The sequence below is a fragment of the Pinus tabuliformis genome, chromosome 4_2 (genome assembly GCF_031772625.1).
Source record: "Pinus tabuliformis cultivar Carrire ecotype Pingquan chromosome 4_2, CPIR1, whole genome shotgun sequence".
Classification (NCBI taxonomy): domain Eukaryota; kingdom Viridiplantae; phylum Streptophyta; class Pinopsida; order Pinales; family Pinaceae; genus Pinus; species Pinus tabuliformis.
In genome coordinates this window covers 440,840,547-440,984,725 of record NC_142304.1, presented here as the reverse complement: position 1 = coordinate 440,984,725, position 144,179 = coordinate 440,840,547, and the positions used below count along the sequence as shown (strand labels likewise).

General features: G+C 37.4%; 1 long non-coding RNA gene across 1 annotated transcript; it reads left to right on the top strand.

The window, feature by feature from the left end:
* The first annotated feature begins 62,882 nt into the window (after positions 1-62,882).
* On the top strand, positions 62,883-63,339 carry LOC149169852 (uncharacterized). Its single transcript, XR_016259415.1, has 2 exons — positions 62,883-62,962; positions 63,194-63,339. It is a non-coding gene; the product is annotated as an uncharacterized LOC149169852 (long non-coding RNA).
* Positions 63,340-144,179: the final 80,840 nt, after the last annotated feature.

The window sequence follows — 144,179 nt, the reverse complement described above, 5'->3', positions numbered from 1 at the left end:
ACCAAAAGTCTTCAAAAAGGAGTAGTTTACCTTTTTACCTGTCCATGCCTCCTCTGGAATACCACCATCCAAGGAACTTGAAGGCCCTCTATTTATTAGATAAACAGCAGTATCTACAACATCTACCCACAATTGTAAAGGCAATCCTACATGCAATCTCATGCACCTTGCACGCTCCATGATTGTCCTATTCATCCTTTCTGACACGCCATTTTCTTGTGGTGTTCCTGGAACTGTCTTCTCTCTGCAAATTACATTCTCTGAACAATACCTATCAAACTCTTTGCTACAATATTCACCTCCATTATCTGATCTGAGACGCTTCAACTTTTTCCCTGTCTCATTTTCAACCAAAGCTTTCCATTTCTTGAAAGTATCAAATACATCAGATTTATTTTGAATACAATAAATCCTGGTTTTTCTGGTTGCATCTTCAATAAAATTAACATAATAACGAGAGCCACCAAGAGATGATACCTGAGCAGGTCCCCATTTCCATTTTGTTGTTTTATGAAAACTGTAACCATTCCAATGATTTTACAGGGTTTATCATCACCCAATCGAACTTGTCCAAAATCTCCTTGAACATAATCATGAAAATGTTTCTTATCAAGTGTGGCATGGAATGAGGCCCCCAAATCTATCACCCAAGCATCAATAATATTTTCTAATGAAAGAATTAAAGCATCTTGCAACACATCACTTGTTACATTTGCTTCATGAATAGCTTCTTGCTGCGCATCTCCTTCTTTTCACTTCCGAGATCTACAGTCTTTCTTCAGGTGTCCTTTCTTCCCGCATTTCCAGCACACTATCCTCAATCTGGACTTGGATCTGTCTTTTCTTTACTTACTGCGATATCCTGAGCTCTTTCCTCTTTCCATTTTTCTTCCCCTAGTCTCTGCAGTCAAAGCATTACCTGATGTCTCACTGGAGCTTTTCCGTTGCATTTCCTCACTAAGGATTGCACTAACAACATCATCAAACTTTAAAGTACTAGATCTAGAGACAGAGTTACTAATGGCCATAACTAAACCATTCCAACTTTCTGGCAATGAGCACAAAAATAAGAGAGCCATAACTTCATCATCAAAATTTACCCCTACAGAACTTAACTGACTTGTAACTGTATTAAAATCATTTAAATGATCAGCGACAGATCCACCCTTTGACATCTTCATATTAAATAAACGCTTCATAAGAAATACCTTATTTGAGGCCGAGGGTTTTTCATATAGTTTGGCCAATGCCGACATTAAACCTTATGTTGTCATTGCCTTTGAAATTAAACGCTACCGACGCCACTAGGCATAGCCGTATTGTTCCAAGTGCCTTTCTGTTGAGAATATCCCATTCTGTGTTTGTCATACTTGTCGGCTTCTTTGTCTTTCCACTCAATGGTAGGTACAGATCTCTCTGATATAGATAATCTTCCATCTAAATCTTCCACAGCTGGTAGTTTTGGCCATTGAATTTTTCGACCCTAAACCTACTATCTTCCGCCATATCTCCCACTCGAACCAGGAACTCTTCTCTCTTGCGAGTTTATTAGCCAAATATACCTTCAGCTCTGATACCAGTTGTTAGAAAATTATATATTACAGAGCAATGGAACACATAAGATATTTTTGAAGAGTTCTTCGGCGAAAATCACATAAAGATACTTTTGTCGACGCGTTTTGAGCCAACTAGTGTGGTTCATCAGCAGGACAAGTTGAATGAGAAGATTTGGCTTTGCACATTAAATACAGAAGATAAACATAGAAAGCACATAAAACAAGAGAGACACAGATATGCGTGGTTCACCCGGTTTGGGCTACATCCACGGAGAAACAACTAGTCCTTCCTTTTATATTATCCAACAAACTGAAGGGATACAACCTATAGTAGATCCGATGTAACACCCTCTTTGCTCTCAATCTCCTTTCTCTTCCTCACTCAGAATCTAGATCTACATAGATGAAATACAATTCCCTCATATATAGTGAGGGGTTGCCTTTTAGGGAAAAAAACCCTAAATTAAACGTAACTTCTACCATCAGATCATCCACCTAATGAACGACCCAGATTGAATAGAAATTACTAGACTTTTACAAGGCAATTTTACATCTATTTTTAGCTTCGGGGGCATTGCCCCCGAACCCCCGCCGAGGGACTGTTGGCCCCTGGACCCCCCAGCCAGGGGGGATTTACCCCACGTGGAGGGGTGTATAGTCTTCCTGGGGTATACATCCAGCTGAAACCTTTGAATACAGAAGATAATCAGGCTCCACACCCAATAGGAGGTGGGGCGATGTGGAGTGACAGTCCCAAGAAGGCTGGAGTAGGGGCAAGATCATTGAGGTACCCAACCTCTTTGATTAGACCTTGCTACAGGAGCCCCAACGAGGAGTAGTAGGACTGGATAAGTGGGTAGAGATAGATGTGGATGGAGCGGCAAAGGAAGCTTCAGCATCATAGGATGCTTCAAGCCCAATAGAGAAATCAGTTGGGATATCATTTACTTACTTCTTAGTAACTGATTTGAAGTGCAGTAGTGGGCAGCACGATGCAACATGATGAGAGGAGATGTAGTGCAGATGCAGCGCTGGGAGACAGGACCAACAACAGTAGGAATCAATGTGATTGATGCATTTAGAGATCAAAGTGGCAGAGGCTAGAGCAATCCTATACCGAAGAGCATAGAGGTGCAGAGTTTTCAGTCAACAGAGGCAATAGCAGTTAGAGACTTTGATGACAGAGGCATCATTCTGATTCAGGTTGGATATTTTTTTGTTCCTGGAGTTGATGGAGCAACAACACTAGGGATAACTATTGCATGCAGAACATTCCAAAGGTTCAGGATCAGGTTCGAGTTGAATGCCTTTCTTGTTGAGAGGGAGTGTTAAAAATAGCAACAAGAAATGTTATAAATAGCATCAAGGAATGATAAAATATAAATGCTAAAAATAGCATTGCTATAAATATCATTTCGGGAGAGATTCCAATTTTAGTTAGTCCCTGAACTAAAATTGAGAAGTAAAATTCGAATTTGATCTTAGCAGTTGTTTGTAAAATAATTAATTAATTCATCTTGAGTTAATTAGTTGTAGGAAATCAAACATGAAGTCTATGTGAAGACATGCAATAGTTTCTCCATTGGTTGAGGAAGTTATCCCTTGATTAAGGAGATCAGGATGAGTTGTACTTTGAGTTGTAATCAGTTAGCTCAGTTATCTAAGTTAAGTCCAGTTAGATTATTTCCAATAGTTTTTGGAACTAATTGTGGGTTTAGTTAGTTAATGCATGCATGCATGTAACTGCTACACTTCAGATAACTGAATATTCTCTCATAAATAACTCATGCATGTCAATTTAGTTAGAGACCCAGTTGAGATCAGAGGAAGGGACAATGTACTATCAGTTGGAGGATTTTTCTTATATAGGAAACTCATCCTTGTAGAAGGAATTATCTCCTTCAGGACTGCACAGTTACTTTTGAGTTTAATGTGTTGTGTGAGAGGTAAATTCACACAGGTGGTAGCATTGGACCCCAGGAGAAAATGTGCAAGGAAATAGGAGGCTTGGAGGGCAGAGGAGAAGGTTTAGGAGAAGCCTTTGACTGTCTATGAGCAACAAAAGGATTGTACTGAGAGCTGGATAGCTTGTGAGCTAAATATTTGTGTAATCTGAACATATTTCCACTTGTATGATAATACAGAGATTGGGGTTTTTAGCTGAGGCTTTCCCCAAAGTATTCTTTTGTGTTCATGTGTGATTTCTTTCTCATTCTCAGTTATATGTGTTCTATTTGATCTTGCTCATAATCAATTAAGCTTCCGCACGTTTTTTGTAGAAGTAGATCTTGTATTTTGCTTTAGTATATTGCATAATCTGTTTTTCTACAGTGGGAAATTCTACATGGTATCACAGCAAAGGTGATCAAAGAAAAGAACAGTATACAAGAAGGGAGAAGTTCAAAGTTTGAAGTTCATGAATATAGAAATTGAATTCTTATCACATCTCAAATTTCACCAATGGCGTTCAACGGTTTAAAACTTGAGTATGCCCTTGATGGAAGCTCAAATTATATAGCCTGGAAGGATCACATGGAAGCAGTATTAGAGGACAACAGTCTAAAGGATTTCATTGATCAAGAAGTTCCCAAGCCGGCAGCAACTAATGCTACAGAATTTTCGGAATGGAAGAAATGTGTGGCTAGAGCAAGGAGAATCCTTCTGGAGGGAGTGCGAGACCACATAGTCTCAAGTCTCCATGGGAAGGAGACACCATTTTCAATGTGGAAAACATTGAAATATCTATATCAGAACAACAACGATCAGAGGAAGTTGGCGCTAAAAGACAAGCTTTGGAAAATCAAGTGTGAAAAGGGCGACACGATCTCTACATATCTGAACAAGCTCACCACCTGCAGGGATGAGCTTGGAAGTGTAGGGATCACGACAGCCGATGATGACATGGTGAGTCTAGCTCTCCTTGGTCTTCCTAAGAGCTAGCATAGCTACCAAGACTCGGTAAATGGAAGAGAGAAACTGCCAGATTGGGAACGACTTTGGTCGGATCTGATGCAGGAGGAGATAAGAAGAAGAACCAGAGATGGTTCTTCATCTAAGGAGGATGAAGAAAATTGTGCCTTAGCGAGTAAGGCAAAGAAAGGGAAGGAGAATGATTCTCATCCCAAATCGAGTTCTTCCCATGGTGGGAAAAAGTTTGACAAATCAAAAGTACGATGCTTTCATTGTCATGAGGTGGGCCATTATGCAACAAATTGTCCACAGAAGAAATCCATGAAGGGATCCTTGGAAGGATCAGAAGGTGAGGCACTGGCCTCACAGTTCGAGCTGGATTTCACCCTCGTCACATGCATGGTTTCATCAATGATGGGTTGTGGTTAGTTTCTTAACAGTGGAGCTTCATTCCACATGATCGGTGATAAGAGTTTGTTCAGTACCTTGGAGGAGAAAGACCTCCAGATACTCATAGCGATGGGTAATGAGGAAAAGTATAGTGTCTCAGGTGTAGGCACGGTTGTTTTTCAGAGGGAGCATGGAGCTCGCATTACCTTAACAAATGTGAAGTATGTGCCAGGACTGAAGAAAAACTTGGTATCGTTCATGATGCTGGAAGACAAAGGTTATGATGTAGTCTTTAGTAAGGGAAAGGTTTTCCTTAGACACATCACCACGAAACAGGTGAAGCAGATCGGTTCACGAGTCAAGAACCTGTATGCTCTTGAGGTTCAAGATGCATGCAAAGCATTGAGAAGCAAGGAAAATGTTGGAGACTTGGTGGTTGAGAGGGAGAGTACATTACCTCTCAACATGCAGCACTAGAAGAAGTCTCAGACAATTGTGGAGGAGGCACAATTGGTGAAGAAGCTTCAGGAGGTTGTGGAGTAGCCACAACTGGAGAAGCTGAGAGGAGACCGAGTTTAGGCATTCACTCATGCAGAGACCTCCAGTAGGAGGAAATTTCGAGCCAAGTCGGAAGAGGGATCACATGCATCCATACCTCTAGGGAGGAGGTGGGGTGATGTGGAGTGACAGTCCCAAGAAGGCTGGAATAGGAGCAGGATCATTGAGGTACCCAACCTCTTTGATTAGACCTTGCTAGAGAGCCCCGACAAGGAGTAGCAGGACTAGCTAAGTGGGTAGAGACAAATGTGGATGGAGCTGCAGAGGGAGCTTCAACATCAGAGGGTGTTTCTAGCCCAAGAGGGAGGCCAGTGGGGAGATTAGTTACTTACTTCTCAGTAACTGAGTTGCAGTGCAGCAGTGGGCAACACGATGCAACATGATGAGAGGAGGTGCGCTGTGGATGCATGTTGGGAGATAAGACTAGCAGTAGCACGGATGCAGCAGGAGGAATCAATGTGACTGATGCAGTCAGAGATCAAAGTGATAGAGGCCAGAGCAGTCAGATTCTGAAGAGCACAGAGGTGCAGAGTTTTCAGTCGACAGAGGCAATAACAGTCAGAGACTCAGATGACAGAGGCATCATTTTGATTTAGGTTGGATATTTTTTTTGTTTCTAGAGTTGTTGGAGCAACAACACTTGAGAGAAGTGTTGCACGCAAAACATTCCAAAGGTTCAGGATCGGGTTCGAGTTGAATGCCTTTCTTGTTGAGAGGGAGTGTTGAAAATAGAAACAAGAAATGATAAAAATAGAAATGCTATAAATAGCATTACTATAAATAGAATCTCAGGTACCAGTGTTGGAAATAGCAACAAGGAATGACAAAATAGAAATGCTAAAAAGGCATTGCTATAAATAGAATTTCAAGATAGATTCCAATTTTAGTTAGTCCCTGAACTAAAATTGAGAAGTAAAATTTGAATTTGATCTTAGCAGCTATTTGTAAAATAATTAATTAATTCATCTTGAGTTAATTAGTTGTAGGAAATCAAACATGAAGTCTATGTGAAGACATGCAATAGTTTCTCCATTAATTGAGGAATTTATCCCTTGATTAAGGAGATCAGGATGAGTTGTACTTTGAGTTGTAATTAGTTAGCTCAGTTATTTGAGTTAAGTCCAGTTAGATTAGTTCCAACAATTTGTGGAACTGATTGTGAGTTCAGTTAGTTAATGCATGCATGCATGTAACTGCTGCACTTCAGAGAACTGAATATTCTCTCATAAATAACTCATGCATGTCATTTCAGTCAGAGACCTAGTTGAGATCAGAGGAAGGGACAATGTACTATCAGTTGGAGGATTTTTCCTATATAGAAAACTCATCCGTGCAGAAGGAATTATCTCCTTCAGGACTGCACAGTTACTTTTGAGTTTAATGTGTTGTGTGAGAGGTAAATTCACACAAGTGGCAGCATTAGACCCCAGGAGAAACTACACAAGGAAATAGGAGGCTTGGAGGGAAGAGAAGGTTTAGGAGAAGCCTTTTACTGTCTATGAGCAGTAGAAGGATTGTACTGAGAGCTGGATAGCTTGTGAGCTAAATATTTGTGTAATCTGAACATATTTCCACTTGTATGATAATACAGTGATCGAGGTTTTTAGCTAAGGCTTTCCCCAAAGTATTCTTTTGTGTTCATGTGTGATTGCTTTCTCATTCTCAATTATATGTGTTCTATTTGATCTTGCTCATAATCGATTAAGCTTCCGTAAGTTTGTTGTAGAAGTAGATCTTGTATTTTTCTTTAGTATATTGCATAATCTGTTGATCTACAGTGGGAAATTCTACACCTGCAAATTGCCCTTTCAACCTAACCATCAGTACACTGCAAAATTGAGACATAGGCCACTGATACCACACAATTTGAAGTATTGGCAGATTTTCTCCCAGGATTATTAGATTTACAATTTCATGAATGTTGAAGGCGAGTTTCAGAATTGTAAAATAGATACAAAATAACATAGATGGTGACATAGATGTAAATATTTTAGATATAGGTAAACCCACTAAATTCACTAAAGTAGAAATAGATAACTTAGAAAATGTAGAGATAGAAGAGATAATGAATGATGATCCTGAAATTCTGAACCTTAAAAATAATTTTTTGCCTAAGGGATTAGTCCCATTAGAAGATTTGTTTGACTCAAATGATGTAGCTAGGAAACCAAAAATGGAACCTTTAAGAGCAGACATAGAAGAATGTAACATAGGAACTGAGGAAAAACCAAAATTCATTACAATATCAAAAGCCTTGCCTCCATAGGAAAAGGTTAAATACATAAATTTGTTTAAAGAGTTTCAAGATGTTTTTTCCTGGAGTTATGAAGACTTGAAGTCTTATGACACCAGCATAATTCAACACAAAATACCTCTCAAAGAAGATCATAAGCCTTTTAAACAGAAACATAGAAGAATTAATCTAGTTCTTATGCCATCTATTGAGAAAGAATTTAAAAGAATGTATGATGCCCAAATTATAGCTCCCATTAGATATTCAGATTGGGTTTCAAACCTAGTCACTACTAGGAAGAAAACTGGTGAAATCAGACTTTGTGTTGATTTCAGAAATTTAAACAAGGTCTCTTTAAAAGGCAACTATCCTCTACCAAAAATGCATCATATTCTTTAGAAGGTAGTAGGCTCATCCAGAATCTCATTGCTTGATGGATTTTCTGGATATAACCAAATCTTAGTTCAACCAGAGGACCAAGCCAAAACTACATTTACTACTCCTTGGGGTACCTTCATGTACTTGGAGATGCCTTTTGGATTAATGAACGCAGGAGAAACATTTCAAAGAGCTATGGATATATATTTTTCCAAGGAGATCCATGACTTCCTAGTCATTTACCAAGATGACATCACAGCCTTTTCTAAATCTGATAATGAAGACCTAGATCACCTAAGAAGAGTTTTCATCAAATGCAAAAAATTTGGGATTTATTTAAATCCAAAAAAGACACTCTTTGGTCTAGAAGAAGGAAAGTTGTTGGGACATATAATATCCAAATATGGAATTAGAATAGATCCTGCTAGAATAGAGGCCATTTTGACCATCACCCATCCTAGAAACATTAAAGAGTTACAGTCATTTTTAGGCAAGATAAATTTTCTTAGGAGATTCATTTCAAATTTAGCGGAATTAATTAGAGAACTAAATAACATGTTAAGAAAGGACTCAGCACTTAAATGGAAAGTGGAGGCCAAACATTCCTTTGAATCCATCAAGGAAGCCCTAACCAAAACTCCAATCCTTATAAGTCTTGATTTTCAGAAAGATTTTATAATTTTTTCTTTTGCTTCAGAACACACTATTGCAGCAGTCTTGTTGCAAAAGAATGACCTAGGATATCAACAACCAATTGCATTTTTCAGTAAATCCTTAAGAGATGCCACACTCAAGTACAACATTATGGAAAAACAAGCATTAGCTTTAGTAAATGCTATCAAAGATTGCAGAGTCTATATTTTGTATTCTCACATTATTGATTATGTTCCAAATTCAGTAGTTAAGGAAATTTTGACACAAAATGGGCCTGAAGGGAAAAGAGGCAAATGGATTGCCACTATTTTGGAATATGACATAGAAATAAAGCCTGTTAAACTTATCAAAGGCCAAGGTTTAGCCAAACTCATGGTTGAATCGAACTATCAGGCCCTAGATATTAATTTCATTGGTGCCCTTGATGATCAGGAAGAGATGGCGACTCCACAGATTAGTGAACCTTTAACAGATTCAACTTGGTATGCAGATATCATATTTGTATTACTAAATTTACAAGCTCCTCCTGGTTTAACAAGAACTAAAGATAGGTTTTTGAAAATGAAGTCATTGAAATATTGTATCATAGATAATGCTTTGTTTTGGAAAGAAAATGGTGGTATTCTTTTGAATTATTTACTGAAAGATGAAGCTGATCAAATTATGCAAGAATTTCATGCAAGGGATTGTGGAGGACACTTGTATTGGAAAAGTATTGCTGGCAAAATTTTGAGAGTTGGTTTCTACTAGCCCACTCTTTTTGCAGATGTTAAGAAACATGTGACCTCCTGTCATAAATGCCAGATATTTGACGTAAAGAGAAAGCTTTTACCCTTGCCTCTCAAACCAATATCCACAAAAATGCCATTTCAACAATGGGGTCTAGACTTCATTGGAGAAATACACCCAGCCCCCTTAGCTTAGCATAAATGGATTTTTATAGCCATTGATTACTTCACCAAATGGATAGAAGCCATCCCTTCTAGACAAGCCACAGATTCTGTCATTATCTCATTCCTAGAAAACAATATCCTGTCAATATTTGGATGCCCCCAAAAGCTCATTACTGATAATGCAGCTTCTTTCAAATCCAAGAGAATGGTAGACTTTTACAACAAATATCACTTCACCCTTGGCCATTCCATTGCCTATTACCCTCAAGCTAATGGACTTGCAAAATCCTCTAACAAAAGCTTGGTAAATATCATTAAAAAAGTATTAGAAGACAATAAAAAGACATGGAACAAAAATTTGGTCAATGCCTTATGGGCAGATAGACTGACTACTAAGAGATCAATTGGTACGTCTCCTTATCAGCTGGTATATGGGATGTATGTTTTTTTCCATCGTCTTTAGGAGTACCAGTGATGAAGATAATCTAGGAGTTGCAGGTAGAACCAAATGATATCCAGAGAATAATAAATCAGACCATACACTTGTAGCAAACCAGAGAGGAAGTCTATGTAAAATCACAAGTAATCCAGGACAAAATCAAAAAGTTTTTGATAAAAAGAACAAAGCTGATGATTTTTACATATGTGATAAAGTTCTTAGGTTGGATTCAATAAGAGAAGACAAAGGCAAACATGGCAAATTTGACTTCTTATGGCAAGGGACTTATGTCATTTATGGTTATAGGGGTAGCAATGCATTTTTCTTGAGAGAGATAGATGGATCAGATCTACCAAGAGGACCTCTCAAAGGTAGAATGTTGAAGCATTACATATCCACTGATTAACAATAGTTCACTTTACTTTGATCATTGTATATAACATTTACAAGTTTAGATTGGATTGGATGGTAATCTTTTGAAGTTGAAGCCCGAAGAGAAGGCCCTGAGCTTTGAAGGTTTCACCATCATAAGTATAAATAAAGAAGAATCATAGAAGGACAGTTTATAAGGTAACTGCAATCACAATTCAAACGCTATTGATCTTAAAGTTCTTGACATTTCACCAAGAAATGCCATCCCCATGTGGAGCCACTGTTAGGGTCCTATAATAATAGGATTCATACTTTTGAAATTGCTATGGTTAGTCTTGTAATATTGCACATACTTTTGCTTTCTGCAAAATGTTTTCCATATTAAAAAAATTAAAAAAAAAAATGTAAAGAGGATATGTCCTAAAAGAAATATCAAAGGACAAAAAGAATAAGAAAAGTGAAAAAACATGAACCCCAAACAAAAACAGATCATGAAAGCGTGCAAGTCCAAGTGCCAATACTTTTTACTTTACTATGAAAAATAATGGTTGTGTGTAGCTTGTCATAAATGGCACAACCCATGATAGTCACATAGCTTAATCTTGACTAGTTCATGCTTTAAATTTCCATGTTTATAGTTAGAGAATAAGCACCTAGACAAACTGTTTAATCTTGGCAGATCAGTAGTTAGGTAGAAAAATAAAATGTGCTTAACAACTTAATCTGAGCCATTGGAAGATGTAAGGTTAGAATTAGATAGTTTTTTTTTCAAAAGAAAAAGGAAAGAAAGGGTCTGCTAGCTCAAATGCCCCAATAAAGTGAAGAATAAATGTTAGGGTAAGTAAAGGGTATGTAGAAGAAAGGTTACAGAAGTACAAGTTTGTTAAATCATATGCACATTTATCATGCTTAATCCTATGTTTCAGTGTGCAGGAGAAGTTATGAAAGTGAAAATATGTTCATAAGCTAATTTAATTAAATTCGCCTCATGTCATTTCATCCCCCACTACATACTTATTAATTTCCCCATTATCCCATCATTTCTTATGAATATACCCTTTTCCCTTCATTTTGACCCTTACCCCTGGGTTTCACACATTTCCCTAGCAAATTACCCTCCAAAGGTCATTCCCCTACCCAAAACCCCTTTTCCCTAGTGTGAAACCCACTCCCCATTGAAAAAATCACCTTCCCCCTTATTAATTTCCCTAAAAACCCACGAAAACCCTTTATCCTACATTTTATTCCACCCCCCCCCCCCCCCCCCCCCCCCCCCCCCACCCCCCTGCCACATTATTTAATTAATTCCCCGAATTCGCATTTTTCCCAAAAACCCTTTTAACCCACCACCCTTGGTGTGGTTAAGAAAACCCCGCCGCATTTAACCCTGGTCCCACTCCATAAACCTGCTCATTATATTTTAATCCCCATTTTGTTCATTAATTAATTACAGTTAGTTGTAATTAATCCCCTGGGCCCCGCAAATCTCCAGCCCTATTCCCTTCGTGCAGTTTTACCACACGACAGCCGTTAGATATTTCACCCCCAGATCTAACGGCACGCATCGATATCATGTTGATTCCCTTTCCAATCTTTACCATTTCGAGAGCACGCAAGATTCGCATTTTTGCTCGAGCCCTTTTCGGCTACGTGGCAGCTCTAGGCGAAATCACGTTCTCTCAGGGAAATATCGCCCTACTACAAAAAGCGGTACGATGGCCCCCGAAACCCCCTCCCCGCCAAAAGCCAAAACCACTCAATGTTCATTTATGAAATTCCACGCCAAATTCTAACTATTGTCGGTTAAAAGGCCAAAGATGCCCATTTTAACTCTTTTCACTCATTTGCACGGTGAAAGTTGCCTAAGCCTTCCTGTGCCACCCTGAGCCTTTGCAACCGAATTTGATTGTTGATTACCTCTGAACACGCTCCAGATGCCTAATTCAAGCATCCAGTGCATAGCTAGAGCAATCGTACCCCCTACAGTCAACATTGAAACCAGTTTGCAGCCTGAACCACCAATTTCCAAGTATTTTGATAACAAACCAAAAAAACCCTCTCAAATTTGAAAACGTATAGTCAATTAAAACATTAATTAATTGAATTTATTTAATTTTCCTTGAATTTGAGAGTATTTCCACCCGAATACCCAAACCCCTATTCTGCAAACTACAAATTACCCTTTTACTCCACTAGAGTTTTCAAAGTTTCACTTCTATAGCCTGTATAAGCCTAATTCACACCTTTCCTCCTAAAAATGGCTGCCCAGACTTCTCTGGACGTCAGACCTATGTCAACCCCTCACATGGACATAGACCATTTGGCACTAGCAGACAAAGATTTTCAAATTAGAGGCATTGCTACTCCAAGCCACCTCCTGAAGCTCCACTTTTAGAGTAAGGACAAGTTTCTAAACCATGCAAATGGAATCCACCTTTGGGAATCCAATTTACCCAAATACACATTCCTAGAAGTTCACCCATTCCCTGATATTGTACATTTTTGTCATGCATGTTATATCCCTAGCCAAAGGGCTATTGTTGCCCCAAACCAATAGTTTTTATTCACCATTACACCAGAGTCCATCAACCAAATGCTACAAATCCATCCTAGCCCTAATCAGACCCCTCTATCCATTGGAGACATGTTGGACCTGTACATCACATTAGACCTGGTTAAGATGAGGCAAATCTTCCAGACTTTCATCATTGAAGACCGCCATACTCCTACATATACTCCACCCTATGTTGCCACCATTTTTTTAGAAATTCGCAGACACATAATCACCATGTTCTCATGCATCCTAGGATACACTACAGATGAGCATGTGGATGAGATAATCCTGGCCTTTCTATCTATTTTTACCCCAAGAAATCCTCCTGCTATCATGTACAATTATGCTCAATTCATTGCAGAAAGAATGCGTGAATAATTCCCTAGATTGCCCACTGAAAGAGTTTTCAAATACTCTTCAGTGTTGTTTCACATGTTTTTGTATTACCAAATAGATAAGTTCCCCATAAGCATCCCGAAGTTGGATGCCAAGGGAAAGGAGAGATCAGTGGTCTACTGGACACCCTTGGTCCAGAAATTTTCCACAGCATTTACCTACAAAGACTTCATAGACTCATTTGTATACCCAATCATGAACATGCTGACTAGTAACACTCAACCTAGGATCAGTCAAGAAATCAAGAGAGTGCTACAATTGGCTAAGAATAGCAAGGTGGGAGACTAGTACTTGTACCAAAACCACACTTAGATTAGAGTTTATGGCTGCCAACTAGCCCCCTATAAGTTGCCCAAATATCTCCCTATGAGGATATTTGCACTTGAGTACTTCAGACAAATCATCAACTTTGATGAGGTCCACTTCCTATCTGCTAGGAAGAAAACCCAGTCCAATATCAAAAACCAATTGGGCCCAGTCATTTGCAACAATAGAGAGGTTGGACTAGAAGCTGACAAGATACTACAGCAGATGAAATTCAAAAACAGCTTCATGTGGTAGTATGACCCTCATGGGGTCATAAACAAGATAAGGCTCAGGGTCAAGTTGGGACCATACATCCACCACCCAAGACCTGACATTGAACAATTTTCTAATAAATCTGAGTGGGTGGAAAACATGTTGATTGGTATGGATAGCACAGTTGTGGATGTTGAAAACACACTGATTGATCTTGAAAAAAAATTTGACTAGAACTCTTTCTTGCAAGTACCAGAAATATGGGATCCAATGAACATTCCTCCTGTCCTTTAGACCCTAGCCAATGAGGAGAAGAATCCAAAGAGGAACAGGGAAGAGGCATCCAACTCTACCATGGAGACTACAGATGAGCTCTCTGAGCTCAGGAAAAGGCCCAAGTTGAATCCTGTGTCTGAAGAGGAGAAAAACATTGAATCAGTGGAAATAAATTACACTTAAACAATGGGGCAAAGAATTAAAGACGCAGTTGCATAAGGGGAAACACAGTATCCATCAACCTCCAACACCCAAATGATAGAGAGACAACAAAGTGTTGATGTTTCTTCCTTTGTCAGGCCAGCTGACAGGGAAAAGGATATCAAAGACAGATTCAAAGAAATCAAGATGAGGAATGAGAAGTTGAAGTCAGAGACATATGCCCAATAATTCAAACTTACATCACCTAACCAAAGAAAATTGATGTCAGCCTTTGACATCAAAGCAGGAAAGATGCAGGTTTCATCTTTGCAACCCACTGTACAGCAACCAAATTCTTCTGTTGACTATAAGAAGACTAATTTTGAGGTGATGGCTAGGGATGTTCATCCCATTGATCAGATAGAGTTCCACAAGCAGGCTGGAGAAATTATTTACTCCACCCTTATAGGAAAGGCCATGGCTGCCCACAAGTTGCAGGATTCACTGGACAATGTGACATTTCAGTACAAATTGGAGAAGGCCTCCTCACAGGCCAAGGATAATAGGATAAAGTGATTGGAGGACTTGGTCATTCAACTGGGCCATGACCCAAGTGACATTAAGGCTACAAAAAAATCGATCAAAAAGAAGAATGAGGAAATATCAGCCCTCAAGAAACAGTTGGAGTTGCCTCATTTACAACACCCGCAAAAAAAGGAGGTCCTAGAGTGTCAGACCAATCATGAAGAGATGATGGACCTAGTGCTGCAACTGAATGATCAGTTAAAGGAAGATGGATAAATAGTTGGATAACTTGATTCATCTCAAACAAGCTAGTCTTGATGATGCTCCTGCAATTGTCATCCCAACAGTTACCACTGTTGTACCTTCTACTCTGGCAGCATCCTTGGCTCCCATAGCGCCAATAGCCACAACACTACTAGCATCTACACCAACAACATTAGCAACAGGAGCAACAGCAATAGGGTCTACAGGTGATGAAGCCAAAAGGTTGTTCAATGCAATGGAATAAATGTCCATTCAGACCAGTGAGATGAACAGGCTTAAGGAGAAAGTAACCAGCCTAGAAACAGATTACAAACTGGCCCAAATCATGCACAAAGAAGAACAGTAGAAGTCTACAAGGATGACTGAAAGAATCGAAAGCCTAGAGAAGGAACTGACACTGAGTGAACCTCTAGGTCAAGCTAAGGAGCAACTGTGGGCCAATATCATTGACTCTATCAATGATATTTGGCCATCCATCCAGGTTATTTTTGAACAAATTGATTTGATAAAGCAGGCTATAGAAGCCATTCAAAGGGTTAAAGAAGAACTTGGAGACATGCCAGAGGAAGCTGCAAGGATCATTCACTTCCTCAACTCCAAGAACAAGTATGAGCTGTAGGAATTAGAGATACTTGATAGAACAAGTACAATTTTGGAAGTTAAAGAGTCCTCACCAAGAGGAATTTGATGTTAAACTTGGAGGATAAGTGTCAAACCATGCAACTTTCCATTTACATATTTATGGTTAAGTTTGAAGTTTTGAGGCAAAAGGGCTTACCAAATCCCTTGGTTATAAATGATAAGCTAATGAAACAAGAAGATTATAATAAAAAGATTAGGGAAGTGGCCAAAGATTAGGTGAACACTTCATCCATGAAAGGCATAACAACTGGAAAAGTATTGTATCAAACTTTGAAAATTTGTTTTACCTCTAGCATGAGGTAAAACACCTTTTTATCAATAAGCCTACTTTCGCCAAATATATAGAGGCAGATGAGATATACAGAAAAATGCTCAATATCCAATTACCAGATGTTGAGACATGGGAAACTAAATGATTTACTGTAGAAATACACTGTAAAAATATAAAATGTACAGTAAAAGTAAAAAAACACAGTACAAGGATATTGACAGGTCAGCAAGGTTAAAGTGTATCAGATGAAAGATCAAAAGTAAATAGAACATCCAGTTTGAAGACCAAATAGTAAAGCAGATTAAAGGGCAAAAGATCAAAACCAGCAAAACCTAAATAACAAGGACAGTAAACAGTAGTTCAATAGCTGTCTCTATCTTCTTACATGAAGATATTTCTTTTTCCTAGATTAGTTCTCAATGCAATTTGAGATATTTTGTAAATTATTTTTGTATAAATACTTCATCATTCGAAGTATTGAAGGTGGATTGCTATACATTTGTAGAGTTATTTTGATCTTGAACCTAAGGTTTATTGTACCAATTCTCAAGTGAATAGATTGGACCAAGTAATAACAAGCATTACATTACAGGATTCATCAGATGAGCTATTTGCAGTGAAGTATTTTATTTGTCTGATTTTGTTACTTTCTTATGTGTTTCATAATATTAAATGTTATCCAAATTTGAATGAATTAAATTGGAAATATAACTTAGAACTTGTTTAAATACACTCTATTTTGCACGGTTGATCATTTATATGTTTTCCTCTAATATCCAGATTTCAAAACCCTTAATTTCTCTCCCATCTCGGTTGACCTCTTTCATTCTCTTCATAATCCGGCCTAAGGAACCCTTAATTTCTCCCTGGATCCGATTAAGAACCACTTCACCATCCAGCCTTTGAGATCTATAAAAACTCACCTATCTTGCCCTATAGACATTGTTTTTAAAGCTTGATCCAGTCCTGTTTGTCTGACATTTGACCACATAGCCCAATGGTAAAAGAAAACCTTTGTTCATCTAAGTAAGTGATCCCACCACCCAAATTCAAATCAAAACCCAAGTGCAACAATAACTAGCCTAATATCAATTAACTAAAACAAAGTTAAATCATAAAGAGAGAGCCCTCTCTGAGAATTAGGAAGGCTAGATCCTAATCTCCAAAGTTGGTTTGTGGTTACCTCTGAACATTTATTTCTTTAACAAATTCTAAAGAAATTTTGGAGTGATAACAAGGACAAGACACATTGGAAATGATTTAAGAGAAACCTTGATTTTAACCTACAGGAATCAGTGCGATTGTCTAACTAGCAACAAGCACCATAAGGGGTTGTGGCACAACTGTTCAAGAGGAAATCGCACTGGTCGACACTACTGTTAAGAAATTAACAGTGTTGATTGAGGGATTCAAAGAAAAAACAAAAATTTCCACAAACCAAAACCAGACCTGTCACTCTAAATTAAAGAATCAAATCAGTAGATGATGTAAAGTACATATTACAAAAGAGAAAGAGTGAAATGAGAAAAGTTGTAACAAATCATGAAATGAAAAACAATCCAAAGAGAGGGATGGATCCCCAGCAGAGTCACCAATTTGTGGAGTAGGAATATTCTCTCTACGGATAGAGACAATCCCTCTAGCCCAGGGGAGAGGGTCTAGCCACAAACAAGACAATCTGACATAAGTTCTCTTAGATTGAGAATGGATAAGATCCTACCTCTTGTATCATGAATCCTTGTGATGAATTCCTTGTTTCTTTGCTCCAACGATCATATCCTTAATGGCAGTCAAGCACCTAAAACAAATAGACAAGAAACCAAAGAACACATGATAGCATATAATATATTCAACCTACTTAAGAGGCTAAGGAGTATTAAGCTAGAAAATAGCATATGCAATTGATATAGGAAACAAAATATCAGTTGCATTATTATGACAAAAAGGAAAGTACAATCTTCTCCTTAGCATTGCAGGTTTCCTTTGACATGTACGAGTTCCATCACTATTGTTAGCATCTCGTGATTCACCTCAAATAATGGAATTTCAAGGCTTCTTCCTCTTTGCTCCAAACCAAACAAACTAGAAACTTATTCTCCCTTTACAAGCACAAGACTAGAAGGCTAAAGCTCTCAAGAGTTGTTTTGGCTATCAAGATTTTTCAGATTATTCCAGCCCTTTCATTAGCTAGTTGAGGTTGGAAAAGGAGGATTTTATATAGCTTGAAAGAGGGGACATGCATCCTCTTGTGATGGGATAGGCCTTATCCCTTTTGGTTTGTTCCATTTTAATAGGGGAAAGGAGCCCAAAAAGCCTCTCTTGGCTCTATCTCGACTAACCATTTACTAGACTTTTGTTCACGAAGCTTCAACTCCACTTTTAAAATATTTCCAAAAGAGGTTCAACGCAGGTCATGGATGGATTACAAGCACCGTTTGGTGCTAGGCTCAGTGTTAGACTCTGCAAATTGGCGCGGAGAAGAAACTGAGTGATAGCACCAGCCTTGAAAACTGAGTTTGAAGGAATATTCTTGGGAAATGATGTAAGAGGGAAATGTTCTGCAGATGAAGGGTGATGGAAATACATGTTCTTCATGATAGGGAAACACATGAGGGTCACTGTATAGGTCCTCCAAGATCGAGGAATGAGGAGTACAAGGATAGTGACAAAATTTTGTGTAACACTTCAGCTTCGAGAATTTTACTCAGACTAAGCACCATTACCATTCAAATGGAGAGGATGACAACAGATACATCGTGGCTTTTACCCATAACAATGGCACCAGTATTTCTAATTTTCTAGTGATGGACGCATATTTTGAGTTCACATATTGTCCTCCTTGGGCTCTTTCATGGAAATATTAACAACAAAACTTATTGAGAGAAATTATTAGCTATGATTTATATATTTGTTGTCAAGAGGTCCAAAGTGATAATTTTGAAGAAATATTTTCACCTAACTTTGAAAAATATGGATATGCAAAACTTTATAAGAAAAGGACCATAGAGGTATGTACAGCTTCAACATATGTAATTGATGAGTGTGCAACCTTTTTTTTCTGTGAGAACTTCTCACTAGTGAAGAAATTCAATAGATCTGCACAACTCATGACAGAGGTCATTTTCCATCAGTTGTGCAAATATACCATTAGATTTCTTACAGTTTTGGAAGCCGGTGACATAAATTGTGGTCTTGATGTTTCTTCAACAATTTTAAGTATTTCTTGTAGTTTAGAGGCACCTTCAAAGGATTCTCGTATCATTTATCCTACCCTTGAAAGTCATCCAATAGATCACATTCATGGACTACATATTTGGAAATAATCCTCTTAGTATTTCATATATGGTTAAGATGGCTTACCTAGAAAGGGTGTTTTATTTAAGCATGGTAGAAGCACTTGGATTTATTGATCAAATTATTGCTACAGGTCCTGTGAGAATCTACAAAGACAAGTCGTTAGATAAGCCACCATATTTGTACCAAGGAAACTAGAAAGAAAACTATTTCATCTTGGTTATGGGTCAACCACACAAAACCCTTTTCCAACGAATTCCATTTTCTCAGCCACACACTATCCACATCACAGTTGTCCCACAGGCATTGCAAGGTATCTCTATCATCGAATATTTGTTCATAGTGTTTATGGGTCAACTGCATAAAACCCTTGTCCTCAAAATCCATTTGCTTGGCCACACGTTGTTAATATCACAGTTGGCTCACAAGAATTACAGGGTATCTCTATCCTTGGATCTCCGTGCATCATGGTTATGGGTCATACACAAACCCTCAGTTATGAGTTGCCCACAAACCCTTGGTTGTGGGTCAACCACGCAAAGCCCTTGTCTTCAACAACACTTGGTCATCCACAACTCATCTTCAACAAAGGCTTCTCGAGAGGGAACTTCACGCAATGGGGACCATTGCTTCTTAATGGAGGAGGAATGATCTGAATAGAAATTTACCCATGGGTTTTACCCATGGTAATGTAACTAAAGGCCATAAATAACTCACCCATGGTATTTTTCCACCCATGGTAATATAACTGAAAAAAATATAAAAATAAATAAATTAATAAGTAAATAAATAAATTAAAAATTAAAAATTAAATAAATAAATAAATAAAAATAAAAATACTATAAATAACTACCCTCACTTTGTAAGAGGATAGATTGTCCAGAACAATGTAGTTGCAATCATCATTCTGATCTAATAAAAATTAGTTTTCTAATTTATTTATTTATTTATTTGGGTATTTTTTGCTTCATAGTGTGGTAATTACTCAGACCTTGGATGCCCCCAAGATTCAAATCATGATGATGACAATGCCTCTTCTTGCTTCCCATAAATGTAGAAACTTCAAGATGCTTCAATGTGTATTCCTTCTAGGTAGGGTCCTTGAGATCTTTTTTGATGATGATGTGTGAGGTTCCCAACAATTCTTCAAGTGAGAAGCCCTTCTTTTGATAAGCTAGGGTTTTGAGGTCTTCTTTGCTCGTACTTGGTCCTTGTGAATCTCTTCTTGATGGTACGATGTTAATTTTTTTATCTTTCTCGATACTCCTTTTGATAGTCCTTCTATGTAGGTTTTAACACTGTACAAAAATTACCTACAAATGAATTCTTCAAACAAAAAAAATGAACAATAGCGATAACATAAAACAAATATACAAAGATATTTTCCCCTGGATCGCAAAACCGAGACTACCAGATTGATTTTTCATTATATTCCTTTTAATGTTATAATACATATATATACATGTTGAAGCATTCATAAACCCCAATCCATAACCCTGGATTAGAACATAATCGTAGTTCCCTTGACCGATTCTACAAAATACCATGGAAAGAAAACCATCATGCCCAAAACCATGTGCAAAACCCATGCACAAAGCCATGGGCAAGTCCTCTCACCATCTTTGCGTCTGGCCCCCATCCTTGGGTCCACCCAACTATTATTGGGTCTGCATAAAAAAGAAATTCTCGGGGCTATTGGCCCCCTGCTAAACCTGACGCAATATACAGTGACTGAGGCTAATCGTGGAAAGACTATAACACACACCCAACATTGTACTGGTTTGGTATTTGAGTGTCCTTCTTTTAGCTTCCTTTCCTTATCTTGTCACCTTAGCTCTTATACCATGTTGAGAAATCTAGGGGCAGCAAGTGTATGATATTTCTCTTTCATTGATAAATGCATGTGATTTATTTTTACTTTTCTTGATTTACTTCTTCTTTAATTTATTATAATTAGTGTTCTTTGTCCTCAAACAGCTTCAAAAACATTAAGAACAATGAGACAATAGGAAACAAGATGTAGGCGATTCGCCAGGGCCAAAACCTCTCCAACCTGAGAGGAAAACCCACCAGAATTTGTTCTCTGCTTATATACCTTCAACTGATAAATTACAATACCTTTGACCCTTGACCGAGAACCTCCAAGACCAAGTCAAACCTTACTTTTAAAAACTTCTACAAATTATGAATTCCAGCACCTTCTTCTATAGCTTCAACCAGCCCAACAGCTTCTTTTGTCGCTTTGACCAACCCAGCGATTTTTTCTGCAACTCTGACCCACCCAGAACAAAACTTCTACAACTTCAACCTACCTAGAAAAAAACTTTTTCAACTTCGACCTACCCAGAAAAATCTTCTGCAACTTCGACCTACCCATAAAAATATTCTACATGCTTGACCTACCCAGAAAACTATTTTGCATAAACCCTAACCCTTGAACGTGTGAGAAATGATGGGGTTATCTTGTTCCTTTACCCTTTGCTTGGGTAGATTTTCTCTCCTAGAGAATTCATCTTCCAAAAATATCTCCTCTTGATGACCTAACTTCACTTCTATAACTCGGATTTTCTACAATGGCAAGAACCCTAATTCCCTCGCACGTGTGGAGAGCAGTAGCCCAGAAACAATCACAAAAACTCAATTTTATTTTCCTTCTTCGTCCTCTTCTCCTTCACACTTCTTCTTGTTCTTGTGATCTAACTTCTTGTGATTGTAGTGATGCTTCCAAGTGAATTGGATGTCTCCTTTATATAGGATTCTTATTGGGTCGAATTTCTTCTTTTAGGCCGACTTGTTGTTGAGTACAGTTCGATTGTATATTGCAACATGAATTGGTCTTAGAGGGTTCTTTGACATGACTTTGAAAATAAATTCGTTTTACAATATGTAAGATTACCAAATGGGTCATGCATACATGACAATGACTCATAAGCCCTAGAATATCTCAATAGGAGCTTAACCCATAAAATAAATTTCCTTAAGCATGAAAATCATGCCTCAAGATTAACAATAACAAGTTTTCTTTTTCTTTTTTTTTCTTTTTCATTTTTTACATAAAATCATGATTACATATATCATTATGAATACCGAACCTAGTTACATATTTCAACAAAATTCATGAGGCTGATAATAAAACACATAGCTCCATAAATTTAACATAGTCATGAAAGCATATAAAGAAAATCATTCACCATGAATATACATAGATCTCAACAACCTTCCATAGGTGAGGTACATCCATATATTTATACATCATCCATGGTACAAATGGATACTAGTAAATATAAAAATTTGTTTAATTTTCAATGGTTGGAAACAGGGGGAGAGACTTCAACTCTCCAACCAACCATAGGACATCTACACTACAATATTTCTTGTAGCTAACCATCCTCGAGTTAGATTCAAAATCAAAGGATTTAATTGCTCAAGGAAATTCACACAAATATTCAATGAGAAAAATGATACAAAAGACGAGTCCACTATCTAGGTGGTTTATCAACTACTCCTAGTAGTAAGCACCAAAATGACCCTTTACCCCAACAGAAATAAATCATAGGGTTTCACAAAGGCTCAGTGATGTACAACTGGGTTCCAGGAGAATGAATATGTTATATACGTGGTTTTTCAGTTGGATTTTCCAGGAAAGCTGATTTGATAATGAGATCTTAGACAATTATTAAGGTATTACATACTCATGTGCATGGATTTTCCTATGTTACTTTGTGCAATGGATCGATAAGATTATGAAATACATAGACAATGAAGCAGTTAAAGAACATAATATACAAACACACATAAACACAGCAAGTTTAATAAGGAGTTCACCCAACACTCTTGGGCTACGTCTCCTGGTCCAGCCTTCAGTGGTGACCTCTCTATTATGTCTTCAGAAGCAGAGTTTTTACAAAAGTGAGCTCAATTTGAGTCTCACACAACATATACAAAACAACAAGGCTTTACTTGTATCCCCCAAGTCTTTCTGAGTATAAAGACTCTCCTCACTGACTCTCTGTCTCGCTCTCTATCTCAGCACTGCTTGTTCATGTCTTCTATCTTCGTTGGCTTTAAATCCAATCGGCAATGTCTGTTCGTTTCCCCTTCTCGGGCTCTCTGGCTCCCGGCCTCTGTCCGCTCGAATCCCCTTCTGAGTGTTAGCAATCATTGCATAACGTCTTCAAGGAAGGTGGCCACCTGTTCTGCAATGGAAGGGACCATCGGGCCTTTGAAATCCCCAAAAATAGTGTTTTCTATTTACACAGAGAAACACTGTAAAACACGGGAAAAATCCGCCAAAACATTGTTCATCGGACTTCAAATATTCATAAATCTGCACTATATTTCTATCGGGTCCGCCTTTATATCGTGATTGCATCTCCACCATTGATCTGAGGGATCTTGATCCAATGGCTGAGATTCATTTTGGGTGTCAAAGGCGTACGGAGATTACCTACTCGAAAAGGTGGTTTTCTCACGCCACATGTCGGCCAGTGGATGGGATCGGGTGGAGTCCTGTCAAAACAACTTACCGCCTACGGCCCACCCAAAATATTTCTTGTTTCGGATCTCAAAACATATACACCTGCATGTATAAACCCTTTTGGGTCTGGTTTATCATTTTATTCGCATTTCTTTCGTTTTTCGTTCATTTAACGAAAATGCGATTTACATTGAAAAATCCCTTTTACCGGACTTGAAATATTATCAAATATCATTCATAATTTTATCGGGTCCAGCTATCGTAGTCATAGTTATTATCGGCCCCGCTCCTTTGCATAGCTCCGATGCGATATTGCGATATCGCAATCGCATATTGCCGATCCTTTGGGCTATGGTTAAGTCCATATATATATATATATATATATATATATATATATATATATATATATATATATATATATATATATATATATATATATATATATATATATATATATATATATATATATATATATTAGCGATGCGATAGCGCGATCAAATCTGGACCGTTGATCTATGTGCATAGATCAACGATTCTCGTTTGATCACGTTGATCGCTATCACACTTCCCATATAGCCACCGTCGATAGCCTCTAATAGCCTTCACCGATTGCGACATGTCGATTGGATCTGGACCATTGATCGGCCAAATTCGACGGCTCTCGTGCAAAGTAATTTTAAGCCCCTGATAGCTCTGTTTTTCAATGTTTTTTAGGCTCGATGGTGTTATTTACCTTTTTTAAAGGTTTTCCCTTTGCAATAGTTTTTAACTATATGAAGACTAAGAGGGTTTTAGGATCCATTTGGATCACGCCTTCCCACTGAAAGAAAGCTTTTGGACCACCAAAAGTTGGTTTTTAAGCATCAATCAAGTGAGGATACAACTTCCTCACTTGTCCAATCTCTATCCATCTTTCACTGCTTGGTTTTGAACCTTTGAGTCCAATTCTTAGGTACTCAACATCCCCACTATGCTTAGTTCTCACCTTCTTGTCCAAAATATGTCTTCCTGCAACTCATTAAGATATTCAGGCAATAGATAATCAATAGAAGGCAACTGACTTTGCTCTTCGGGATCTTCAATCAATGAAGGTTTAAACAGTCTCAAGTTCTCTGCATTAACTACTGAATAGATGTTCATGTAAGCTTTCAAATCAAGGCGAAAAGAATTCTGACCAATTTGCTCAAGTATCTTGAAATGCCCATACCTTATTGGCTTCAGCTTCTTACCTTCACCTTGCATTCTGTCTTTGCTGATGTAAAGCCAGACTTGATCACCAACTTGGAAGCTATGCTCAATTCGATGCTTATCATGCCTTGCCTTGTACTTGGCTTGGCTTCTTTCCAGTTGTTCCTGCACTGCCTGGTGAATTTCTTGGATCAATGAACTTGGTTGCTTTGTCCACATCACTGTGTCCATCAACTTCTATGTCTTTATTGAAGAAAAAATCCAAGGGAGACCTTGGTGTAAAACCAAAACAAGTCTCAAAAGGAGATCTTTGTAGAAGAGTGTTTAGCACGGTTTTAAGCATGTTGCACATAACATAAATGTTCATCCCAAAGCTTGGGATGCTTGTTGTAATAGCCCCTGAGTAGCTGGATCACTATCCTGTTGACCACCTCTATTTGGCCATCTATTTGTGGATGAAATGTTGTGCTCTTCTTTAGTCGTTGTCCATCAGTTCCCACAGACTTGACCAAAACTTCCTAACAAATCGGGGATCTCAATCAGATACAATAGAAGTGGGTAACGCAAATGAACCCATACATGCTGAAAGAACAACTTTGTTGTTTGTTCAACTGTAATTTGCGTGTTACAAAGTATTAAAAGACACATTTTGTTGAACCTGTCCACAATAACATATAAATAATCGTGACATTTTCTAGATTTTGGAAATCCCCAAACAAAGTCTATGGAAACACTTTCCCAAGGATGAGAAGGAACTAGAAGTGGAGTGTACAAGCCTAGTTTTCTATTGCTGGGCTTGCTTTTAGCACACATGGTACACCCTTCAATATATCTAGAAACTGTTTCATGCATTCTTGGCCAAGAACCTTTGCAGCTGTGCAACTGTTTTACTCACACCAAAATGACCTGATATTAGAGAAGTGTGTGCTTCTCATATTATGTTAACTCTTTCAGTTTGAGGAATGCATAACTTTCCCAAATGATACAAGAGTTGGTCCTTAACATGATAATCCAATTCTTCTACTTGTTTTCCATGACTTAATGTTGCACATACATCTTTAAAATCTACATCTTTAGCATATTGTTCAATGTAGCTTTCATGCAATACTGAGTTATGCTTAAATATATTCGATGCATTTATGATTGGTCTTGATAGCATATCTGCAACCTTATTGTGTATTCCTTTTTTATACCTGATGACTAGATGAAACTGTTGTAGAAAACCCATCCACCTATAGTGTCTTGATTGCTGCAATTTAGTTTGTGAGTGTAAATATTGAAGTGGTTGATGATCAGTATGTATAACTGTTTCTTTGCCCATTAAGTAATGTTTCCACTTTTTCACACTTTGTACTAATGCATACAATTCTTTATCATATGTGGGATAATTAACTACTGCAGAATTAAATGTCTCTAAATGATAACATATGGGTTTACCGTGTTGCATCAACAATGCTCCCATGGCATAGTCACTGGCATCAGTTTCAATCTCAAATGGTTTTTGAAGATCTAGCAATGCTAGTACTGGTGTTGTGAAGGCTTTCTGTTGTTTGCCTCCCCACTGAAACACCTTGTTCAATCCTGTCAAAGCATGTAAGGGAGCTGCAATAAAGGAAAAGTTAGTAATAAACTTTCTCCAATATTGTGTTGCTCCTAGGAAGCTTCTTTCTTCTATAGCAGATTTGGGTTTAGGCCAATTCACAATGACTTCAACCTTAGAGGGATCTATCTTCAATTCACCACCCCCTACAATATGACCCAAATAATATAAAGATGTTTTGCCAAATTCACATTTTGACAATTTCACATAGATATTTTCTCTTTTCAAAACATCTAAAGTCTGCTTTACATGCTTCAAATGTTCTTCCCATGTTTTACTGAAAACAAGAATGTCATCTAAATATACAATTACAAAATTATCAATAAAAGGTCGGAGTACATCATTCATAACTCTCATGAAAGTGGCAGGAGCATTAGTTAAGCCAAAAGGCATAACTAGCCATTCATACAGCCCTTGCTTTGTTTTGAAAGCAGTCTTCCATGCATCCTGTACTGCAACTCTCACCTGATGGTAGCCACTAAACAAGTCTAACTTGGAAAAGTAAACAGCTTCTTTCAACTGATCTAATAGATCATCAATGTGAGGAAGAGGATAACGATTCTTGATTGTTATTTTATTTAGTGCTCTTTAATCAATGCACATCCTCCACGAACCATCTTTCTTTCTCACCAGCACGATTGGAGATCCACATGGTGATGTGCTTGGTCTTATGAACCCTTTATCGAGCAGCTCCTATACCTGCTTCTTGATCTCTGTATTCTCTAAAGTGGATAACCTGCACATTCCGATGTTAGGCAATGGAGGATATTGCTGCAAATGAATATCATGTACAATTTCCCTTTTGGGTGGCAGACCTTTAGGTTCTTGAAATAGGATATCATATTCTGAAACAACTTTTTCTAAATCAGCTTTCTGTTTAGCATCACAGCCCTCAAATACATTGGTTTTATCAGGGTTCTTTTCCTTTACAACCACTAGTAAAAATTGCTTGCATGAATTTACAATTCTTTTCATCTGCCCTGAGCTTATGAGAGTATAATTATTTTTGAGTTGATGAGCTCTTACAATATATTCTATTCCATCTTTAGTGAGTTGATACTTATTTTTAGCTCCATAGGAAATGGCTTTTCTATCATACAAGTAAGGACTTCCTAAAACAATACCACATATATCCAAGGGAACTATATCTAACTCAGCCTCATCTAAAAACGCTGACCCAAAAGCAAACCTAAGTTTACATTGTCTAGTCACTTGTAGATTTGTTTTATCACATACCCAACCTAATGGATATGGCTTCTTGTGAGGTGTGGTTAGTAGTCCCAACTTCTTTACAATTGCTTCAAAAATCAAGTTTACTTGTGAACCACTATCAAATAAAGTATCAATCTTTTGATGCTTGGAAATAACTCTAATATGAAAAAGTTCATGTCTTTTCCTCTCATTTTCTTCATTATCAATAGATTGTGCAGAATTACTAGTAGATGCTTCAGAATTTTTACCTTTTATACCTGTGGCTATGACTGTTGTTTCATCACCTGAGTTTGACCCCAAATCTTTCTGAATAGCAGCAGCAGTCTTCTTCTTCTTGCCATCGAAGTTCTTGGGTTTCAACTCCAGATGCAAAGACCAGCAATGTGCATCACCATGTCCATCCTTCTTTCCGTGAGTGCATGAAGGTTTGTCTTTCTGTACAGCGTTTGCCTTCCTCTCTTTCCATTTCTGCTTCTTCTTTTCCTTGTTCTTGCTTGCAGTGGGTTTTTATGATCCCTCAATCTCTCAGTTCACATTCTTGCCTCTAGCCTCTAGATGTGTAGCCTGAACTGATACCTCATCTATGCCAGTAGGGTTAAACATGAGAATGGTGTGCCTCAAATATCTATGCAAACCACCTATATACTTCAGCAAAGTTTCAGGTGAGTCTAGAGAAATGCCTAGAATTAAAGCTCTTTTTCTAAATTCCTGGGTATAGCTTTGTACACTTTGCCCCTTTAATTGGCGAAGAGTTTGCCAACTCATCATTGCTTGTTGCATATAATCTAGTGGATAGAATTGTTTTTTAATGGCAGAAACAAATTCACTCCAGGTAGAAAGAATTTTACCATGCTTCTTCAAATTAGCTTGTGTCCTGCCTTCCCACCACACTAAGGTAGTTCCTCCAAGGCGAAGGCTAGCTAGCTGAAACTGTCCATGAACTGAGAGTCTCATTCCAAGGGAATTTCTTCTGTCATTTTCCTCCTAGGATAGACTCTTCCAATTTTTTGGTTAGCCTCAACCAGCTCTCCTTCTCCTAGTTTGAGCTTTGACCTAGTTAGCATTCAACAATCTAGCACAAGCTTGTCTAACCTTTGCAAACCTAAAGCTTTGATACCACTTGATTTGATAATGAGATCTTAGACAATTATTAAGGTATTACGGATTCATGTGCATGGTTTTTCCTATGTTACTTTGTGCAATGGATCGATAAGATTGTGAAATACATAGACAATGAAGCAGTTAAAGAACATAATAGAAAAACACACATAAACACAGCAAGTTTAATAAGGAGTTCACCCAACACTCCTAGGCTAGGTCTCCTGGTCTAGCCTTCAGTGGTGACCTCTCTATTATGTCTTCAGAAGCACAGTTTTTACAAAAGTGAGCTCAATTTGTGTCTCACGCAACAGATACAAAACAACAAGGCTTTACTTGGATCCTCCAAGTCTTTCTAAGTACACAAACTCTCCTCACTGACTCTCTGTCTCTGTTTGCTCTCTATCTCAACACTGCTTGTTCCTATCTTCTATCTTCTGTGGCTTTAAAGTCAATCGGTGTTGTTTGTTCGTTTCCCCTTCTCGGGCTCTCTGGCTCTCGGCCTCTGTCCACTCGAATCCCCTTCTGAGCGTTAGCAATCATTGCATAACGTCTTCAAGGAAGGTGGCCACCTGTTCTGCAACGGAAGGGACCATCAGGCCTTTGAAATCCCCAAAAAAAGTGTTTCTTTTTACACAGAGAAACACTGTAAAACATGGGAAAAATCCACCAAAACACTATTCATCAAAATTCAAATATTCATAAATCTGCACTATATTCCTATCAGGTCCACCTTCATATCGTGATCGCATCTCCACTATTGATCTGAGGGATCTTGATCCAACAACTAAGATTCATTTCGGGCGTCAAAGGCGTACAGAGATTACCTGCCCGAAAAGGTGGTTTTCTCATGCCACATGTCGGCTAGTGGATGGGATCGGGCGGAGTCCTGTCAAAACCACTTACTGCCTACAGCCCGCCCGAAATCCCGCTTGTTTTGGATCTCAAAACATATACACCTGCATGTATAAACACTTTCAAGTTCAGTTTATCGCTTTACACATTTATTTCATTTTTCATTCATTTAATGAAAATGTGATTTACATTGAAAAATCCCTTTTATTGGACTTGAAATATTATCAAATATCATTCATAATTTTATCGGGTCTGGCTATCGCAGTCATAGTTATTATCGTCCCCGCTCCTTTGCATATCTCCGATGCAATATTGCGATATCGCAATCACATATCGCCGATCCTTCGGGCCATGGTTAAGTATATATATATATATATATATATATATATATATATATATATGTATATATGTATATATGTATGTATGTATGTATGTATGTATGTATATGTATATATATATACATATATATACATATACATATACATATACATATACATATACATATACATATACATATAATATATATATATATATATAGCGATGAAATAGCGTGATCGAATCTGGACCATTGATCTGCGCGCATAGATCAACGGCTCTCATTTGATCACGTTGATCGCTATCATACTTCCCATATAGCCGCCTCCGATAGCCTCTGATAGCCTTCACCGATTGCGATATGCCGATCGGATCTGGATCGTTGATCGGCCAGATCCGACGACTTTCATGCAAAGTAATTTTAAGCCCCCAATAGCTCTGTTTTTCAATGTTTTTCAAGCCCAATAGTGTTATTTGCCTTTTTCAAAGGTTTTCCCCTTGCGATAGTTTTTAAATATATGAAGACTTAGAGGGTTTGAGCATCCATTTGGATCAAAAGCCCTGCGGGTGTTATCACCAAAAACTTGATCATCTAGCCTTATTTACTAGATGGATCAAAGTACACCATGTAGAGCCAATTTTACCATAGTAAAATTGCTTTCACTGTAAGAAATTAATTAATAAACCACCTTTGTTAAGTAATTTATAGTTAAACCCATGAAGACTAATTAAATAAATCACTATTTATTTGATTTTCTTTTAGGAATAATTAATCAAATCACTATTCAATTATTATTCCTTATCATATTTGACCCAATTATGAAAATTCAATAGATAAATTATTAATTATCTTATTTTTCTCTAGGAATAATTAATTAATCACTAAGTAGTTATTATTCCTTGTCAAATTTGACTAAATCCCTTAGGAATAATTAAATAAATCATTTATTGTTTCTTATTCCTTAACCAATTCCTTGAGATGATTAATAAATCATTTATCTATTTATTATTTCTAAATAAAAGTTTAAATATCTTTTCCCTCCTAACCAAATATATTAAAATATTCCAAGTGGTTATTCCAGGAATGGGGTTAATAATATTTTATTATTGCTCATTATTCAAGGCTAACTCAATATTTTGTTATAAATAGAAGGGTTTTCCATTCCTTATTCACGTTTTATTATTTTCATGGTTGTGCCCACTGTTGTAACTCTGATTATTTTCATTGTCGCACACCATTATTTGTTGGGTTTACACATTATAGAGGAGAGGGACTCTACACAGGATGAAGACATTTGAGGATAGCTAAGAACCCATCCCATAGAGGGGGGCTGGTAACATTTATTTGTTCCCTTCACAAGTGTTATAATAAAACTATTCTTTGTATATCTAGTTTCCATTGGATGATTAGAGTTATTACTATTTAATTTTTTTGTTTAACTATGATTGTGGCATAGATCATAATTTTGGCAGGTTTTGTTTCTATCAGTTATTGCAGATTTACAATGTTTAGCAACCATTTATATTTTTGAGATTGTTTGTCATCCACAATCTTAAGTGGATTCTTTTCATACATCTTTGAGAAGAAAACAATACAACAACGAGAGTCTAGATCCCACTATCTAGGTGGTTTATCAGGTTACTGAGCAAGCACATAAGTAGTTTATTAGCCCCAATGAAAAAAAGTATTGGTTTATCATCCCCTTTTTAAAAAGCACCTAGATGTCTCAGCCTGCCAAGTGGTTTATCTTCCTTCCAACAAAAACCCTAGTGGTTTCTTAGCTCAATGAGAAAGCACTGAGTGATTCACCTCTCCACTGAATCTTCATTGGACAACCAATAGAGGCACATACCATTAGCCTCAACAAAAACTCCAAGAATATTGTTCTAATTATAGAACACCTATTAGAGGATGTCATTTTTCCCTTGCAGATCCTTGTTCGCTATCACTCCTGCTTTCTATATGTTGTGTTCTGCGAGCTCTCTCACATTTTTTGTTTGCATATCTCCATTTGTATATCTATGCATACTTCTTTCCATCAATCTCTTTTTTTGTCGACCCATTGTATGCTTGTATTTTGTTGATAAAACCAACATGTCTTATGAGTACATAGGTGGCATGGCGTTCATCATTTCCCTAAAGAAACCCATACTCCACCTCCATGTTTGTTGTGCATACCATTAATTGAGTTAGAAAACTGGTAACATGAACAAATGAAGTATGTTGGGTTATTCACTTACCAAGCAACTCCTCCTTCTCAATCTCTAAATCTATGTCCACTCCTATAACCTAGTCATTATTATATTTTTACATAAATTCACATAAACAAGTTCATATAATGATATTTACATGAGGGGTAGAAAAAGGGTTGTTACAAGCCCCACCCCCTTGGAGGAACACAATCCTCAATGTTCTATACACATAACAAAAAATTCAACAATGAGCTTAATTTATATACACACATCGCTTTTACATTCATTTATAGAGTAAGCAAAAAAGGATATGTTACCCTCATCTGATCAACCATCTCCCAAGTGGCTTCATATGGTCCAAAGTGCTTCCGCTACCCCTTGACCTATTTGATTACTTGATTCTAGAGTGTGATCTACCTTTGATCCAGAATGCATTATGGCTTTGGTTGGAATTCTCATTTGGACTCCACCTATACCACAGACTAGTCAACAATATGATTAGCATCATGTACATACTTTTTAAGCAAAGATATGTGAAAAAATCAGGTTCTTTCATTGTGGGTGGTGAATCCAAACTTTATGCCATTGTCTCCACTCTTTCCAAAATTTGAAATGGTCTAAAAAATCTTGGTGCTAACTTAGCACAAGACAAAATTATCTTTGAACTTTTCCTTGGTCTGATGCGAAGATACACATGCTCTCCCACATGAAATTCCTTATGATTTTTTTACTGATCTTCATAACTATTTTTCCTACCTTAGGCTACCCTCAATTTTTTCCTAGCAGTACCTACTTCCTATTCCATTTATTTCAGTATATCATGTCCAAGAACCACCATGTTCACTATATTATCCCAACTAATGGGCGTGTTACACTTTCTATCATACAAAACCTCAAAAGAACTCATCTTTTATGATTCCTAATATCCATTATTGTAAGAAAATTCTACCAAAGGCAGAAACTCTTCCCACCTCTTATGTTGATGCATGACATGCATTCTTAGCATGTCTTCCAAAACCATATTTATCCTTTCAGTTTGTCCATTCGTTTGAGGATGATATGTTGTACTAAATGCTAGCTTTGTTCTAAAACCAACAGAAAATGCTTTCCAAAAATATGAAATAAACTTGGCATCATGATCTGAAATGTTCTTCTTGGGCACACCATGCAATCTAAATACTTCCTTCATGAAAATTTGAGCAATGTCAATTTCCTTGTGGGTGGATTTAACAGCTATAAAATTAGTTTATTTACTTAGCTTATCCACTACCACCATTATAGCCTCATATTTTCTAGACGTTTTTGGTAGTTCTGTGATGAATTCGATAGAAATGAATTCCCACTACCACTTAAGAATGGGCATCAGTTGTAAAAATCCTGCTAGATGTATGCATTCCACTTTCACTTGATAACACTTAAATCATCTAGAAATATACTTCAAAACATCCTTTTTCATGCTCGGCCAATAGTACAAATTTTTCATGGATGTTATCATTTTTTGATAGCTAGGATGACCTGAATAAGGTCTTTTTTGAAACTCATCAGAGTTAACCTTATTCAAATCGTCCATGAAAAGTATATATAATCCACATTTTAATTTCAACATACCATCATCTATGAGTGATTAATTATTAGCCAATGCTACTTTTGGTTCCTACTACAACTGTTCCTTCACTTGCTGGTAATGATCATCTTGATGTATTGCCTCTTTGATCCTTTCTTTAACATTAATTTCACAAGTGCTCATAGATGCCAAATGTGCCACTTATATACTTCTACTAAGTGCATCTACTACTTTATTCTCCTTTCTCTTGATGTACTTTATCTCAAATTTAACCTCACTTATCAAAGCTAGCCACCTAACATGTCTTGAATTCAGCTTGGGTTGGTCAAATAAATATCTCATCTCTCCATGATTTAACATTAAAATAAAATTTATTCTAAGCAAGTAGTGTCTCCATATTTTCAACGTGTGCACTATTGTTGCTAGCTCCAAATTGATGAGCCTCATCATTTGGTAACTGTTTGATCAATTTAGTGATGTCTAAATTGCAACTTTTAAATGTCAACCCGGGGCTCGTAAGCTGATGAAGTGAGGTGTACTATATGTACTTAGGTAACCGTTTTCTTAGTCTTTTGTCGTTTTTAGCTTTTTAAGTTTGTTTTCGAATGTATCTTTCCTACTGTGATGTGATGGAAGTGTAATAAAGCAAGTGAAATGTGGATGATTGTGGTGATCTCTAAATGATTTCTCAAAACTTAAAAATTATTCTACAAGAAAGCTTGAACAACAACTGCAATAAAATCAACTCTTAAAGGAAAATAAAGACATCAAATAAGGACTAATGACATCGGCCCAGTATCTCTGCTGCTGAATGAAAATGAAAATGAAATCTATATTAAATCCAACTAAAAGTAAGAACAACTATCTCACACTATTTCAACTCTTCAACTTAATCTTCTCTATGAAAAGATATCATGAAATGTTAAGCAATGTGAAATCTAAGTGAAACTACATAAAAGAGACTAGTCACAACACTTTAACTTTCTCTTAACCTTTTGCCTTTCAGCTGAATTTATCATGTAAGAAACAGTTATGAATAAGTCAAGTAATGTGAGTTCTAAAGCAAACTAAATCAAGCTATACTAAGTGATATTTTGGCTCCCAATAAAGTTATTTGATTATGGAAAAGGAACCATCAATAGATGAACAACTTGATATCTAAGAGCAGAAAGTAAATATGCAAGTTAAAGAAATGATAGTAAGGAAAATCAAAACTGCAAAACAATGAATGTCAGCAACATAGACAAGATGATCACGCGTGCCACTAGTTATGAAAAGAAAAGAAGGAAAACTGTCCCGGGCTTGCCTAAGAAACCTGCATAACGCACTGATCAGTCATGAACATAAAAGTACAGAAATGTAAATCAACAGAAATCAAAGTTTATGTACAGCTAATATACATGTGGATAAGAAATAAAAACGCAGCAATTAAAAGACATCTGTACAGCTAATATACATGAAACAAGAAAAAGAAATGCAGGAAATTAAAGGTTACTGTACAGGGCTTCAGCAAATAGGGGCCCTCTGCCTACTTCAGCCGGTTCAAGGAGCAGTTATACGCTTAAATGCAAAACAGTCTTCTCATGTATTGACAACAAATGTAAAGTACAGTGGGGAGCTCAAAATTACATACAAAATGATTACCAAAACGATTACAAACCGATTAACTCTACAACGTTCAAGGATGCTTTATTTATAGGGAGAAAGCAAACTACTTTAACGAGATCTATGCTATTCAACCAGCTGTTTAAAAACACGTGAATCCTCTGCGTCCCCGGATCTAGGTAACTGTCATCGTGTTCATTCAATCTGGAGAATATGGCTGTTGGATTCGTGCTTCTAGATTGTCTCCGTGGCTGAGGATGATGCCACCTAGCTTCATGTGCCCAAAAACAGAGCAACACAGAGCCGTGCCACCGCTGAACACTTCTGTTGACCGGTATTTGCCTCCTCGTTGACCGCGGGCTTTTATGGCTGTTCTGGGTGATCTGGAGGGACACGTACCATGTCCTTGACCCCTGGAACTTGCCCATGTGGCTCATCTTCTCAGAGGACACCTGTAACATATTGTTTAATAAAACAGCTGCGGAATCCTGTGCTAGCTACAGAAACCTGGATCAGCTGCAGAAACCTGTGTTGGCTGCGGAAACGCAGCAGTCTGAACCAAAATTCTAAACCAAACAACAGTCACTTAGCATAGTTAGAAAATCATGTAAAAAGCCCTAAAATACAATGATTTAATCAACTTGGTGGATGAAATGAGTGGGAAAAGGAGGCTGAGAGGTGTATGGGAAGGTACAGGTTCAAGGCTCTACAGTAACTATATGGACCTTAATACACCTCCAAGCTCATTAAAATCAACTCTTCTCATAAGTCCTTACATATTTTAATTATATTTTTCTTAATGAGATGAGTAAAAGTAAGATGTTATGTCTAGTGGTCTAATGTGCATTGGTTGCAGGTTTTTGAGAGAAAATCATGGCAATTTTTGCTAATTAAGGGCAGAAACTCGAATGAGACAATGAGGAGAGATTATAGGAGATAGATCCTCCTCATTTAATCCTCACTCATTCGAATATTCCTCAATCAAATCACACTAGCTCAGAGCAGCAAGCAGCCGAGTCATGGAGATCATGGGCAACCGAGCGAGTGACAGCTAAGAGCCAGTTCATCTTGATTTTGGGAGCCAAGCCCTCCTAGATTTAAATAAGTCATTGGATAATTTAGTTGTATAAATAAGGAGGCCTAGAGCCTCATCAGGATTCCGATTTTTTATGTAAGAGCACTAAGCATTTTCGAGTTCAAGCTTTGTGGAAAAACATTGTTATGTAATTTTTCTGATATGATAATGAGAATGAGCATTTCCTTGATCCAGCACTAAGTTGACTTAGAGGGATGAAGCTCTTGGGTTAGGGCCCAACCCTAGCAGCAAAGGTTCCTCTTTGTGTACTTGTATGCTTAGGTGATTTCATATATTAATGGTTGAATTGGTTTTAGCATTGTTTCATTGCAAGTAGTTGTGAATTTTAGTTTGCTTCCATTTGTGCATTTCTTTAGGAGTATCTTAGAAAGATAAAGGAAGGCCAAAAAGGTTGATATCATGTGGATTTGGCCTCACTCCTCCCTTCAGGGACCATGGTTTGAGGAAAAACTCATGTTCAGCCCCAAAAAGATAGAATTTTGATTTCTTATGGAATTTAGGGTTTTCTGCTACTTAGGCTAGCATCTTTTCAGTTTTCAAAGAGAAGTTTCAATTGTCATTTCTGATATTTTCAGCTTTGTATTGGATCTAATGGTGTTTCAAAATATTTTTCAAGCATTTCCATGCCTGAACTAGGCAACTAAATAATGAAATTATGTTTTCTTAAGTTGATTGAAAATATTCCTTGTTTGATATGATTCATGGATAAATGCTAATAATGTATGTATTGCAGGAGTTTCAATAGTGTAGGAATATATCATGCCAGAAACCCCAGCTTAATCTCATCCATCCATGATCATCAAAAGCCACCAAGTCCCTCAACTAATTCAACATTCCATAACAACAACTTTCCAGGTTTGTTGAGCAAATCCAACCATCTTACAAACTCTGTTTTGAGCTTTGAAGAAGTCCTAGCCACTCCATTGTCCTATTTCTTCCATCATTCACCTTCCCTAAGCCCTATACCACCTCCAAAATCACTCCTATTTCTCTCGGTCGGATCATGTAGGAGCATTAGGACATCCTGTAGGAAGCATTAGGACATCCTGTAGGACGACCTATAGTGGCCTGTTTTGAGGCCGATTTGTGGAAAAAGCATACAGGAAGATACGAGAAGACCCCTACTTTCCTCCCAAACCATCTAACCTTCCATCACCATCTCTAACCCACCTACCACATCACCAAGAAGATTTAGCATTCACACTTTCGCAAAAAAGGACAAAAAGGAAAAAAGAGTTATTGTGTTCATTCATATGCACAGCAATATAATGTTTGGTTATTTCAGATTGCATGCCTAGGATAGTTAGGATTACACACATGTTAGCTTAGAACTCTTCTGAAGTAAGATCTCTTAGCAATTAGTTAGTTGAGTTGTGTGTTTAAAGCATTGATTTCAGTGTTTCCTTACTGCAGTAGTCAATCTTCCAATTCTCCCAATTAGTGCAAAAATTCGCTTTCTTCATTGGTAGTCAAACTTCTTCTAAATCAATAGAAGGTTGGTTTGAGAAACCATAGTGGTCTATCGCCAGCTCAGTAGTGAAAAAGAGTGGACCCATTGCATCTTCTTGCGTATACAGCACTGTTACCTCTAAGTTTATACAAACCTCGGGTTGATAAAGTAAATATGGTATCCCTATGAGTTGCAGCATTCTTGCTGCAATATTGGTGCTCATCACAAATAATGGGTGATACAATTCTTATCATGCTCATTTAATTTCCTTGATTCATAACAAAATACGTTTTCTTCTTGCATTAGGACCCATTGATCCCTTCCTTATAGGAATATATACAAGCCACAAAATCCTTGTATGGATCAGTTATTCTTAGTATCGATGCATGCATGATCAGGTGTTTGAGTTGTTCAAAACTAGTTGCACACTCTCATGTCCATTAAAATGCAATTATGTTTCTCTGCAAGGTTTTGATTGGATGCCCAATATTTGAAAAGTTTTGGATGAGCCTCCAGTAATATCCGGCCAATCCCATGAAGAACCTAACTTCTGCAACATTTTGAGGAGTGGGCCAATCCATGATGACCTTAATCTTATTGGGATCTACTGCCACTCCTTCCTTGGAAATAATGTGTTCCAAGTAATAAACTTGTGATTGGAAGAAATCATATTTGTTGAGCTTGGAATAGAGATTGTTCTATCTCAACAATTACAATACCACTCTCAAATTTTCTTCATGTTATTCTTTGGTTTTAGAATAAACCAAGATATCGTCTACAAATACTAACAAAAACTTTTCCAAATATGGATTGAGGACAATGTTCATCATACACATAAATGTGGTTGGAGCATTCATAAGCCCAAATGGCACCACCATAAATTCATAATTTCTGTTATTTGGTTTTGAAAGCTTTCCTTTGGATATCTTCATCTTTAACTCAAACTTGATGGTACTTGGACCTCAATTCTATTTTCGAGAAGACCGCAACTCCTCTCAACTGATCAAATAAATCATTGATTTTAGTAAAATGGGTACTAAGTGTTCTTTATTGTGGATTTATTTAACTTCTTGTAGCTAATAGATATCCATAGCATGTCATATTTCTTTTTTACAAATAGTGTCGGGGCTCCCAAGGGTGACATGCTAGGCCTAATATATCCTTTGTCTAGCATTTGTAATTTCAACTCTAACAATTCCAATGTGCTCATGCAGTATGAGGATTTTGAGACCAACGTTGATCCTAGTGGAAATTCAATTGAGAAATATATTTTTCTCTTCTTGGTGGCAATCATGGGTTTTCCTCAGGAAACACATCACTAAATTATTTTAATATTGTATGTTCTACCATTTTGTCTTTTTTAACCTCTAATTTATTGGTCACTTGGACAACATACAATTCACGCCATTCCTGGCTACATATCTTCATCTACATCATTTGTATTTGTCTAATAATAACATGTTTTATTATCCTTTTCTGTATCACTCTTTCCCCTTCGTCACTGAGACATTCTGGCGACTTACTGTAACAATCAAATTTTAGTTTTATGGGTTGTTAACCAATCAATGTCGACCAGCACATCACATGCATCCAATGGTAATAGGTTCAAACCAACTAACATTTGTAGTTTTCCTTTTGGTTCTTTTAGCTAGATGAACCAACCATGATTTCTCATGGGCTATATTCTATAATGCACATTTATTTGCAACCTATGTTCTAACATAACTGAAATTAGAACCTGGGTCAATCAAAATTTAAATAGGTTGGTTAGTGACCATGCCTCCCATCTTGATCGTTGATTCTTGGTGATCAACATGCTTTTTGTCTAATATGACATAGATTCATGGCACATTCTAAGCCTCGTCATTCACGATCTCTACTTCTCATATACTATATATTCTTGGACCATTCTATTATTTTTCAACATTGTATGGGTCTCCCTCTGAACCCCTCATCTTCCTCCCTTGTTGGATTAGAGGACCAATATCTACTAGTAGTGGTAGATTTTTGTTGAGACACACCTTTGGCATGAATGGTGAACTTCACATTCTTTCCCCCGTTGATGTCCCAAATATTGATATCCTTTTCCTTTAAATATGGCCTTACCTCTTGCTTTCCAATTAACTTGAGACTGCATATTATGCTTGGATTGTTCATAGTAGTACCTCATTTTTTGGATGGTGTCCTCCAAGGTTTTTGGCTCATCAAACTCAATTTTGTCCATGTAAGCCTGTGGACCTCTCTATTTAATTACCTCTCACCATTAATGTAAGGCACATAGCTTAGCAACTCCAAGAATTTATTTGTGTATTCATGAGTTGTAAGTTACCCCAATTTGTGCTCATGAAACTCATTAACCCTATTGACATAGTACCTTTCGTACAGGTACTTTTCCTAGACATATCTCTCAAAGCTCCTCTGGGATATTTCTCTCTAATTCCTTTGGAATTCCTCGGGATTCCCACCAAATATTAGCTTTTCCTTTCAAGCTGAAAATGGCTACGCTTGCCTTCATATTCTCAAAGTAACCATGTACTCTAGAGTACTTCTTCATTCCCAGTAACCATGTAATCTGAAGTACTTCTTCATTCCCAGTAACCATGTACTCTAAAGTAATTTTTCATTCCCAGTAAACATATTTTGACTCTTCATCCTTCTTGAATTTTCCATCAGAAGTAAGATGTTTTGCCTTCTTAAATTTCTCTGGCATCAAATTTTTATCATTCCTCTTCTACTAGTAATCTCTTTTGGTTGCAATATTAGACAGTTTCTCATAGCTTCCTATCCTCTTCTCTAAAGTACTTAGTGGAGTTCCTCTATCATTGTATCTTCACTTTCCTTCCTATGCCTCTTATTATATTTGCTAACTTATGTACCATTCATCCTCAATTCATGCTTCTTAAGTCCGAATGGAATTTTCTTAGACTTATACCTTCCTAGGTAGCTAGAACCTAGCTCATGTTTCTTGTGTTTTTGCAAATTTGATAGGCTCTACAATATTAATGCATTTACTTCTACTTTCTTATCCTGAGTTCTGAAAATATTCTCATTGTCAGCCTTGCAACTTCTCAACTTAGCTCTTAGACTTTTAAGAGTGTCTACCCAATTAGGGGAGTCTTCCTCTCTCCTTTTTCCAACTAAGTCATCTTCCTAATAATGTTGGGATTTATGATTGTTGCACTGCACTATTTTTTTGCTCATTCATTTTCTTTCTTGTTGTTCCTTGCATCTTCTCATGTGATGTTACTCACACATAACTATTATCCATCCAAAAATAGGATAAACATATTTTCCCATCACCTTGACATATTTCCAATAGGATATCAAAATCTTTCGTTCTAATCATTTTATCATTTCACAATTTTTATATCAACACATATATGCATACAACACAAAATCACTAGTCAAAATTCCATAATCAAAATACACTTGCACACGTCAAACAAGTATCATTTAAGTACCACACTCTATGATTTATACCACGTTGTAATGGAAACCATTTTTTATTTTCCTAAGAGTCTAATATTGAATTATTGCTTTGAGGTCACACCCTGTAATAGAGCTCTAAACTTATCCTCCTAAGCCCATTCAGGTTGAGTGTTAAACTTGGGAACTCTGATACTAATTGTAACAAACCTTCCCACCCTCGTGTACTCCCTTGGGTTGTGGAAGGTGATGCTTTATAATTGAATTGGCCCTCGAGGTCTATTATGAAGGCGGGGTTACAAAATTCCTCTATTTCCAAATTCATCAAAACCCAAAAAATGGCTACCATTGTGTTCGACTTGTCAACATATTTCAAGAAATACAAATTTTATCTTAATCCAACTTTTGGATTAAAAGTTATGCCCCTTTTATACAAAGACGTGCGCGCCTGCTCTGCTCCCCAACTGCTGCAGCTCGCCCTAGATCCCTGCACCCCTCAGTCTGCTCTGCCGCTCCAATGGAGGGCAGCGGGGACCCTGATCCCCCACCTACACTGCCTTCGAAGCTGACAACCTTCCATTCAATGATCGATGAATGTCCAAAGCGCCCCCCTTCAGCTTCACAGTAGAAGTTTGTTAAAAAGCTAGATGCGATTCCATCAGTAGCCCTACCAGAAGAAGAAACTTGCAAAGCTACGTTGAACCTTGCGGAGAGAGGCCTAATAGGCCAGTTCACAGGCCTCTGGTCATCTCCCAAGTCAGTGGATGAATGGATCCAAAGGAACTGGAAGCCCCTGATTAAAGAAGAAGTTAAAAGCTATTTCGTAGGTAAGGGTTTCTTTGTGTTTGTCTTTGAAAACCCAGATGATAGAGGTTTAATCTTTAGAAATGGACTGTATTTCATGGGGCCCCAGGGCCTTTATCTGAACAAATGGTCCCCGGATTTCGATCCCACCCAGGACATCCCTTCTGTTGTTCCAGTCTAGGTTAGGGTCCCACATTTTCCTTTGCACTACTGGAATCAAAAATCTCTACAAATCATAGGTAACGCTCTGGGAAAATATATAGATCAGGCATCGAGAAAAGACCAGTATTCATGCACCCGTAACTGCGTAGAAGTGGACCTAGAGGAGGGATTACCGGAAGCCATCAAACTCACTGTAGCTCGGTGGAAGCATGTCCAGGAGTTCGACTACGAATAGTTACCCTTTAAATGCAGACACTATCATGGTCATGGCCACTTTGCAAAGAATTGTAAAAAGAGAGCAGAGGAGCAAGCAGACAAACAAAATGGGGAACAATGGACCCTAGTCCAGAAGAACGCATCCACAAAAAAAGGAATTGGCAAAGGTAACATGGACGGAGGCCCTAGCAGCAGTAAAGCCAACCAGGAAACGGAAGTAAATCCAAAAGGGACAGAAAGGGCTCAGAATAATCAAGCCATCCCATCCCAGGAGAATGAAGAATGGACAAACATTCCACCTTTAAACAAGGAGGTAGGGGAAGCAATCCAGATCGAGGCCAACTAGGGCAGCTCCTCCAATCCCTCATATGTAGAGATAGCAAGAAAAAAACCAGTTGAAAGCTCTGGTTCCTCGGAGGATGAAACCTATGAGCGACAAATGAAAAACGCTGGAAGGAAATCCCACAAAGAAAAAAGGGAGGAGGAGACAGAAAGACTCAAAACACAAGGAAGCCAAGCTACCATAGAAATGACTATTGGGTGAAACATCAGACCAAGGCCCTCCAAGGGAGGGCTCAATACCCCCTCAAGTAAATAATGAACCTCGTCTCTTGGAACTGTAGAGGACTGGGGAACCCCTCTAAAATAGAAGCAGTCAAGGATCTTATGAAAGCGGAGCCCTCAGATATCCTCATGCTCCAAGAGACCAAAATAGAAGGCCATGCCCTTCTAGAGATCAGCAGCTGAAAGTGGAATAAAAGAGCAGGCAAAGCTGTCAGCTCAAGGGGTACTTCTGGAGGACTGGAAACACTCTAGAACGATGACCTTTTTCAGCTGAAAAACCACAAGGAAACACAGCACTGGATTCACACGGAATTGATGCATAAAGCAAGTAAGTTGTCTATTTCCCTTTTCAATCTTTATGTCCCTGTTTCTTATTATGAAAAGAGAGAATGCTGGAACTCCCTCTTAGCATTTCTAGAGCAGACATCCCCCAGCAATATTATCATAGCAGGGGATCTCAACGTCATTATGAAAGCAAAAGAAAAGAGGGGAGGGACAAGTAACAGAGACCCCATGCTAGACGAGGTGGAGGAACTCTTTCAGCGCTGAGACTTGCTGGACTGCAATCCTATTAGAGGCATTTACACCTGGTCCAATAATAGAGTGGGAATTGACCATATCTCAGCACGATTAGATAGATTCATGGTACAAAGCTCCATAATGATGAATAAAAAGATAATCATCACTAAAATTATGCCCAAGCTAGCTTCGGATCATAAACCTATTCAGCTTCTCCTGGAAGATGAAGAATATCTAGGGCCCATTCCATTCTGATTCAGCCCCCTATGGATCGAGAAGGAAGGCTACATAGAGACAGTAAAGGCAGCTTGGGACAAAACATTTACGGGATCCCCTAGCTATGTCTGGGAGCAAAAGCTAAAAGCAACTAAGTAGGCGCTAAAGAACTGGATAAAGAAACCAGGACCCACTCCTATTGAGCAAAGAAAGGAGTCAGTTCATGCATTGTAGACTTTACAAACAGAGATGGAAAACAAAGACATCACAATAGAGCTGCTGGAAAAAGAAACAAAAGCCCAACGTTCTGCACACCAAACTTTCAGAAAGGAGGAAGAATACTGGCGACTAAAATCTAGGAGTTTGTGGTTGAAGGCTGGAGACCGAAACACCTCCTTCTTCCACCGACAATACAGAGCGAGATTGACTAGGAATCACATAGCAGAAATCAAAACATCAGAGGGTATCATTTGCAAAGGTTTTAATCAGGTCAAAGCAGCTGCAGAAACCCACTTCAGGAATCTTTATAGGGAAGAAACCCATAGCAATGATGAGGAAGTCGCTAATTTCATTGCCAATATCCCACTCTTATTAGCCCTAAAGAAAATGTAGCCCTTTGCAGACCAACCACGGAGGAGGAAATTATAAAATTCATCTGGTCCATGGACGCAGATAAGGCTCCCGGGCCTGATGGATTTACAATCCATTTCTACAAGTCTTGTTGGCACATCATTAAAGCTGATCTCTGCAAAATGATACGTTGGTTCATGGGAAAAGCCAAGGTAGGCGGAGGAACAAACTCCACTTATCTCGCTCTAATTCCCAAAGACATCAATCCGGAGACATTCGCAAGGTTTAGGCCGATATCGTTGTGCAATGCTTCATACAAAATACTGGCAAAACTGATAGCAAACAGGATTAAGCCGCTGTTAAAAAAACTAATCTCTCCCCCACAAGGCGATTTTGTTGAAGGTAGGCATATTCTAGACAACGTAATCTAGGTACAGGAGATCATCCATTCTAGCAAGCATCGGAATGAAAAAGGCATGATGGTCAAGTTAGATATGGCAAACTCCTTCGACAAAGTGGATCGCTCATTCCTCTGCAAGGTCCTGCTCTCATTTGTCTTTTCGTATCAATTCGTCAACCTCATCAAAGCCTGCATAGAAAAACCATGGATCGCCCCTTTAGTCAATGGCCGCCCCACGAATTTCTTCCAAAGTCAGAGGGGCATCAGACAGGGATGTCCCCTCTCCCCATTCCTATACATCATAATGGCGGAATCACTCAGCCGAAAACTTACTGCTGAAAAAATAAAAGGCAACATCCTAGGTCTTAAGCCTTTCCACGGAGTTGAAGCCCAGAATCATGCGTTATTCGCTAATGATTCACTTCTTCTAGGCGAAGCCTCCATTAGAATTGCCAGAGCCATAAACGTAGTCCTCAATAATTATTGCAGAGCCTCTGGGGCATTAATAAATGAGAACAAAAGTGAAGTTTATAGCTGGAACATAGATCAGAGGGAGCTCTCTAACATAACCACTCTCCTCGGTTTCAAAGGACAAGCAAACTAGGATAGATTCAAGTATCTGGGCCTTCCCATTATATCAGGAGCAAATAAAAGATCGCTCTGGAGTGAAATAATCTCGAAAATCAAAACTAAAATTGCAGTGTGGGGAGGCTATTGGCTGACGAAGGGAGGCAAAGTAATTTTAATCAAAGCAATGTTGTCGGCGTTACCAATCTACCAGGCAGCCTTTCTCTTAGCACCAAGAAATGTGGCGAAGCAAATATCCAAACTGCTCAGAGACTTCTTGTGGCAGGGAGGAAAGGGAAATGAAAATAAAATGCATCTGGTGAACTGGGACGTGGTTAAAAAAATAAAGGCAGATGGAGGGCTACAAATCAGAGATCCAGCTCTTGTAAATTTAGCGTTGGGAGGAAAGATCTTATGGAAGTTGATCCATGAACCCACCCATCCGGTTAGTGTAGTGCTGACCTCTAAGTACAAACCCAACAAATCCCTTAGCAATCTTCAGAATGCAAATGTAGTCAACAACACGCAGGTGTGGAAACTATGTTGCACGAGTAGTAAGTTCTTCAACAAACATGCCTACAGGATTCCGGGCAACAGCAAGCGCACCCATTTGTGGCTTGATAGAATTATGGGGAAAGAAACCCTGAAGGATAATGAGGACATAGCTTATCTCAGGGACTCGCTAAAGCAGGTAGGAGTTAACACCATACTCGAATTGTCAAAGTGGGATCATTGTGGAGATTGGGCAGGATGGGATTTCCATGGAGTCCCAGAGCGGTTATCTCACCAACAAATTCTGCTTGAAGATTTGTTGGAGGAAGCAATGCCTATCAACAGAACCATGAAAGAGAAATGGGGATGGGGTCAGTCCGGAGTCTACATGACAGTAGCAGGATATAGAGCATTGCAGGCTTCAAGAAATAGCAGTCAAACCCTAGCTTTTTGGAAGAATGTTTGGGAACCTCTAGCCCTTCCAAAAGTGAACTTCTTTTTCTGGACCCTGGCTCATAACAAACTCTTAACTGGCGACAATCTGGAAAAAAGGAATATAGCAGGGCCGCACAGATGTGTACTATGAAGCAGCAACTTCAAAACAGCCCAGCACCTTTTCTTGGAGTGCAATTTTGCAAAAGAGGTATGGAGTATTATTTTACATGATTTTCAGATTATTCTGCCTTCACAAATCTCTGTTGCAGATCTATACGCCACTTGGAATAGTTTTTATCCTCAGTGCATCCCCTCGAAATCATTCTGGAATAAAATATGGATAGCTATCCCAAAGTATGTGTGCTGGCAGCTTTGGCTAGCTCGAAATCAGCAGATCTTTAGAGAGATGAGCAGGGAAAATTTTAAGAACCCCCCCTAAATTTACATGTATAATAAATGGGCGAATCTCCATGGTATATAGGAAAAATGGAAGGTGATTTTATCAATAATATGATATGTATATATAATTTTTTGGCAAATGACGAATATTTTACTCAATTAAAAAACCTTGTGTTTATTGAGTACACAAATAAAATCATTGCATTTCATTAAAATATCTTTTGAAATCAAAATTACCGAAATTACATATCGATAACCTAGTGGGTGTAGGATAAAATTCACCCATGCCATTCACAGAAAGCATGAGAAAAAACCTAATACTATATACAACACCAAGAAAAATTCAAATTCATCACTTCTAGGGACCTCGTAACCACTCTGCCAATACACAAGTATGTTCCTGTTTGCAATTAAAAAAATTACCCAAATTGCAATTTGTTTACTCCACTTCTAGGGACCTCGTAACCACCCTGCCAATACACAAGTATGTTCCCTTTTGCAATTAGAAAAATTACCCAAATTACAATATGTTTACTCCAGCATATGTTGGAAAGTTATAGAATGATGACTAGTGCAATCAATCCATTCCTTTTAGCCCTGGATTTGTTTCAGTTTAAAACAGAAGTATACAAATATACTTGTCCAATGTCTATGCTTTAACCATTCACCTTAAGATGTTTTTACAATATAATTTCCTAAGTCTATTTAATATCTTCATTATCATAAAAACCAACCTATATCCATCTTAACTCCACATCTACCACTCTTAGGGGGATGAAATCTATTTATCCCTCTGAGCACTTGGTAGACCCAGAATTAAGATGGATCTAAGATAGAATTTCCCCTTTAAATAGTCTATGCTCACATGAATACCATGGGTTATCATAAACCTGGAGCTTAAAAATTACTATTAGTAATTTATAAAAATTAATAAAATTAATAGTTGATTTTTATTTTATTTTTTATTTTAACCAAGCTAAAATACAACATCCATTTTTACTCTTGATCGGATCAAATATTTTTTCGCTCTATGCTATTTTGCATATCACGATATTTGATACCTCTCGGGGGTTAGTAGATCCAGAGTAAAGATGGATCTATGTTGGTTTAATTCCCCCATTTAAATAGGCTACATTCCAAGTGAATACCATGGGTCAATACCATGTGCCATTTTGGTGAATACCATGGGTCAATACCATGTGCCATTTTTATTTTTATTAATACTAATATTAGCGTTAATAATGTTTTTTTGCATGGTATTAATAACAATATAGTCCATGGTATTTGTCCCATAGTATAAATATAAGGTGACTTATGGAGTAAATATAAAAAAATGTTTTATTTGTTTACCGTACCTCTCGTTTATTTATATTTTTATTAATTTACCATACCATTCATAAATACAAGGTGACTTATGGAGTAAATATAAAAAAATGTTTTATTTGTTTACCATACCTCTCGCTTATTTATATTTTTATTAATTTACCATACCTCTTTTACAAATATGGTATTTGGCCCATAGGATTCACTTAAATAAAACCTCTTTCTTGAGCCTTCATAAATAGAATGAGGGTTATGGACTAAATATAAAAAGAGGTTTTATTTATTTACCATGCTTCTAGTTTATTTATATTTTTATTTATTTACCATACCTTTTGAGTAAGTATAAAAAGACGTTTTATTTATTTACCATACCTCCACTTTACTTTTTAATTTGTTTACACCCTTGCATGTATATAAGGTGACTTATGGAGTAAATATAAAAATTGCTTTATTTATTTACCATACCTCTCATTTATTTATATTTTTATTAATTTACCATACCTCCTTTATAAATATGGTATTTGGGCCTTTGGCCCATAGGATTCACTTAAATAAAACCTATTCTTGAAAATGGGCGAATGGATTCACTTAAATAAAACCTATTCTTGAAAATGGGCGAATGGAAGGTTGTAACTCCTAATTTCAAGGGCTAAATTTACCTCTTTTACCCTCTCCCTTAAAATAAGGTGGGCTATTTGAGGTGATTTGTAAAAATGTACTATGATATAAAATATTCGCCCACTAAAAATTTAAAACCCCTTAATTTCGCCAAAGGGCGAACATTCTCCCCTAAAATCACCCCTAGAGATGAGGCACACTCCACTGCAAGTCGCAGCAAAAGCTAAATCTTTTCTACTGGAAGCAGCCCAACAGCAGTATTTTAAAGAAGATCAATTGTTATTGCCCGAAGAAAAAAGATGGCTTGGCCCGCTAGAGCCCTGTCCGTACAAGCAGCTCCTCTCCCCACAGAAGGCAAATCAGGAATGACGCATAAGAGATTAAGATGAAAAATTCCAACTATGGTGGCGGTCACAAAACTTAACCACAATTTTCTTCGATGGAGCATCTAAAGGTAATCCCGGAGATGCAAGTGTAGGGGGGGTCATATACTCTACTGACGGGACTTCAAAAGACTGTTTCAGCTGGGGATTAGGCCAGAAATCTAACAATCAAGCAGAGATTCTTGGGCTTCTCAAAGCTTGCCACATTGCAAGAGACAAAGGTGTCAAAGACCTCCAAGTTTTTGGAGATTCAGAGTTAATAATAAAGAGCCTAAAGCTGGGAAATCTATTTAGCAATGCCAGCCTCAACAATATACTGGACAGATTGAAGAGATTTCTTCTAGACTTTGACACATGTAAGTTTTATCATATTCTCAGAAAGTCAAACGGTGAAGCAGACCAGCTAGAAAACAAAGGCAGCTCTCTGATGAAAGGACTGCTAATTGTAAACAGTGAAAGCACTGTACAAATGCCCTGAAAATCAAGCAGAACTAAACCAGCAACAGATAGAAATCTATAATGTAATTGGAGCTGCTTGGGCAAAGACCCAAGGTTTTTTAAATAAATAAAATCATAACCGTTTTAGTTATAAAAAAAAAAAAAAAAAAAGTTATGCCCCTTTTGAATTTCAACCAATTAACTCTTGTCACATCAACAAGACATTGTGCACCCACGTGTGAGCCACATGTGACCCTGCAACATCATCGCTAGTAGTTTTATCGCACCCATAGCACTAGCATGGTGTCCTCATGACCATAGCCATGAATTTACAGCATCTGCCACCTCATCTTAATTCGCGAGCCCCACTATGTCCAACCCCTTCGCACAATTCAGTGATTTCACATTATATCTAGTTTTGGGGGAAAATATGGGTGTACCTAAATTTGTACTTTCGCATACCCCCCAGACCCTTGGATATATCTATGAAGTAGTAAATCTGGCCACATGAAATTATTCCACCATGCTAGGACCCACCTAAATATATTGTGCTTCCTCTATGATTTGGTTTAGCACATATATGGCGATGCGCAAATAGTCACCTAAGCAAGACCCATCCTAGATACTCTACACTCTTTGCGTAAATATGTAGAAATGGAAATCTAGCCCATTTCCAAAAGTGTGTAACCTTGAGCAATCAGATGTCCTAAATACAAAATTCACTTGTGAGATAATTCAGCATCTAGCCTATAATTCTCCAAACAAGCCCCACTCTGAATATTCTACTAGTCAAATAGATGTTCAACTTCACCAATATTTTCCAAAAAAATATGAGACTTCTAAAATATGGTGCACATTTTATTTCTCCACACCTCCAAATACAATATTATGTTGGGAATGTGAAAAAGGTATTTTCCCTAGATACTTGATTCATCCAAGAACCCATCTGGTCCTGGATACAAGCGTGGAATCTTTGCTACACTTCACCAAAGGGTATTTTCTAGATCATCAAGCTTCCAATATAGAGTCCAAAATCCACTATGAAGAAATTAAAAAATCCTCTATGAATCCTTTAAAGCGATTCTATCATCACCTAAACAAATCAAAAGCTCTAATAAGCTTACATTATATCAAGTTCTGAGCAAAGGTGAGAAAATGGCTCCGAGGCCATATTTCTTAGGAAGTCACAATTATGCTTACTCTATGAAACTAAGGATTTTTTTACTGCAATATGCAGGTGTACATAACCATGAAATTTCATGTTGTTCTTAAACATGTGACTATTGAATTAAAATGTATGCTCATGCTTCACACAATGTCTGCATTTCCTCCTTATCGTGTGAAGTAGTATACAGACTTGAAGTAAAAAATAAGACATGACATTCATAACATATCAAGCAAATGACATCACATGCTATGACAAATTAGCTAAGGGAATTCAAGCAATCATGCACATTCTTATCAATAGATTTATAAATTCATGGAGATAAAAATAAAACATATAGCTCCATGAATTTAACATAGCCATGAAAGCATATAAAGCAAAGCATTCACCATGAATATACAAAGATCTCAACAACCTTACATCATCCATGGTACAAATGGATACAAGTAAATATACTTATCTATTTAACTTACAATTGTTGGCATATGAGGGAGGGACTTCAACTCTCTACCCAAACACACACCATCTACACTGCAATCTTTCTTACAGCTAAGCACCCCCAAGCCGGATATAAAGTTTGACAAGTTAATATCTCAACGAAATTCACAACAATATTTAGTCAAAAAGATAGTTGAGAAGAGGATTCTATTGTTCGGGTGTTTTATCAACTACTCCCAATAGTAAGCACCACAATGACCCTCTACTCCAATAGAAATAAATCATAGGGATTGAGCCAAGGGTTAGTGAATTACAACTAAGTTCTAGGAGAATGAATACACTATATAGGTGGTTTATTATTTCGATTTTCCAGGGAAGCAATGTAAGATTATATATCCCATTATCTAGGTGGTTTATCAGCTTACTAAGAAATAACATAAGTGGTTTATCATCCCCAAGGAAAACACTCATTGGTTTATCAAGACCTTTTTAGCAAGAACCTAGGTTTCTTAGCTTGCCAAGTGGTTTATCAACATTCCAATATGCATGCCACTGTTTTATCATCTTAATGAGCAAGCGCTAAGAGATCCACCTCTCTAATGAACCTTGATGGGCCAACCAACAGAGGCACACACCACTAGCCTCAACAAATCACTGGGAATGTTATTCTAATTACAGAACATTGTCTAAAGGATGTTGTTTTTCCCTTGCAGATCCTCTTTCTCCACCAATCTTGCTTTCTACATGTTTCATTCTACGTTTTGTGAGATCTCTCGAATTTTCTATCTACATATCTCCATTTGTATTTGTGTGCATACTTCTCGCCCATCAGTCTCTTTTCTTGTTGAATCATTGTCTTCCTCTTGCATGTTGATCACATCAACATGTCTTATAAGGACATAGGTGGCACAGGGTTCGTCCTTTCTCTCATGAAATCCATAATCCACCTCCTTATATACCATGTAGACCATTAGGTTCAAATAGGGAACTGGTAACATGAATAAATGATGTAGCCTAGGTTATCCAAAGTCCCAAGAAACCCCTCCTCCTTAGTATTTGAATCCATGTCCACTCCACCATCCAAGTTATTATTATAAATTTACATAAATTCACATAAGCAAGTTCATATAACAAAATTTACATTAGGGGTAGCAAAAGGGCTATTACACCTCGACTGGTCAATATTGTAAAATTGTGGGTCCTCATGTAAGGAGGGGAACTGATAAAGATGTACATTTAGTTAATGTCACTTCACTTTTATGCACCCTTAGTAAGTCTATTATGCAAAATATATCAACACGGGCACTACCAAACTATATGTCATGTCTATATCTACATTTATAAAAGGGTAAGAGAGTATGATGTTGACCATCACAAATCAAAATGTAATTTCATTATTTTACACACACACACACACATTGTTGGGTGTGGAGCCTGATTATCTTCTGTATTGAAAGGTATAGCCGCATTGGACCCCAATTTGTAATGGGGTGGAAACGCCACCTGTAAAATATTCGTTGCAGGGGGGTGGCTACGACCTTTGTCCCCCCCCCCCTAGCAGGGGAATCAGGGGCAGCGCCCCGAAGCTAAGAATAGATGTAAAATTTTCTTGTAAAATGTTGTAATTTCGTAGTCAATCTGGGTTGTTCATTAGGCGGATATCTGACGGTAGAAGTTATGTTTAATTTAGGGTTTTTTTGCCCTAGAAGGTAACCCCTTGCTATATATGAGGGAATTTTATTGCGTCTACATATATCTGTATTCTAGGTGAGGAAGAGAGAGGAGATTGAGAGCGAAGAGGGGATTACAGCGGATCTGCTGAAGGTTGTATCTCTTCAGTTTGCTGGATAATATAAAAATAAGGACTGGTTGTTTCTCCGTGGATGTAGCCCAAACTGGGTGAACCACGTATATCTGTGTCTCTCTTGTTTTATGTGTTTTATGTGTTTATATTTCTGCAATATTTTATGTGTTCCATTGCTCTGTAATATATAATTCTCTAACACACACTTAACTACTATATATAATGAGATATAGAATAAAAGGATTTGAGATCCTTTTATTCATTCAGTATTACTTAACTATATACATGAAGAATGTTTGGTTCATGTGGAGTTAGGCTCTGGGAAGGAGTTGAGCATAGAAGTACCTATGAAAAATTTAGGACCCATGCAACATACAAGCTTAACTAAGCTCACATCTTAAGTGGACCTAATGGTTAAGAGTAGTTGTTTCATCATACATGGATTGGGTTTCTCGCTTAGTCACGAGTTAAAATTTTGATTATGATGGTTGATACACACACAAAGGAATAACAAAATAATAAAATAGTTATAAATCATAAATCATTATTATTTACAAGATATTTTGGACATTGAAAAGTTGGAATTAATTCATTAAATACTAACAAATATAAAGGTGTAGAATGAGTATATTACCTAATAATAGTTGGATATCCCTGGCCAAAAACTCTAAGACCTTATGTATTCAATAACTTCTCGTAACCCTAGCAATAACATAATATTATTAATAAGAGTTGGAATAAGAAAAGGGGTAAAATATCCAAAGCTATATTATTAAATTGATATAGCTAATTAAGGATGTGTATCCCGCATATAAATTTACATTTTCAATAAGAGGCCATGGGTTGGGAAATTTAATTACTTAGTATCTTATAATACATGATTAATGTAGATGAATAAATGGCATGTGCAACATAAGGAGTTTAAAGATGTGAATTGTAATATGACTCTTTTTTTTTAAATTATACAAATTTTGTGAGTAATAGCAATGTTATTATTGGTTAGAAGAGTACAGTGTTACAATGTTTCCTCCATCTCCTCCAATTTTCATGGTCTGAAATGTTATCACCTAAAAAGTGACCACCTGACCATTTTCCACTATGATGATGGAAATAAACCATGTAGCATGGGTTTTACACATTAAAACCCACTATCATTATATGAAATAATTTAGAGAACCATTTTTCCTAAATTATTTATGAAAACAACCCAAAAACCCATAGAAATAATTAAATAAATCATTGTTTATTTAGTATTCCTTAATCATTTAACTTTTATCCCTTGAAATAATTATTAAATCACTATTTATTAATTGTTTCTAACCCATTTTGACCACATTATTTAGGAATAATTAAATAAACCATTATTTTTTATTATTTCTTAATCATTACATATTTCTCCTATGAAATAGTTATTAAATCACCATTTCGTAATTATTTCTAACTCAACTTGACCATATCTTCTTAAGGTAATTAATAAATCATTTGCATTTATCAATTGTTTTAACCACTTTTCTTAATTATCTCAATTAATCATTTTTTTGAGTTAGTTCACTAAATAAATATCTTTGACCATTTCAATAATATTTTCCTCTCCTAAATATAATAAAATACTCATAACAGTTAGATCTTGATTTGGTCTAATAATATTTTATTGTTTGACTAGATCTAGATCTATCCTAGCATTTTATTATAAATAGGTAGGTTTTTCCCTCACTACACACATGATCATGTTGGCACTGATGTCAACAAGAACTTAGAAGAGTTTTTCTTATGTTGATGTCAACCTGGATTGTGTCTCACCCATTGTGATTGCAAAAAAGTTGTAGGAGGAGGCACATGTACCTGACAAAGTGGATTTTTATGTTGATGCCTTGATGTTTGCATAGAACATGTTTAGAGGCCTTGTTCTGATTACCAGAGACTTGTTATGGATATGTAGAGGTTCTATAAGGTCAAGAGGTGCTTGAAGAAGTAGATGATCGAGTTATGGAGGTTTTAAAGCTAGGTAGATGGCAGAATGGAGGCATTTAATGGTTAATGTAAGTCTCAAGTGGAAAACTTGTGTTAGGAGCTAGGGTAATGCAGGTAAAATGAAGAAAACCTACATTACTAACTCACTTCTTGGAGGCAGCACCTATGTTACCATTTTTTGAGTGAGTTTTTTTGGATTTTGTGTGCAACTCACTCAATCTTAGGGGCATATACTTTGGTTTTACACTTGCTAATTGGTTAAGAAATCTGAGCAAGTCTTCTAGAAGGTGATTAAATTTGATAACATCTATTATTTATTAAAGACCATAGAGGATCAATTCAAGGAGGATAAATGTTCAAAATGTTGGACCAATTCATGAGTGTATGAATAGAGACTTATTAAGATCATGACTCCTTGGTAATTATTGTATTAATCACTCCAAGAAATTAAATATTGGAGAATGTGTTGAGAAATTTTGGTTGGTTGTGTTATTGCTTGAGTGAGTGGGAGAAAAGAGCAGAGTATGCAAGTGGTGTAAAGTATGCATATTTTCTAAAGACTTGTAGAGATAGATCAGATCTTACAGAAGGTAACATAGGCATATTTCAACTAGCATTCTATGCATAGAGCAAGGAGATGGAGTAAGAAATGCTTGCAGGTCATTTCGGTGTTTGTTAGCAAATTGTGCATTCATCAAATTATTGTTTGTGGGAAGTGTTTGTTTTGGATAGATTTTATATTTTGCAGAGGACTGATGTGTTGTTGTTGAGCTATGAAGCTCTCCTTGGGGTCTAGTTTTAAAATGAATGAAAATGTGGCTCTAATAAATTGAGAAGATGTTGGCCTCCATTCAGTAGTGGCTAGACAATATAGGAGTGGTGACTCCCTGCTGGAGGTGGCTAGAAAAATAGTATATTATGAATAGCATATCCATCCAGTGGTGGTTGGATAGTCTATGGTGGATGGGTAAGGCTTATTGTGAGTGGTGGCTTCCATCATGTGGTGGCATGTAAATTTGTGTGAGTAAAGACTTCCTAGCTGGTGGTGGCCAGCAATACTATCCATAGGGGTAGTGGATCCTAGCTAGTGGTGGCTAGCTTAAATATGTAAATTATTTTATTTATAATAATAAGATAATAAGAAGCAGCACAACAACAATAGGTGGTTTTTCTCCCCTTAAGGGTTTCCACCAGAAATACTTGTGTCTCCTTGTGTTGATTTTATGTTGCATTTATATACTAACATTATGATGTGTATGGTTGTTCAGTGATTGAGAAAAAGTGTTGAAATTTTTATAAATGTCATCATTATTGATTCACCCCCCCCCCCCCCCCCCCCACTAAGTAGTGATCTATACTTCTAACAAGTGGTATCAGGGCCAAGTTATCTCTAGTGAAGCTTAACTACTTGAGAGTAGACCATGGATCATGGCCAAGAACAAGAAGAAGATCAACAAACCAGTCAGAAATATTTCAGTTTGAGAAGAACCATTCTTTTTGTTGGTAAAAAATGGTGAAGAATTACCTAGTTCCTCTTGCACATGTAGTGATGATGATGTTATTTGGATTGATGGGTTAGAAGATGATAATCAATCGATTGAGATTGATCTTTCGAATAAAATTTGAGATAATCCTTTTGGAGAGGAAATTAGTAGAAACCATGGAGAAAAAGAGAGACCAATTAAATATCAAACTTATATTATCTCAACATTGGGTGTAATACAAAGGCTCTCACTCAAAAATAGAGATTTGAGAAAATTACTTCAAATACTTGAAGGAAGAGAGCAAAATTTCAAGGAAGAAATTTCAGATTTGAAAACTCAACTTGAAGAAGGAAGGAAAATCAAAGAAGGAATAAGGAAGCGTTATAAGGAAATGGAAGTTTAGTGTCAAATTCTGAAAGTTGAAGCAAAATCTGCAAGGGAAGAATTAAAAAGGACCAAATCTAGTGCCCAAGCAACTACAAGAAAATCAGAAAAATGTTGGAGTAGCTAGTAGCAGCGTGAAAAAGGAAATTCATCAGTGAGACCAATAGCTAAGAAAGAAGCAAAAGAATGAGACAAGAATGATGCATTAACCAATTAAATCTATTACTCCCATAATGAGAAATTTCAAGTGTTTCATATGTCAAAATTTTGGACATATAGCAGCAAATTGCAGAAGCAAAGAAATCAAGCCCTATCAATAAAAGAAGCAGCCAAAGGAGAAGCATCCTCAAGCAATCATGCAAGGAAGATTTTCCCTATCACAAACATCATCAATAATCAAGTATAATAGTCCTTTTTATGGTTTTTTTTTTTCATGCAATGATTTTGGCCATAGGGATATTGACTGCGGGGCATATGCAAGGAGTAGAAATCAAATCAGCAGGAGATAAAAGCTTATTCCTTTGTTTCTTGGTCACATAAGGTGCTACATGTGTGGAAACATTGGCCGTAAGGAAAAAGATTGCAAGTTACCCATGTGTTACAGGAAATCTATTCAAAGGGAGAAATCCATGCAAGGCAAACCATACAAGAAGAAATAAGGTAATGTGCATCTCAAAGATAAACCTATCAAATTATGGAGGTGAAAGGAGAAGCAAGAGACTGCCATCGAAAATTGAGGCCTAGATGGTATCAAGGGAAGCATATGGCCACATCTTGAGTTGCATGTAGATCATTGGAGGAGCATCCATATCAGAGATATTGTATAATGAAAAATCTTCATATTGGAAGGAGATGCATGAGCTCAAGGGGAGCTACATGAGGTTTGAAGTAAACAGATTATTTTTTATATGTTCATTTATTTCAAATTGTTATCAGTTGGATCAACTATATGTGGTTGTTGATAGCATTGAAATTGTTTTCTTGTTGAGACCTTAATGATGTTTTGAAGACATGGTAGCCAAGGATATGATCCCATGTGCATGTTCAAGGTTCATATTCGATGTGAGTTGGATGTGAGCTAGGGTTTTCCCCTATTTTCTTGACTGATGTAGATACTACTATACATGATGGTTTCATGTGATACTATATTATTTTGGTTCTCTAAGAGTAACCTACAACTAGATTCTATTGATGCCTATCTTTTTCTTGTTGATCATATTTTAGAAGATTTATGTTACTAATGGTAAATCTGCTCAATTTTTTTTTAATAGGAGTTATAACTTGAACTCCTCTTAGAGCGAGTTTTCAAGGAGTGATCACACTTTCTGGAAGATCATTTTTTCTTCCAGTCGTCTTACATATTGTTGACATTATGTTCATTTTGGAGGAGCTTGTTATGCATCTATTTCACACTTGTATATTACAGGAATATGTTGAGAAAGATTTTGTTATGGTTGCCTCATAGAGATTTAGATGTGTTAATATACTTGCATGGAATAACTGGCATATTGATAGTGCTCATACTGCTAGATCATATTTATGCCATGTATTATCATGCTTGTGTGGCTGCCATGGAGATTAGATGATGGTGCCTTGGAGTTAGCACATCTACAGTGTGCATATTGTTACTCATGTATTCTATATCTAGATGTATGATGCATGTTGTTGCTAATATCTTTTTCTTTTGGATGGTTGAGTTGTGATGAACTTATGTTGTTGTGTGAGTTAGATTAGAGTTATATTGATCCTTATGCATGGAGTGAGTATGTTGTTTCTTAAGTCTCATGAGAGCATACATGTTGCCTATGATTTTTTATGGATATATTTTTGCTTCTTGGGATTTTGATCTCATTATATGAGGAGAGAGAGTAAGTTGACCTTGATATTATGAGGTCAAGGAAATGATGAGTTGATGAGTTGTTGAAAGTGCCTTATTGCAAAATATTATGTTGTTGTTATTGTTGCTCAGTGCTTCATGGATCCATTGCATATTCGGTCATGCGTTGATGATGTTGTAGAGATTGAGTCTTATCTTCTATCAGTGATGTTTTTATTATTTGCAAGAGTTGGTGCTATTGTAGTATGTTGCTTTTTGTTGAGCCTCATTGATGATTTTTTCATTGATGATGAGGATGTATATATTTTTGTTATTATGTCATGATATTTATGTTGTTTTTGTCCAATGATTATGTTACAAATGCATATGTGAAGCATAGTGGTTGGTAGTGGTTATCATGTTTTTGCAGTAGAGATTTCATTGTTGATAGTAATGAGAGCTACACACATGTTAATGGCAAGATCATTGTCAGTGAAAACTTTAGAACCCCCCCCCCCCCCTCCCTCGAGAAATTATATGTATAATAAATGGGCTATTTTTTCAATTATATAATATGTATATATATTTTTTTGGTGAATCTTTTATTGAAATATATTTTTTTGTTAAATCTTGGCGAATTTTTCACTAAATTATTGAACATTGTAAAGTCATTACAAATATTGTTATTTCTCAACATAGGGTTTTGGTGGCTAAGTCAGTGATGCTATGTTCATTGTGCTCAGCACCTTCACAAGTTACAATTTGGCATTGGGTGAGATCAGTGCAACATCTTAGAAAATCTCAAAGGACCATTAATCTATGTGGCATTATTTCCCTACCCACTTGTTTCAAGTTTTGGGCTTGCTCATTTTTAGGAGCATTTTCTCCACTTTGTGAGTTGTGGTAGGGTTGGTTTTGTGGCATTTGGGGGGCAATTAGGTTGGATAGGAGTTATTTTTTTGAAATAAATCTCAAACCCTTATTGTGACTACTTAAAATTAGTGTAGGTTAAATTGTTCCACCAAATAACTACTTATAATTAAGTTAAAATTTTAAAAACCCTATTCTAAAAACATACATTTATAAAGATAATAAATAATATTAAAAAATATTATTATTATTTAAATAATAATAAATAAATAATATAAAACATTTATTATTTTGAGCTTATTATTTTTTAATATTTACAACAATAGATAGAATGTTATATGATGTACATAATTTTTACGTTAAAAAATAAGTTAAAATAAATAATCTTTCCTATATAAATATTTTTAATTAAAGCCCATGAGATCTTGGATAGATAGACGGTGATTGGGTGCTTTGTTAAGACACTCCTCGATGTGAAGTCACCAGTTCAATTCCCCGACCCTATCAACGTAATATATTGGTAATGTTGAAGATCCAAGCTTACAAATAATAATAATAGTAGTAGTAGTAGTAGTTTTGTTGATTAATTACATAAAGTATTATTTATATTTTATATGTTTTTATTTATATTCTATTTTATATTGAGTTATATAAAGAATATGGATAGAATGTCAAAATAATATTTTGAGTTATTTAAAAATACAATTAGAATAATACTTAATGTATTTAGATAAAAATTTAAATATAGTAAGTATAAACATTATTTTTTACATTTTTTTTTCTATCATAATGAAATAGTTTCATTGTATATCTACATCCATTATTCTTTAAGCATTATATGTTTATATGAATTTGAGTCATTTACAAGTGTTATGGAAAATTTTGTTAACCAATAATGTTTTAATTTTTGTAATTACGTCGTAAGGCATTCCCCTCTGAAATCAACTTCCCTATTTACCTTTCTGTCCTAATCCTCACCGTCAGATCCATTGTTAGACGATTAAACAATGTTCTACCATCTAATTTCATTAAAAAACCATCCCATTTCATTAAAAACATCTAATTAAGATTAGTTAATTAATTACACCATAAATTTACTTTTGGTTACCCCGCCCGTCGTGCCCGCCCAAATAGCCAATGGGGTTTGTTGAGGAGTCCAGGGGCGAGTGTTGTGAGAGGAGGTTCGGGTTTCCTGCAGCACAAGGAGGGCCAGGAGGACGAGGAGGGCCCATTGTGCCAGGGTGAATAGCCAGCTGGGTTCTGCTTTCTGCAGAGGAGTGCAGGGGCAAATGCCTTCTTTGCTGCAAGAGGGTTGTGTTTGCACCAAATTGTTTGATTTACCAACTGTCAGCAGATTTGCTCCTTCCGCCTCTGAGGTTATCAAGTTAGTTAAATTTCCCGTTAAACTTGTCCTCTTGCTCTCCTTCGGCTGCTGCAATGAAATGAAATGATGCGGGTATATACTCTAGAAGAAATCCCCTGCATCATGTAAATTTTGTTGAATACGAACAAGGTTTTTCTAAGTTTAAAAAAACTACTTGAGCATCCATCGTGCCTATGCGAATAGCCAACGAGGTTTTTTGAGGAGTGCAATGGTGACTGCTGCGAGAGGAGGGTCAGGTTTCCTGAAACACGAGGAGGGCCAGGAGGACGAGGAGGGCCCGATAGGCCTGGGCGAATAGCCAGCTACGTTATGTTTGCTACAAAGGAGTGCAGGGGCAAATGCCTTCTTGTCCTCTTGCTCTCTTTCGGTCGCTACAATGAAATGTAATGATGCAGGCATATACTCCGAAAGAAATCCCCTACATCATGTAAATTTTGCTGAATAAGAAAAAGGTTTTTCTGGGTTTAGAAAAACTACATGAGCATCCGTCGTGTCCATGCGAATAGCTAATGGGGTTTGTTAAGGAGTGCAGGGGCGAATGTTGCAAGAGGAGGGTCGGGTTTCCTGCAGCACGAGGATAGCCAGGAGGAGAAGGAGGGCCAGTTGTGCCCAGGCGAATAGCCAGCTGCCAAACGCTTACTGTGGATGAGTGCAGGGTTAAATGCTTTCTTTGTTGCAGCAGGGTTGTGTTTGCACCAAACTGTCCGATTCCCCAATTTTCAGGAAATTTGCAGCCTTTCGCCTACAATGAACAGATTACCCTGGTTTCTCACAAACCAATTCCGTCACCCCCTTCCTTGAGGTAATAACATTCTGCATTTAGGCTATGGGTACTACTTCAAATTAAAATACAAAGGCCTGGTTCCTCAGTAGAAAGACCACAAAAATTTGGCAAGACAACCCAGTTTATATTCTTCATAGGAGCTAAATCAATGGGCTTTCATATTGGGAACTCATAGTTCTCCTATTTTTCTTCAGCCTTGTTTCTCTCAGCAATATTCTTTCTCTAATCAGTATATGCAATCTGACCTTCATGCTTTACTTAGAATTTAAACATAATCTCTATGTGCATATTAGCAGGCAATTTTTCGATACCTGCAATGTTGATTACAAAATCAAAATATGGAAGTTAAATGAATGCGCAGGTGTGGGCAAAGTTGGATATGAATGGCATGAATGACATGTGGATTTCCCCCAGAAATTGTTAAATGTAAAATATGGGTAAATGACAACCATTGCATTGTGTGGGATGAGAGGAAACTGGAAGTACATATATGCAGTGACGAGGGAAGATTAATGCGGACAATTTCAATACCAAAGCCACCCAATTGTAAGACAAGAATAAGTTGCACCATTTTGTAAGCCTATGAATTCAACAACATTTGGTGGCCTTAGCTACTGCCCATCAGTAGCAATTTATTTGAACTTTTATTTTTTTTATTAGTTATTGACAAATTGAATTACCTTTATTTTTTATTAACTTGAACTTGAATTTATTACTTTTACCAATTACCATGATCTACTTTTATCAGTTACCATGATTTTTTTATCAATTAACATGATCTATTTTTATCAATTACCATGATTTTTGTAAATTCTTTCTCAAATTAAGTGGCAGAGAAAGAGAGAAAGAATCTTATGGGACAGACTGCTTTTTCATCTGGGACAGATTGCTTCTTCATCCAGTTGAGGTAGCCCATTTTCTTATGGGACAGATTTCTTTTTTATCCTGTTGGCATAGGGAATTTCCTTCCTGTGAAGCCTCACAATAAAAGCTCCCAACTTCTCCACAAAATCCTTGCAAAATAGATTATCCCAAGAGTAATTATTAAAAAAAAAATGGAATTCTTGTTTTAAAAAATATATTTTTTAATTTAAAAACAAAATCTATAGATTTTTTTTTAATTTTATTAAAATAATTAAGATTAATTTTTCAATATTATATATACCATTGTTTATAAAATTTAATTTATTTTTATGTATTAGAAAATTCTCATATTTTATTTGATCTATTTATTCTTTAGCCTTGTTTCTCTCAACAATATTCTTACTCTTATCAGTATATGGAATCTGACCTTCATGCTTTACTTAGAATTTAAACATAATCTCTATGTGCAGATTGGTAGGCTGGAAGACATACGGTCTCAAACACTTCATGGAATTATTGTAGTGCAAAAGTGTTTCAGAGGTTATCAGGTCTGCAGTTATTTCAAGGAACTAAAGAAAGCTACAATTTTGGTTCAATCATGTATGCCCTCCATCTTATGCTTTCTTTTATGTAGGTAAAAGGAAACTTATACTCTGTTTGACTTTAAGAAGTAGGCATAAATGCCAGGCAGCCTATATATTGCATTGTAAGATAAGAATGTATGTGTTGATGCTTGATCAAGTTCTGTGCTTTAATACTACACTTCTTTATATGTGCAGTTTTGAAGGGTAAAAGAGCGAGGAAGGAATATGGGGTGCTAAAGGATAGAAGCAAGGCAACTGTCACTATACAAAAGGATGTGAAATGCATGATTGGCAGACAACAATACCTTACAACTTTGAGATCAACAATTGTAATCCAGCCAAGTAATCAAAAGAAGCTAGAAGTCTCAAAAAAGAATATTGTTCCAATTATATGGGTTCAGTGTCATCGCAGTAAAAACTTGAAGCTTGTAGATTTATGTCTATGTAATTTTTCTAGTAAAATGTGGTGTATATTAGTCCAATTTCTTCTAGGTGTATGACTTTAAGTATGGAGGGAAGTGATACATATGCCTCTATCCAGAGAGTTTTGATTCATTTAAAAGAAAAATCATTGTAATTTGTTGTATGAGATATTATACGAGGGTTTTTGTTGTCTTCTTAGGGAGCAATCGAGGATAATTTATCTTGACTAAGGATCAACAAGTTTCGCTTTGGTGCTTCTCATCAAGAAGTTTCTTTGGATGCTTCTCTTATACATCCTAAGAGCTCATGAAGCTTAGCTTCATAATAATGGAAGAAATGAGTTCCTCTAGTTATTCTACCTTTTAGAAGACTGCATCCTCTCCCACAAAGCAAATGCAACACAACTACAAACATTTCTCATATTTTATTTGATCTATTTATTGTTCAGCCTTGTTTCTCTCAGAAATATTCTTTCTCTTATCAGTATATGCAATCTGACCTTCATGCTTTACTTAAAATTTAAACATAATATCTATGTGCATATTGGCAGGCTGGAAGACATACGATGTCAAACATTTCGTGGAATTATTGCAACGCAAAAGTGTTTCAAAGGTTATCAGGTCCATAGTTATTTCAAGGAACTAAAGAAAGCTAAAACTTTGGTTCAATCATGGACGCCCTCCATCTTATGCTTTCTTTTATGTAGGTAAAAGGAAACTTATACTCTATTTGATTTTAAGAAGCATGCATAAATGCTAGGCAACCTATATATTGCATTGTAAGATAAGAATGTACGTGTTGATGCTTGATCAAGTTCTGTGCTTTAATACTGCACTTATTTATATGTGCAGTGTTGAAGGGTAAAAGAGCGAGGAAGGAATATGGGGTGCTGAAGCATAGAAGCAAGGCAGTTGTTGCTATACAAAAGGATGTGAAATGCATGATTGGCAAACAACAGTACCTTACAACTTTGAGATCAACAATTGTAATCCAGGCAGGTAATCAAAAGAAGCTAATAGTCTAAAGAAATAAGATTGTTCCAATTATATGGGTTCAGTGCCATCACAGTAAAAACTTGAAGCTTGTAGATTTCTATCTATGTAATTTTTCCGGTAAAATTTGGTGTATATTAGTCCAATTTATTTTAGGTGTATGATGTTAAGTACGAAGGGAAGTGATACATGTGCCTCTATCCAAAGAGTTTTGATTCATTTAAAAGTAAAATCATTGTAATTTGTTGTCTGAGATATTATACTAGGGGTTTTTTGTCTTCTTAGGGAGCAATCGAGGATAATTTCTTTTGACTGAGTATCAACAAGTTTCGTTTTGGTGCTTCTCATCAAGAAGTTTCTTTGGATGCTTCTCTTGTATAGCCTAAGAGCTCATGAAGCCTAGCTTCATAATAATGGAAAAATTGAGTTCCTCCAGTTATACTACCTTCTAGTTATTCTACCTTTCAGAAGGCTACATCCTCTCCCACAAAGCAAATGCAACACAACTACAAACTTACATAGAACTTTGTCTTTGTATCATGTGTTGAAAATAGCAACAAGAAATGCCAAAAATAGAATTCAGTATATTCCAATTTTAGTTTGCCCTTAAATTAAAATTGAGAATTAAAATTTGAATTTAGTCTCACCAGCTACCTGAAAAATAATTAATTAATTCATCTTGAGTTAATTATTTGAATGAATTCAAGCTAGAAATATTTGTGAAGTCATGCAATAGTTATCCCTTAAGTTAAGGAGATTATCCCTTAATTAAGGAGATAAGGATGAGTTGTATTTGAGTTGTAATTAGTTAGCTCAGTTAATTGAGTAAAGTCCAGTTAAATTAATTCCAAATAGTTTGAGGAACTAATTGTGATTTCAATCAGTTAATGCATGCATGCATCAAACTAGTGTACTCCAGATAATTGAAGATTCTCTCATAAATAACTCATGCATGCCTATTCAGAGAAAGATCCAGTTGATATTAAAGACAAGGACAGTGTACTATCAGTTGGAGGAATTTTCCTATAAAGGAAACTCATCCATGCAGAAGGAATAAGGTTCCTCGAGGATTGCACAGTTTTATAGGGTGTGAGATCAGTGTTACACTTGGTAATAGGAGGATCACCCAGAGAAACTTCGCAAGGAAATAGGAGGCTTGGAGGGCAGAGGAGAAGGTTTGTGAGAAGCCTTCTTAGCCTATGAGCATCTAGGAGGATTGTACTAAGAGCTGGCTAGCTGTGAGAGCTAAAGTTGTGTGTAATCTTGATGTATTTCCACCTTGTATGATAATATAGATAGCGGGGTTTTTAGCTGAGGCTTTCCCTAGAGTATTCTTCTATGTTTCATGTGTATTGATTCTTCTTCTCTGTTATATGTGTTCTACTTGATCTTGCTCAAATCAATTAAGCTTCCGCAAGTTTGATTGTAGAAGTAGATTAAGTATTTTGCTTTAGTATATTTCTTATCAGGTTAATCTACAGTGAGAATTTCTACATGGTATCAGAGCTGAGTTTATCGGGCGGTGAACAATATACTAGAGAAGATTTCGAAGTTTTGATTTTTGGGCCACGAGTTTCCAAAACAGATTTGAAAATTTTTGTGAAAAATATTCAGAAACAAATAGCGGATATGGATTCCTTGCGGAAAAAATACCCAAATTCAAAAAAAAATCGGTTGCATTGGAGTTCGAATGAGGGAGATATCATTGATTTAAAATCAGCTCTTTTTCCAGAAAATTTCGTGATGGTGAAACAAATGAAAGAGATTGGTGTGCTAGCCAAGAACCTGTATGCTCTTGAGGTTCAAGATGCATGCAAAGCCTTGAGTAAGGCAAATGTTAGAGACTTGGTGGTTGAGAGGGAGAGTAAATTACCTCTCAACATGCAGTCCCAAAAGAAGTCTCAGACAATTGTGGAGGAGCCACAATTAGAGAAGTGGGCAGAGGGATCACATGCACCCATACCTTCAGGTGTGAAGTGGGGCGATGTGAAGTGATAGTCCCAAGAAGGCTGAAATTGGGCAGGGTCCATTGGGGGGTTTTATCTCATGGATCGTACCATGCTACGGGAGCCCAAAGTACATAGTAGAGGGAAGAATCAGTGGGATTGATGTAGTCAGAGGTCAAAGTGGTAGAGGCTAGAGTAGTCAGATACTGAAGAGTGTAGAGAAGGGTTGACAAAAATGCAAAAAGGCAGAGTCAGCAGAAGCGCAAAGTTTTCAATCGACAAAGGTAATAGCAGTCAGAGACTTTGATGACAAAGACATCATTCTAATTTAGGTTGGATATTTTTTTGTTTCTAAGTTGTTGGAGCAACAACACTTGAGAGAATTGTTGCATGCAGAACATTCCAAAGGTTTAGGATTGGGATCGAGTTGAATTCCTTTCTTGTTGAGAGGGAGTGTTGAAAATAGCAACAAGAAATGCTAAAAATAGCATTCAATATATTCCAATTTTAGTTTGTCCTTGAATTAAAATTGAGAATTAAAATTTGAATTTAGTCTCACCAGCTACTTGAAAAATAATTAATTAATTCATCTTGAGTTAATTAGTTGGAGAAATTCAAGCTAGAAGTCATTGTGAAGTCACACAACAGTTATCCCTTAAATTAAGGAGATTATCCCTTAATTAAGGAGATAAGGATGAGTTGTATTTGATTTGTAATTAGTTAGCTCAGTTAACTGAGTTAAGTCCAGTTAAATTAGTTCCAAACATTTTGAGGAACTAATTGTGAGTTCAATCAGTTAGTGCATGCATGCATCAAACTAGTGTACTCCAGATAACTGAAGATTCTCTCATAAATAACTCATGCATGTCTATTCAAAGAAAGACCCAGTTGAGATTAAAGACAGGGACATTGTACTATCAATTGGAGGAATTTTCCTATAAAGGAAACTCATCCATGCAGAAGGAATAAGGTTCCTTGAGGATTGTGCAATTTTACAAGGTGCGAGATCAGTGTTACACTCGGTAACAGGAGGATCACTAGAGAAACTTCACAAGGAAATAGGAGGCTTGGAGGGCAAAGGAGAAGGTTTGTGAGAAGCCTTGTTAGCCTATGAGCGTCCAAGAGGATTGTATTGAGAGCTGGCTAGCTGTGAAAGCTAAAGATTTGTGTAATCTTGATGTATTTCCACCTTGTATGATAATACAGATAGCGAGGTTTTTAGCTGAGGCTTTCCCCAAAGTATTATTCTACGTTTCATGTGTATTTATTCTTCTTCTCTGTTACATGTGTTCTAGTTGATCTTTCTCAAGTCGATTCAGCTTCCACAAGTTTGATTGTAGAAGTAGATTTAGTATTTTGCTTTAGTATATTGCATTATCAGGTTAATCTACAGTGAGAATTTCTATATGGTATCGAAGCTGAGTTTATAGGAGCAATGAACAATATACTAAAGGAGATTTCGAAGTTTTGAGTTTTGGGTCGTGAGTTTTTAGAGCAGATCTGAAAATTTTTGTGCAAAATATTCAAAAACAAATAGAAGATCTGGATTCCTTGCAGAAAAAATACCCAAATTCAAAAAAAAATCGACTGAATCGGAGTTCGGATGAGGGAGATATCGCTGATTTAAAAATCAGCTCTTTTTCCAGAAAATTTCGTGACAGTGGGACAAATGAAAGAGATTGGTGTGCTAGCCAAGGACCTGTATGCTCTTGAGGTTCAAGATGCATGCAAAGCCTTGAGGAGCAAGGTAAATGCTAGAAACTTAGTTGTTGAGAGGGAGAGTAAATTACCTCTCAACATGCCGTCCCAGAAGAAGTCTCAGACAATTGTGGAGGAACCACAATTGGAGAAGTGGGAAAAGGAATCACATGCAGCCATACCTCCAGGTGTGAGGTGGGGCAATGTGAAGTGATAATCCCAAGAAGGCTAAAATTTGGCAGGGTCCATTGAGGGGTTTTATCACATGGATAATACCTTGCTACGAGAGCCCAAAGTACATAGTAGCGGGAGGAATCAGTGGGATTGATGCAATCAGAGATCAAAGTGGCAGAGGCTAGAGAATTTAGATATTGAAGAGCACAGAGAAGGGTTGAAAACAGTGCAGAAAGGCAGAGTCAGCAAAAGCACAGAGTTTTCAATCAACAGAGGGAATAGCAGTCGGAGACTTTGATGATAGAGGCATCATTCTGATTCAGGTTGGATATTTTTTTGTTTCTAAGTTGTTGGAGCAACAACACTTGAGAGAAGTGTTGCATGCAGAACATTCCAAAGGTTTAGGATTGGGATCGAGTTGAATTCCTTTCTTGTTGAAAGGGAGTATTGAAAATAGAAACAAGAAATGCTAAAAATAGCATTCAGTATATTCCAATTTTAGTTTGTCCTTGAATTAAAATTGAGAATTAAAATTCGAATTTAGTCTCACCAGCTGCTTGAAAAATAATTAATTAATTCATCTTGAGTTAATTAGTTGGAGAAATTCAAGCTAGAAGTCTTTGTGAATCATGCAACAGTTATCCCTTAAGTTAAGGAGATTATCTCTTAATTAAGGAGATAAGGATTAGTTGTATTTGAGTTGTAACTAGTTAGCTCAGTTAACTAAGTTAAGTCCAGTTAAATTAGTTTCAAACAGTTTGAGGAACTAATTGTGAGTTCAGTCAGTTAATGCATGCATGCGTCAAACTAGTGTACTCCAGATAACTGAAGATTCTCTCATAAATAACTCATGCATTTCTATTCAGAGAAAGACCCAATTGAGATTAAAGACAGGGATAGTGTACTATCAGTTGGAGGAATTTTCCTATAAAGGAAACTCATCCATGCAGAAGGAATAAGGTTCCTTGAGGATTGCGCAGTTTTATAGGGTGTGAGATCAGTTTTACACTTGGTAACAGGAGGATCACCCAGAGAAACTACACAAGGAAATAGGAGGCTTGGAGGGCAGAGGAGAAGGTTTGTGAGAAGCCTTGTTAGCCTGTGAGCATCTGGGAGGATTATACTGAGAGCTGGCTAGCTATGAGAGCTAAAGCTTTGTGTAATATTGATGTATTTCCACCTTGTATGATAATACAGATAGTGGGGTTTTTAGCTGAGGCTTTCCTTAGAGTATTCTTCTTTGTTTCATGTGTATTGATTCTTCTTCTTTGTTATATGTGTTATGCTTGATCTTGCTCAAATCGATTAAGCTTCTGCAAGTTTGATTGTAGAAGTAGATTAAGTATTTTGCTTTAGTATATTGCATTATCAGGTTAATCTATAGTGAGAATTTCTACATCATGTATGAACTCATTCATCACGTGATGCAGCAAATCCTGTGATTGTAACTTTTAATTTTTGGTTAGATTTTATATTTTAATTCATGTGATATAAGTTTTAAATTTTGATTGGATTTTAAATTTTAATTGTTTAAAATATGTTTAAAAAACTTTTTTCCCTACCAATTATAGAACTTTGTATTTGTATCATTTATGAATTCCTTCATCACTTGATGCAGCCAAATCCTGTGATTGTAACTTTTAAATTTTGCTTAGATTTTATATTTTAATTCTTGTGATATAAGTCTTAAATTTTGATTGGATTTTTTCCAGTAAAATGTGGTGTATATTAGTCCAATTTATTTTAGGTGTATGATGTTAAGCATGGAGAGAAGTGATACATATGCCTCTATCCAAAGAGTTTTGATTCATTTAAAAGAAAAATCATTGTAATATGATGTTTGAGATATTATATTGGCAGTTTTGTTGTCTTCTTAGAGGGAAATCGAGGATAATTTCTCTTGACTGAGGATCAGCAAGTTTCATTTTTGTGCTTCTCATAAATAATTTTCTCTGGATGTTTCTCTTGTACAGCCTAAGATCTCATGAAGCTTAGCTTCATAATAATGAAAGAATTGAGTTCCGCTAGTTATTCTACCTTTGAGAAGACTACATCATCTCCCATATTTTTAAGGCCTAAAAGCAAAAGCGAATGCAACACAACTACAAACTTACATAGAACTTTCTCTTTGTATCATGTATGAATTCATCATCACATGATGTAGCAGCCAAATCCTGTGATTGTAACTTTTAATTTTGGTTAGATTTTATATTTAATTCTTGTGATATAAATTTTAAATTTTGATTGGATTTTAATTTTAATTGTTTAAAATATGTTTAAAAAAAAAAAAAATCTATTTCTACCAATTATAGAACTTTGTTTTTGTATCATGTATCAATTCATTCATCACTTGATGCAACCAAATCCTGTGATTGTAACTTTTAAATTTTGGTTAGATTTTATATTTTAATTCATGTGATATAAGTCTTAAATTTTGAGACACGTAGATATTATTATGATTAATACATGATATGTAGAATTCTTGAAAAATGGAAAAAAATTATTTAGTATAAACATAGATTGCCAGAATTGTATTTGCTAGTAATTTTATAAATTGTATTTGTTAGTAATTTTATAAATTTTATGGAAAGAATATAAGATTCAATGATTGTAATTTTGAGAAAATTTTATATTATTATAGTTACTAGTGAGTTCTTGAATAATGTAATAAATATATAATAAATATATAATAATGTAATAAATATATAATACAATTGTAATATCTATATATTAAATTTTGTTATAAACTATTATTTATAATCTCTTATTTTAAATTTTTATATAAATTTCTAAGTTTAAGTGTGTGTGACTTCGATTTATTTCTTTTTTTGTAATTTTTATATTTATAAGAGTAGTCTAATTAGTTTCATTAATATCTAGTTAACCACAATAAAAAAATAATGAAATTCCCACTCTATTTACTTAGTTCAAAGTATAAAACAAATTCACAAATATATCCACTACAATTTTGAAAGTAGTCCACATAATCTTCTAACTTGTACCCTTTAACATCTGGAAAAATATACATTATTAATTATTTAAACTTCTTTTCTCAAGTATTTGCAAGCAATAGCTTTTCTCAAGTTTGGTAAGGAATCATTGTCTTCCACTAGTTTTTAAATTGTCTCATAAAAAGGTTTTTTTTTAACCACCCATTATGAAACACTATTCTAATATTATCATTCACTATGTCTTCTTTTGCCCAACTTATTGCATTCAAATAACTATTATTGTCGTGTAAAAGATTAGATTTTTAAAAATTATGGATTGGTTTTACACTATTAGTATGTCCATCAGGTCTTGGATAAATGTTGATCTCTGTGCTCTTACATCATAAAGATATAGTCCTACCAAACTTACAAAAATAATATTTACCTAGTACCATTGTAATATTTGTATATTTATGTGTTCACATTTAACTGATACAATTATAATACATATATGTTAAACTTTGTTATAAATTATTAATTATAATCTCTTATGTTAAATTTTCATATAAATTTAAGGGTGTGTGACTGCGATTTATTTCTTTTTTATTTTCATACAAATAATTTTACATAAATAATGAAATAGCTCTGCGTTTGGCATGTGGCTGCGCTAAATGTATTAATGTTCTATGCTTGCATTCTTAATGGATTATTGATACGTATTAATGCTCTATTCTTGCATTCTTAATGGATTATTGATACATAGCGACTGGCCAGAACCATCCATAATGGTTGAATACTATATTTATATCTCAATTTTATTGACCTCATGGTTGAACAATTGTAGGAAGCAATAATGTGAGATGTTCTACAATATACTTTTGGTTTCCCAATTCAATTTAATTTCCTAAATATGTTTCTAAAAGTGTGGTGTAGAAACATTGGTAACAATACACACACTTAATGTTTTGGTTTGCTATTTAATTTGATCAAACCTTGAGATTCTTGTTCTTATTTCTTATTGATAGCACTTTTCTTATGAAATTTTTTGAGAAAATTGCTAAATTAAAACCTATTGGTTGATTAGATAAGACATATGGCATTCTTCTTAAGCCAGTTATCCCTTGTTGAGTACGAGATGCTAAGTATCCGCCATCTAAGTCGGTTGCTACTACAATCTCAATGTGTCATATATAAGTGTGCACCATGGAACAAATATCTTCAATTTTAGACACGTTACAATGAAGAGCAACTCAAGTAAGTAATTTCATATGGTGATGCATTTCTTTGGAAATATGGCTTTTGAAACCTATTTTTATTATTTACCCATGTTTGTTTCCAATATTCACAGAATGTTTGATGGCCAATTTCCACAAAATTTCATACAACACATTACTAGGTCTTTATACTAAGTTTTCAAGAAGAAGATTTAGTTGTGTAGCAATTAATCCCCCTACCACCATACCTGAGTGATTATAGATTAGATTATCACATACCATTATACAACTAAGCCACCTACCACCATACCTGAGTGATTATAGATTAGATCATCACCTACCACCATGCCTGAGTGATTATAGATTAGATTATATGTTACACAACTAAGCCACCTACCACCATACCTGAGTGATTATAGATTAGATTATATGTTACACAACCAAGCCACCTACCACCATACCTGAGTGATTATAGATTAGATTATCACCTACCACTACACAACTAAGCCACCTACCACCATACCTGAGTGATTATAGATTAGATTGTCACCTACCACCATACATGAGTGATTATAGACTAGATTATCACCTACCACCATACCTGAGTGATTATAGATTAGATTATAAGTTTTTGGGTTTTGCATGTCGTTTCGTTGATTATAATTTTCGATGCTTTTTTACATATCTGAGTTTTGATCCTACCTCATTTGAGTAGAATTCAAATTTACACAATGGAGGTAGCTAATTTGTGTAGATTGAGTCCTAATGTAGTGTTTCCTTGAGTGTAATTGAAGTCTAATTATATTTTAATTATTGGGTTTGAAATTTTGTAATTGAAACAAAATTGCATAAAATTTTTACTTCTTTGACTCCAACAAGTTTTTATGCATTTTCAAATATGGAATGATAACCATGATATTATTCACAATGTCATGTCACTTTTTTCATCTCTTCCATTACAATCTACTAGTATTTATTTGTAGAATCTTAAATGTCATTTCTTGTACAATGTTAGATCTAAGACTTTTGTGATCCATAATGTAGATAGAAGTATTTCAAATTAATAAGATTAATCTTATACAATATTTTGTCCCTAAAAAAAATAAAAAATAAAAAATACAGAAACATGTTCACATAAACAACAACTCCATAGATAATGGATAACCTATGCATGATGATACTTGAGGACGGGAGCAGGGAAATCAGAAGGAAGCGGGAAGATGAACTAGGGTTTTGAACGGTGACGCAATCCTCCATGAAAGGACGCATCGGAGGGAGCTCCTCTCCCTCCTACAAGCAGGTTGTGGCTAGCAGGGAAAAAAAATGATGGAAAATGATAGAGAGCCTTCAGAAGGAAGGGATAGGAACAATGAAGAAGAGCAGGAGGGAACTAAGTCAAGGAAGCACAATAATGCAATGGAAAATGAGGAAGAAGTCAAGGAACTAGGCACTAAAGACAAAGCGCACATGGGCCCATGCAAACCCAAAGCGGCGGTAACCCCAAGAGTCATTTTAAATGATCCAGCGCTGTAGGCGCACAGGGATCACATGCAAACTTATGCAATCATATGTAAATTCATGGGGTTGTGGCCCACTGAAAAATCCTTACAAACGTGGATTAAATACCACTGGAAACCAAAAGGCAGCATTGATCTACATCTGGGGTCCAAGGGATTTTTCACTGTAGTATTTGCAAATCTTGAAGATAGGGACAGAGTGTTTGAAGGAGGGCCATACTTTTATGCTGCAGCAGGCCTCTATATGCGACCGTGGATTATGAATTTTGTTCTAGAACAGGAAACTTTCACTTCGGTCCCAGTCTGGGTCAGACTCTATTCTCTACCTCTTGATTACTAGCAAACGGAATCTCTATCAGCAATAGGAAATAAGTTAGGGCATTTTGTCAAAGTTTCTGAGGCCACTAGAAGAGGAAAGTATACTTCCTTTGCCAGAATATGTGTGGAGATGGATCTCTCTGGAGCTTTGCCGGACGAAGTTATTCTGGAACTTTTTGATGAAGAGTGGCTACAAACAGTAGATTATGAACATATACCATTCAAATATCGTAAATGTCACGAGCATGGACATATGATCAAAGACTACCCTCTCAGTAAGATAGAGAACAAAAACAAAGTTGATACTATGAAGGATTCAAAAAGCTACCTCAAGGTGGAACACAAAGGAAAAGGAGGAAAAAGAGGAACCAGAACATGTAAAGATGCAGGGCAGCAAGCCAGCCAGAACATGTTCCATGTCCTTGAAGCAAACGAAGGTCCAATAGAACCAAATAAAGAAAAGGAAGGAAGCCCAGAGGAGGAAGAAAGGGCAAAAGACAATGAACATATACAAGAAAACAACAAGCAAAAAGAATTTATGATAAGTAATGCAGAATAGGAGATGGATCTTGAAATGACCCAAAGTGAGATGGAAATGGAGGACCATGAACTCCAGGAGATTCTTGAGAAAGAAAACCTAGATCTAGAAGGTTTCTTGAAGTAAGGAACCAAAGAAGGGTTAGACTCATTACCCACGGAGGATTTCAATAGGGTTCAGCAGTGGTTTTTATGGAAAACCCAGACTAAGGGGGTAGAAATACTAAAACACAAGGAAAGAAAAAGCAATGAAAGAGTGAAAACGATGAAGAATACAGGAGGACTAGCACCCAGAATCCTAGGAAAGAAAAGGGGCAAGAAAAAGCAGAATGAGTTGTTGATGGAATGTGGAAAGCTAATGATAGATTCAGGTAAGATGAAAGATCTATCTAGTTACTCATTTACTAACCTTTAATTATGAAGTTCACTTCTTGGAATATTAGGGGTCTAGGTAGTGTTGTGGTAAAAACACAACCCCCCATTTTTGAAGTGAACACATCAATAATGGGGACCCTTTCTATAAAATTTTGGCTAAGCACCTTTTAGGATTTTTATTTAGTCGATTATCATACGCTTTTGTTAAATTTTCATTTTCTTTGGATTCTTGTTTTGATTGCTTTGTTAGAATTGATTGTTTATAAGCTTTCCATTGACGCTTGTTTTGCCTCATCTGGTCAACTGGTTTGAAAATGGTACTTTTTTAAAGTCTTGTCATTTATCTAGCCTGGGTTAAAAAATGCATAAAATGTACAATATTGCATTTTTGTAAATAAATTAGTTCAATAATGCATTCATTTTAAATATTAACCCTTAGTTAGTTTTCACTGACATTTTTCATTTCTACTTATGCAGCCAAATCATTAAGCATCGGGATTTAAGAAATTTACTCCAATTTCCAAATCAATTACTAATCTTAAAAAACCGGAATATCTAAGTGGCTGTAGTTTAGATAATTTCATAACTAAATTTCATTAAAATAAAACCAAAAAAAAAAAAGATATTAAATCTTAATTTAATTAAATTTAATTAATATATAATTAATTTAATTAAATTAAAATTTAATAGATAAAATATATATATATATAAAATAAAACTTAATCGCATCGAGGATTTATATCGGCGCATGTCATTCCATACCCCTGATACCTCCATACCTCTGATCCCCGATACATCCATATCCCCGATCGCCGAAAAGCTTAAGTCAAAAGGGATTAAACATTCATTTGAATGCATCGCATCGGAGACTTTTATATGGCAAGTTAACAAAACCCCGATAACCATGATTCCCCCGATCCGATTTGCCGATCACGAAAACCAAGTGGCTTAAGGTATTAGTCAAAGTCTTTTATTAAGCCTTGGTTCTAGTTTTAAGTTTCAACTCACTCATACGATGAGTGAATAAATAAAGAGAGGTAAGTGAAGTATGATTAATTTAATATTAGAAATAATATTTATTAATTTAAATAATAATTTTTAAATTAATTAATATATGTAATATAATTAATTAAAATAAATTAAAATTAAGATATTATTTAGATTAATATTTTTTTTTTCTCCGTAAAAACTAGCTAAGTCATATATTAACTGTACAAGTAAAAATTACAGACTGTAAGACGGGTTTTCCAGGGCCTCTGGTAGCACCCTGGGAACCTTGACCAAAATTCTGAAGGCTCCCACGCAGGGAAAGCCTTATCAAAACCATTCAGACCATACTCGACACTAAAAGCTCCCACGCAGGGGCAGCACTGGATCAAATTTGCAAAAACAGTTCTAGAAATCAACGGACTCCCAGTGGAGCCACAGAAAGAGGACCCAACACATTACTGCCCATGCAGGGGCTAACTGCCAAAAGGGACTGACTTAACAACCAAATAGAAGTGAGCAAGACAGAAGCGCTCGACGTGGACCAATTGAAATTAAGATCAGACCAGAGACAAGGCTTAATTACATATGGCGACGATGCAAGCATCAGCTGCCAGCAAGCAAAACGAAAATGCAAGAGAGAAGTACCCGCGTCTGCGTCTGCGTTAATCCTTGTGATGAGTTGAAGATGAAGGAAGGGTCGCGAAATAGGCATCAGCTTCTTCAGCGAGGCTTTTGTCCTCCACAACATACGCCCAGCCATCCCCCTCTGGTCGTCCCTCCCACATCTTTCTCCATGTCTCTTCATCAATATCTGAAGGAGCTGGCCCCACCGGAGGAGAGGTATCGTGCGGTCCAGCCTCAGACGCTGGTGGCTCCATAGCTGAGCTCTGTTTCCCTGCTTCATGTTCTCCTTTGTCAATTTCTTTGCCTTTGCCTTCCGCTTGCTTCTCCTGCAAGTTCTGAGGGGTGTTCTCCCCATTTCCTTCCCGAAGTTTTGTGAACATGACTGAGATGTGGGCATTGAGCCCTGGGTTGCTCTCAGAACTTTGCAATGTGAAAACCACTGAGCCAAAGGAGGGAAGCTCGGATTTTTCTTCATTAGCGCTCCCAACCTCCAAGAACTGACTGATGGGGAGTGGGGTAGCTCTGGCTCTCCTATGGCAATAGCAGCAGCAGCAGTGGTGATGCTCATCCACTGCTGGGGCTCGCGAGGAGGAACCTCTTGCTGGACCTCTCCTACATGGTTGTCGTTGTCGGAGTTTAACCATGGTGATTCTGAATCTTTTCTTGTGTGTTTGCAGGTGAGCTTGGAGTCGAAGACAGAGCCAATTGTTTCCCAGATCTCTCTCTGGTGCCCAATTTCCTTTCTGAGACCCGTCCCTTGGTAGCAAGGTGGACCAATTCCAGTTCTTACCCTGCAATTGAGCCAATTGCCGCCGTCTACATGACCAACAACCAAAGTGGCAATGGCAGTGATAGTGACCACGAGAAACCAGGCGTCGAGGTGAACAAAGCTGCCACCGCCTCGGCTCTCTGTAATTTCCCCTCTTCCAAAATTCTTCAGACAATAATTCCTTGCGCACTCCATCGCGCCTGATAAACTCTGCCTTATGCCCTCGAACCAGGCGCGCATTAAGTGCTCTCTGCAGATCCATAAACCTACCACCCTTGCCATTAACTGCATTAACGCAGCTGGGGGGTTCATGTTAAGGTTGACGGCCTTCCCCTGGTGGCCGTATTGTTTACACGGGGCAGCCCATGCGTGGCATGTGGCGTGCCCATCTCTTCCGTCCCGCCACCCGCATCCGGGATTATTTAGATTAATATTAATTGTTTATAAATAGCTAATTAAATATCAGTTAATTAGATTAATAAATAGTTTATTAATAATTACTTTAGTTTATAATTAGAAATTAAATTATAATTAATTAGAGACTAATTTAGGATTAGTTTTTAATTACAATATTTTTAGCCCAGCAACAGAATTTCCAGATTTATGCCAGATTTGTCTCATCAACTTTGGAAGCTTACAGAATGAGTTTTACTTGGTCAAATGAGGCCTGGGATGGCTCATTGGAAAGAGAAAATCAAGGAGAACATTTTTTAGTAGGTTTCAATAACATATTTAATCATTTATTGGGTCAAAAATCAGGCAGAATATCAAGCTCCAAATTTTGAAAACAAAATCAATTTTTTGAGTTATTTTCTTCATTTTCATTTGTCCAAAGCCTCTTCTAATTGCATATCCATTGGTTAATAATATCTTTGGCCAATTAAACCACCCCAAACATCAATAGAGAGCTTTATTCTACATAGAATTTGATTGGATTTGATTTAATTGCCAGAAATGATATTTTGATTGCATCTTAATTTATTTTGATTTCTTTTTGCAGGAAAACAGTGGAAGAAATATGGGGAAAAGGATCTCAATCAATGAGAATGCTCCAGCAATTGAAGATCAGGATTTTTGAGCAAATAAAATTGGATTTGACAGATTTCTCTTCAACAAACTTTCCTCTCAAGAATTCCTTCACAAATATTATAAATAGCAGATTGCAAAATGTAATAAGGGCTTCTCTCCTCAGCAATTTTAGACTTCTAAAAGCACTACTGTAATATGAATTTAGAGTTGTATGTGGGGAGGAGTGAAATCTCAGATCTGGGGATTATTGAGGATTTTCCCTTTGTATCTTGAATTATGCAAGAAAGGAAAAGTTTGCACTATTGTGGCTTTAGCTTGAAAATTAGAAGTTCAAGCAATGTAAAGAGCTGTTGGAGACCAAGGACAGAGAAATGGATGAATAAATTGGTATTTCTAATACTAATATTTCAAATATCAATTTTATTTTTATGGTAACAGGAATGTGTCATTTTATTCATGTTTGTGCACTATTGTCAATATGGGTAATTTGTTTCAATCTTGTTATTATGTATCTTTGTTTTTATGGATTAATTTCTCATTTTTGAGTAACTACTTACTCAGAAATATGTATTATAAAACTGATTTATTGAATGGTAATGTGTTGTGAACTATTTCCACATCTCATTATTCAATTATTGGATTTACTGATTTGATAATTAATATCATTTTTGTGAACTACTTCCTGAATATTGTTGGTTTATTATTTCAGTTAAGAGGTCTCAATAGGATGTGTTTTGGTAACCATAATATCAGTTAATTGAACTACTTCATTAACTTGATATTCATTATAAACAAGACATATTTAAATCCCAATACTTTAATTATCTTACTCTTAGTTGGGTTAGATCTACATCTGTCTAATTAAGATAGGATTTAGATTAGTTTCTTTTGCTTGCATCATAGAATAAGATTGCATTTAGAGTAAATTCTACATTCTTTTAAGTCCTCTCCTCAAAGAGGCAAAATTTTAGTTGTGGCTTGGCTGAACCCAAATTAGCTTAAGAGTCATTCTCTTGCCTGGTCAGCAAGAAGAATTGATCTGATATCCCTATCTATTGGTAGGTAAAGATACATCATAAACCAATAGCAATAGGGAGAAGGTAACTGGACCTAGTTAAACCAGTCGGAGCCACCACACCAAACGAAAAAAGAGCTGCTTTAAGGTCCGGACTGAGTGGTTATCCCCATTGTTGTTGCAGTGATTTTCGAGGCATCAACATTTTTGGCGCTAGAAGGAAGGCCTGAGATTTTTGTCTATTGGAGTCTTTTCAATTTTAATATTTTAAATCATGATGGCTCCTTTTAAACTTCCAATTTGGAGTTGTATCCATGGACGTGCATCTTCCAATACTCCACCTGAAGTGGTAAGACTCTTGTCTCAGGTAAAGTTTAATGGTAAGGGAAATTCTTCTGCTTTTAATCATGTCCTTCAATTTATTCAAAATGTTTCAAATTATGATTTTCAAGGAATTGATGAAGGCATTTTATGCAGAATTTTTACTCTCACATTTGCAATAAAAACCAGAAACAGGTGTAGAACTCTTCCAGTTGCCTCAATTCATAGCTGGGATCAATTTGTTACAATTTTCATTTATAAATTTGAAAGTTATGATTATGAACAAGTATGTGAAGAAATTGAATATCTACGAAGGTTTGAAAGTGAATCTGTTAATGATTTTAATATTCGATTTCATTTAAATTGTTTAAGATTCAAAATTGAAGATAAACCTACGGAAGAAGAATCATTAGATTGGTTTGAATATATTTGTTCTCTTCCACCCATTCCCAATCCATATGAAATTGGTTCAAGCTTTATTCCATTCTCTTCCAACATAAATGAGAATTCCAATTTGGTTGTGCAAATAAATTGTGATGAAGTGGTTTCACAAAGCTTGGAAAATATTTCCATTCAAATGCAAGAAGACAACAACAACAATTTTGGAGAAAAAGCCACCTTGAAATCTGAAAGCTACTTTGAAGTAAATTCGGAAAATCAAATCGCAAATCAGCAAGTACAAGCAGCAATCAAAGTAAATAAAATGCAAACTGTTGTACAAATTTCTGAATTTCTCCATGATGAGCAAATGCCGAAATCACAGCAGCAAAGCAGCCTTCTTCAAGAAAGCATGAGCATACAAAGGAATGATTTACAATCTGAAATTTACAATGAGCATAATGCACAAGAGTTCTCAAACAGAAACAGTTTTAAATACATTGTTTCAGGTTCACATTTTTCCCTTTATCCTGATATTTTTAATGATGGTAATTTTCCCCTCTTAGTATTAATGATATTTCAGAAATTAAAGAGGATGATTTAAATGAATTACCAATAAATTTTTATCAAGATAAAGAAACAATAATTGATCATTCTTTTGCCACTAATGAACATGAAATTCTTGTTCTGCCTTGTTTGGATATATTGGATGAGATAGAAGGGAATTGTAGAGAATATTGTGAAGTCATTTATGATAATTACTCTGACATTGAGGATGTTGATTTCTATTCTTTTCAAGAGAATCCTCATGATAAATTTTGGATAACATCTGAGAATGGGGAACGCTTCAATTTAGAAATTATCCCAACCAATCCTCATTTTAGAGCAGCAAATTATCTTCATGATTTCACTATTCAAGAAAACATCCCAATTTATGATTCATATCAGGATCAAACTCCCATTTCTATTCATAATCATAATTCGTTTTCTATTTTACAAGTTGGAATTCGAAATTACCCAAATTTCATAATTCTAGCCAATCCTTGTGAAAGAGAAATTATTTCAAAACAATCCCAATTGTGTTGTAACATTAGTTGTACAAATAGTGATTTCATTTTAGTTTTTCTTTCACAGCTATTTTGTTTAAATTTAGATTTATTTTATGATTTTATTTTGCAAAATTTTCACACTTTTCGCTGGCATATTGAACACCTTACTATCAAACACTCAATTGATGCATTGCCCGATTGGGAAATTGAAATTTCATATTATAATCATGAGCATCAAAAGATATTAATATTTTAATTTCAATCAATGCTAATGTTTCATCAAAAGCTTCTATTTTTTCAAAGGCAATGTCAACAAGAGAATATATTTTTGCAATCTTGCCAGCAATTCAATTCAATTAATAATTTTCCATTTCATTTGAAAGATTTACATCCATTTTTCATTAATTCATTTGAAAAATATTTGGAAATTTTTCTCTCAAAAGAGATTGTTAATAGCTTAACATTTGTACATAACACTAACAATTTTTTCCAGGCCTTTGAATTTGAAAACTCATATCCACAATTCGGCCTGTCATCTCCTCTTTTGAACGTTTCCCAATCATTAATGGAAATCCATCCAGATTTTTGTGATCCAATTGGTATTGAATTGGAAAGGAAATTTCAAGAGAATAAGATTTTAATTAAGTTGCTAACAATAACTGTACATTCTGATTTCATATTTAATTTTCTTAGTTTAATTAGATTTGTATTTGTATTACTAACATTTGAACTGTACATATATGCGGGAATAAAAATGAGAGAATGGTTACACTGGAAATATGACTATACCTAGACATCTTCATGTGTATGGTTAGAATAGGAGTAGAATTAGTTCAATTAGTTTGTTTTAGGTAGTTGATTTATTTTTAATAGTTTTGCAGATTAAAAATAAAGAAAACAGTCAGCCCTTCTCATACATGCTTAGTGAATACATTTTCTTCCTATCAGAAATTTTAATTCTTGCTCTCCTTTTAAAAAAAAAAATTACACCAATACCTCTACTCTGTCTATTTTGAAAAATGTCTTGATTAAATTCAATTAAAAGTTGCACTTGGCATCCATTGCCTTAAAGCCACTTTTCTTCATTTCGGGATTTCCTTCTAAGATTTTCTTTTGAAATTTATATGATAAGGATTTGAAGATATAAAATCTTCATGACCCCATTATCCAATGAAATGTATGACTGTCTATAATAAGTTTAATTCTAATTCCATCATTATTAGTCAGTCTAACCTTTCACGGTAATCATATGAAGTTCATATTATCTTCCTTGGAATTTGCTAAAAGATGATCTTAAGGATGTCCATTTTGCTAAGTGCACACATTAAAATTTGTTTTGATATTTTTCCACAATTAGTGGCTTAATCTCATTCTAATCTTTAGTTTATTATCTGATGCTGCAAAACGCATCATCTTTATTTACTGAGGCATTATTGAACAGTCACTATAACAATACAGATTTTTCTCAAGATTAATTCGGAATGAGCAGAGGTAATAAATTGTCATTTCACTTCAAAAGGGAAGCATAGTTTCATATTTATTTCTGGTAAATTTTATATTCCTTGGACATGAATAAACAGATTTTATTTAGGCTGATTGCACACTTAGATTTAGAATAAATGATGAGATGATTTTGAACAAAGTCAAAATTTTGATAAATCGAAAGAAGAATTTGAAGATTCATAAGGTAAAATTTACAGACAAATTCCTTTCAGGTACGCATTTACAAGTTTATTCTCATCCATTATTAGTTCATTTTTTCCTTAGTTTATTTTTTGATTTGTGTTCTGTTTTATTTGCAGGTTTTTATTTCTTTTCAAAACATAAAATAAGCAGTAAACCCATTTCAAATTTGCAACAAGTTCAGGGAAATTTTATTTGTTATTCATTAGAATTTGAACATTCTTTAACTTTGCTTTTATTCACTTAGAAAACCCAATTGAAATTTCAAGAAATATCATAAGACCATTTGCATCATAAGATTTCATCAGAAGTAGTTCTTAGCATTTCTTTTGATAACAAATTGTTCATCAAAGACCTCCGATGTATTATCTTACTCACATGCCATATCGCATTTCGCATATCGGAGCTTTACAATTGAAGTATATTTCCATTATCGTGAATCGCCAATCTCTGACAATCGACTTTACTGATATTGCGATGACCACATAATTCCAAACCTGATATGAAATTCAAATCAAATTCATGAAAAATATCGTGTCCGTTCAATCGCAATAAAAGTAAGGGCATAATTTTAAAGGGTCGATGTCTTAGATCCGATATGTTATTAAATTTTCATCATAAAATTATTGGGTTCACTCTTCATCACATATCGGCATCGCAAGAAACATATTGTGTTACATCATGTGCATAAGATTGCTGATCGCGATCACCGATTAGCCACGTCATTCATCACATATCGGCATCGCAAGCAACGTATTGTGTTACATCAGATGCTTAAGATTGCCGATCGCCGATTAGTTATGTCATTCGTCACATCACCAATATCGCAATCGCCTCCTCGCATTTTTATTTATGGCCATACCATTATTCCGAATCTGCAATGTGCAATGTGCAAAATACAAATTGCGAGATGCGGTTTGCGATCTGAGAATTACAGCATGACTGTCCCCGATTCGCAATATAACAGCTCTTCAATAGTGTGATCACTACATCTCATCGCACATATTTTCTTCGCATGTTCTCATATCTGCAATTTGATATTTCAACCACCGATGCGATAGCTTCCAATGCATGCCTTTGAGCCATTAACATTTAATCGATATATGGCATAGCAACAAAGGTGAAGTCTTGCAAATTAAACTTGAAGCATGGTGAAGAAACATGTTATGTGAATCATCTAATACGGTGATGTGTAATTTTAAAAGCGAGCTTGGGAAACTACTATGGGAAAAATAAATTGTTGACAAAATTGCAGCATACAAAAATCATTTCAATTTCTCATACATTTTAGTTTTAAATATATAATTCCATAATTAAAAATAGAATTCAAGACCTCCCTATCTTCATATTTAAATTTTATTATCATGGATTTGGTCTTGATTCTGGACAATTTATAAAATCATAGAGTTTATATGAAACTTATAATATTTTGAGAAACATTCGTTACTGCAAATTCTCATTCTCATTTCTGATGCATTTGTTTTAATTTCAACTCCCCTTAGCACTAAGCATTCCATTTTTACATTTTACTGGTTGTTTTAGTTTAAATAAAATAAATAATGATTTTGGGTTATAGGATTTTGGTTAGTTTGACTTCTTCATATTTTTAATGTTAATTAAAATAAGAAGTCAACTAGTTTGGAAAAACTGATACCTTTCAGGTAAGATTAAAAGCAATTATCCAATGGTAAGATTCATGTACCCACTTTCATTAATTTCCATTTCATTACTTTAGTTTTAGTTTTGTTTTTCTGATATATAAATATGTTTTGCAGCTCTTCATAAAAAACTTTCAACCCTCCACCAGATCATATTTTCGAAGTCCATACTCTTCTTCTGGCTTAATTTCAAGAAGCAGCAATAGTCTTCATCGAAATAGCTACACCAGGGAATTTCTGAACCTTTAGTTTGTTTCTTTGAGCATTCATGTTATTAAAAAATGATCAAGACGATGCTTTGAAACAAGAAGATTGATATCAGATAGAAAATTTTCATTGTGGCTGAATTTTATCGTCGCTGCTATCCAAAAAAGCCTAAAACACTCACAACCCTGCAAGGTATGATTTTTCTAAATCCCGACATAAGAAGGAATGATTACACGATTATTTTCTTTTCTTCATATTGTTGAGACATTGGTATAAACATTCTTGTTTGAGTTTATCTTTCGAAACTTAGATTTTCCTTTCCACTTTCAAATTTCTTCATTTTTATGTTGGTTTGCTGACTTCTTTTCTCAATTTGGCTTAAATTCTTTTCCTTCGGTTTTCAGTTTTGATTTTGGTAACTTTGCCATGATTTATATGGAAGGTCTACTTGTTACCTAACAATGGTCAGCATGCATAGAGAAAGATAGTTAATAGTCACCTATTAGCTTTTTCTTAAATCTCTTAGTAATGGTTAATTTTCTTATTATAAAAGTAGACATATTTAAGGAAGAGATTACCAATCAAGAGAAGTTGGCAAAGTATCATAAAATCTAAAAAAATTCTTTTTCATCAAACTGTAATCATTTCAAAATTTCAAAATTTTATTAGGATCTTTCAAAGTGCTATTATCAGTCAAGAAAAGTTATTTTTAACCAAGTAAAGACACTTTACAGCAAAGCACCTTTAACTCTAAAATTGTCATTCTTAACTCTTAAGGAGTCAATGATTCTCCATGTCCCAAAGAGTCTTATTTTTCTAGAGTATAATCCAGAAATATATTTAAACTTAAAAGATAAGAGGTCTCATCATGAGCCTGCTTACCATGATCATAGAGGAAAAATAGACTGACATTACCAACACTGCTAAACAAATCAGGGTAATGGCTTATGATTGCCAACAATTATAAGACAAGGGGTCTCATCACGAGCCAGTTTGTTCAGTCCAATTATAACCAGTGAATGGCATTGTCAACTATCTGGCCACCAAACCAGGACAATGGCTTTTAAGATTTATAACAAAAAAATAAATAAATAAATAAATAAAATAAACATATATATATGGATTTATTTCTAGGTCAATAATTTTTAAAGAGATGGGATTCTGAATCATTGATGATTAAAAGGTAACCCTGTCGAGACTATAGATGTTTACTGGCAGCAGTGGCTCTACCTATGACAAATGAGTATATGTTAGAAGCTAAGCTGTAAAGTGACCCCTGCTTTATCTCTACAACTAATTAAAGACTAATATAAAACTTTGAAATATTTTAATTTATGAGGAATTTTAAGAAAAATTACAGTTAGATGATTCTTGTTTTTATTCAGACTAATGAACCTAGTCAAGCATTTCAAGCATAATTCTCTCTTCTTTAATTATTTTTACTTTAGTTTTAGGAAAATCTCATTCATATCAAACAGAGATAACTGGTTCTTCTCCCGTGTGTCGCCATTGTTGTGGTAAAAACACAACCCCCCATTTTTGAAGTGAACACATCAATAATGGGGACCCTTTCTATAAAATTTTGGCTAAGCACCTTTTAGGATTTTTATTTAGTCGATTATCATACGCTTTTGTTAAATTTTCATTTTCTTTGGATTCTTGTTTTGATTGCTTTGTTAGAATTGATTTTTTATAAGCTTTCCATTGACGCTTGTTTCGCCTCATTTGGTCAACTGGTTTGAAAATGGTATTTTTTTAAAGTCTCGTCATTTATCTAGCCTGGGTTAAAAAATGCATAAAATGTACAATATTGCATTTTGTAAATAAATTAGTTCAATAATGCATTCATTTTAAATATTAACCCTTAGTTAGTTTTCACTGACATTTTTCATTTCGACTTATGCAACCAAATCATTAAGCATCGGGATTTAAGAAATTTACTCCAATTTCCAAATCAATTACTAATCTTAAAAAACTGAAATATCTAAGTGGCTGTAGTTTAGATAATTTCATAACTAAATTTCATTAAAATAAAACCAAAATAAATAAATAAATAAATAAAATGATATTAAATCTTAATTTAATTAAATTTAATTAATATATAATTAATTTAATTAAACTAAAATTTAATATATAAAATAAAACTTAATCACATCGGGGATTTATATCGGCGCATATCATTCCATACCCCCGATACCTCCATACCTCCGATCCCCGATACATCCATATCCCCGATCGACGAAAAGCTTAAGTCAAAAGGGATTAAACATTCATTTAAATGCATCGCATCAGAGACTTTTATATGGCAAGTTAACAAAACCCCGATAACCATGATTCCCCCGATCCGATTTGCCGATTACGAAAACCAAGTGGCTTAAGGTATTAGTCAAAGTCTTTTATTAAGCCTTGGTTCTAGTTTTAAGTTTCAACTCACTCATACGATGAGTGAATAAATAAAGAGAGGTAAGTGAAGTATGATTAATTTAATATTAGAAATAATATCTATTAATTTAAATAATAATTTTTAAATTAATTAATATATGTAATATAATTAATTTAAATAAATTAAAATTAAGATATTATTTAGATTAATATTAATTGTTTATAAATAGCTAATTAGATTTCAGTTAATTAGATTAATAAATAGTTTATTAATAATTACTTTAGTTTATAATTAGCAATTAAATTAGAATTAATTAGAGATTAATTTAGGAGTAGTTTTTAATTAGTATTTTTAGCCCAGCAACAGAATTTCCAGATTTATGCCAGATTTGACTCATCAACTTTGAAAGCTCATAGAATGAGTTTTACTTGGCCAAATGAGGCCTAGGACGGCTCATTGGAAAGAGAAAATCAAGGAGAACATTTTTGAGGAGGTTTCAATAACATATTTAATCATTTATTGAGACAAAAATTAGGCAGAAGATCAAGCTCCGAATTTTGAAAACAAAATCAATTTTCTGAGTTATTTTCTTCATTTTCATTTGTCCAAAGCCTCTTCTAATTGCAGATCCATTGGTTAATAATATCTTTAGCCAATTAAACCACCCCAAACATCAATAGAGAGCTTATATTTTATTTTAAATAGAATTTGATTGGATTTGATTTAATTGTCAGAAATGATATTTTGATTGCATCTTAATTTATTTTGATTTCTTTTTGCAGGAAAACAGTGGAAGAAATATGGCGAAATGGATCTCAATCAATGAGAATGCTCCAGCAATTGAAGATCATGATTTTTTAGCAAATAAAATTGGATTTGACAGATTTCTCTTCAACAAACTTTCCTCTCAATAATTCCTTCACAAATATTATAAATAGCAGATTGCAGAATGTAATAAAGGTTGCTCTCCTCTGCAATTTTAGACTTCTAAAAGCACTACTGTAATATGAATTTAGAGTTGTATGTGGGGAGGAGTGGAATCTCAGATCTGGGGATTATTGAGGATTTTCCCTTTGTATCTTGAATTATGCATGAAGGGCAAAGTTTGCACTATTGTGGCTTTAGCTTTGAAAGTAGAAGTTCAAGCAATGTAAAGAGCTATTGGAGACCAAGGACAGAGAAATGGATGCAATAAATTGGTATTTCTAATACTATTGTTTCAAATATCAATTTTATTTTTATGGTAACAGGAATGTGTCATTTTATTCATGTTTGTGCACTATTGTCAATATGGGTAATTTGTCTCAATCTTGTTATTATGTATCTCTGTTTTTATGGATTAATTTCTCATTTTTGAGTAACTACTTACTCAGAAATCTGTCTTATAAAACTAATTTATTGAATGGTAATGTGTTGTGAACTATTTCCACATATCATTATTCAATTATTGGATTTACTGATTTGATAATTAATATCATTTTTGTGAACTACTTCATGAATGTTGTTGGTTTATTATTTCAGCTAAGAGGTCTCAATAAGATGTGTTTTGGTAACCATAATATCAGTTAATTGAACTACTTCATTAACTTGATATTCATTATAAACAAGACATATTTAAATCCCAATACTTTAATTATCTTGCTCTTAGTTGGGTTAGATCTATATCTGCCTAATTAAGATAGGATTTAGATTAGTTTCTTTTGCTTGCATCATAGAATAAGCTTGCATTTAGAGTAAATTCTACATTCTTTTAAGTCCTCTCCTCAAAGAGGCAAAATTTTAGTTGTGGCTTGGCTGAACCCAAATCAGCTTAAGAGTCATTCTCTTGCCTGATCAGCAAGAAGAATTGATCTGATATCCCTGTCTATTGGTGGGTAAAGATACATCATAAACCAATAGCAATAGGGAGAAGGTAACTGGACCTAGTTAAACCAGTCGGAGCCACCACACCAAACGGAAAAGGGGCTGCTTTAAGGTTCGGACCGGGTAGTTATCCCCATTGTTGTTGCAGTGATTTTCGAGGCATCAACAGGTAGTAAAAGGAAACAAAGGTTACTGAGTAATAGAATGAAACAAGCATCTCCGGATGTGATTTTCATCCAGGAAACTAAATGTTCCATTCAGAAGATAAGAGATATCCATAGTAAGTGGCTCAATAGATTTGAGTTTCTGGAAGTCAAAGCGGAGAACGCAGCAGGAGGCATTCTCACTCTCTGGAATCCACAAAAAATTGACTTAATAGATGCAGAGGCATCGAAGGATTACTTATCTGTAGTAATCCAACCAGCAGGAGATAAGGAAACCTACTTGGTAATGAATGTCTATGGCCCTCAAAGAATGGATGACAAACTCAGGCTTCTATACTCTCTGGAGACTCTCAGAGATAGATATGCAGGAATACCCTGGATCTTAGGGGGTGATTTCAACATGATCAGATCACTAACGGAAAAAAAAGGGGGAACTAGAGTTCTAGGCAAAGACTCCATGGCTTTTCAGACCTTTATTGATAAAATGAAGCTGGTGGACATCGAAATGGATAACGGAATCTTCACCTGGAACAATAAAAGAGGAGGAGAGTCCCAGGTAGCTTCCAAATTAGACAGATTCATCATCTCAGAGGATCTTATGCTCAATAACAAGGAAATGGTGGCAAGAGTGCTTCCCTTTGGAGGCTCAGATCACTGGCTGGTGCAACTGGAGGTTCAGGGCATTGGTAACCCCAGGAAACGACCTTTTAGATTTGAGAACATCTGGTTATCCCACCTAGAATTTATAAGCAATGTAACCAAGTGGTGGGCAGAGGATTTAAACATACAGGGAACCAGAATGTACCTTCTACAAAAAATATTGAAACACATCAAGCTCAGGCTTAAAGATTGGAACAAGAATGAATTTGGCAATATCTTTGTAGAAAAAAAATATTGAAGATCGAATGCAGAAACTTAACCAAACCCTCATCATAGAGGGCCATGATAAAGTCAGAGATGAGCAAGCTACCAAATATCAGCAACAATGGGAGAATATATGCAAACAAGAGGAAATATTTTGGAGACAAAAATCTAGAGTCCAATGGCTAAAAGAAGGGGAATGTAATACCAGATTTTTTCACAAATCCACCATGGCTAACAGAGCACACAATAGAATTTCTCTGATCAAGGATAAAAGAGGAAATAATCTCAACACTCATGAAGAAATAGAAGCAGCTCTAGTCCAGCACTTTCGAAGCATAGCACAGGAAACCTGTTATGAAAGAGATCTCTACATCTGGGACTTCACCAAGCATATACCCAGGATGGTTTCCAGAGAGGATAATGTTAACCTTTATAGACCTGTGACCGAAGAGGAGGTCAGTGGGGTTCTCAAGGAAATGCAGAATGGCAAGGTGCCAAGCCCGGATGGTTTCAATGTCGACTTCTTCAAAGCTTGCTAGAATATTGTCAAACAGGACATTCTGCAGGTTGTGGAAGATTCCAGGAAGCACATAACCATTTTGAAAGCACTGAATTCCTCTTTTATAGCCCTGATAGATTCAGACCTATAGCGTTGTGCAATGTGGTTTACAAGATAATATCAAAAGTGGTTGCAAATAGACTTAAACCCCTCTTGCCCTCTCTAGTTTCAGGGGAACAATCTGGATACGTGGAAGGAAGGCAAATTCTTAATAACATCATCCAAGCTCATGAAGTGGTGCACTCACTAACTAGCAAGAGGAAAGCTGGAATGATCATGCAACTGGACATTGCCAAAGCTTATGATAAGCTGAATTGGAACTATATAAGGAAAGTTCTCATTGCTTTTGGGTTTGACCACAATTGGGTAAGATGGATCCTGGCTTTGATTACCTCTTCTAGTTTTTCTATTCTTGTTAATGGCTCTCCTTCAGAGACTTTCACTCCTTCCAGAGGTCTCAGGCAGGGTGACCCCCTCTCTCCCTTTCTCTTCATCCTCATGATGGAAGGACTAGGAAGGGCTATCAAGCATGCAAAAGTAGTTGGTAACATTAGGGGTATCCAACTCTCTGACAATGGACAGGCCTTGACTCATCAACAATTTGTGGATGACACCTTGCTGCAGGGAATTCCTACAGTCAAAGAAGCTCTTTCTTATAAACAAATCCTCAGTGACTTTGCCATGGCCTCAGGTTTGGAAGTTAATCTCTCCAAATCCAAGATTTTTTTTCTTCAATACTAACATTGCTATTCAAAAGAACATATCTAGAATTCTAGGCTTTCAAAGAGCCACTCTCCCCTCAAAATACCTGGGGGTTCCTTTAACTGCAAAACCGTTACACAAGAGCATCTGGGAGCCGATGATCAGTAAACTACATGACAAGACCAGGAAATGGACAATGAGATCTTTAAACTTGGCTGGCAGGTTGATCCTCACAAAGGCTGTTCTGCAATCAATCCTGATCTTTATGCTATCTGATATCCCTACTCCTAAAGGAATCCTATATCAAATGAGAAACATACAAAGAGACTTTCTTTGGGGCAAGGGGGAGGAAAAGAAGAAATGGGCCTTAGTTGCCTGGGAAAAAATTTGCAAACCCAAAAACCATGGGGGTCTTGGACTGGATGATCCTGAAATTCTATGTAAAGTTCTAGGGGAAAAATTATGGTGGCGATGGATAAAGGAACCGGAAGCACAATGGTCCATCACTTGGAAAGAAAAATATGCAAGCTCTTGGCTAGTTAATGATCGCATAAGGATGGATGGAAATATAAGAGGTTCTCACATTTGGAACAAAGCCTGGGATAACAGAGGCTTAATTCAGGATAATAGCTTCTGGGAAATCAGAGAGGGAGACTTAGCCTTATTCTGGGAGGACAGATGGCAACAAGAACCTATTCTGCTACAGGAGGATTTGCAGGACCTCAAAACAGAGACTGATACTAAGGAATTCACTAAGGTTAAGGATTTCTGGGATCAATCCAATAGTTCAGGGAAATGGAGAAACTGGAGAAATTTGGATCTCAGAAATGACAGTCCTCTAAATTCCAAGGCCGAAAGACTGATGAAAATGTTAGAGCAAAGGAAAATTCTCATTTCAAAGGGGCATGACCAGCTGAGATGGGGCAACAACAATGAGGGGAACTTTAATCTCAAGGAAGCCAAACTCATAATCCTAGACCTTGATTCCCAGGCTCCTGACAGGATTTGGCAAAACCTATGGAAGCATCAGGGCTGGATGAAAGTAAAACTTTTTATGTGGCTGGTTTTGCAAAGGAAAATCCTGACCTAGGACAATATTAAGAAAAGGGGTTTTCTAGGGCCTTCAAGATGCCAACTCTGTGAGGCTCAAGAGGAAACCATAGAACACCTTCTCAACACCTGCATTTTCACTTCCAGATTATGGGATGTTTTTGCTTCAATCTTCCAATAGTCTGACAGAGATATAGGAAGTCTTTTCAACACCCTAACCAAATGGAGAAGGAACTTTTCGGATAATGAAGTTCTTTGCTCAGCTTGGGCACTTACACCGGGCTTCATTATCTGGAACATTTGGAAAGAAAGGAACAATAGAATCTTCAAGAATGTTAAGAAGTCTTCCCAGTGTATCTTTGATCTGATCCTAAAACAAATCAAAGAAACGGTTAGAACCACAATTCGAAATCTCTCCTCGAATCCCCCCTCTGTTATAGACTGGAGGATTCTTTGTAGGCTTCAATTGTAGGGATTAGTTCCTCAGGGTTTAATCAGGAAAGTTTCAATTGTGGATACTGAGCTAGACTTCTGGCATCCTCCCCCTAAGGGCTTTCTAAAATTCAACATTGATGGGGCTTCTAAAGGTAATCCAGGCACGGCAGGCTATGGAGGGGTGTTAAGGGATGACAAGGGAAACATTTTGTTCATCTTCCATGACTACTTAGGAAAGGCCACCAACAACATGGCGGAGATAATGGCCATGGAACAATGTCTTGAGTTCCTGGTTCAGGAAAATCGCCAAAATATGATCATTGAAGCTGACTCCGAGCTAGTCATTAACTCAGTCAAGAGAATAAGCTGGGGAACTTCACTGGAAAAAGCCTCTAAAAACTGGAGGCTAATTTAGGTCTTCCAACGGATTCACAGTCATCTTCAGAGCTTGAGAACAGTAAGTTTGGCACATGTACACAGAAAGGCCAATAAACTTGCGGATTTGCTTGCCAATCAAGGAGTGATTTGCATAAACACTAGGGTTGCGATGAACTGGCAAGATTTCCCTCGAAACAAATTTAAGACAGAGTGTCAAAACCAAGTTGATGAAGACAATACAGTGTTTCTTAAGAGAACCGTGGAGACGGATTCAGTTAACTAGCAGCTGCTGGCTCAGTGGCTCATTTACAATGGGGTCTTTTGAAAGAGGATTGGAAAGGTCAACCGGAGACCTCCAGATTATCGGGTTCACGGAAGAATCCAGATGTTATGAAGGGAATGAAAGGACTTCAGGGACTGTAGGCAGGATCGCGGCGAATCCTTTATGCATCGGGGTTAGAAGGGATGGAGAGGTGAATGGCCGAAAGCAGAGGATAACCGAAAATTGTGAAACCAGAGATATTTTAACCGGAAAAGGCGAAACCAGAGTTTTTTTAACTATACTCTTTTTACCGAGGCATGAGCGGTATTCAGGTGATCGCGGCCCTCACAAGAGGGAAGCAGTTTTTAGCTTTTGGGAGCGATCCCATTCTTTGAGCTCCATGTGGCAGTGGGGCCAGAGGGAATATCGCCCTCATCGCATGCTATCACCCATGCATGTAGGCTACATCAATCTCCACCGTCGGATGGTTCATGGAGATTCAACAGTTCAGATTGCTCGCGCTACTTGGCGGACCCGCAAGGTAAATGGCGAACAGCTCGTCAGTCTGACCTGGTCTACAGTCGTTGGATTAAATGATAAGGCTCAAGCATTGAGATCAAAGAGGAAGGCGGGAAAAGTTCTTTCCAAGGGACTGTACATAATTCTCGCTGTAAGGAAGTCGACTTGGTCAAATGGTAGAGTGGGCAAGGCTTACATAGCCAAAAGGCTTGATAGGGTGTTTATCCATTTTAGCCTCATTGATATAATGGGTATGCCAAGGCTATCCGTGGAGAATGTCATGATCTCAGACCATACTCCTATCCTTCTATCTTGGCCCGCAAGTCTATTCAGAAAAGGTTATTCCTTTAAGTTTGACAGTAGCCTCCTACAAGACTCTGCCTTCAATGTATACATCCAGAACGCATGGAAAAAAATCAAGGACCGGGATAAACAATTTATCTTTTCATCCTTCAGGGAAAAAATGGTCGAGATCAGGGATATGGTGAAAAATTGGCAGTTTCAAAAACATCAGAAGGATAAAGAGAACCTCCAAAGGATTCAACAGGAACTGGATATGATGCTGGCTTCTACAGATTTCTCCACATGCTCTCTTGAAAGGAAATGTCGTATTAGATCTCTGGAGAAAGAGAGATTCTATTTACTGAAACAAGAGGAAGCTAAATGGAGGCTCAAAAGTAGAGCCTTATGGCTGCATGAAGGGGACAAAAACACGAAGTTTTTCCATAAATATGCAAACGCAAGGAGGGCAAGGAATTTCATATGGAAAATTAAGGACGATCAGGGTGGTTTTGCTGTCTCCCAAGAGGACATTTCAAAGCAGGCCGTAAGCTTCTTCAAAAAACAATATAGCAGGTCAAATGAGATCGGGTTTAATGACATTAGATGGGGCATTGAACTGATGCCAGAAATGTTTGATCAAGAAAAGAACGAGGCTTTGTTCCGTCCAGTAGAAGAAAGTGAACTCCTTGAGGTCATGAAATCCTTTAAGAAGGACAAGTCCCCCGGTCCTGATGGATGGTCAATAGACTTTCTAATCCATTTTTTCGACCTTTTTAAAACAGATCTGCTAAGTATGGTGGAGGCCTCCAGACTCTCAGGCGACATTCATAACCATACCTCGTCCACTCTCATTGCTCTCATTCCTAAGAAGGACGAGCCTGAATCCTTCCTGGACTTCCGTCCCATCTCCCTTTGCAACATTACCTTCAAGATTATCACAAAGATTATCGCTCTAAGGATTAAAGGGACTCTGGCATCATGTCTCTCTCCCAACCAACATGCCTTTTTAAAGGGCCGAAATATTCACGATGCGGTCGCCAGTACGCAAGAATGCTTACATTCTATGTCTGTGCAAAACTCTAAGGCAGCTATTATGAAAATTGACCTACAGAAGGCTTTTGATGTATTGGACTGGGGATATCTGCAATGCCTCCTCGCCAAAATTGGTCTGTATCCGGGGCCCATTCGTTGGATTATGGGTTGTATTCAAAACGTCAACTATGTTGTTCTGATAAATGGCTGCCCTTCACCTTTCTTTCGGGCGGAAAGGGGCCTCCGACAGGGCTGCCCACTATCGCCTCTCCTCTTCATTTTAGCCATCGATGCTCTGAGCCTCCATATCAACCGTGCAGTGGCGGTAAAAGAATACATTCCGGTCAAGATCTGTAAGCAAATCTATATTTCTCATAACCTGTTCATTGACGATATCCTGTTATTCGCTATGCTATCCAAGGTAACATGGTTGTGCATTAAGTATATTCTGGATCGTTTTCAAAAGGCCTCCGGGCTCGCCATCAACAAAGCCAAAACGATCCTGTATCATAATGGCTCAGACGAGGCTCTGACTTCTTGGATAATACAGCTTTTCGGAATTGATTCTAGACTCCTGTCCGATGGAATCAAGTACCTCGGCTTTCGCCTTAAAGCTAAGGCCTATAGGAAGGTTGACTGGCGATGGCTTATTGAACGCTACTACAGCAAGATCTCGCAGTGGGAATTCAGAACTCTATCTTTGGGTGGCAGGATCGTCCTTGCCAAATCTGTATTGACGCAGCTATCGGTCTACTGGGCTCACCTTTTCATTCTCCCGGCTTGTATCATTCAGGCAATTAACAGGATCACGGCCAATTTCATATGGGGGGCAAAAGCTGAAAGAAGGAAAATCCACCTCGCAAAGCTGGATCTGTTATCTTTGCCAAAAAACTTTGGTGGATGGGGACTGTTGGATATAAGGCTTTTTGGGAAAGCTCTTGTCTGTAAATCCTTATGGAGGGGCATTTTTGGCTCAAATCCTTGGAGCGCAATTATCCGCCAAAAGTATCAAAAAGGTAGAAGCATGGAATTCTGGTACAGGTTTGACTCCATTGGCATCCAGCAGGGGTCCGCTATTTGGCTTAGTTTCAGGCGAATACAGAGATACTTTCTCAATAATCTAAAATGGGAGATCTTCTCTGGCCGGAAAATTCTCATAGGTTTCGACACTTTCGCTGGCTTCAGGGGCAATTTACAGGTTCCAGCTCCTCTTCTTTTTTATCTCCACAGACTTGGTTATTTCACTTGGATCAGAATTATCAAGGAATGGAGAGGTTCCTCTCTTTCGCTTAAGGATGCTGGCGATATTGGTATTCCGCAGGCTTTGTTTGTCCTATGGGATAATTTTAAAATCTCTCTCGAACAGGGTGATATAAAGCGCTCTGAGACCGATGACCATTTGGTATGGTCCTTATCTCTCACCTCCTCTCGAGCAAATGTAAAGGACATTTATTTGGATCTCATCTCCAAATCAAACAGGTTGAACAGACAGATTTTTCCAATATTCTGGTGGAAACTTGGCTGCCCCCTCAAGGTGACTTTATTCTCTTGGTTGGTCTATTACAACAAAAACTTAACTTGGGATTCCTTGAGGAAGCGTTCTTGGCATGGTCCCAGCAGATGCGTCTTATGCAAAATGGAGGAGGAAACAAACTATCATTTGTTTTTCAAGTGCACGGTCTCCCAACAAATCTGGTATGAACTAGCTCTGTTTTTTTCTTTTCCGCATCTAAACTTCATCTCTGTTGATGCAACTTTCGCCTGGTGGGGAAGACAAGAAATTGATAAATGTCCAATCCTTCCCATCACCATTTGGTGCCTTTGGAAGTGGAGGAACTTAAAAATCTTTGAGGATTCAAATATCTCCTCCAATTAAGTATTGTCTTCTTTTTCAGCTCTCTTTCCACCTATCCGTTGAATGCAGTCCATGTGAAGTTCAATTTTGGTCTATATCCATGTTGTTTCCGAAGGCTTCTATCTTTCGGTATTTTGGTATTTTGTCCTTATCCTTTAATGTCACTGATATGCTAAATTCTTCAATTCAAGCGATCTTATTATCAGATCCATCAGACATACATTTTGTATATATTGCCTCAATATAATATAGTGCTTTTCTTTCTGAAAAGAAAAATATCTAAATTAATAAAATAAATCACTAATAATAATAATATAATATTATTATTATGAGCAATAAATAGTCTTTTTTTTCCCAAATATGATGCAAGAAAATGAAATGAAACAAGTGAATTGATTAAGAAAATTGCAAACTCACTTGTTACTAGAATTTTGCATCAAAACCCATTTAAAAAATTTACATTCTAGAATTGGACTACAACATCTTTATTTTATATATGGTTCAAAAATATATATATAGGTTAGGAAACATGGCGTTGAATTCTAAACGAATTTATCTAAATTGTACCAGAAAACATATTGAGTCTACCTTTACAAATAGAAGAGAAGGAATTACCCCACTTCATCTCCACCAGCAAATCATCCATATAAATAATTATATTTTTTATTCCATGCACAAACTTAGTATCTCTTTCATCTATATAAGTAATTATATTTTTTTACTTCATACGCAAACTTACTATCTCTTTCATCTATATAAGTAATTATATTTTTATATTCCATGCACAAACTTAGTATCTCTGATAATGTTTTGTAAAAAAGGTTTAATTATTATTCTATATATATATATATATATATATATATATGTTTGTTGATTATATTTTTTAATTCTTTACCCGAACTTTTATCAAAAAACTACAACATGTAAGCAATAGAATGTTTCTAAGCAGTGAGGAAAACTAATATATACCTTAAACATGAATAAGCTTTTAACTGAACATATAAGTTGTTACACTCAAGAAAATCACAAAAGTTCATTTAAAATCAAAGGAATTAAGGTGATTTCAAACCTTTAAAGTTGCAAGAAATTGAGTTAATGTGAATCTCAACTTGTAAAAACTAACTATTTTGTAACCTTTTTAAAAATGTTATGGTAAGTAAAGGGGAGATATTACAAATGAGTAGTTTTTATATCTACATTGGAATATAGCTCCACCACCCTCACTGCCATGATTTATAGCTAATTAAATTTAAAAGGAGAATTGATACAGTTATGAGAACAGTCACCTTTTCATGATACATAGTGGATCAAGCCCATTGAATGTCCTCAAGTGTCCATGTTAAAGGAATTTGTGAACTCTCACAACAATATTTATTGATTCTTGAACAATTTTGACAGCTTCGATGGCCAATGCAGTGATGGCGAATGGAATGAGGTCTACAATTAACTCTATCTTATAACTAGAGTATTTTAGGTTTCTAAAATCAGCTCTCTCATTTATATAGAGGGTAAAATGACTTAGTAGACGAAACAACTTTTTAATATAGATATATAAAACTATAAAAAGATGGTACATCCTCTACTATTTATATAAAAGCTTTATTGATAGTCTCTACTATTACAATAAGAAAAAATTATACTAATTTATCTAGGTAAAAAATAAAATAAAAAGTGTAATTTCAATAATCATATTCATATTTTTATGTGAATGGTTTCTTCAGTTGAGCATTTAAAAAACATGGATGTGGGTGAATACTTACCAAATTAAAATGCAGAAAGTCGAATAATTGTGTTAGCTATACGTTAAATCAATAGGGAAGAATTGACAAATTAATCTCTCCATTGAAATGGTTGTTTAAATAGCGATAGAATGGCTTTAATATAAACCCCCAATTCCTATAAACCTGAGATTCCACATTCCATGAAATGTGGGATGCATTTTATTGGAAAAAGAAAACAAATTCAAACAATTTTGGGTTAATAGAAAATATAATAGAGTGAAAACCAAATCCAAGAGGAGAAACAAATCAAAATAATTGGTATTCCCATAAAAATAGGGTGAAATATATGTTGATACTTGCCATTACCGAGAATGAAAATAAATTCCACGAGGGGAAGAAACAGATCTAAATAATTGGTATTCCCATAAAAATATAGGTGAAATATATCTTGATACTTGCCATTACCCTAAAAATAGGGCAAATGGGAGAATGTAGTTTTAATTTTACAAGGCAAAATAATTTTGAATGGGAGAATGTAGTTTTAATTTTACAAAGCGAAATAATTTTTTAACTCTCCCCATCAAATTCCCATGGGCTAATGCTTTACAATGATTTTTTTTTCAATAGATATTGGCGATGCATATTCAAACCCCTATTCGTAAAAAAAAATTCCCAACCAAAATAAATAACGCCCTTATTTCACCCCTAAAATTTTCTATGATCCTTGTTTATGACTAAGATGTTGAGAGTAACCATGTGTTATCATATGCCATTTATTGTACTTTGTTATTGTTGTTGCATAAAGCACATATCATTGTTCTTGGATGTCATGTAATTGATGCATATCATTATATTGGGCTTGCATAGATGAGAGCACATTTGTGTGCAGTGGTAAAAGGCATGTATCATCATTGTCTCATATTTTGGTGCATTGGTCATGGAGAGACCCATGATGTTTAGCTTGTATTGTAAAAGTTGTCAAATCAGCTATGTATGGGTTAATGGGTGTCCAAGCCATGTCTTATTTTGTATATCATTAATGTAGCCCTATTGCATTGGGTGAATGATGTAAACTTAGGTTCATAGAGTCATTGGTTGGTGATAATTATGTTTATAGTGGAGTTACATGTTAGTTTTGTGTACTTATCACAACAATTTATTGCTCCATGAAGCCTTGTATTTGTATGGCACTTCATTATATTTCATTGCTTAAAGTCAATTGGATTCTTAGTCCATGAGGAGTAGTCTCTTGCACTTGGCAAGGAGGCTTATTGGAGAGAAGAGGAAGTGTTGATACAACAGCAAAGAGAGTGTATTTTCAGCTCCATTACATGCTTAGGGGGAGCATGGTTTGCATGAGAAGATGCATGGTATTTTTTAGAGACAAGTTGGCAGTTGAGTTCATTATTTTACATGCTTATCTTGCAGGAGAGACATCCTTGGTTCATTGATTTGTATAAGCCTTGTATCAACATGGTGTTGAGTATGAAAGGGGCGTACTTCTCTCATTTCTCACATTGTTGGCATTTTTCTTGAAAGTAAGTATTTCCCTTTGCCATTGATGTCAAAGGGGGAGAGAAAATGGAGAGATTATGGAGATCAGATCAGCCTCAAATTTATGGAGTATGGATATCATATCAGCCTCATAGTTATGGATATCGGGTTGACGCTAACATCAATGCAAAAGGGGGATCATGTTGGAATTATAGTGTTGGCATTGATGTCAACAGGGACTTAGAATATTTTTTCTTATGTTGATGTCAACCTAGATTCTATCTCACCCTTTGTGATCGCAGAAAAATTGCAGGAGGATGCATAGGTACTTGAAACATGAAGTTTTATGTTGATGCCTTGATTCTTGCAGAGAACATATTTGGAGGCTTTTTCATGATTATCATAGACTTGTCATGGATATGCAGAGGTTCTATAGGGTCAGGAGGTGCTTGAATAATTAGATGATCAAGTTATGGAGGTTTTGAAGCTATGTAGATGGCAGAATGGAGGCATTGAAGGGGTAGCACAGGTCTCTAGTGGAAAACATGCATTAGGATCTAGGGTAATGCAATTAATATGAAGGAGACCTACTTTACTAACTCACCTCCCAAAGGCATCACCTGTGTTACTATTTTTGAGTGATTTTTTTCAGATTTTTTGCACAACTCATTCGATTTCAGGGGCATATACTTTGGTTTTACATTTGATAATTGGTTAAGAAATTTGAGTAAGTCTTCTAGAAGGTGATTAAATTTGATAACATCTCTTATTTAATTAAGATCATGGAGGATCATGTAAAGGAGGAGAAATGTTCAAAATGCCAAACCAATTCACAAATATATAAACTGAGACTTGTTGAGCTCAGGACTCCTTGGTAATTATTGTCTTAATCACTCCAAGAAGTTATATATTGGAGAATGCCTTGAGGATTTCTGGTTGGTTGTGTTATTTCTTGAGTGAGCGGGAGAAACGAGCAGAGTATGCAAGTGGTGTAGACTATGCATATTTTTTGAAGACTTCCAGAGATAGATTAGATCTTGCAGAATGTAGCAAAGGAATATTTTAGCTAGCATTCTATGCAGAAAGCAAGGAGATGGAGTAGGGAATGCTTGTCGATCATTTTGGTGTTTGGTAGTTTCTTGTGCATTCATCAAATTAATGTTTGTGGGCAGTGTTTGTTTTGGACAGATTTTATATTTTGCAGAGGACTGATGTGTTTTTCTTAAGCTATGAAGTTCTCCTTGGAGTCTAGTTTGAAAATGAATGAAAGTATGGCTCTGAGAGTTTGAGGAGATGGTGGCCTTTATTCAATAGTGGTTTAACAATATAGGACTTGTGTCTCCTTGTTGTTGGTGTTCGGAAAAATAGCATATTAGGAGTATCATCTCCATCCAATAGTAGTTGGATAGTCCCATGGTTGTTGGGCGAGGCTTATTGGGATTGGTGGCTTCCAACAGGTGGTGGCCTACAAAGTCATGTGATTAGGGACTTCCTAGCTTGTGGTGGCTAGCAATATTGTTCATAGGGGCAATGGCTCCTATCTGGTGGTGGTCAACAAAGATGTAAAAGATTTTATTTATAATAATAAGAGAACTAGAACCAGCACAGTAGTAGCAGGTGGTTTTCTCCCCTTGACAGTTTCCACCAGAAATACTTGTGTCTCCTTGTGCATGTTTGTGTTGATGTTTGTAATGGCTATTATGTGTTGATTGTATTCTTCATTTATATACTAATGTTATTATGTGTATGGTTGTTTAGTGAATCGGCAAAAAGTGTTGAAATTTTTATAAGTGCCATCACTACTAATTCCCCCCCCCCCCCCCACTAGTGATCTTCATTTATAACACATCGTTATCATCATTGTCACTTTGATCTTCTTACTCTCGAGCTCCCCATTGTGAGTTTAGCTTCCATTATTTTCTTCTTCAACCAAGAGAGAGAAAAATAGCTAACTGAAGTGTAGGGATATCAAAAGAATCCTCCCATAGAGAAGGACTTCAGAAACCCATGTCTACGTTCTTCTCCTTAGGTGAATTTTAATAATAAAATTAATTTCTTTTCAATTGGGTTTTATATCTGTAATTTTCACATATATCTTTGGATCTCTTTATTCTCTTTTGTAGGTTTCTAACAGTTTTTGTAGATCTAAGGGATAAAGTTGAAGATTGTAGGGTTTTAGCATCTTTTTATACCATGTTCTTCTTGTAAGGTGTATACATCACCAGACATATAAAAGTAGATTTTTGACTCATATATTCATAAATATTCTCCTAACACATGGTGACTCCACTCTTGTTGAATCTGCAAATACCTGGTGATTACATTTTTTCGTTATATTTATCTCTTCTTGATCTCTATTTTTAGTTTTTTTTTTTTTTTTGCAAAAAATGTTTGTTTTTGCATTTGTGTCTCTGTTCCACAGAGGTACCAGTTGCACAGGAGACAAAAAGATATGGTTTGATCCTCTGAGCGGGAGCTTCTGAAGATCTCACACACTTTTCAAGAGAAAATTTGTGGTGGAAAACGCAGGAATAGGGCCACAATATACATTGTAACACAGGAATAGGTCATATACATGTGTTACCTTTTTTTTTCCCATTATTTTTTTGTCTTTCCCCTCCATTCCTAATGTATCTATCTGTTAGGAGGGGTACCACTTGTCCTATCAGTTTGGTTAAGGCAATGATCTTCTAACATTCCCTACTTTAGGAGGTGTTGTTGCCCGATCCAACCCTCCCCAAAAATTGGGCTACCTTTGTGGATTTTCTCTGGCACAAGCCTTTTCCTGTTTTCACCTTCCCTATTCAACTTTCTAGAATCATATTCGACTCTTTATAACTTACCCCTAGTTATACAGTAAAATAGAATAGAACAAATTTAAATGGATTTAATGACATAATTGATGTTGTTTAAAGAATGTCATACATCCATAAAAGTGTGTGTGTATTATTTTTTCAATATCATTAATCATATATAAATAAAAGCTCAAACAATTAAAACATTATGTCACTAACCAGCGCATTTAACTAAAAATAATTAAGAAATTATTACCATAACTAAGAAATCCACAAAGAGTGAAAAAGTTGTCCAAAAAAGGACTAAAGTAAATAATTACTAGATATAAATGAAATGGTTCTCATTTTATCTTTTTAAAGATCTTTCACTTCTTCTATATGTATACTTTATAATTCATATTTTAATACATATTTGAAAAAAGTAAATACAATTAAATTGAGAGAATTAATTCCTCAAGTAAAACTAAAGACTAAAAATCCTAATTTCCTAAAAAAAAAATTATCAAAATACTTTTTATGCACTAATCTAAATTCTATTATTATACATGTGAATAATATTTTTATGTTGGATTAAAGTTTTAAAGACTTGCATAACTCTACATCATATTAACTACAAAATAAAGCAAAAAAAATAATTTGTAAATTCATTTTCAGTCCAGTATAATGACCATCGTCCATTAATATTAATTCCCATGCATTGATTTTGAACCTTAACGGTATTACTATTTTGATCTACTTATAAACTGTGGACCCTTTATTACTAAGTTTATTTGAGTTTTGATTAGAATTTATTTTTTTAATTTTAATAAAATAAAAATGATCAAATCGTATAAGGCGATGAATAATGTAGATGCAATCATTAAAACCTATAAATATTTTCGTGAGGATTTTACAATACATATGAATTGGATTTGATTAAATGGATGCTTGAAATGAAATTTCTATTATTTTAATGTCTATATATTAAAAAATTAATAAAAATCATTTCTATACTCAATGTTTTAAGCACTGTAAAACATGAACCAAGTTTAGTTTGTGATATTTTGTTAAAATTATGTAGATAAAACTTTTTCTGTAATATACAAATAATAAAGTTGAGTTCTAGTTTCGCGTTGCCTATCTTTATTCCTGAATTTTTTGCTAAATGGCTGCAAAGGTACCTTGGACCTCTCCCAAAAAACAAAATTATCAGAGCTGCTTGGTCTGCTCTTCCTAAAATAATCTGTTGGCAGGTTTGGATTGAGCGAAATAAAAGGATTTTCAGAAACTACGAACAGGATGCCAAGCTTGTGATAGTTAAGATTAAATGCCAGCTAAAAAAGTGTCTGAGAGACCATAAAGATGATTTAAATCTCAACCAGCAAGATATAAATTGGAGCTCCTCTCTTGATCTTCAGTTCCAAAAAATTGCAAATAGTATCTCCCTCCCCAAAGATTGGCAAATAAGAGTTTCAACAAAAGAATTCCAGGACTGGAATACAAATCAGCAGATATACTCTCTCTTTTTTGATGGGGCTGCAAAGGCCAATCCTGGAAGAGCTAGCGCAGGAGGCGTCATATTGAATCCAGATGGCATAAGGATACACAATTTCGCCTAGGTTTTGGGCATTACTTCTAGCATTCAAGCTGAGGCTTTGGCTCTTTTCCAAGGGCTCAAGTTTTTGAAAGTGCTGAACATCAGGGAGGCTAATGTATTCAGGATTCTCAGGTCATCATCAACGCTATGGTGACACATTCTAAGCCAATGGATCTAAGGCTTGCAAGGCTGATCTTCAGAATAACAGACCTTGGAGACTCTTTCCAGAATTTGAATTTCTATCATGTGTTAAGAGCTAATAATAAGGAGGCAAACATTGAAACCAACAAAGCCGCCCTCCTTACAGCTGGAGCCTTACTTAGAGGCAGACAGGAAACATGGGAACCAATTCCTTAATTTAGATAGCTGTCATGTTGTACCACTTTTTGTTAAACCAGTTCGTATGTATTTATAAACTTGGAAAAATCTTTGAAATTGATCTCATAGTAGCAACCAAAAAGAGATGTGAGCTAAGCATAAATGCCATGACCTTGCATGGTTGCGTGATACTTGTGGAATTAGACTCACTTTTTGTAATCCAATTTTTGACATTAAGACCAAGTATCTAATATATCCACTACCCATTTCTGTAAATATATATATATATATATATATATATAAAAAAAATTAAGATTATTAAACTATATTTTATTAGACCAAAGTTACATTGAAACATTTTATAAAACCATCAAACTAAGGAGAGATGATCCCCATTAATCTCACCTAAAGGACACACGTGTGATGGTCGTAGGTTAGAGGAAAGTGTTTATAGACCCTCCAACTCTCCACCAAATACGAAACGAAGCTCGTTCACCCAAAACAAGATCAATGGATGGGATGTATCGGGTCAAAGAAGGCTCGTTAAACCACCTCTAATTCCCTACCCTATATAAGAGGAGGAACGTTGATTTAAAAAGCATCAATCACTAGATCCATCGAACCTGCATCTTGGCTGAAAATTTTGGACCCTTCAATTGTGTAAAACATTTTGGGTTGGGACGTGAAATATGTTTTATAACCTAAAGTTTCAATTATAGTTAATAGGAATTCATCGGGTTTTAATTCGGAAGTCAAATTAAAGAAAAACAATTAAAACTAATTTTTATTTCTGTCATGCAGGATATTAATCACAATAGATTAAAATATGGGAAAATCAATTTGATGGAGAATTATTTAGGATAAATATTCAAGACCAGGAGTACGTGAAAGTCATCAATGAGCCTCAACTTACACATCCCCTTACACATCTTTTTATATTGTAGAATGAGTCTCAACTTACACATCCCCTCACACTGGGTTGTAGAATGAGCGTTTCGGCTCAATTATTATGAAAAACTTTAAAAGATAGACATACACATGTAGTATTTTCGACATAGGTCCTTGTGATTGTTTAGCCTCATTTTCTTGCTTTAGATAATCTTAGTGTGGCTATAAAAGTTAAGTGAAAAAATTAATCTAATAGTGTAGGACAAGTATGGACACACCATAATTAACATGGCATCCATGGTGGACATTAATGATCTTTATCCTAAGAATTTAAGAGAATGACAAGTATGGAAACACAATAATTAACATGACATCCATGGTAGACATTAATAATCTTTATCCTAAGAATTTAAGAGAATGCAAAAGGGATTAATAAAGCTAAGAGATAAAATTAATCTAATAGTGTAGGAAAAGTATGGACACACCATAATTAACATGACATCCACGGTGGACATTAATAATTTTTATCCTAAGAATTTAAGAGAATTTAAAAGAATGAAAAGGGGATTAATAAAGATAAGAGATAAAATTAACCTAACAATGTAGGACAAGTATGGAAACACCATAATTAACATGACATCCATGTTGGACATTAATAATATGTATTCTTAAAATTTAAGGGAATTTAAGGGAATTGAAAATGGATTAATAAAAATGATTGTTGTGTTATTGAGAATTTAAGATAATGAAAAAGGGATTAATAACAATGGTTGATGTGTTATCTTTTTTTCCAAAATAATATAATTTTATTATAAAGAAAGAAAATTACATTTTGCAGAGGTTGAATGAAGTGTGGATCGTGTAGATTCACTCATGCAAAGAATTTGATTTTTTGGTCCAAAACCCATTGACTGAATAGATGAGGGCATTAGAATGAAGAACTGAAAAAAGATAAGTTATTGATGATTTTAGACCTCCAATGTTGGCATTTTCTCCAATTTCTCCAGCCCCCCCTTTTCTTCTTTGGGTGTTTATTGGCCTATGGACATGAGTGAGTATTGTAGGTGACGTGTTTTAAAACAAGTGCGACATCTAAATGTTGTGTTTTCATAATCCAAACTTTGGGTTCATTCATATTTTCCATTTTTCAGCAGTGTATTTTATGGTAAGCCTTTGCTCAAATTTATCTCTACACAAATGTGAGCAAGGAAAAAAAAAACCTTGTTGTATCTGATCATTATCTGTTTTTTGGTAAGTCCCCAGAGTATTACCTATATCTTCTAGGACTTGATGATGCTAAAATTATTGTGGAAAGTTTGGTAGCCTCACCCACACTAGCGTTTTTGACACCACCATCATTATAGGGTCAAGTTCAAGGAACGAATGGGTCATATAGAGCCTAGAATGTCGTCAAAACCAGGGGCATTCCTACATTAATTTTTCTAGATATTCCTTTCATTCAAAGTGTACAATGAGAAAAGCCTTAGAACATAGGTAAATCTCACAACTTTTTGACCATGAGGTGTAGATCCACAGATGTTGATTTGAGCCAAAACCCATTATATCGAAATATGAGGTCATTAGAATGAAGAAATGAGAAAAGATAAGTCACCTGATGATTTTAGCCCTCCAATGTTGGCCTTTTCTCCAATTTTTCTTGCCCCAATCTACATTTCCCCACATGTACAGAGCCATCTGGTGCACCTATGAAAAACCTCAAGCTCACTCGCGCCATTCCTCTGCCAAGGATTCAATTTATGGTAAGTATATCATTTAACAAGTTGTTGCAAGGAAATAGTAGAAGAAGTTTCTAATTTGGAATTAAATTCATATTTATTATTGGTTTTGAATAAGTTTCCTTTAATTAAATCTCAAATAAAAGAAACAGAAAATTTGGTATAATAAGTAAAAAATATGTGTTAATGTATTATTATGAAGAACTTTCAAAGATGGACATACACATGTAATACTTGCTTTATTTGTTGGAAATAGGCTCATTGTGGTTGTTTAGCCTTATTTTCTTGATTCACATAAGCTTAATGTGACTATAAAAGTTAAGAGACAAAACTAATCTAATAATGAAGGATACGTAAGGAAACATCATAATTAACTTGGCATCAATGGTGGACATTAATAATCTTTGTCCTAACAATTTAAGAGAATTAAGAGAATGCAAAGGGGATTAATAATAATGATTGAGGAGTTATTTTTCCCCAAACAGTTATTATAAAGAAACAAAACTACATTTTGCAGAGGTCGAAAGAGTTCCAACAAAAACCAAGATCAAAATCTTGGGAGACAAAAACAACTAGAAAATAGAAAAATAAAGAAACCATCACTTTTAATAATCATGAAGATTCCCTTTTTTTGCTTTATTCCTATGCACTTTCTGCCAATTACCACACAAAGATTCCACCGGAATGATTTCCAGATCCAAACCTAACTCCGCTTGGGGTTGGTCTTTGTTTGAATCCAAATTTCCCGATTCATTAGCTCTCTTTGTTCATGTAGCCCCATTTACTTGTCTTACCATCTGTGTTGAAGGAATTCCTTCCTAAATCCTCTCCCCATCATGGTCAATTTGTTCTGACTGGTAAGTACCTTCCATGTCTTGATTATCCTTAGTATCTTGAGAAGGGATATCTTCCTCAACTTCCTACTCTGATTCTGCAAATTTAGTGTGCTGCCAACCTTTCTTTTTTCGATCTTCCCCTTTTTCGATCTTCCCCCTTTTTCTTCTTCGGGTGTTTTCTGGCCAGTGGACATTAGTACTGTAGGTGACCTATTTGAAAACATGCGCAACATCTAAATGTTTTATTTTCATAATCAAAACTTTGGTTCCATTCATATTTTCCATTTTTCAGTAGTATGTTGTGGTAATCCTTTGCTCAAACTTACCTCTATACAAATCTGAGAAAGGGTAGAAAAACCTTGTTGTATCTGATCATTATCTATTTTTTTGTAAGTCCCCAAAGTATTCGCTATATCTTCTAGGACTTGATTATGCCAAAATGGTTGTGGGAGGTTTGGTAGCCTTACCCACACTGGAGTTTTTCACACCACCATCATTACAGGGTCAAACTCAAGGAACCAATGGGTCATATAGAGCCCAACAAGTCCCCAAAACTAGGGGCATTCTTGCATTACTTTTTCCAGATCTCCATTTCATTCAAATTGTACAATGAAAAAACCTTTAGAACATAGGTAAATATCACATTTTTTTCACCACCAGGTGTAGATCCACAAATGCAAAGCATATGATTTGGGCCAAAACCCATTGAATCGATAGATGAGGGAATTAGACCAAAGAACTCAAAAAGTTAAGTTTCTTGATAATTTTAGACCTCCAATGTTGGTCGTTTCTCCAATTTATCAATCTTCCCTTTCCCTACCCCGCATGTACAGACCCATCTTGTGCATGTGCAAAAACCCTCAAGCTCACTCATGCCATTCCTCTGCAAAGGCCTCAATTTATGTAAGTATGTCATTTAACAAGTTGTTGCAAGGAAAAAGCAGAAGAAGTTTTTGACTTGGAATTAAAGTCATATTTATTATTGGTTTTGAATAATTTTCCATTATCTTATGTTATAAGTTACATGTTGATTAACATTTGTTCACAAATAAACTAATGCTAGCATTAGTTTACTAACATTAAATGTTTTCATGAGTATCCCTCGAACTTGATCTTTCTTTGCACCATTTTAAACTTTCCACCACCTTGTAAGTTTTATGACTTCTAGACTTTGTTTTATAACATGAAAATGTTTGACAAGTGTTAGAAAATCAGAAAGACAAAAATATTTTTGCCTGTAAATATTGGTACATATTAAAAATATTTCTATAATTTTGGTTGTTTACAACATTTAGAAAAAGTGAATAGATATGTTGATATTTAAGTCATTGACGTAATGCACACACTACATGGATAATGGATTTCCGCACTCTGCCTTACGGCATTTCCTTTGCAACATCTGGTGCAAATGCTAGTAGTTCATGTTTTACACAATTGCCTTGATCAATTGTTTGGATCATATTTTCTTACTTGGTTTTTTTCCCTCTCTAATATTCATACTATCGTAAGAGTACAAATCAAGATACATTACTTTGTTCAATAGAATTTAAAACGATGTTGGTAGTTTCGCTGCAATATTTTATGCAAATATGGGTTAAATCAATTATGGAGTTGTTCTTCCCTATTATTGATTTTCTAATCATTTTTATGCTTATATTTTGACGAACATCAATAATTTAATCATTGGTATGTTCAATATTAACCTGTTGAAGTCAACAAAGGACTTGTTTGTTGTTTGATATTCACATTATCAAGCGGTGATCATGTTCTTCATACTCATCTTTTAATTTAATAATTGGTATGTTCAATATTAGCTTGTTGATATTCATACTATCAAGTGGTGATCATGTTCTTCATACTCATCTTTTAATTTAATCATTGATATGTTCAATATTAGCTTGTTGAAGTCAACAAAGGACTTGTTTGTCATTTGATATTGATACTATCAAGTGGTGATCATGTTCTTCATACTCATCTTTGTAGGGTGAACGGAATGTAATAATACTTGATATTATCGTTATTTCAAACTTTTCAAAATGATGAATTATCAGTAATAAGATATAAGTATAATTAACATTTTATTCTTTTTTTATTTTCATTTTTAATTTTGTTATGTTTGTTTCTATTTTTTGTTATGTTATTTTCTCATTGCATACTTAAGGTTTTAATTGCATTCCTTGATCTTTTATTTATCGTAAGTTTATTTCACTTCAAATCTTGACCACTTATTCTTTCAAAAAGACACGATTATATTATTAATCTTCCCATGTCTATTTATTGACTAGAAAATCTATTTAAATCATATTAATTACAAGGAATACTCTATGTGGATAGAGAGGGACATACTTTACCTTCAAGAAGGAGGATCCTTGGTATCCTCAATGAATGTCTTTGATCTAGGTGGATATTGGTGGTAAAATTCCTATTCCACTTGGACCCCCAACACTGTTTCCTTTCAAAATCTTTAATTCTAGCACAGATTTCTATTTTTGGCAGTTTTTCAGGCCTTGAATTTTTGGATTCATTTTGAAGTCCCAAATGAAGTTATTTTGGAAAACACTCCAATCCCTTATGGCACAGGCTTGCTAACAAAAAAAAAATTCCTCAGATAGATATTTCTAATGAGTTATCATGTGTGCCAAACAGAGATCATATGCCCAAATTATGACCCTAAGAAGTTATCGTTCCAAATAATCCCAACGGGGCCCACAAAATTTTGGTGCTTCATCTCCCAGGGTAAGGTTTTTAGATTTTTATGATTTTCCATTGTTTTCCAATAATGAAAAGGCATCTAAGCCTCATTGTAACATAGTTCAGAAGGATGTAGTCAGAGATAAGCTACCCTCACCTAAGCTAGTTTATTTCCATTCTGCATTTATACAATTTTCAGTATTGGTTATTAATTAATTGAAGTTTAGTTTTTTCTAACTCTATGTTTCTGTTTAAATATGCATTTCATTTCATTCTTGCATAAATCCATATTAGTGGAATTAAAGCGGTCTACTCTTTCTTTGTTTTTTTTTTGCATGTTCCCAATGAGGTCAAGATGTATGGAGTTAGGACTTGAAGTAATTGAATTTTTGCAAGACAGGCCTTATCGACCACGACGTCCTCCCATGGCAAAAGAAAATAAATATGAGGGAGTAGGAGATCCTTTCAAAAATGTTGCTCGAAGAGGCCCTCGAGTGAAAAAGGAACGAGAAGACAGATAACTTTTCCCAAATCCTTCTGTGGGTATCAGCAAGTGAAACATCTTCATCCAGTAGTCAATTTGGAGGTGCCACCTATGTTAAGGTACAATTTAACTTTGAAATTCCTATATTTGAAGGTCAAATAGATTAAAATGTCATAGATAAATGGTTAAATCTGCTAGAAATATATTTTTCATTCAATAATTTTTCCAATACTGAAAATATTACTTTTGTACACCTCAAAGTTTCCCCCCATGTCAAGGATTGATGGGAAACCTACTATGAGGAGAGGGATGAGAAGGAACCCTCATTATTTTCAATTGCACCCACTTGGAATTATTTCTGAGACATTGTCAAGGAACAATATTATCATGTCGGTAGCTATGAGGATAAGTACATAAAATGGACCGCATTTTGGCAGTAAAGGTACCAAGACATGTTGGAGTTCACAAATATTTTTTCATACCCTTTGAACGAAGTTGGGTATAAAGGATTCTGAGCATCATATGGTTCTCAAGTACTGCCTTTTTCTTCACAAATGCATACATTCATAATGGAGTTCCTGGACATCTCCTCGCTTGGCACCGCATACCGATATGTTTTCGAGATCGAACAAAAATTTTAATAGAAGAAGTGAGACTTTGGATCTGTGAATCTAAAGTAGGGAAAATCACCTCCAAACTGCAGAACATAGGATAGAGCCAAAGTGGGGTCACCCAGGACAACCCATCGAAGCCACGAGAAAATAATAGCATCATGAAGACGAAGAAGAATATAAGAAAATGGTGTGAGTTCCACAAGATCCCCACTAACAACACAAATGAGTGCCACATCAAGCAGTCATTGGTCGTCGAGCTAAAAGCTTTAGAGTCAGAATCATGTTTTGACTCTGACTTGTAACCTAACAAAGGGAATAAAATTATTGATGCAGAGCCCGACGCCGTTGTTTCCACCACCAAGGTCCAGAAGATTGAGCCCGAAGATCCAGAGGAGGGATAACATCTCTTCCACTCACAAATGTGGGTGAAGGGTTGTTTGGTGTAGTTCATTGTCAACACGAGGAGCCAAAAGAACCTCATCTCAATTGAGTTCATGAAGTGGTTGGGCCTACCGACGACACCACACTGATAGTAATACACCATTGAATGGCTCTTCCAAGGTCAATATCTCTATTTCATCCATCAGATGGCTCACCAAGGGAAAGATCTCTACATCAACCAGCAATGTCACCTACCCTACAGCATCAAGCCCTTCATGGATGAGGTATTATGTGATGTTGTTCCCCTTGAATTTTTTGATATATTATTAGGCCAACCATACTTGTGGAAGCATCATGATGTGTATGAGTCTAGGCCTCGTACTATTATTATTACTTTGGGAAATAATCTGTACAGTATACCAGAGGTAGCTCTGCCTGTCGTTATTTATTTGATTTTCGTTAAGAAATGCAGTAAAATCATCTCCCAGACCAAGAAATTTGTTTCTTTTTTTTCTGATTTACTCTCAAAGTAAGGGGAAGATCATGGCCACATCCATGGACCTTGGGAAGGGTTCCTCCATGTAGCAGAAGAAGTTGGATAAGGTTGTGGAAGAATACAGGGACATCTTCTTCTCACCCACGGGGGTAACTTTTCACTTTCAAGTCAAGCATTCGATCGATTTGACTTTCAAAGCACCTCTACCCAATGGGATGATATACCATCGCTCCCTTATGGAAAATGAAGAAATCAAGCAACAAATCCAGGAGTTGCTACAAAAAAGGCACATCTAACTAAGTTTCTCACCTTATGGGAGTTCAATTGTATTCATAAAGAAGAAGCATGAGGCATAGAAACTAGGCATTGATTATCGGGCATTAAATAAAATAACTATCAGGAACAGGTGTCAAATCCCATGGATTAATGACCTTCTTGACCAATTCAAGGGAGCCAAGTACTTCAGCAAGATTGATTTGAATTCAGTTATCAACAATTATAATGGAAACCAAAGATGTACAGAAGGCCACCTTAAAATCCAAGGAAGGCCTTTCTGAGTGGTTGTTCATGCCTTTCAAGTTGACAAATGCCCTTGCAACTTTTATGAGACTGATGGATGACAACTTGTGACGCTTCACTAACTTGTTCTTGGTTGTATATCTAAATGACATCCTCATCTTAACCATGATTTGGGAAGAGCACTTGAAACACATTCGGCAAGTCCTTCAAACCCTATGGCGGCACAAAATATATGCCAACTTTGATAAATGCACCTTTGGGATGAACCAGGTCTAATACCTAGGTTACATAATTGATTAGCAAGGAATGCATGTGGATCTAGCTAAGATCCAAGTCATTTAGTATTAGTCAGCCTTGACCATTCTAACATAGCTTTGTATTTTTTTGGGACTTGACAATTTCTATGGAAGGTTCATGTTGGGATTCTCTCATATCACTTAGCCTTTGAGTCAAGTTACCAAGGGCGAAGTGAAAGAAAAGTTTTTCTGGTATGAGTTCCAATAGAAGGTGTTTGTCAAGTTGAATCACTGCATTTTCTCTGCACCGATACTCACATTACCAGACCTAAAACAACCATTTGAAACTGAGACATATGTCTATGACTATGTTATTGGTGTAGTTCTCACCCAGATGGCTTATCATAATGAGATAATTTTTGATACAAATCAAAAATACCCCACATATGATAAAGAGAAGTATTACATCGTGCAATCTTGTCGTTATTAGAAGCATTACATTCTTTGGAAGGAAATGATCACCCACATATATCACTGACCTCATTAGTTTATAAAGACACAAGGGAAGTTATAGAATTACCACCATCAGAAAAGGTCCACATATCTGCAACAATTTCATCTGAATATTAAGTACAAAAAATACATCACCAATAATGTTGCAAATTGCCTCAGTCAGCCACCAGTTGTAGCTCTCACCATTGTTCTTGTCTCTTGTGTGCATGAGACTTATGGATGGTTGTAACTTTACAAAAATGATCCAGAATTCGCCATCACATACCAGATGTTGATGGATGGAAAGTGAGTTTTAGACTTCCACCTCCAGAACGCACTATTATTCCACATGGGACATCTTTGTGTTCCTTCAAGCGGGTGTGCCAAGATGATATGGGAGGCACACTACAATCGGGTTGCGGGACACTTCGATATAGAGAAGATAGTGGAAGTAGTGCAGAAGTATTTTTATTGGCCAAATCTTCAGCAAGATGTTGGAAAATACGTCAGATCCTGCACTGCCTGTGTCATATCCAAGCCAAAAATTAACAAGCAAGGCTTGTATACTCCTTTTCCTACTCATGATCATCCTTGGGAATCCATCTCCATGGATTATATGTTTGACCTTATTTCTATTAAGCATGGAAACGAATTTGTATTGGTGGTCGTTGATATATTTTCTAAGATGCCCATTTTGGCTTCCTCCAAGAAGAGTATCACAGTAGAATCCATTGCCAAACTCTTCTTTGAACGAGTGTAGGTACATTTCGAGATCCTGCATACCATTATATATGATCAGTATAGCAGGTTACTGAGCACATTCTGGTCAAGCCTTTGGTCATTGTTGTACACCAAGATCACTAAGTAGATTGCATTCCACCCAAAGACTGATGGTTAGACAGAGGTCATCATCAAGATGACTGTGCACATACTACACATGTACAAATCTAATCATCTGCGAACATGCAATGAGAGTCTTCCCTATATGCAACATAGTTATAATTGATCTCTCCATAGATCTACTAGGCACATCCCCCGTCAAGTGGGCCTAGGATCTCAACCATTATGTCCCATTGATGTTGTACTACGTTTTGCAACTACACGCGAAGAATCTACCCATGTTCAGTCTGAAGTTGATAAAGCCACTAGGTTCATTGAATGCATTAACTACATTCGCTAGTAGTTTCAAGACATCTTGGATAAAGCCAAAGTCAAGTACAAACAACGGCATGATCAGAGTCGAGTGCCACATAAGTTTTAGTTGGGCGACAAAGTTTGGTTTCATTTGCAGAAGGAATGCCTTACTAGAGCTCATCGGAAGCTTTGACCACTCTAATATGGGCCTCACACCATCACCAAGGTTGTGGGAGACAACATTTTCAAGCTCAGTATCCTCCCATTCCTTGGCTTGCACCGTGTCTTCAATGTGGACCACCTTAAACCATACTTTCCACCATTGTTGGACACATCAGATATTGTTGAGCAACTGACACCAAAAGAGTTCAACCCAGACTGCATTGAACATGCCACAACTGATCGAATCATGGTAACATATATCAAGAATAATCGCCAACATAGGATCCCTAGCCCCAGAATATATATATATCAGTCAGCCTGAGTGAAATGCCAGCCTAATTCGGGTTCTTATCTATAAGGCCCCGCAAGCCAGCCTTCATGAACATAAATAGAATGCTAGCCTGCTTTCAAGTCGGTAACTAACTACACTATATCAAGCTGTCAAAGTTGGCCAGCTCCTACATCAAGGCAAGTGGATCACCAAGGACTAAGTTGAGAATATTTTTCCCCATCTCATGGAGGTTCTCAATGCAATAGGGACCATTGCTTCCTAAGGGGGGAGGATTGATCCAGGTGGATATTGGTGTCGCCTGCATATTCCACTTGGAACCCAATCATTGTTTCCTTTCATTTTCTTTAATTCTAGCACATATTTCTACTTTTGGTAAATTTTTGGTTCATGAACTTCTGGATCCATTTTGAGGCCCACCAAGCTCACCAATTCAATTGCATTCCACCCCCAGATTGATGGTAAAACAAAGGTCATCAACAAGATGATTGCGCACATACTACACATGTACAACTATAAGCATTCATGGACATGGGATGAGATTATTCCTTATGTGAAACACAGTTATAACAGAGATCTCCATAGCTCGACTAAGCATAACCCCTATTATTTGGCCTAGGATTTCAACCATTATGTCCCATTGATGTTGCACTACCTTTTGCAACTACATGGGAAGAAACTACCCATGTTCAATCTAAAGTTGATAAAGCCGCCAAGTTTATTGAATGCATTCATCACATTCGCTAGTAGGTTCATGACATCTTAGATAAAGCCAATGTCAAGTACAAATAACAACATGACCAACATTGGATGCCACATAAGTTTTAGTTGGGTGACAAAGTGTGGTTGTATTTGTAGAAGGAACACCTTACCAGAGCCCATTAGAAGCTTTGACCACTCTGATGCAGGCCTTACACCATCACCAAGGTTGTGGGAGACAATTATTTTGAGCTCAGTATCCCCGCATTCCTTGGTTTGCACCTTGTATTCAATGTGGACCACCTTCAGCCATACTTTCCACCATTGTTGGACACGTCATACAATGTTGAGAAATTGACACCAACAAAGCTCAACCCAGACTGCATTTAACATGCCACAACTGATTGAAGCATGGACACATAGATCAAGAAGACTCACCAACAGAGGATCCAACTCTATCGGGTTGTTAAAGTTGGCCATCTCTTGCACCAAGGCAAGTGGTTCACCGAGGACTAAGTTCAACAGAAGTTTCTCCATCTCATGGAGGCTCTCAATGCAATGGATACCATTACATCCTAAGGGGTAAGGATTGATCTACATGGATATTGGTGGCCACTCGCCTATTCCACTTGGACTCCCATCACTGTTGCCTTTCAATTTCTTTAATTCTAGAACAACTTTCTACTTTTGCCAGTTTTTCAGGTGTTAAACTTCCATAGCCATTTTGAGGCCCTAAATGATGGTTTTTTGGAAAATACACCAAGCCCATAGCCCATGTAAGAAATATGAATCTAATGATTCTATTGAAATGTTTGTACCCTCTAAATCCTTAATTGAACAATGCATTATATCTAGTTTTCACTATCAAGATAGCCCTAAAGAACCTAATGATACAATGACTCATGTTGAATCTAGTTTTTCGTTATTTGATTTCCCTAATCATTATATTGATAAATTTTGTGAAGTAAGATATGTTGAGGAATAAATTATGTCTACTACAACATCAACATTATCCATTCATGGTTATGCAGATCAACCATGAACTCTGGAAGACCTTTTTCAAACAAACAAATAGGTATGTGATAGTGTTTTCAGTAATTGTGATAGAAATCCATATGACATTTATGTTGATTATTCTACGCCAACCTTATTCAATAAGTATGATATGAGCCATTAACCTTTGTCGTAATCTTGAAATAGGAGGTGATTTAGATACAGGTTTTAGTTTACATTCAAGGCATAATTATGAATCTTTCAATACTGATAAACTTGAGGATATAACTGGTTCAAAATCCTTCCATAGTAGTGAATCTGTTTATGATCATTCCATTGTACAACATACAGACTATGTGTTTGAACTTAGGGTTGTTAATGTGTTAAAATTTATGGTTATTATTTTATTTTTGAATTATATTATGACTGGACCTATGACCATAGAGGATAGTGAGGAGGAAGAAACATACATACAAAAGGTTCATGAACATATGACTATAATTTCAAGGTCTTATTCATCAGAACTTATACAAGACTACATGATTTCATTGAATAATGGATGGGTGCATATTTTGAAAAAAAATCTTCAAGTTATCAATTAAACATATTTTGTTAAGACCTGATAAACGAATTATTCCCCTGTTTCTTTCAACGGTTGAACATATTATAGTTTTTTATAAGTATGAAGCCCAAAAACAAGAACCATGTAACTGGTAAGCTTTTAGCCTAGCTGCATTGGCTTTATGATTTCTTTGAGAAAATTTGCTATTAAAACACATATACTTCAATTATTGCAAATAACTAAAACGTTTTATTACGCAAATTTTATGATTGTTAGAATTAGGAGAAATAAGGTGAAATTAGTTGCATCTTAAAGAATCCTTATATGATCATAACTAGAATGGAATATGGACCCATGAGCCCTTAGTTGTATATTATATTAATGAGTTTGGAACACATCCTTAAATTTCTTTATTCATAAATGAAGATTGAGGGGTAATTATTTTTCTAAAAGGCTCAAAGCTTGTTTCTTTAACTGTCTCAAACTTCATATCAAACATTTTTTATCATATCTTTCTTTTTGTACTACTTACACAGAAATACCATTAGGGATTGCATTGACTTATGAGTACTAGAAATATTAACATGATGTTTGGCTTTCATAGAATCTAAATGAAACTCTTGTGGAACTAGTTAGTTACAATCTTACTCCTACCACTCCTTCTATATAGGTTACTTCTAATGGGGTATGTTGATATCTGCATTGCGACTAGAAATGCTCGCACACAATGGAGCAAGGTCAGTGGTATTGGACTAAATCTAGTGCGTAATCCTCCCATCCTGTGGAAAATAATCACATATATTCAAGTAAAAGCACGTATTCACTAAAATAAATTGAATGAATACCTCTAACATAGAGAGTAAACAAGAATTCATAAAGACTCTTATCTCAGGATAATGGATGGCTCCATTGGGTCTATGGATGCTTGCTGGAAGCAAAGCAACATCCGGTTTTGCAAACTCGTGTATTGGAAACAAAAGGGGAGAATAAAATCTTTGATAACTAGTGTCAATAGTTTCAGTAAAACTTTATTCTGAGATGAAGGCCACACTTGTGATCTTAAATCAATACCATAACTTTTGCAATATTTTGATCAATGATCATAAACATACATCATTTATATTTGGATTTGAAATGCTCTTATGAAGAATGAGATAGATATTGATCTATGATCGATGTTTCTTAAACCATTATCATAATTACCCTATTAGACTGAAAAATATGAAAAAATGCCATAAATGTGAATAACCATTGAACTCATCTTTACATACTAGGATCTCATATGACTAATCTTGATCTCATTCTTCCTATGGATCAGTTAAAAATGTAAGATGGAAATATATTCATCCTCTTTCCTAGGATAAATTAGAGTTTATATTTTTCTGCATTTAAATCTCCCTTTACTTTTGATATTAATGAATGAAGGGTTTCACTGTCTTATTTTTCTATAAGCCATGAGAAGGACACATTTTCCCACATAAATAAAAATGGATGGTATTAAAGTTTTCTCCTGATTAAATTTACATATGTTTGATTTTTGTTAAGATTTGATTACGTATGTTAGAATCTTGAAAAATCGGTGCTAAAATCTGTAAAATTTTATGTAAATTGGTCGGTAATGTTGAACTTTCTAGCTATATCATAAATTGATGGAAAATAAAGATGATCAATAAATATACCCATTGATTAATCGTTGTGGAGCATCAAACAATGAATTAAATATGCTTGTGCCTCCCACACTTCTGACGAATGGGTGCACCTCCCACAATTCTGACGAATGGGTAAAAGATAAACTGAATGAACCAACCAGTAAGTTTCCATCCTTATCATCGAATTTGAATCAATCTTTAACGTTGGTAATTATAGGGAAAACCATTAACATGTTGGTGGGCTCCAGTATTGCAGCAATAATGCTGCAACTCCTGGGACTCCCATCTTTACTTTTATCAACCCGGTAGTTCGTAACAAACTTGGAAGCGACGGTGTTGTATGCACAAGTACTAGCTCTTGCCGCAGCTGTCACTTGGTCAGCTGGAACAAGTCCGCTAGGAGATTAAGCCAACTTCTATGAGCTCTTAGAAGAAGCTTTTTAATTGATGGATGAAAGCTAACTCGAAGGAAGCTAATCTATTTGCGAAAAGAGATTGAAAAACTAAAGGAAAATGCAAACCCTAGCAAACCCTAATTCTACCAGCTAGTCCTACTGATGCAAAGGAGAGAATGCAAACTACTGAAAGAGATGCCATTACTTCTATGAAGGTAAAATACATGTGTCTAGACTACCTCTATCTGAAGAAAACATCTTTTTGTATTTTTGATTAAGTCGTCAGTTTCATCATGCATATGCTTTCACTGTTCTTTGACTGTGCAGGGGTGGATCAAGGAGGAGAAATTCTTGGAAGAGGTCGGGAAGGTTTAGAGAGGGTCTAAGGAGTCCCTAACACCCTTCCAGAGAGTTTCAAAAAGTTTGGCTATCAAGAAACCTCATTTGTGAGCTTCTACAGGAAGTCTGCAGGGGTTCTACAGGATGTTCAGGAATTTCTACAGGATGTTTAAAAATTGGATTTTGGAGGATGGGTGAGTGAGGGAAGATGCATGGATGGATATGGAGGTACGATAGGGGTCTGAAGTGGCCCAGGGACTGGTGGATGGAGTGGTGAGGAGGTGTAGATGGCTAAATTGGCTCAAAGAAGGCTGAAACAATTATTGCACAAAAAGGTAGGGTTACGTGGGCAAGAGGACAGATGTGAGAGGAGGAACCTAGCTAGGAGATGGAGCAGATGGCTCTGATGAAGCTTACGTGGATGAAAGAGTGGTAGAGATGCTTTGCACCATATACATTCAACTGAATCAACAAAGTCTTGCAAGTAATCAAAGTCTTATCTAATCTAATCTGACTAACAATAAATTGAATGAACAGCAGCTTTATTTGAAAGAGAACCATGTATATCAACTATGCAATGAAACATTTCAAAGATATGAACACATAACCAACTTCTGCAAATGAAAACAGTACACTAAGGATTGCATGGTAAAGCAAACTAGTGTTTTTGTTTGGGACAACACGGTTACTTCAATTCCAGCCCCTGATCCAATAATGAATAGGTGAAACCAAAAGTGTTTGTTGACCCTTTTTTGGAGCCTTTTTCCTGTTATTATCCTACCAATCTATTCTAAACATCTAAAGCATTCTATTCATAAACAGTGACCTAGTTAATCAACACAACTTAATCTGCCTAACAGAAATACGTTTGCAAATGCACAAAAGGAAAACAACAATGCTTAAAGGAAAGATAACAGTACATAAAGGAGGCCCTAGGCTCTCAGGTTTGGCCCAACCCTAAGAGCTATGACTCCTATAGAAATCTCAGAGTTGATATGAAATAGGACTGCTTATCATTATCAAAAAATAGTCATCAGTCAAGAGTTATGCCAAAATGGCTACAAGAAAACTAGCTAAAGCTGACAGCACTGTAGTGCAAAAATATGCAATGGTTTCAAAAAAGTCCCTTACGAAGGTTGAGGCCTTATCATTTATACACCACGAGGGCCCTATCAGGCCTCCTAAATCTGGGGGACTTGGTTGTCCAACTGTTAATAGACAGTCCCTTTTCCAAAATCTGCTTGGATGCCTTCAAGATCCAGTTTGTGGCCTGTGAGCTCAGAGTTTGGGGGTGAAGATCCCGAGGAAGGGTTATTTAATGTCATAGACAACCCCCCTATGAATCCTCTCCTCAAGATTGGCCGTCTTCTAGCCCATGATTGCTCGGTTTTGCTCCAACATGTGTCAAAAAAACCTGAAATAAGCACATGTTAGCCACCTAGGAAGAGTGACCACCTTTATTCGTACAAATGACATAAACATACTAAAAAATAATGCATAAGCTATGAAAAATGGGGGATTGAACAAGGACTGAACAAGGATAATGAGGCAAAATGAGCCCAATAAGTTACCCAATTTGGGGCTCATCATCACCCCCCTGCTAAAAGGGCTGCTCATCCTCGAGCAACTAGTCCAGCTCCTCGTCCTTAATTTCTTTGATCGCCTCCCTCACATCCCAGGATTTTGAAGTAGTGTCCTCTTCACTGTCATGGAATCTGGCCTTCCTTTCCACCTCTTCCCACTGCTTATGCTCTTCTTCTTCTGTGCCTCCTTCTAGCAATCCCAAAAAAAAGGGGGACTTAACTTGAGGCCTATCTAGTTGGCCTGGAGGTTCTGCATAGAATTTTTGTAGAGAGGCACTCGTGCCAAGGCCTCCCTCATTCTAGTTGGAGTGTGGTATTCCCTGATTTTGAGGCTATGGGACAATGTGTTCCACCTACGGGTGCAAGCATGAACACAATTGTCCCCCAATAGTCGCTCCATATCCTCAAAGTGTGCTATGGCCTGAGCCTGTCGATCCATGTACTCTAACAGAGCCTGAGAGTTGGTTGCTAGGTGTTGGTGGGCAGATATCAATGTTGTGGGGTCCCCTGGCTCTGCTCTAATTAGCAGTGGTTCTTGTAATTCTCGGTCCATGACATTTCTGACCTCTGCCGCTCTATTTTCTTCGTGGTTTAGCCATGAGGTCATTTCCATCAACTGCATGTCCCCTACTACTGTGTTGGGGTCCCATGAGGTTATATTTTGAAGGGCCAAATTATGAAGGTAGAACTCTGATAGCTTGGCCTTGTCTTCCAATGAACTGTTGTTACATAAATCCATGAACTGCTGGGGGTTTTGGATTTGGGAGATACCCTTCTATGCCAACGTGTTGATTTGGAAATGCAACCATTGATCCGTGAGGTATAGGCCATAGGATTTGGTCGGCTGCCTACATTGCAGAGCTTCCGTTGCCCAACTGGCCATGCAGGCCAGTTATGCCTCCTTTTCTTGCATCTGATGTTTTAGAGATTGTATCTCTAGGCCTGCTTGCAATTCCCTTTCCTGTAGTTTCCGGTTTAGTGCCTCAAGTTCAGCTTGCATTCCTTCTTTTCCCTGAGGCTCTTCTGTGGTGTCCTTGGTTGTTGTTTCCTCTTCTTTCCTTTGCCCTTGTAGCTGTAGCTGTTGTCTAAGCAGCTCATTCTCTTCTCGTAGCTTGGCCTGTTGGGAGCTTTCTACATGCCGTACTCTTGCCAACTCTATTTGGGTATCCTTGAGCTTTTCCTCTATAGGGCCTATATCTGCCACCCCTTTGGATTTAGCGATCTTCATCCAAGTGTGGGTCCGTACTATTTCTTCCTATGTGCTAGGAAAAGTGGCATTGTGAATTTTTTAGGAATGATTTTCCCGGCCTCTAAGAAGTTATAATAAGAGCCCAGGCTGGGTTGGGGGTTTGGTTCCATAATGATATCGCCCTTCTCCTCCTCCTATGATGACTTGGCTGCTCTTTCCTCCATCTGTTCAGTCTCTTTCAGCTTAGCCAAAGTTTCCTATAGAGCAGCCTCGGCATCCTGTAGAGAGGCCTCCGAGTTCAATTTCTCCATCCTTTCCTTCCATGTGGATGTCTTCGGGCTTCCCTGCTCATAAGTGATGGATTCCTTGGAGGGGACCTCTCCTTTGGTGTGGTAGGGGTATCTATAATTGTGATTGGCTCTTTTGATGGAGGCTGGGGTCTGCCAGTCTTAATCCTCACACTCCTCCTTGCCTTAAAATATAGGGGAGTCTCCCTCTTTCTCTTTTCCTTCTGCTTGGGAGAGGTGCTTAGGGTGGCCAGCACAGCTGCTGCCTCCCTAGCTAGAATCTCGACCGATTTCTCCTTCTGCTGCCCTTTCTTCAGACTTCCTGTAGAAATGCCTATAGTGGCTGGTTTCTGGCTTCCTGTAGAAGCAGTTTTTGGACTTCCTGTAGAAATGGCCTTCTGGCTTCCTGTAGAACCAGTTGGCACTGTTTTAGCCTGCTTGGCTAAGGGTGCTTTTTCCTTTAGCTTGGATGAGGCTGCCTTAGGGGTGCCTTCACTGGCTTGGACTTTCTCAGTCCTTTCTGCCCTGCTCTACAGTCTTTTCTCCCTAGGTGTTTGTGTTATTTTACCACCCACTGTTTTGGCCTCAGCAGCTTGGCCTTTTTCTCATGGCTCTTTTTGTTCTTTATTTGGTGGTTTTCCTGGGGTTTCTTGACCTTTAGCTTTCTTTTCTGCCTCGGTGTGCTCCTTCTCCTCGCTGCTGGAAGAAGTGAGCTTCTCGGACAAAATTCGGATGTCATCATCCTTAGACATATTTCAAAAAATTTCCCAGGAGAGAGGAACAGTGTAAGTATGGAGTGCATCTTCCACGAGGAGCTTGATAAGCCCATGATGGGCCAGCTGGTCTGGTGCCCCCTCCCTCAGCTTTGTGGCACACTCAATCAAGGATTGCAGGAAGAAGTAGGGAATGCTCAATTTTTGTTCTGAGGGCAGATCCATTTGGTGCCTGAGTTTTGTTAGCAAACGGAAATGATAATCATATACGATGCTGAATTGCCCCTCACAGGTAATATACTTCATAATTTGGAGGCTGACTTCGCTCCAAAATGGCTATAGGTCGGTTCTTCGGACCCCATTCTTGTCCTCTGAAAATTGTTCCTCTGGCAAGAAGAACTCCTTTTTAGCCTTTTGACCCAATTTTCTCTCCTCCTTATCCCAGGGTACCCCCATCGGTAGATCAGTGACTCTTCTAATGAGTTGTGGGGTGAGTCTTAGGGTCAATCCTCTGAAGTTGACAGTGGCTAGTGTCTTCGATTTTGGCTTCAAGGACCTTAGGAATTCTTCTGTAATTTCATCATCGTGACCTTGAAGTTTGTCACAGAATGTCATCCAGTGTGCACGGGAAAATAAGTCTACCACCTCAGGGGTTTCTCGGAGTTTCTTGGAATCCGAGGGTTCCTTTCAGATAAACCCTCCTGTCATGGTGAAAAAGACTCTGTTTTTGCTTGCGCTTTGAGCAGAAAGGGAATTCTAGGTGTGTTTCCTTCTCAGAGTGTTAAAAACGGTATCTGTAGGCCTCTTCGTATCAGTTCCTCTGCTTTGAAACCGGACTGCTCGTGTACAGAAGGACAACTCAGGATTTCTCTAAACAGAGTGCAGGGCTATGTTTCCAACATACACACAATCATATAAAATTCACATTTTTCCACCAGTTAGCCTTGACAGTGTCTCACTTCTCTACAGGAGGAAATTAACTCAGGACTTCGTGGAGAAAATCTTGGACACAAACCATGAAGACAATTTCATGCAACGATAAGTAAACTGCTTTTGGATTCACAGACAGACTTGCTTTTAAATTTTTCTCTACCCCAGCACGTCGAATTCACCACCTTTTGAACTATTTTGCATGGGAAAGGTATGTTCGGGCCTACCTCTCTGAGAATTTCCACCCTCGACGTGAACAGTCCAAGCTTCTTCGTAATGTCGGGCTTCCTGTAGTGCACCTTCCTGTAGAAAGCTTTCCCGGCTTCTAGAGGATGTTACGGTGGTTCTGGATGAGTCTGAGCTGTGGAAGGACATTGGAACAGACCGAGAAGATCAGGCTAACAACTTCCAGAGGAGGAGGACGCGTACTCGGATGCAAAAACGGTTGTAAGTGTGAATGACAGCAGTTTACCCTGAGTTATTTGACCGGCCAATTTGAAATGCCGCGAAATTCATGGCGCGAGGGTGAGCTGTCCAGGCCGATCCATTGGCCGACATCACAGCCATCATTCCTCGGCGTGTCTCTGACCGCTGAATCCTTCCCTCTGCCTTCACCGCCGCCATTTCTGTCATACTACCGATTCTCCCCGACTGGACACTTCCCACGTGTCAACTGCCCATCTTTTTGGCATAACCAAGCCCATTCGGATCCTACGAGGCCATCTGACTGGCTGTGGGTGGCCAGTGGAATGGCCACCAAACTTTTTCAATCCGCCCATTCTCACAGTCATGCAAATTTTAGAGTATAGTTCATGTAATTCGACGAATAAGGTTAGGTACTTACCTGTGCGGTCGTGGACGTTTTTTTTTTCAGGCTTCAGGACGAGGAATGCTGGATTTGCTTATTGTTGCTTCGTGCACGGGTGTTGGAGCTCCTCTTCCATTGGCTAATGCTGGTTCCAAGACCTTGAGACCCGACTCTCTGGTGTTGAATGATGCATGCACTGACTTCGTTTGATGTGAGTTGCTGGTGTCTCCATGGTATGTGCTCCAGCGGGATCAGCTGCTACAGGATTCCTGTAGCCATTTCTCCTCCTGGGGTGCATGCTGAAACAAACAAAGTTGTGTTCATGGATGAAGGGTCATGAGGGTGCCTTGACAGGTAAAGTGTGCGGGCCTCTGCATGCTTTATTTTTCACTTGAAAAAAACAAATTTTTATCTGAGAAAACAGGGTTCTGGTATGACTGTGCAGGTATATTCAACCAGATGGTGGCAATGGTGGTGAAAGGAGATGAAACAAGTGGAGGATGGAAGAAAAGAGTGGTTGCATGCCTCCTCAATAGACTTCAAGCTTCAAATCCCTCTCCATAATCGATTCTGGCCTGCCCAAAGGCTCTACAGGATGTTTCCTGTAGAAATACAGAACTTCCTGTAGAAAGTCCTGTAGCTTCCTGTAGAAGGTTGAACCACGACTAGATTGTGTCTGAACCCTGAAAAAATGAGTGTTCATGGAGGGAGTGGATGTGAGGATGCCTGGTAACTTGGTAGGGACCCTTGTCCTTGTGTTGGGAGGCCTCCTTTCTGCATTGTGTTCCTGCAACCTGCAACAATTTCCAGGGATTAAACTTGTTTTTTTCTCTCTGTTTCTTCCTTCTTTTTCTTTCTCTTTTTCTTTTTCTCTTTTTTTTTTTTTAAAGAGATAGCAAGGGCGCCTCAATGAGGTTTTCACCCTTACTATCTGCCTTGGGCGCCTCAGAGAGGTTTTCACCCAAGGGTCTTTTTATTCAAATCCTTTTTTAGAGAGACAGTAGGGGCACCTCAATGAGGTTTTCACCCCTACCATCTGCCTTGGGTGCCTCAGAGAGGTTTTCACCCAAGGATCTTTTTTATTGTATTTTTTCTTTTTTCTTTTTTCTTTTTTCTTTTTTCTTTTTTCTTTTTTTTTTTCTTTTTTTTTTTCTTTTTCTTTTTTTTTTATGATGATGCTTAGGGTGTGGCCAAAACAGAGGCAGAACCCTTCTCTATTACCAGCACTGATTTTTCCACAGTTTCGATGAACTCTTGCCTCGAAAGAGGTTTCCTGTAGATCTTTAGTCGATGCACATTGACAAGCATGGGGATGGCTTCTTCATCAATGGTCCAGATAAGGACAGAACCATTGCCATTGCACTTCTCCATTGCATATGGTCCTAGCTATCTTGTCCTCAGCTTCCCTTTGAAATCCTTATGTCTGGAATCATACAGCAGCGCCCAATCTCCCAGCTGGAATTGTTTGTCATTAAGGTGCCGATCATGCCATATCTTCCTCTGAAGTTGAACCACTTCTGAGTTGAGGAGGGCCTGCATTCGGTGTTCATCTAACCCATTCAGCTGCAATAACCTTTCTCGTTGAGCATGGTTGAGATCTAGGTCAAGCTGAGCTGCCATCCTCAATGTGTTGTACTTGAACTCGATTGACAGCAAAGCTCTCTTCCCATAGACCAGCTCATAAGGTGTGAAATTGTTTGTGGTCTTCCAAGTGGTGTTGTAGGCCCAAGTGGCCTCAATCAGGGGATCTGCCCAATTCTTTCTTGTTAAAATTGGCAACCATGGAAAAACTTCATGTGGGTCATCTTATTCATGGCTAATAATATTTTTATTAGATTCCTCTCGTCGAGAGGTGTAGGATTGATATAAAGATCATCCAATTCCGATAAGTATTCATGGAGATATGAATTTATTTTGATTATGGAATTATTATCAAGCCGACCTACAACTCATGTAGGCTCAGAAGCCCAATAGTCGCATCTACTCACCCACCAACGTTGTGTATAAATATAAGAGGAATTTTTCCTCATTTGGACTCTCACTCATCTCATCACATCTCTCTCTCTCTACTGCGCAGATATGAGTCTCTTCTCTACTGCGCTGAAATGGGTCTCTCTCTCTCTCACATGTGAAGCCGGAAGCTGTTGAATTTGAAGCTGCAACTGCAGAAGTAAAGATTGACTTGTGTGGCCTAGAATATCTCATCTTTGGAACTACACTGTAGGTTCATCTGAACCTCCTTTGAAAGCCGCAACTTTTGGTGGTGGAATGAAGTCAATTCGACGAATGGTTTGCAAGATATCGACTGCCCTAGTTTGAAGCCGGAAACTGCTGAAACTGAAGCTGCAACTGCAGAAGTAAAGATTGACTTGCGTGGCCTAGAAGATCTCCTCATCTGAACTGCACTGTAGGTTCATCTAAACCTCCTTTGAAAGCCGCAACTTTTGGTGGTGGAATGAAGTCAATCCGACGAACGGTTTGCAAGATATCGACTGCCCTAGTTTGAAGCCGGAAACTGCTGAAACTGAAGCTGCAACTGTAGAAGTAAAGATTGACTTGCGTGGCCTAGAAGATCTCCTCATCTGAACTGTGCTATAGGTTCATCTGAACCTCCTCTAGAAGCCAAAACTTTTGGTGGTGGAATGAAGTCAATCCAACTATCGGTTTGTGAGATATGGTCTGCCCTAGTTTGATAATGAAGCCGCTAATGCTGATGCTGCTGATCTAGGGTTTGCTACTATTGATATGAATCAGATTTATTGTACTATTTCTCTCTGCTGAATTATTGAAGATAAAAGAAGATTTGATCAAAGGTTTTCCCCACACATTGTGGGGTTTGTCCTTGGCTAGCCGCCACATCTTGTGTCTCTTGTCTTGGCTTGTTTTCTGTCGATCGTTTAATGTTCTATCTGCACTTTACTTTATGTACATGTGATTGCTAATCGATGGAATATAATAAGAAAAAGAAGTAAACTGCTATAAGAATAGAACATACCATAACTTAACATGGTATCGGAGCTGAGGTGAAGACAAAGCCCGAGCAAGAGCAAGAGCAATCATCGAAGAGAAGATTGGAAAGGCTATCCTAAAAGAACTATGGGGTCCTCAACACTCTTTCCTGCCGAAGACAAGCTCCGTGAGAAAGCTGACTATCACGGATGGAATATGTCTATCGATCTAACCCTAGAAGATCAAGGAGTGCTGGACCATGTAAGAGGCAATATTGTTGACCCTCCATCAAATGCATCCGCTGCTGCCTGGAACAAATGGAAAAATGGAGAAGTCAAAATAGAAGATCATCCGGGACTCTATCGACAAGCACTTGGTGTCCTACATCTCTGAACTGGACACCTCCAAGGAAATCTACAATAGACTGGTGAGTTTATTTAAAGTTAATGATGCAAATCAAGTTTTGTTTCTTAGAAATAAGCTGAGGTAAATCAAGAAGAGTAAGGATGAAAGTATGCAAGCATACTTCTTAAGAATCACCGAGATCAAGAACGATCTCCTATCTATTGGGGAAACCCTTACTGATAGAGAAATGGCACTCACAACTCTTGGAGGATTACCATCCAAATGGTACGTGTTCAAGACTACTCTTCTGAACTATAATGTAATTCCTGGTTTCGAGGAATTAATGGCTAGATGCATTCAAGAAGAAACAAGGGAAGAAGTGCAAGAAATGCCCATGCCTAAAGGTCCTCATGCTGCCTTTTCTTCTCATGCAAAGAGAAGGACTCACACCGGGACGATGATCAAAATCCCTCTGATGGCAAATCAAAGGAATGACAAATTCAATAGCAAAGGTAAGAGGAGAGTTGGGGATCGAGGAAGAGGACAACCATTCAAGAAGGCTAGAAAGTCCAGGATGTATTAAATGCACCTAACCTCAAAAAGAACCTAGCGTCCATCTCGGCAATGGAAGACAAAGGCTACAAGGTAACCTTCAGCAATGGCAAGGTACGTATATGGAAAAATAATGTTAAAGATGCCTTTACTCTTGGGTTTCATGTTGATTCATTATATCAGGTCGATGGAAGTCCGCTAGGTGTCATATCTGATGACACATCTCTTCAGTCCAAACTTTGGCATCGGAGGTTTGCCCACCTTCATTACAAAGCTCTACCCGATGTAAGACAGATGGTAACAGGGATGCCTGAATTCCAAGTAGAGAAAGAAGGTGTATGTCCGGGATGTGCTGAAGGAAAGCTCAAAAGGGGACCATTACCCTCAAGCCAAAGCAAGACCTCCGATATATTACAATTGGTTTACTCAGGCATACCTGAGGTTGGCATTAAGAGGGAGACTTCTACACCACATACTCCTGAGCAGAATGGTGTGGTGGGAAGGAAGAACCACACAATGATGGAAGTTGTCCGGGCCATGCTACATGATCAAAGACTTCTGAAGTTTCTATGGGCTGAAGCTGCAAACACTGCCGTATATGTACAAAATCGATGCCCTCATCAAGCATTGGGTTCCAAGACTCCTGAAGAAAAATTCACCGGTAAGAAACCTGATGTTTCTCATTTTAAAATTTTTGGAAGCCCTGTATACTTTCATGTGCCGAAAGAGAAAAGAAATAAATTGGGAGCATCTGGAAAGAAGGGAATTTTCGTGGGCTATGGTGAAAATACTAAAGGCTATAGAATCTATGTAGCTGGTCAAAGGGAAGTCATAATTAGTCATGATGTCACCTTTGACGAAGATATGGCTCTCAGCAAGGTGATCAATCTTCCAACTTTGAGGAGCTCTCAAGAAGCTGACACCAGGGAACCAAAAGAAAAGGATGATGAATCAATGCCTGATGTATAAGTACCCATGGATCCAATTAATCCTCCTCCACATGAGCCTTCCTCTTCTAGGAAGAGGCCTTCATGGCTTAGGGGGATACTTGATGATGCTGAAGGACATGCTGCACCCCGAGGAACCTTCCATCAAAGTAAGAAACTTAACAGGTATCAGGGATACCTGATCATCATGAGCACGATCATACAAAATGAACCTTCATCATTCTCAGATGTCAACAAGCATTAACTATGGACGGATGCTATGACCGTAGAATATGGGTCTATTATGGAGAATGATGTCTGGGAAGTAGTTCCCAGACCGTGGACAAGAAAATTGTTACTTCAAAATGGATTTACAAGATAAAGCATGCAGCAAATGGAAGTATGGAAAAGTATAAGGTTCATTTTGTTGCTCGTGGTTTATCCTAGAAGGGAGGTATAAACTATGATATTTGCACCTGTTGCCAGATATACGACCATCCGCTTGATCATAGCCCTTGTGGCTTCACAAGGATGGAACCTACATCAGATGGATGTCAAGATCGCGTTCTTACATGTTTCTATCAAAGAAGAGGTCTATGTGGAGCAACCTGAAGGATTTGAGATTTATGATTGAAAAACTCATGTATGCAGGTTGAAGAAGGCTCTCTATGGGCTGAAGCAAGCACCCCGAGCATGGTATGAGAGGATCGATAGCTACTTGATGAAGTTGGGATTCACTAGGAGTGAAGCTGATCCTAACCTTTACTTTAAGGTTGAAGATGAAAAGCCTCTCATACTGGTGTTGTATGTGGATGACCTCTTTCTAACTGGTGCAAACCATCTCATTCACAAATGTAAGAGGGAGATGGCTTCTGAATTTAAAATGAAGGACCAAGGACTTGAAGTGTGGCAGAAGCCAACGGAAATTTTCCTATCTCAAGGAAAATATGTGGTAAAGATATTGGAAAGATTCAGTATGATGGACTGCAAGCCTGTGACTACCTCGAGGATCTTAACTTTTAGAAGTTATATGGTAGTGATGTCGGACCAGACTTGGGAAATGCCTCTGAGTTTCAAAAACTCATTCGCATTGATGTTCTTGGTGAACCTCCGTCCGAACATATGTTTTGCAGTTAGCATTGTGAGCTCATATTTGGTTGAGCCTCACTGGACTGATGCCAGGAATCTTCTGAGATGTCTTCAGGACACAATCTCTCATGGATTAAGATACACTGTCGGAGATGTGAGACTACTTGGATATACTGATGTTGATTGGGTAGGCAGTGTGGTGGACCGTAAGAGCACTTCCGGGTACTGTTTCACCTTGGGATCTGCTTCTATATCCTGGATGAGCAGGAAGCAAAAGTCGGTGGCTTTGACAACCGCCGAAGCAGGATATATTGTTGCTAGCATAACCTCGTGTGAGGCAGTCTGGTTGCAAAAGCTCTTCAGTGAGCTGTTTGGATTTACATTGGATACCACTATGATTCTCTGTAACAACCAGAGGTGGGATTCGATTATTGAGGAATCCTGTATTCATCAATTGCTCCAGCAGATAGACATCATCTGGGATATGGTAAGTCGATGAGCAAGGAAGCTCCATCACATTAAGATGATGTACAGGTTGATACACCTTGTCAAAGCCCCGAGGGTCCTGCATGTTGCATACATTGAGCTCTGGGAGCTCTGAGGGCTTACGGTTCCTACTGGAGCAACATATGACCACAGGGTGACTCACCCTCCCCTGGTGGTGCACACTGGAACAAGATGATTCGCTCTCTTGTGGGACAAGATGATTCGCTCTCTTGTGGAACAGGATTATTCGCTCTCCTGTGTAGCAGGATGATTAGTTCTCCTGTGAGGCCTGGATTGATGTGTTCTCCATGGCAGCCTGGATTGATGTGTTCTCCATGGCAATTGTAGCAGGATTGATGTGTTCTCCTGTGAGGCCTGGATTGATGTGTTCTCCATGGCAATTGTAGCAGGATTGATGTGTTCTCCAGTGAGGCCTGGATTGATGTGTTCTCCATGGCAATTGTAGCAGGATTGATGTGTTCTCCTGTGAGGACATGATTGATTAGTTCTCCTGTCGAGGCATCCTACCCATGCAGTCTGGGACTCATGGGAAGTACCTCTCATCTGATCAATGAGCAGGGAAATGAAGTTAGGGACCATAGTAGTACCGATGGACGCATCGTTGTAACTACCGTACTCCCTACGCTAGGATGACCTCCATTGATCTAGGATCAATGATACTGGTCTGGGACCAGTAGTAGGAGTTGTACCATACTATGACGCTGACTTCGGGTCGGTTGAGACTGGTCTGGGATCAGTTGTACATACTCTAAGACTGACTTTGAGTTAGTGGAGGATGATACTGGTCTGGGACCATTAGAGTTGTACTCACTATGACGCTGACTTTGGGTTGGTTGAGACTGGTCTGGGACCAGTGGTACATACTCTGAGACTGACTTTGAGTCAGTATGATACATCCTCGATCATTTCTTCTTCTTCATAATTCGGACAAAAGCAGAGTAGAATAGAACAATGCAAGAGCAGAGCAAAACAAAACAAAACAGTACAGATCAGTGCAGGGCAGAACAAGACAAAGCAGAATAGGCAAAATAGAGCAGAGCAGGGCAAGGGTCAGGCTGTACAAGGTAGTGCATTTGATGGATGAATAGTAACAACCGATAGACAGATTGCAGATGAAGTTCTCCATGGTTGAGAGGGAGTGTTAAAATTGGCAACCAGGGAAAAACTTCATGTGGGTCATCTTATTCATGGCTAGTAATATTTTTATTAGATTCCTCTCGTCGAGAGGTGTAGGATTGATATAAAGATCATCCAATTCCGATAAGTATTCATGGAGATATGAATTTATTTTGATTATGGAATTATTATCAAGCCGACCTACAACTCATGTAGGCTCAGAAGCCCAACAGTCGCATCTATTCACCCACCAACGTTGTGTATAAATATAAGAGGACTTTTTCCTCATTTGGACTCTCACTCATCTCATCACATCTCTCTCTCTCTACTGCGCAGATATGAGTCTCTTCTCTACTACGCTGAAATGGGTCTCTCTCTCACACACATGTGAAGCCGGAAGCTGTTGAATTTGAAGCTGCAACTGCAGAAGTAAAGATTGACTTGTGTGGCCTAGAAGATCTCATCTTTGGAACTACACTGTAGGTTCATCTGAACCTCATTTGAAAGCCGTAACTTTTGGTGGTGGAATGAAGTCAATCCGACGAATGGTTTGCAAGATATCGACTGCCCTAGTTTGAAGCCGGAAACTGCTAAAACTGAAGCTGCAACTGCAGAAGTAAAGATTGACTTGCGTGGCCTAGAAGATCTCCTCATCTGAACTGCGTTGTAGGTTCATCTGAACCTCCTTTGAAAGCCGCAACTTTTGGTGGTGGAATGAAGTCAATCCGATGAACGGTTTGCAAGATATCGACTGCCCTAGTTTGAAGCCGGAAACTGCTGAAACTGAAGCTGCAACTGCAGAAGTAAAGATTGACTTGCGTGGCCTAGAAGATCTCCTCATCTGAACTGCACTATAGGTTCATCTGAACCTCCTCTGGAAGCCGAAACCTTTGGTGGTGGAATGAATTCAATCCAACTATCGGTTTGTGAGATATGGTCTGCCCTAGTTTGATAATGAAGCCGCTAATGCTGATGCTGCTGATATAGGGTTTGCTACTGCTGATATGAATCAGATTTATTGTACTATTTCTCTTTGCTGAATTATTGAAGATAAAAGAAGATTTGATCAAAGGGTTTCCCCACACATTGTGGGGTTTGTCCTTGGCTAGCCGCCACATCTTGTGTCTCTTGTCTTGGCTTGTTTTCTGTCGATCGTTTAATGTTCTATCTGCACTTTACTTTATGTACATGTGATTGCTAATCGGTGGAATATAATAAGAAAAAGAAGTAAATTGTTATAAGCATAGAACATACCATAACTTAACATTTCTGCTGCTGCTCACCACCTTAGTCAAAATCCCTTCTAATGCTCTATTGGTGAGTTCCACCTGCCCATTTTCTTGAGGATGATATGGGGTGGAAGTCCTATGCTTGATCTTGTGATGAGCGAGCAAGTATTCAATTAAGTTGGAGGTGAACTAGCTTCCTTGATCGGTGACTAACTCTCTTGGGTAGCCAAATTTGTAGAAGATGTTTTCTCTTAAAAACTCAGCCACCTTTTATTCTGTTGCTGCTTTGATTGCCTTGGTTTCTGCCCACTTTGTCAGATAGTCTGTGCACACAATGATGTAAGACCTTTTCCTTGAAGGAGGGTTTATAGGACCCACAAAATCCATACCCCACTTCTCAAATGGCTCAAGGGTCACTTGAGGTTGGAGAGGCATTTCGTCCCTTGGAGTCGGTTTCCCCATCCTCTGGCATCGGTCACATTAGCTGATATATCTTCTGACATCTTGATGAAGAGTGGGCCAATAGTAGCCTGCCTGTAGAATTTTGAAGGCAGTCCTCTTGGCTGTAAAATGTCCTCCACAGGGCCCATTATGACAGGTTAGGAGGATGTCAAAGACTTCCTCCTCCCTTACACAACGCCTTAAGATCTGATCGGGGCCAAGTTTGAATAGGTTGCCCCCGATCCAAGTGAATGAGGCACTCTTCCTCACGATTCTACTCTTCTCCTTTGAGGATAGATGCGGAGGGAACTGTGCTGAGACCAGGTAGTTTGTTATATCAGCAAACCATGGAGAGAGTACTGAGATAGCAAACAGATGTTCATCTGGCATCTAGTCATCCACTGTTCCTTCTTCACCTGTAGGCAAATCCAATCTAGACAAGAAGTCAGCAACAACATTTTCTTTACCTGGTTTGTCAACGATAGTCAAATCAAACTGCTGCAACAAAAGTAACCATCTAATAATACGAGCATTCACATCAGGTTTATTCATTAAATATCTAATTGCAGCATGATCAGTATGTACAAATGTTTGATAGCCAGTGATGTAGTGTCAAAACTTGTTCAGGGAATGGACCACGGCCAGGAACTCCTTCTCAGTTACAATATAATTCAATTCTGTCTTGGATAAGTTTTTGCTGACAAAGTATATGGCATATGGAAGTTTTTCCTCAACTTGTCCTAAGGCTGCCCCTATGGCTTTGTTTGAGGCATCAGTGTGGATGTGGAAAGGTAGGGCCCAGTTTGGGCCTCTCAAAATTGGGGCGGACACTAACTTATCCTTCAACTCATTCAGAGCCCTCTGACAGTCGTCAGTCCATTTAAACTCAACATCTTTTCCTAAGAGGCCAAACAATGGCGAGGCTAGCTTACTGAAGTCTTTAATGAATCTTCTATAATATCCAGCTAAGCCTAAGAAACTCTAAACATCTCTTACCTTCTGAGGAGATGGAACCTTTTTGATGATAGAAATTTTATTAGAATCCACCTGTAATCCTTGGCGAGAAATGGTATGACCTAACACAGTCCCTTCAGTCATCAGGAATTCACATTTTTCAGGGCTGAGGGACAGGTTCATCTCAATGCACTTGCTTAAAACTTTTCCCATGTTGGACAAGGCTTCTTGGAAGCTAGACCAGTAAGGAGTAAAGTCATCCATATAGATTTCCACCGAATCATGAACCAGCTCGGCAAAGATGCTCAGTACAACTCTCTGGAAAGTGGCAGGGACATTGCATAGCCCAAAGGGAAGGACTCGGTAGGAAAAGGTACCCCATGGACAAGTGAAGGTGGTCTTATCTTGGTCCTTCGGGCTGATTTGGATCTGATTGTACCCGCTAAACCCATCTAGGAAAGAGAAAAACTTCTTTCCTGCTAGTCCATCCAACACTTGATCTATGAAAGGAAAAGGGAAGTGGTCTTTCTTGGTGGCTTTGTTTAGTTCTCTGTAGTCCACACAGATTCTCCACTTCTCATTTTTCTTGGGTACCAACACTAGAGGGGAAACCCATTCACTGTCCGAGATGGGGTAGATGAATCCTGCATCCAACAATTTTTGCACTTCGTCTTTAACAATGTCCTTAAGGGTTGGATTCATTCTCCTTTGAGGTTGCCTGACTGGTTTACAATCCTCCTTAATGTAAATATGATGGGTACAGACCGAGGGATGGATTCCTTTCATTTCCTTGGAGCTCCAGGCAAAAGCCTCCAAATGGCGGGTCAAGAAGCTACATAGCTCCTTTTCCTGAGAGGGAGAGAGAGAGGAGCTGATATTTAGAGTTCTTTCAGGGCCAAACTCCACATTCTTAACTCTGGGAGTGGTCGGATCAGTCACACATAGGTCCACTAAAGCACTGGCTTGGGTATCTTCCACCATTTCTTCCAAGGATAGTGCACGGGGGGGAGGATTTTGGATCAAGTTCTCAATCAAATCATCCTCAGTTTGAGGACCTCCCCTGGTGGCCTCCACTGTGCATAATGGTGTAGAGTAGACCTCATCCTCATATCCTTCTTCCAACCAGAGGGGTAAGTCATGTTCTAGCAGAGGTTGGGCAGGAAGGTATAGGACCAGCTATTTGGACATAGGCCCATTTTTTATGGTCATGCTTCCTGCTTGACAGCTGATGTAAGCATCCGCAGTAGCTAGCCAAGGCCTTCCCAAAATGAGGGGATATCCAGTGAGTTTTTCCTTTGGCTGAAGGACCAAGAATCCCGCAAGGTACTCCCAGGAGTCAACAGAGACCAAGACATCTTCCAAAATCCCTTCGGGAGTCACGGTGGAGCAGTCTGCCAATTGCAGTATTGTCGAGGTCTTCCTTAAGGAACTCTGAAGGTTGAGCTTAAGCATGGTGCCCCTAGTCATCACATTAATGGCGTCCCCTAGATCAATCAAGGTGTGGGGTATGATGGTGCCATTGATGTGAACATCAACTACAGGACTCCCAGGGTCCAAATACTTTAGATAGATTACTTGCCCCAACATAAGATCGAACAGTTGTCCTATGACATTGATAGTTGAGGCATCCCTCTTTCGCCTGCCTGGGTGCCTAAAACACTTCTCCTTAATCAATTTGTTGTATATCGTACATCTTTTATGGCCTGGAGAAGTTGTATTTTCACACACAACTGATTGAGTTCTCCTAGAAGCTCAGTCTCTTCTGGGTTGGGTTGTGTGGTTACTGTGAGTCGCTCAGGAAAGGGTGGAATGGCTTGGGGTTCACTTTCCTGTTTCTCTTCCTCCTCCTCTAGGTGAGGAGGTTGGCACTCTGGAAGGACCTTCCCAAATCACAGGTTGATCTCCTGGATCTCCACAGCATAGGTAGGGCATGTTGTCTGGGGTTGTCTTGGAGGAGCAGGAGGCAATGGTTGTGGTTGAGCCAGTGGTGGAGGCAAAATGGCAGGAGGAGTGTTGTACTGGGGCCTTCACCCCGGTTGAGGTGCATTCCACTGAGGTTGTGGCTGGGCATGTGAGTGAAACGAATGAGGAGGAGGTTGAGTATGGTATGGAGATGGATAAGACCACGGAGGAGGTGTGGACCAGGAAGGATGAGCAGGGGGGCCCCAAGAAGGTATATGAGCGGATTGGTTGGGGTTATAATAAGCTTGGGATGTCCCTTGCATCCCTTGCTGGTAAGGTTTGGGCCCATGTGGCCTCCTTTGTGTTATAGACATTTTTGTGCCTTACAGCATGAAGCATGAAATGTCCATAATCTAAGGGATCCAAAGTCCCTAAACATGTTGTTCCTACCCCTAGAGGAACAAGGTCAGCAAATCATAGCACTGAATATCAGTTCTCCACCTGAAAACACTCAAAAACAAGCAAATTCTGGATCATGTCAACTGCTCCACTGAGCATCTGCGCTGAATGTCAAGTGCTCCACTCTGTACCTGCGCTGAATGTCAACTGCAAAGAAGGCCACCTGCGCTGAGCGTACTTGGACAAGTGGCACAGTCATTCCTCAAGGTGTCAATGCCCAGGAAGCTTCCAAAATGACACTTGGATCAGGGAATTCGACTGGTGATGAGTAAGAGGGTCTAGATCTCCAAGTGGAAGCAAGAACCTCCAAGTGGACTCAAGAACTGAAGAATAACTGAAGTGAGAGAGGACACTAGTCAGCTCTCAAGCTGACTCATCCTTTCTCCAAAACCCTATATATAGATCTCTCTCATGAGGTCTAAGGAGGCGGGAATCTTGTGAATGTAAGGAAGTGCTGTTGGTTTGAGTATAGAACTATTGGGTGATTTGCTTTGAAGGAGGTGAAGAGGAGATTTCTTTCTGCTGGGAGGTGATGCTGGATTGGGCCTCTTATGGTTGTATCACTTCCTGAACTTTACTTCTTCCATTAATAAAGCATTTGAGGTTCTTCTATATGCATGTGTCTCAATGGTGTATTGTTATACTTGTGTATTTGATTTATTCTAATCCTTGAATCAATTATGAATGTATGCTTCTTGTAGTTTCCCCTTCTGGCCATTTTGCAGGATCTTGGTGTAGCTGGGCCAGTGAAAGAGCAAGGAGCTGGGAGCAAGCAGCAAGGAGAGAAGATTGGATCAATCATTAGCGAAAGACATCGGTTAGTGGATCCTTTTCTCCCCTATTTTACTTTCATAAAGAAGAAATCTTAGATAGCTTTGCTTCGGTTGTTGCTGAGGTACTATCACCCTTAGAGTGGGATAGGGTCATTCCGTATTGGATACTTTTCCCAACAACAAATTGGCGACTCCGTTGGGGACCGTATCTTGTTGGTTGTTTGTGTTTTTGCTATTCATTTCCTAAACACAGGGAGTACCGAATCGAACTGCATTTGGATCTTTCAAATGCAAAGTAGAGGGCAGCTACTCTAGCTCAGTTTCTGGGCATGTTTATGATTTGAAGAGCTGATCCACAAGGACTCTGAACAGCTCTTAGTGATAGCTTTTCATCCTCCTAATTACCCTTTAGAGTGTACTTGATTGATAGCTTCTGATTTGGCCAAAAACTGTGAATTTTTTAGCAATCTGTGACCCGGAAACCAAGAGAAACGAGAGTTTCTCTGTTCATTGCAGGCACTGTGAAGGCAGTCTGCATTTCATCGCAGGTCCCGAAGGGGCTACCTGCGCTGAATGTCAAACTGACAGTGTACTACCTGCGCTGAACCAGTTTTGCCTTGTGCTGCTGGGGTTCCCTGCTGTTTATTGCCCTATTTTCATCCTTGTTTTTGCAGCCTGTTACCAGTCAATGTACCTATCTGAAACCAACTTTCCTTGCCACTATTCCGCCTCGGTTGTATAAAGAAACTGTGATTGTTCTTTGTGTATTTCTTACGTCATTTGCAGTTTCCCATAACGAAAAGTGAACTAGTCTTGTTGTGGCCTCTTAGATCTAGACCTGTGATAAGTGTCGTATTGATCTTAAGAGTTAGTTTGTTTGCTGTTCATAGCTGATTGAGCTTTTGCTTTCGTCATATGGTTTGAATTTATGTATTTCTAGTGTTGAAACAAGTAAATCTTAAGGTGTCTTGATTTTGGACCAAGCTTGTTTGCTTTCACTTGAAGTTGAATTCGAAATTATACAACAACTTTCTTTTTGTAATACATCAACATTAAGAAAGAGAAAAGAAATACCTGCATTTTGCATTTTGCATTCGTAAGTTTGCATGTTGATTTAGGAGAAAGTGCATTAGTGTGTGCTCTATGATCTGTGTGAAGAGATGATGTCTTTCTTTTCCCTCAGTAGTTAAGATTTTCATAAGTCGAAAAGATTGAATAAAGCTTGCTTATCATCTTAGACTGCATTTAGGAATTTGTACCAATACATCTCGTGGTGATCCTGAAAGGCAAACTTTAAAAAGATCAACTTAAAATATATTGAATGAACCTAACAACGCTTTGCAACATAACGCTCACAGTAGAGGTCTAGGTAGAGACGTGTTCCGGCGTCGTTAAACGTAGTGACTGTCGATCTCTACGAAGGTGGGTGATTCCTCCTGAGGGACGATAGCACTAATACGGACTTGTGCTCCCACGTACCGTCGCGTATATATTGGGAGACCCCTATAGGCATTTATCCTTTATCCTTAGGAAGCCGTGTCGGCCGCCCTACTGATCGCGATGCAGTGAACACAGCATTCACGAAGATCGACCACCCGTACCGTAAAACGTATTCTGTGGTTTCGCGAAAGGTTTGGCACACCCTCTGCCTAGATCTCCAGAGCAGTTTCTTTTGGCCTTTTTCAGACTCTATAACAGAAAAAGTCCAACCGAGCATTTGTCACTTCGGGCTCGTTAAAACATCGAAGGAGACTAGAGTCATCTTTAGCTTTTTCTCGACTCTTTAAAACTGAAAAAGCAAGTTGTGTCTAAAAGCGTCTAATAAAATTCATTCAATTCGGAAACATAATTCCCCTTTTGTATTTTAGTTGATCAAGTAATCCGCAACCGTGGAAGAAAGTCAATTGAAACCCCGTCGTTCGCAGAGGCTTGCGAGTCAACCGTCTTTGTCTCCGGAATCGAAAGTAGTACGGACAAAGCGAACTCGCTTGACCGGGTCAAAATCTCCCATCAAAGTTAGAACAATTGTTCCAACAACATCTGAGATCCCGGTTACTCCAAGTATTTCTGGAAACCCTGCCTCTATTGAAGAAGTTCAACGGCCACAGAAGGACAGTAACGTTGATCCTAGTCTGAGAACAAGTACTTGCATTACTGAACCAGTTCCATCTGTAACCGGTCCAGAGAGTCTTGTTGCTCAAACAACTGTCGCTATAGAAACAACCCCTTCTTCGGCACCAGAAATCTTTTATGGACCTGACGGTCTTCCTCTTCCACCTGGTTTGATTGCAATAGAGGAAATCGTAGAGGACCCGCAAGCAAATACTCCAACTCATTTTGGAGTAGGTGTCACTCTTTTTCCTTCTGCATCAGAAGTTTGTCCATCACCAGTGGAGGTTCCTGTAGAATCGCTAGGCAGTTTATTGGATAGACTTAAAATGTCTGAGCAACCGTCGACATCTAGGACTGTGTCAAATGACACAGCGACGGCAGAGCTCCCTGCCGCCACTCCGACGATGTTCGCCGGCATACCAGCTGTCCCAACTAGCTCTCAACAGCTAGAAGGAGTCCACCCAGGGACTATTTCGACAGTATGGTCTGTTCCAGTTTGTTCTTCTGGTATAATACCCGGTAATTCTTATGTTGAAACTAGACAAATTGATCCCTATGGAGGTCAATTTGGGCCATCCAGTCCTCAAAGGCAATCCATGCCCTTGAGTTCCGGATCGCTACCGTATGGGGGGCAATATGCCCTTTCATTACCCCCTCCGGGAGGATACCCATACGGCAATTCTCAACAGTATTCAGGTTTGACTGAAGTTACGACAAGTGGTTGGGTACCTATGTTACCCCAACAGCCAAGAGTTGTATATTCTATGCAACAATGTGTACCTATGTCTAGCATCCCGACGACGCCAGCTATTGTAACCGTGTCGCAGGTTCAAACGATGCCTGTTGTATGTCAACCTCAGGTTGTAATGCAACAGCCCCTTGACCCTACAACACAACCACAATCGCCAACTGCCGGGACGACACAGGTCCAAACGGGTATGATTACCCCGCATCTTGGTCCGTCGGTTAGTATAGCACAGCAAAACATGGCTTCACAACCATGGATGGTGCAGTACCAACAACCACAGTTCCAGCAGGTGTACCAAGGATCTAAGCAACAGATCTTTGCGAATAGTGGACAACCCTATATTCAAAACGGGTTAAATCAATCACTTTACAGTGGTCAAGTCCACCAGCCGTATCAGTCATACCAGCATCAATTGCATTATGCTGGTATGCAAAGGCCTACTGCTCAGGCGATTCCATCGTATCCTGGGTACGCCTCGCCAAACCTGAATCAACAGTTACCATTCGTGGCAACTTTAGAATTACCAGATTTACATCGATTGACGAACGATCCAATTGCCTATGCCCATTGGTGGCCAGCGATTCCTCACAAGCTTCCTTCGGACATTCCTAAATTCAATGGAAATCCTGGCGAAGACCCGTCGAATCATGTGATGACTTTTCATCTGTGGTGTTCGTCGAACACCTTGAATGATGATTCGATAAGGCTTCGCCTTTTTCAGAGGACATTGACAGGTCCGGCGGCTAAATGGTATATTGAGTTACCTAGAGCCTCTTTCGACAATTTCAGTTCCCTAGCCACGACTTTCTTAACCCACTTTCAGTTACCTATAAGGTACGAAACTGGAACAGAGATCTTAACCAATTTCAAGCAGACAACGGCCACACATATATCCGATCATATACATGAGTGGCGTCGTCGTCGCAGAATGGTAAAGACTTATGTTCCAGATCAGCTATTAGCTGAGTGGTTTATAAAGTCACTTCTTCCTGCAATAACAGAAGATGTGGCCAAGGGAGGGGTCGTAACAGAGGAGCAGGTTATTGCTTGTGCCCAGTATTTAGACTTAGTATATACTCAGTCTGGCACGCTCTATGACAAGATACCTGATGCCCCCAGACCGGAATTTTCAATTCCTCCTCCTCCTGGGTCAAATAGTGACTCTCATGCCGGCGACGGTGTGATTGGCACTACAAACGCAAAGTCGACAAGGGATTCGAATAAGAAAGCCCGTAAGACTTTGAATCAAAAGGAAAATCAAGAAATTCTTGCTTCGGAAATAAACGCCATATCTGCAGATAAAGGCAAAAATTCCAATCAACCAGGAAGCAAGAAGAAGCAAAACAAAGGGAAGAAGAAGAAACAGGGTGAGTCATCCCCTCAAAAGACTTCTTCAAACCCTCCTGGGCAAGGGAAACAAATTTATCCATGTCAGATATGTAATGAAGAGGATCATTTCACAAAGAATTGCCCATTCAAAGCTGAGTTAAAAAGGTTCTTTAAAAGTTCCCAAACCTCAGCTGTGTTAACTGATCCATTTCCCAACCCAGGTCAAAATATGGTTGATAGTGGAAATGCTTCCCCGTCGCAAGTGCTAATGTTATCGATCTCTAAGCAACAAAATGATGCTTTGATTTCGACAAGGAGTAAAGATTACTGGAATCCACAGGTGTCGAACGACAAAGGTAAAGATCAACCTAGTAGTTCGACAACAACTTCGGCAGAAGTTGTACCCCCCATCACGCATGAGTTAACAATAAAACCGCCAAAGGGAGTAGTACACAAGTCTACATTTAATCCTCGCGCCAGGGCGGCGCAGCATTATAACATAGTGGAAGATTTGGCCCAATCGCCATCCGCTATGTCGACTCTTGA